Below are 127,728 nucleotides of genomic sequence, written 5' to 3' on the forward strand. Positions count from 1 at the left end.
AATGACTGTTGAAAGGAATCTATTCAAAGCTCTCTGCCCCACCAGCCACACTTAGTGGCAAGACTCACAGGGTCAAGTGTGCCCTTGACCCTGAACTCTTTGTTTTTCTAGGTCAGGGTACCCGCCAACCTCAGAAAGTAGGCACCATACTCTTCTCTAGCCTGACCACAACCCACATCCTGGACAGCGTTTCTTAAAAACCTACCACCTCTAGGTCTAACTACCCTGTCGAGAAATTGGCCCCTCTGAGGACAGAGCCTCAGCCCTCTCAAACCCTTAAAACTCCCTGGCGGGAACTCAGCTCATCTCTAGATGTCTGGCCCCTCTCCTCCCCAGAAGAGTGAGTAAACTCTGCCCTGCTGATTGGTCTCCTTTCTGCAATCCTTTGCCGCCAGTGTCCCTGGCCAACTGAACAACGGTGCTCTATATCCTACTCTATACTCTGGCTCGGTTGGTGGAGCGCGTGACTGTTTGTTTGTTTGTTTGTTTGTTTGTTTTAATATTTATTTCTGAGACAGAGACAGAGACAGAGCGCAAGCAGGGGAGGGGCGGAGAGGGAGAGAGATGTAGAATTTGAAGCAGTGTTTATGCTTAAGGCAGGTTCCAGGTTCTGAGCTGTCAGCACAGAGTCCAACGTGGGGCTTGAACTCACAGACTTCGAGATCATGACCTGGGCCGAAGTCTGACGCTCAAATGACTGAGCCACCCAGGGGAGCGCGTGGCTCTTGTTCTCAAGGTTGTGAGTTTGAGCCCCATGTTGGGCACAGAGATGACTTAAAATTAAAAAAAAAAAGTGAGCATTAGGACAATGACATCCAGATCCTGGCCAACATCCAAAGTTGGGTTGTTGCTTGGGGCTCCTGGGTGGCTCAGTCCGTTGGGCGTCCGACTTCAGCTCAGGTCATGATCTCACAGTTCCTAAGTTCCAGCCTCATGTCGGGCTCTGTGCTGACAGCTCAGAGCCTGGATCCCATTCGGATTCTGTGTGTCCCTCCCCTGCTCGTGCTCTGTCTCTGCCTCTCAAAAATGAATAAGCTTTTAAAAAATTTTTTCTTAAATAAGAAAGTTGGGTTGCTTTTTCTTGCCATTATCTATTTATTTTATTTTATTTTAAAATTTATTTATTTATCTTGATAGAGACAGGGACAGTGTGAGTAGGCAGAGAGAGGGAGAGAGAGAGAATCCCAAGTAGGCTCTGCACAGTCAGTGCAGAGCCTGATTCAGGGCTTGAACCCAGGAACTGTGAGATCGTGACCTGAGCCAAAACCAAGAGTTGGATGCTTAGCTTACTGAGCCACCCAGGCTCCCCTTACTGCCTTTTTTTTTTTTTAATTAGTTTTCATGCCTAGCTCAGAGCCCAACGTGGGGCTCGAACTCACAAACTGTGAGATCATGACCGGAGCTGAAGTCGGACCCTTAACTGACTGAGCCACCCAGGCGCCCCAACAAAGCTACCTTCTAATAATTACAGTATTACATGCACAATTCAAAATTATTAATATCAACATTACTGTAAAAGTATTATTATAATTACATTTCAAATTGAGTATCAGTGGGACACCTGGCTGGCTCAGTGGGTAGAGCACCCAACTCTTGATCTCAGGGTTGTGAGTTTGAGCCCCATGTTGGGGGTAGAGATTACTTACAAGTAAAATCGTTAAAAAAAGTAAAATTGAGCATCAGTGATCACACATTCTTGGGAAAGTATTATGTCATAAATAACAAGAGGCCGGACTTCTTCTTTTAATAAGAGGAGGTCCCTAATTCTCCTCTGACTCAGCCTCAGCCTCTTCACTTTGGGGCAGTCTTTCCCCAGATGAACACAACCTGGGGCAGCCCGGGGGTGTCTGAGCCACCAGCTCTGCCTTCTCCTTTCTGTGCCCTGGGGAAACCGAGACTTAGGTAAGTACTGCAGGACAAGATCAAGTAGGGTGGCTTCAGGGGAGGGAGGGACAGATGGGAGGATGCCCTTGGCTGCAGGTTGCCTAGTTCCAAGCTCCTTTTGAAATCAGCAGGGGAAGTGGGCTTTCAGAACCCCCTGCAGCTGGTTGTGGGTAGATTTGAGCCAGACAGAGCCGGCATCTGACTCAGAAGAAAGCAAAATCAAAGTCATTTCTGTGCCTGGGTGGCTCAGTCAGTTGAGGACAGACTCTTGGTTGCAGCTCAGGTCATTATCTCACAGTTCTTGGGATTGATCCCTGTGTTGGGCTGTATGTTGGTGGTCGGGAGCCTGCTTGGGATTCTCTGTCTCCTCTCTCTGCCCCTCCTCCACTTGTTCTCTTTCTCTCTCAAAATAAATAAATTAACTTGGAAAAAACCTTCACTTCTGCAGAGTCTGTAATATCCTCCTACAAATCTTTCTTCGGTATCGGGCTGTAATGAATCTCTTTGAGTTTTAATCGGTACTATGGTTTTTGGTATTTGCCCGTGTTTACCATGTGGTTCTAATTTCTGGGTTTTTTTTTCTTTTTAAAGTTTATTTGTCCTGAGAGAGAGAGACAGAGAAGAGAAGGAGAGAGAGAGAGAGAGAGAGAGAGAGAGAGAGAGAGAGAGAGAGAGCCCTGCATTGGGCTCGTTGCTGTCATCAGGGAGCCCACTTCAGATCCTCGGTCCCCCCCCCCCCCTCTGCCCCTAGCCTGCTTGCACTCTCTCTCTCTCTCTCAGAAAGAAACAAACACTTAAAAAATTGAAAAATTAAAAAATAATTTTTAAACTTCACAGTCTTTTCTGGGTCTCTCTTCCAAGTGCCTAGCATTACTGGGAACAATTCACCTGATGTACCCCTTTTGAGCGGACAATAAGCAATGTTGGCGATTGTGTGGCGACATAAAAGCTAACATTTATCTGCAGGTTCTTCCAACTTATGTGAATACAATTTTCTTTTCTTTTCTCAGGGTTAATAGAGACGTAGCAGAGAGGTAAACACACCGGCTGATAAAATGGAAAAATATACATCTAAGAAAAGGATACGCATATTTAAGAGATGCCCTTTGACATGGTGAGAGTATATATACTGCCCTTCGAGGACTCTTGATGGCTTTGTATCCTCTGTACCTCATTATTTTCCTCTGCCTCCTCATTATTGATGCATGAAATACTGAGTACTACGGTCTTTTTGTTTTACTTATTTCATTTTATTAAAAAATTTTTAGGTGTATTTATCTATTTTGAGGGGGAGAGAGGGCAGAGAGAGAGGAAGAGAGAGAGAAGCCCAAGTAGTCTCTGTGCTGTCAGCCCAGAGCCCAACGCGGGGCTCAATCTCATGAACTGTGAGATCATGACCTGAGCCGAAACCAAGAGTCAGACGCTTAACCGACTGAGTCCCCCCAGGTGTCCTTGCTTTTTTTTTTTTCTTTTTCTTTTTTCTTTTTAAAGAAAAGGCTCTGCTTACATTTCTTATTCATTCACTCGTGTCAACATACCTGAGGGGGAACACCTTCCTGGATGGCCAGATGCACTACCTAGACTTTCTCTCTCCATCGTTGGGTAATATGACCTTGACTCTGACCACAACTTCATACCTGAGCACAAGTGAGTCTCCTCCAACTCTTTCCCTGATGCCATGGCTGTGCTTTTGACCATCCCAAGGCACAAGGCAAACTCACTAGGCTGTATCCATGAACGCTTCAGCTACTCCTCAACAGCACACCTTCCAGAGGTTCTTGTTTTCTTTGTGACCAATGAAAGCACATTTTTGCCTCATCTTGGAACTGGACAGAAATGAATTGGACCAAAGATGCAGCCAATATGGCAGGTGTACAAGCCCCCATGCTAGGGAGTATTGAGGGTGACTGACGTGAGTTATTTTCTTTGGGAATCTAACATTTTTTAGGTTGGGTACTGGGTAATATTACCCTGCTAGAATTAATCATCACAAGGATTTGCGAGGATGGTGTTATATCCTTGCTTTACAAGTCAGGAAACCGATACTTCCCTCAGAGAGTTAAGCAACAATGTTGATTTGGCTGTAAGTGCCAAGAACCAGCCTTTGGATTCTCTTCTCTTTGGTCTCCATAGTCACGACAAACTCACACTAAATAAACAGATGTTGCTTTGGGGGAAGTTTAATTCATCTAGTGTGGTGCAATTGTACAAAAGTTCCCCCTTTTTAGGACCGATGAAGGGCAGCAGAAGAGTAAGGAACTTCTCACACTCCCTACTTTACTACCATGCAATATTGTTGTACAAGTTATATTCGAGTCTGTATTAAGTCTTACCAAGTGTTACATATACATGTGATGAACCTGAAGCATTGAGAATCAAATGAGCCATGTCTCCTGAGATGAGCTCACTGTCTGCTGAGTGGTGATGGGGTAACAGTCAACACAGTGAAATAAGTGAATCCCAAGGTGGACATCAGAAAATGCATCACTCTGAGGATGAGGCATCTGGTTTGTGTTACTTCCACTGCATCACAGTGAGGAGACCATCCCCCCATCCAGTTCCTTGCACATACACACAAATCACAACACCCTTTGTGTTTTCTAGGTTGTGTGTGTGCAGCAGTGATGCAGACAAAGTGGAAAAGAACGCCTACCACTCAGAGAACTTCTACCTGTCACCGTGGAGGATGTCTGCCCGGTCAAAGCAAAAACAAAAACAGATCTCTACCCCTTCTCAGGACCAATGCAAAATTGACTTTCTCAAGTAAGAGATACTATATTCAGTGTGGATAAAATGGAAGATTCTGGATCTTGTCCCTCTGTCTCACAGAGATCAGTGAAAAGCAAAGACGTTGAGATTATTTGCATAAAAATCAGCGTATTTGTTCTTTCTTTTTCGTCGTTATGACTTTTTATTTTGAGATGGTTTAAGACCCACAGGAAGTAGCCAAAGTAGTACAGAATGAGCAAAAATGTTCACTCAACCCAGCTTCCCTTAATGATGATATCTTTTATAACCATAGCCATTGTCAGGGCGCCTGGGTGGCTCAGTCGGTTGAGTGCCAACTCTTGATTTCAGTTCAGGTCATGATCCCAGGGTCGTGGCATCCAGCCCTGAATTGGGCTCAGAGCTGAGCATGAAGCCTGCTTGAGATTCTCTGTCTCTCTCTCTCTCCCTCTGCCCCTCTGCCCCTCCCCCACTCTTCTCTCTCTAACTACATTAACAACAACAACAAAAATATCACTGCCACAATTTGGAAATTGACATTGACCCAGTACTCGTAACTCAGATATAGATTTTGTTTCAAGGTAATATTTGACAGGCTGGAATATATTGCCAATGAACACAAGAATTTCTCAGTGTTGCTTCGTCTATGCACCCTTTCTCAATAGGATATTTCTATACAGGGTACCGTGGCTTGTAGGACTCAATAAACCACTTTATTTGGTTGAACCAATGGCAGTTACTCCAATGCCAATCTCTAGTCAAGTGAACCATCGTAGATGATTAAGGTCAGGGCTATCAATAGAATTCTTGCCAGCATGGACATAGCTCATATCCGTGGTGTCTAATATGAAAACCATTGTCCACCTGTGGTGTTTGGCCACTTGAAATATGGCTAGTTCAAGTGAGAAACTGATTTTAAATTTTAATTAATTAAAATTTAAGTTTAAATAGGCACGTGTGTCTAGTGGCTATCATATTAGACAGTACAGGTCTTGGCCGAAAGGATGCTCCCTTGCTCTTAACCCCAATCTTGATATCAGCCAGCCAAGGGACCTTGGACCCCAGCTCTCAAGTGTGAAGAAGAAGAAAGGACCTAGCATAGGACTTTTCTGTTCCACATCTTGACGAGGATCCCCAGTGGAAGAAGGAAATAAGCCTGATATCCATCGTTTAGCATCTCAGGTGTATCTCATCATGTGGAGGCAGGAGGTAGAAAAGGAGCATTAGTACTGAATGGGTTCTATTCCTCTTACATTTTTATTTTATTTTATTAAAAAAAATTTTTTTTACATTTTATTTATTTTTGAGACAGAGAGAGACAGAGCATGAATGGGGGAGGGGCAGAGAGAGAGGGAGACACAGAATCGGAAACAGGCTCCAGGCTCCGAGCCATCAGCCCAGAGCCCGAGGCGGGGCTCGAACTCACGGACCGCGAGATCGTGACCTGAGCTGAAGTCGGCCGCTTAACCGACTGAGCCACCCAGGCGCCCCTCCTCTTACATTTTTAAATGTTTACTTATTTTGAGAGAAAACAAGAGAGCATGAACAAGGATGCAGCAGAGAGAGAGAATCCCAGGCTGGCTCTGCACTGCCAGTGCAGAGCCCAACTTGGGGCTTGAACCCAAAAACCATGAGATCATGACCTGAGCCAAAGTCAAGAGTCTGTTGTTAACCAACTCAGCCACCCAGGTGCCCCTGTTCTGGGTGGGTTCTTACAGAACATAATCTCACTGATATCCTGGAATTTCACACACTCACATTAGGGTCCCATTCTCTCGGGCACCAATGATGGGTGAAGGCAGAATATAAGCTAGGAATCTTCTCTTCTCCCTAAACTTCTCAACAAGGTCACTTAGGTCAACAATCTAGTATGAAACAAAATGTTACAGCAAGTACTTGGTGTTGAGAATCGACTGAGTTCTGCTTCCCGGGATGGAGAGAGCAATGTGGAATGGGAAATAGAGACACAGTGAAATCTGGTATGAAGCGGGTGAGATGGGCTCATGGGGGCTTGAGAGAAGACTTCTATAAAGACAAAGCATGGGGGCGCCTGGGTGGCTCAGTCGGTTAAGCGTCCGACTTCAGCTCAGGTCACGATCTCGCGGTCCGCGAGTTCGAGCCCCGCGTCGGGCTCTGGGCTGATGGCTCGGAGCCTGGAGCCTGTTTCCGATTCTGTGTCTCCCTCTCTCTCTGCCCCTCCCCCATCCATGCTGTGTCTCTCTCTGTCTCAAAAATAAATAAACATTAAAAAAAATTAAAAAAAAAAAAAGACAAAGCATGGGGTCCATGGCTTTTAACATAAAATCATGCTGCCAAGACTGTCCTTCCACCAGGCCTCCATGCTGTATTCATAACACAACTTCCGTTCTGTGTGCAGTGGATATGATGACGTATCTCACCCCTGCTCTTCGGCTGCGCAGATACAGGATGACCAGTTTTCTACGTTCTCAGAAAATGGAGGATATTGTGAAGTGTTGATATCAGAGCCACCACCGCACATCACTGCTCTTGGAACCGAGTCCTGTGAGGAAGAGATTTCTTGGTAAGGGGAATGATTATATGGAAAACGCTGTAACAGTACTGGCTTCTGTTCCTCGATACCAGAGGGGCGCACAGGAATCAGGGGAATTTGGTCATTTATATGGGAATCAGGGGGAGAATGAATATACAGTCTTACCAGCAAACCCACAAGTTTATGAATGAGATCAACCACCTCTTCTTCCAGGAAGGCAGGATGAGAAGCTATACACGAAAAGGCAGTCATGGATGCAAAGATCACTGTGTCATTGGTTAAGATGGGAACCAAAACAAATTACTAACTCAGTGCCTTGGGAATCTGGCTCATGACGAGGCTGAAGGACGGAGTGGGGGTCCCTGAAGGGGTGTGCTGGAAAATATTCAACACCAGCTTCCCCAGGGGAGGGAGAGAGCTTTTATTTGTAGTGCCGTCCAATTTCTGTGGGGTGATTACTTGTATCATGGTGGATCTCAAACTACTAACATAACCTCAAGAGTACAGAGTATAGAGGCCCCTGGGTGGCTCAGTAGAAAGAGCTTGCAACTCTTTGATCTCAGGACCCTGAGTCGGAGCCCCATGTTGAGTGTAGAGACGACAAAAGAATAAAAAACAAACTTAGAGAAAAGAGTGCAGAATAAGATGTAGTAAAAATGCGAGCATTTATTTATTTGTAATATGGTCTATTTAAATGAAAGTCTTAGGTAACTTAATTCTTTTTTTTTTTTAATGTTTATTTATTTTTGAGACAGAGACAGACAGAGCATGAACAGGGGAGGGTCAGAGAGAAGGAGGCACAGAATCTGAAACAGGCTCCAGGCTCCGAGCTGTCAGCACAGAGCCTGACACGGGGTTCGAACTCATGGACTGTGAGATGATGACCTGAGCCAAAGTCGGCCACTTAACCAACTGAGCCACCCAGGCGCCCCGGTAACTTAATTCTTAATAATAGCTGTGTTTAACAACCTGCCCACAAAATTCCTGAAAAATTTAACAGTCGGATCCCACATACTGGGATGAATTGGCTCCCGCTCACCAGGGGTTCCTCCCACCACCGAAATCCCAACCTCTGCCACCCATTGGAATCCAGCGTGCAGGAGCATCACACAGAAGGCAGTGTATGTAACCTCCATGCTTTGCATGGGGCCAACACAATCCATGACTGCTTCTGTAGCCTCAGACATAGCGCCAAGACTGAGCAGGGCAGGTCAAGTTTCTCGCACGTGGCTTGCCCAAGAATGCTTTTGAGAAAAGAGCCACAGATTCTTTCTTTTAAGTCCACTTCTGCAAATATGTGTTCTTTTTTATCCATAGCCTGTGTATCAATTTCTCTGTTAATCCCTTTCATGTTGAAGTGAATAGACATAGCAAGGAATACATAAGGAGTTTGGGGATCAAGGATTACATGTATAGATCAAGAAATGAAGGGAATCTAAGAACACATCAGTGAAACTAGACATTTCATGATACCATGGAAGCAATTATGCAATAACTACTTTACCCACAGAAAACAATGCTTTTGTTTCCTCTTTCATCACATCTCCCCCTCCCCCCCCCTTTTTTTTTTAACTTAAGCAGGCTTCATGACGAGCACAGAGCCCAACACAGAGCTCGAATTCACAGCCATGAGATCATGACCTGAGATCAAGAGTCAGACGCTCAACTGACTGAGCCACTCAGGCGTCCTCCATCATACCTCTTTTTAGGAACTAGGATTCTTGCCTTGTGATACCCCAGGTCTTGATTCATTCCAAATTTCCAACTCCCCAAGACAGAGGCTGGATTGTGTTGGTTGTCGTCATGTGTTAGGGACAGATTCTCACAACCAGGTGCCTCATGAACCACTAGCTCACCCCATAGATCATGACTTTCAGCTTTGTCTAAATAGTGGAATCATGGAAGCTTTAAAAGTAATGGTGCTTTGGTCTCACCACCAACCTCCTGACTTAATTGGTACAGGCTGTGACCTGTGTTTTGTGATAGGTATGTGTGTGAGTTGCAGGGGAGGGGGGGGGGGCGAGTGGTTTAGCTTCCCAGGTGCAGTCAAGTTTGGGCACCACTGCTATGGGGGCATGTGTTTCACCCATGAGTCAATTGCTAATTCAGTGTTTTTATTCCAAAAGTTATATGACACAAATGAGAGCCAATTAATTAATTAATTAATTAATGCTAAATGACCCAAAATGTTTATTTGACTAAATTCTATTTCATGTATAAGCATTACAGTCTCCCCTCTGTTTATCAGACTTTGGCAGTTAAAAAAACGAACCAACCTTATCCAGAACAGTGAAAATACCAAGTGTGCTGAAATCTACAGTTTTACTGTAGGACACACACACACACACACACACACACGTACACACACACACACACAAACATGTGTGTGTGTGTGTGTGTGTACGTGTGTGTGTGTATGTATTTAAGTCCTCTCTCCCTTTGGCCACATCAACTCAGTTATGATCATTATGATCATTAACTACAGACAAATTTTCAAAATCACTTCTTTGCTTTTCCAAGATCTTTGTAGCCATCATCATCCACCTCTGGCCATTTTTTCCTGAGTGACATCAATCATGTCATATATAAAGTCTCCCTGAATGATGATCTCATCCTCTCCTGTTACTGAGTCCCCACAGGAGAATTTTTGAGCATCAAGTCTCTGTGCTTCTTTAAGATCAATTTCGAAAGTTGCAAAGCCACGTAGTCCTGTCACATATTTCTTCTTCACTCTGGGAATTTTGGCGATCAGAATCTTTTGTGGTACAGTCTTCTTTTTTGCTTTATTGGACCTCTTCTACCTCTCTTCTGCTTTTCCTTCTCTTCCTCTTCCCCTGCTGTGTCTTTTGACCCTCACCGATGTCAGCTTCTTGTTTCTGTGAATTTTCTCCAGGAAGTTTTGCAGGCTCATTTCGAAAATTCTTCTCTAGTGTTCGCTTCAGCAGCACATATACTAAAATTGGAAAATCCTTCTCTAACCACTGTTGACATTTAGTGACACCAGGCACGTGTGTTCACAGTACTTTGTTGGTAGTAAAAAGACTCCACAGTAAAAGACTCAGAGTGGGTAGCGTGCATCTAACTTGCCCTGGAATATCGTCTCTCAGACCTCCTTTGCCATCATGCCCATTGGATTTGGAAATATAAGCAGTCGCATCTCACAAACCCATGTGGTCACAAAATTCTTGTCCCCCTCCAGTCCTGCCCCTACTGCCAGCTGAAGTGACACAGTCAGAGCAACTTAAATATTTTTTTAAGTTTATTTATTTTGAGAGAGAGAGAGAGAGAGAGAGAGAGAATCCCAAGCAGGCTCTGCACTGTCAGTGCAGAGACTGATGTGAGTCTCAAACCCACAAAACATGAGATCATGACCTGAGCCGAAATCAAGAGTTGGGACACTTAATTGACTGAGCCATCCAGGCGCCCCCCAGCCAGAGCAACTTAAACAATAGAAGTTAGGTATGGCCACTTTGGACACTGGTATAATAGGAGAAGAGGTAGAGTGGTCAAAACACATTTGGTTTGAGAGATCCTCTTAGTTCTACTATGCTTACATTTTGTTAACAAACCTCTCTTTGTCCAAGTTATCTCTTTTTTGAGAGTCTAATACAACTGTCCAGTAGAACTTTCCATGATGATGGAAATGTTCTATTCTGCAGTAGCTAATATGTTATCCATTTTCCACATGTAGGTATTAAGTATTTGAAATGTGGATAGTACAGCTGAGGAACTGAATTTAAATTGTTTTTATTTTTTTATTTTTATTTTTATTTTTTTTTAATTTTTTTTTTCAACATTTTTAATTTATTTTTGGGACAGAGAGAGACAGAGCATGAACGGGGGAGGGGCAGAGAGAGAGGGAGACACAGAATCGGAAACAGGCTCCAGGCTCCGAGCCATCAGCCCAGAGCCCGACGCGGGGCTCGAACTCACGGACCGCGAGATCGTGACCTGGCTGAAGTCGGACGCTTAACCGACTGCGCCACCCAGGCGCCCCTAATTTGTTTTTAAATTTTATTAATTTTCAAGAGATGGACAGAGACAGAACATGAGTGGGGGAGGGACAGAGAGAAAGGGAGATACAGAATCCTAAGCAGGCTCCAAGCTCTAGCTGTCAGCACAGAGCCCGACGAGGGGCTCAAACCAATGGACTGTGAGATCATGACCTGAATGAAGTTGGACTCTTAGCCAACTGAACCACCCAGGCACCCTTGAGGAGCTGAATTTTAAATTAAATTAAATTAAATTAAATTAAATTAAATTAAATTAAATTAAAAGTTTAAATGGCTTCTTTTGGCTAGTGGCCACTGTTTGGGCCAAACAGCTCTAGTTTTTAATCACATCCCTTTCATTACTATTACTATTATTATTATTTATTATTTATTATTTATTATTATTATTATTGCGTGTGTGTGAACTGATTTATTTCTTTTTTTTTAAGTTTTGGTTGTAAGTAATCTCTACACCCAACATGGGGCTCAAACTCATGACCCCAAGATCAAGAGCCTCATGCTCTACTGATAGCCAGGTGCCTGCTGTGAACTAATTTCTAATATTTTCCTCATTTTTGACACTCAAGTTCTCCATTCAGAAGCGAATCTGAAGACCAGGAATCTTCACAGAGTCAAGAATCAGGTAATTGGCTAACATAGAGATGAGGCCAGGGCTGTGTCAGTGGGTTGATGGAAATGTCCCGTGGCTTTACGTAGAGAAGACAGTGTTGAAGTCCTTTATGGCAGTGACGACCAAAAACAAATTTTCTTATCTCTAACACCATCCTCCATACAACTTAAATGGGGATATGAAGTACTCAAAATCTTGGACGTTATATCAGGAATGAATTCCATATTCCAAATACTCTATTAGGGTTATTACACATATTCTCTTTTTATTATCCATGGAAACTCTATGAGTGGATTATATAGATTCTACTTCAAAGACAAATAAAGCAAACTTAGAGGTGAGAAATCTTCCAGCTGGTAGGTGAGGTGTGGCAGCATTCGATTGTATTTGGGTATAATTAAAAGGGGCTTGTCTTCTTTCACCCTAATCCACACTAAGACTTCAAAAAGTAAGCAATGTGTGGTTAAAGGTCTTGATCTTTTTTGATATTTGTACACAATTGTCTGATTGGCTTTTGGTTAGGAGACATTTCCATTGTATTAGTCTACTAGGACTACCATAACAAAATACGGTAGACTAGGAGCCTTAAACAATAGAAGTTAATTTTCTCATGGTTCTGGAAGCTAGAAGTCTCAGATCAAAGGCTGGTAGATTTGGCCTTTCGTGAAGACTCTCTGCCTGGCTTGTAGATGGCCACCTTCTCCCTGGGTCTTCACATGGTCTTTTCTTTGTGCATCCAGAGAGAGAGAGAGAGAGAGAGAGAGAGAGAGAGAGAGAGATCTGGTCCCCCTTCCTTTTCTTGTAAGGACACCAGGACACCTTTCCTATTGGCTAAAGAGTTCTTTCTTATGACTCATTAAATTTTTTTTTAATGTTTATGTATTTTTAAGAGAGAGAGAGAGAGAGAGAGAGAGAGACACCATGAACAGGGGATGAGCACAGAGAGAGAGGGACACACAGAAGCTGGCTCCAGGCTCTGAGCTGTCAGCATAGATCCTGATGCGGGGCTCAAACTCATGGACTATGAGATCATGACCTGAGCTGAAGTTGGACACTTAACTGACTGAGCCACCCAGGCATCCCTCTTATGACTCATTTAACAAGTAATACCTTCTTATAGGTTCCATCTTCAAATTCAGCCCATATATCTATGCTCATTGTGTTGGGTTGGAAAAAATTACCCAACATGACTATTTTAGATTCTGTCATTACTTGCTCCACCTCTAAGTGCTGATGGTTGAAAACTGTCCTACATGGTGTGAAGTAGTTTGAAATCCATGCGAGATTCAAGGAGAGCAGGGCACTGGTGTTGGCTGTATCTTGATGCCCAGCCCAACTCCTGTCTTCCCAGTCATGTGGTCACTGGGTAAGCTAATCACATGAATAGCTAACATTGTGTGCTATTTTCGCTGGGTATCACACAGCCAGGTACCAAGATTCAGAGCAATTCTACATGAGGAAAAAAACTCAGAGAGGTTAAGTAACTGTTTAATTGAGACTTTTCATTTTTCCTATACAAGATCTCTACTCTCTGCAAAATGAGATTCCATCATATATAATTCCTCATAAACCAATTTTCGTCAGAGGACAGTGGCTAAAAGATTTCTATCGCCCAGGTTAGAGATATTTGTTCTATGCAAATCATCCTCGCCCAGAGCCTAAGCAGTGGGAAATGAATTCAGCAGTGCGTGCATGGAGGGTCTCCAAGCATTGTTGCGCAGCCGGATCCTGGAAGCGTTCAGGGAACGGGCGATGGTCTGGGGGTGCCACGAGATGGATGGTGGAGAGGACGAGAGTGAACAGATGTGTCTTTGCCTCTTCAGCTTTCATGCTTGTTCGCTTTATGGACTTGGCTTCCCTCACCAGCAACAAGCATTTTCTGCTCCTTGGGACCATGTAGAAATTTAGCTGCTGTGGTTCCTGACTTAGGCAAATACACCCCCTGCCCCTCATGCTGCCCAGCCTGACTTCCTTCTTAAATTTGGGGGTATAATTTCAGCAGTAACAAAGAACCTTCTTGTGGCTTTCTCTGTGTGGATTCAAAACAAAGCCGCTTGTGCTAGTCCCATACCCTTCTCTCTGATATCTGGATTCCCAACAGTACATGTGCAATTCAACATCCAGGACCCCTTCAGGCCATGCCTTTTTCAACAATCCACATATGACACATGCAATATATTTTTTTCAGAAGATACTTGCTGGGAGGAGAAGACAGTAGTGCCCCACTTGGTTGCTAAACTCTGTTCTGGGACTGAACCGGTTTGTAAAAGTAATCAGTTTCTGGGACCTGAAGGAAATGTGGATATTGAGTTAATTGATAAGAGTGCAAACAGATACAGGTAAGAATCGAAGATGCTGATTGTTTAAATACAATTCTGCTATAAAGAAAGTATATAATGTGTGATACTTAACATGTATACACGTACATGACATATCTCTTAAGACATCTGAAATTTTGTCAATATTCTCTGTATTCCATATTCCGAGTTGGTATTTTTAATTTTGACAGATGTAGAATACAGAGAAATCAGGGCCCAGAAAGCCTAATTAATTCCCCAGAATTTTCTTTAAAAAAATTTTTTTTTACATTTATTTATTTTTGAGAGACAGAGGGACAGAGCACAAGTGGGGGAGGGGCAGAGAGAGAAGGAGACAGAATCCAAGGCAAGCTCCAGGCTCTGAGCTGTCAGCACAGAGCCTGACACGGGGCTCGAACTCACAAACCGTGAGATCATGACCTGAGCCGAAGTTGGACGCTCAACCAACTGAGCCACCCAGGGGCCCCCTCCCCCCCACAGAATTTTCTAATGTGGTGAAAGTCACAGATGAATCTTGAACCTTGCTCCACCCCAAACATCACATCCCTCTGCACAATTGTTCTTTATTTTTTAAATGTTTATTTATTTCTGATAGTGGTGGGGAGGGCAGAAAGAGAGAGAGAGAGAGAGAGAGAGAGAGAGAGAGAGAGAGAATCCAGGCAGGCTCCATGCTGTCAGCACAGAGCCCAATGCAGGGCTCGAACTCACAAACTGTGAGATCATGACTGGAGCTGAAATTGAGTCAGACGCTCAACTGACTGAGTCACCTAGGTGCCTCTGCACATTTGTTCTTTAAATCAAAGTCCTGGTGTTGTCCCTGTATGACTATCATTCTGACTCTTTTCAGTGTCCACTTCCCCGTGGCCGGCTTCTATCTGTGGCCAGCAACAGGCCTTGGCTTCCTGGTAACAGCAGCAGTGACCGTGACGATTACGTTCGATTCTTGGGGTCGGCACCTGGACCTGAAGTTACAGCATCACGAGAAGTGGATGGTGGCCGGCCCTTTATTTGACATCTCTGTGGAGCCTGAGGGGGTCATCACTGAAATCCACCTCCCCCACGTCATCTCCCTCCCAGGTACAGAGGGGAGAGAGGAGGCTGTGGGGACGGTGGGGAACATTGTCTAATGGCCTTTCTGGTTGCCCTGCAGCAAATGAGGTCGATATCTCTTGGTTCCAAGTTGCTCATTTTAAGGATGAAGGGATGGTCCTGGAGCCACCAGCCCGAGTGGAGCCTTTCTATGCCATCCTGGAAAACCCTAGCTTCTCTCTGATGGGGATCCTGTTGAGACTTGCCAGAGAGACCTGTCTTTCGGTCCCCATCACATCCACGGCACTAATCTATTATCACTTCCACCCCGAAGATGTGAAATTTCACTTGTATCTTATCCCCAGCGACTCCTTGCTAACGAAGGTAAGGCCTGCAGATTTGGGAGAAGATGTGAGAATTACATTTTCAGCCTATCACCTTGGACCTTCTGTCTCCCTATTGAACGGAAAAGTCAAGGCACAGGGGCACCTGGGTGGCTCAGTAGGTTGAACGTGGGACTCTTGATTTTGGTTCAGGTCATGATCTCAGTTTTGTGAGTTCGAGCCCTGTGTTGGGCTCTGTGCTGACAGCTTGAAGCCTGCTAGGGATTCTCCCTCTCTCTCTGCCCCTCCTTGGCGCTCTCTCTCTCTCTCACACACACACAATAAACAAACAAACAAACAAACAAACAAACATAGAAAGGAAAAGTCAATGGGGCGCCTGGGTGGCGCAGTTGGTTAAGCGTCCGACTTCAGCCAGGTCACGATCTCGCGGTCTGTGAGTTCGAGCCCCGCGTCAGGCTCTGGGCTGATGGCTCGGAGCCTGGAGCCTGTTTCCAATTCTGTGTGTCTCCCTCTCTCTCTGCCCCTCCCCCGTTCATGCTCTGTCTCTCTCTGTCCCAAAAATAAATAAAAAACGTTGAAAAAAAAATTAAAAAAAAAAAAGAAAGGAAAAGTCAAGGCACGGCTTTCATTGATAGAAGCATGAATCACCCTTCACAAGGTCAATCTGTAGGTGCTGACTCTAGAACCATACGCAATGATCCCAATAGGAGTTTGGTTCTGCTAAAAATGGAGCTACCTTTTCCGGCTTTTAACGAGAAGCAAAAAAGGGAGAGGAGAGTTATGGGGACTGGCAGAAGAGGTGATGCAGAGATTTCATTGTAGAAATGGACATTAGTAACATCTAAATGAAACACGCACGCGCCCCTCTGCAGTCATCCTCCTCCTGTGCATTTGTGAAAGGCTCAGAGTCTCCCCCCCCCCCCCTTTCCAGGGTTAGTGCTGAAGCAGAAGTGTTGGTGGCCATTGTGGCCCCCTAGCTACTGCATCCCTGGATAGAGTATCACTTCTGTTCCTCCAACCTCGGTGGAGAGGGTAGTGGGGGAAGACTCATCTGATTTTCTGGCCAATTGGTTAATTTTCCTACAGCTCAGTAAGAGGCAAGTGTGGGCCTGGCGGTTGTTAGGTTGTGAGTAACCGTGGGTATTTAAAATACAAGAGAAAATATTTTAAAGTTTATTTGTTTATTTTGAGTGAGAGAGCAGGGAAGGGGCAGAGAGAGAGAGAGAGAGAGAGAGAGAGAGAGAATCCCAAGGAGGCTTTATGCTGTCAGCACAGAGCCTGATTCGGGGCTTGAATTCACGGCTGTGAGATGATGACCTGAGCCTTTTCAAAACGACATTCCTTCCTTATATACAGAGACATATTCATATATATACGAATATGCATATATATAGGTATATACATATATATTTGAATGTATCAGTCTGTACATGAACCTTTACGTCCATTGAATGATGTCATACGTGCTACTTGATACCGTATATGGAGAACTTTGTATGCGACTGCTTTTGCTTATTTCCTTTTAGCTTTGCCCTCTGATTTGCTTCTGCTGCTTCTTCCTTAGGCAATAGATGAGGAGGAAGCTAAATTTCAAGGTGTGCGTCTGCAGACCTCGCCCCCAGTGGACCCACTGAATTTTGGTTCCCGTTATATTGTGTCTTGTTTGCCTCCCCTGGAAATAATACCCAAGGTCAGTAGACTTGGATCTAACTCAAATTGAACACATGTTTCAAAAATATTTTGTACTTTTGAAGAAAAAAAAAAAGAGAGATTATTCTCTGAACCATGTCCTGATAAGAGCTGGTCTACTCTTCCTTCCATGGAACAATAATATTTCCTGAAACTGTAAACTTACCAAGAATGTTGACCTTTCTCCCTCTGTTTTCCTCTCAACCAGCCATGAGATTGTATGGGAAATGGATTATATTTCAGTGGCCAGTTTCCTGTAGGCAAACGGAACTTGCCACCCCCTCACCCCGCCACCGATGCTTTAAGTCATGTGTTTCCTCTAGGAGTTGAAATTATCCTACAGGAACCCTGGAGAAATCCAGGTCTTCTCTAAAGTCTATGCTGGGAGGATGAAGGAACCAATCATGCTTGAAATTACTGACAAAAGATACAAGACTTTGATCTGGTACACTTTGGTGAAGCCAGGTAGGTAAAAAAAAAAAAAAAAAAAAATATATATATATATATATATATATATATATATATATATATGGCTAAAATTGGGGGGGGGAGGAAAAAAATCACGCACCTGTCTCCTTGGTTGCAGTGAAGTCTATCACAGGAGAAGGTCTGTTTATGGTCTCATCCCAGAGAAGAAAATAAATCTACTGACAGTTTATAGTGTCCAAAGTTCTGCACTATCAACAACCCCAGTGTTAGAAGGTTTAAGGAATGTACTCGCTTATTGTTCACATTTAATCACTTCATGATGGTATTTCATGCCAAAACACGTTTGCCTAGAAGATAATTGTTTTCTTCCTAATTTTTCTTTAAATTCTGGTTAGTTAACATATAGTGCAATAGTGGTTTCGGGAGTAGAATTCAGCGATTCGTCATTTACATACAACACCCAGTGTTCATCATTACAAGTGCCCTCCTTAGTGCCCATCTTCCACCCGGCCCCTCCCCCACCCGCCTCCCTCCCATCAACCCTCAGTTTGTTCTCTATCATTAGGAATCGCTTATGGTTTGCTTTCCTCTTTCTTTCTTTTTTTTTTCTCCTTCCCATATGTCCATCTGTTTTGTTTCCTAAATTCCACATATGAGCGAAATTCTATGGTATTCATCTTTCTCTGACGGACTTATTTCACTTAGCATAGTATACCCTAGCTCCATCCACATAGCTACAAATGACAAGATTTCATTTTTTTTGTTTTTTGTTTTTTTTTTTAAATTTTTTTTTCAACGTTTTTTATTTATTTTTGGGACAGAGAGAGACAGAGCATGAACGGGGGAGGGGCAGAGAGAGAGGGAGACACAGAATCGGAAACAGGCTCCAGGCTCCGAGCCATCAGCCCAGAGCCTGACGCGGGGCTCGAACTCACGGACCGCGAGATCGTGACCTGGCTGAAGTCGGACGCTTAACCGACTGCGCCACCCAGGCGCCCCAAGATTTCATTTTTTTTGATGGCTGAGTAATACACACACACACACACACACACACACATATATATGCCACATCTTCTTTATCCATTCATCAGTTGATGAACACTTGGGCTCTTCCATAGTTTGGCTGTTGTAAATAATGCTGCTAGAAACATTGGGGCGCATGAACCCCTTCAAGTCTGGATCTTGTTGTATCCTCTGGCTAAATAATTTCTGGTGCAACTTCTGGGTCATAGGGTAGTTCTGTTTCCTAGAGGATAATTTATGTAGAACAGTATGATAACTTAAGGGTTGGCTTCACATCGTCTCACATACTGGCTTATAAATAGAAATAGAAGGAATGTTGGGAAAATATATTCCTTCCTCTGATGCATTTCCCTAATGGGTAGGGAGTGACCTTCTACCTCATGGGGTTCCATTTGTATATTAATGTTCGAATGGGATCCTTCACTTAGGAAATGGAATTAAATTACTTTAGTGTGTTACAGGGGCGCCTGGGTGGCTCAGTCGGTTGAGCGTCCAGCTTCGGCTCAGGTCATGACCTCATGGTTTGTGGGTTTGAGCCCTGCATCGGGCTCTGTGCTGACAGCTCGGAGCCTGGAGCCTGCTTCGAATTCTGTGTTTCCCTCTCTCTCTGCTCCTTCCCTGCTCATGCTCTGTCTCTTTCTCTCTCTCTCCTTCAAAAATAAATAAAAACATTTAAAAATTTAAAAAAATTATTTTAGTGTGTTACATCAAAGCCTAGAGAAACCAAGGGGCACCTGTCTGGCTCGATCAGTACAGCACGTGACTCTTGATCTTGGGGTCATGAGTTCCAGCCCCAAGATAGGCGTAGAGATTACTAAAACAATAAACTTAAAAAAGAAAAGAAAAACTAAATAAAGGTATACAGCTGATTTCATATCATTCTCCAACTTTTCCTTCCTTCCTAGAGGAGCTCCAGTTTGCTGCTACATCGGCCCCTCCTCCCCTCCCAGGTCAGTGCAGTGTTTCCACCACAAGTCTGATTTCAGGAGATCTTTGAGTGATGTCGCTCAATGTGGGTTCATACCTCCTCTTCATTTACAAAGACTAAGTGGTTCCAGAGACAAACACAGAGTCTGATGCACTTCAGCAAACACATGAGGCTGTAATACGCAGACTCTGAGCGTGCAACCACACTTTTTTGGGAAACCATTTTGCATCTGCTGAACTTTAAGTAAGAGTAGTTCGAGGCGGCTGGGGATCAAACTTTAGAGAGACGGAGACCACATGAGACCAGAGGGGCAGGCAAGAAACAGAACTTGTAAGCATAAGGATGATCATTGAACTCTTTTGGAGCCTAGTCCAAAGGCAAAGGGGGGCTTTTGAAGGGTGAGTAACAATGCACTCACTCTTCGGAACTGTGTGGATGACTGTGAGTGAGGAATGAACAGGAAGTGGGAATTGGCTTATGAGGCTGTTGTAAATGTCAAGATCAGGTGTTAGCTGGGAATTGGTTAAGGTTAATGGAAATGGTAGGTAGCGGGGAAAGAAATTATTTAAAATAAAATGCCAAAGGGCACCTGGCTGGCTCAGTCGGAGGAGCGTGGGACTCAATCGCACTAAACTTTTAAAAATAAAATAAAATAAAATAAAATAAAATAAAATAAAATAAAATAAAATAAAATAAATAAAATAAAATAAGGAGCCAAGATTCAGAGGACTCCATTCTGCCTTCCACGTTGTTGGCCATGATTGTCAGGCTCCACACAGTAGAAGTGATGGGCCCCCTTTGTCAAAACAGATCATCCAGGAGGAGAAGGAGAGCATTTTCTGGTGTCTCTCAGGGAGGAGAAGGCTCCTCGGGTATCGCATTGGCTTGAAATGGCAGCAGACCCATCCTGGCCAGCGGGTGCTGTCAGGAGGTCCAGAGAGGCAGACTAGCTGGAGAAAATCAGGCCCCACACCTGGAGTTGCAATTGGGTTCAAACTCAGCTACAGCTCTTGGTGAAGAATCAGTAAAGGTGATTTCATAAAGGAAATTGAAAGGACTTAATGTAGGTGGTGAGTGTGTAGTATTAATACAGGGTCTCTACCCTTCCTATCACACAAGCTCTTGAGCAAGAGATATCTGTCACCTGTCGTCTGAAGGATGAAACTGACACTCATTCACTCTGTCTAGAAGACCCTTCAGAAGCTTCTGCCGGCCCACATCTTGAGTCAAATCTTTATCTTGGCCACCATGTGCCATGAATCATGACACCTCTTTACCTCTCTTTCCCTTTTGGCATGGTGGCATCTTGCATTTAATACCAAAATTCTTTTCCTTCCGGGGCACCTGGGTGGCTCAGTTGGTTGAGCATCCGACTTCGGCTCGGGTCATGATCTCACGGTTCATGAGTTCCAGCCCCACATCGGGCTCACTGCTGTCAGCCCAGAGCCAGCTTCGTATCCTCTGGCCCTACCCTGCTTGTTCTCTCTCTCTTCCAAAAATAAGTAAACATTAAACAAGTCCTACAAATCCTTCAAATCCTCCTTTGATACTAATTCTTCCGTGAAGACTTTGCTTCACAGTCTAGTCATCCCCTCCTTTGTGACCTGAAGGCTGTGGTGACATTTGTCCCTCATGGGACTATGGTGATAAAAATGATCTTGATGACAAACGCAGCTTATCAAAGGCCTGTAGCATGCTAAGTAATCAGGGTACCTGTATTTGTGCTTTATATGGTCCACTTCTGTTTAGTCCTGTCAATAAACGGTGGCTGGCTTCCCCAGACAATCACAGAGGAGCGTCAGAGTGGGGACATGGTAGTGGCCGTGAAGTAACAATGTTGCATGCAGTGTAGCCTGAGACAGACACACTCTGCACGCATGGGGTTTCTATTCCAGCCGGTGAAAACAATGAAGCCTGTTCCACACTGCTTATCAAAATATACTTGTGGCGCGTGTTGCCAAGGAAAACTGGAGGGGTTTAGAAGAGGATAACATGAGGAGCTTGGATCTAGCATTGAGGGAGCTGAAAACGTCTCAGAGTGCATCCTGGAGAAAAGGAAAAAGTGAAGTTTATGTCCAGTTAAGAAGATCGAATAGCAAGGGCGCCTTGGTGGCTCATTCGGTTGAGCGTCCGACTCTTGATCCCGGCTCAGGTCATGATGTCCCAGTTCGAGTCCTGCATCGGGCTCTGCGCTGATGGCGTAGAGGCTGCTTGGGATTCTCTCTCTGCCCCTCTCCTGCTCGTGCGCGTGTGCTCTTTCTCTGATGGCGTGGAGGCTGCTTGGGATTCTCTCTCTGCCCCTCTCCTGCTCGTGCGCGTGTGCTCTTTCTCTCTCTCTCAAAAAGTAAATACACTTAAGAAAAAGAAGGTTGAATAGCACTTGCTAAACAAACGGGAAGGTTGAAACAATCGAGGCAGCAAGAATAGGTTAAGCTGAGAATCTTTCTGTGGCAGCAACATCATTCATTCAAACTGTGGAGTCACTGACCATACACTTGCAATGACTTTTCAGTACAAAGACCGAGACTTCACAGAAATCACATCATTAAATTAAGCTGTTTGGCTATAGCCGCAGATGACTGGGCATGAATTACCTGTGCCACCGTGTTAAGAGCAAAAGTTCTAGAGGCATGACTTGTACATAAAAAGCAATCACACTTTTTTAAAAATGCTGTTTTATTTTGAAAGAGAAAGAGAGAGGGAGAGAGTGCAAGCCGGGAGAGTGGCAGAGAGAGGGGGACAGAAGATCTGAAGCAGGCTCCAGGCTCTGTGTTGACAGCAGAGAGCCCAATGTGGGGCTTGAACTCACAAACCACGAGATCATGACCTGAGCCGAAGTTGGATGCTTAACCAACTGAGCCACTCAGGTGTCCCAGCACTCACACTCGTTTTTTAATATTTATTTATTTTTAAAGGAGAGAGAAAGAGAGAGAGAGAGAGAGAGCATTAGTAAAGGAGGGGCAGAGAGAGAGGGAGACACAGAATCCGAAGCAGGCTCCAGGCTCTGAACTTTCAGCACAGAGCCCGACACAGGGCTCAAACTCATGGACCAGGAGATCATGACCTGAGCCAAAGTTGAAACCTCAACTGACTGAGCCACCCAGGCGCCCCCCCCCACACTTTTAGTGAAGAAACTGAGGAACAAGAAAGCAATGTTATTTGGCCAAGGTCACAGAGGTACTATACATGGGCACCAACAGGAACCCTGAGTCAGCATGATGCAAAATACCTTCTTCCGTCCAGTGCCCCTGTCCCTCCTGTGTGGCCCTTAACCAGGTAAATCTCTTTCTACACAGTTCAGCAGCAGAAGACCCTTGAGGGTGGGGAGCCAGCCTTATCCATCTGCCTCTCTGGTGTCATGCACAGCTGCTGGCAATGTATGAACTCGGAGACTGTTAGAAGGATGAGTAGTTGGATGGATGGCAACGTAGAGCCCTCTCTCTAGGGTTCCGATGACAACCGGAAAGTAGCGAAGGCGAGGTGCTCAGAGCTTGGAGGGGAGGGTGCTGGGATTGAAGAAGAGGTCTCACTGAGTTCTCCCTAGGTTCACTGACCCCCGAGAACGGACTGCGCGTCCCGAGCGTGCGTCGGTGAGACCCGGGCCGCCCGCAAAAGAGAACGAGCAACGTCTCCATGCAGAATTATGTCTTGAAGCTGGGCATGGGTCCTGACCCCTATAAGCAAGCTTCCCCTTTCTCAGTCTGCAACTCTTCCTTCTGTCCAGCTGTGGCCTTTATGAAGGAGCACCATCGTCATCTTCAAGCCAGGCTGGGGAACCTGAATGGAGTCCTGGATGATCTTCAGGACCGTGGGGTCTTCACCGAGGAAGAGAAGGAGATGGTGCAGCAGATGCCAACACAGCAGAGAAGGAACGAGGCCCTGCTGAGGATGGTGCAGAATAAAGGGCACCAGGCCCAGAAGGTGCTCTTCAAAAGCATTAGTAGAAGAGACCCTTATCTGATGTCCTACCTCAACCAGCAGAGCTTACAACAGTGATTCAGACCGATACTCAGGAAGAGAGAATCCAGTGTTCTCCGCTGCAAATGGATAAACGGACGGGTGATCATTGAGTTCAGGGTCCAAGGCACGAGGTCCAGGTGACACCAACACGTCACACAGGCTTTCCTGAGGACTGATGTGTAATTTCGCGGAGACCTATTAGTGTATCCTAATATCTTAATGTCAAGAATATCTGAAGAGAGGACTACTGCCTCGAAGTGCTTTTTAAAAACAAATCCTGGGGCGCCTGGGTGGCTCAGTCGGTTGAGCATCCGACTTTGGCTCTGGTCATGATCTCACGGTTCGTGAGTTCGAGCCCCGCGTCGGGCTCTGTGCTGACAGCGCGGAGCCTGGAGCCTGCTTCCGATTCTGTGCCTCCCTCTCTCTACCCCTTCCCTGCTCATGCTCTGTCTCTGTCTCTCAAAAAGGTGAATAAACATTGAAAAAATTAAAAAAAAATCCTGTTTCATCCATTGGCACATTTCTTGGACATCTGGGCAGAGGCAGATAAACGCAAGTGTGTTCGTGATTGACAAGGCCCAGGGAGACCAGTTCTCCTGAGCAATGCGAGAAGCAATTCCGGTGAACATTACCTCTGGGATGTTACCGTCTCACAACAAAAGGCAGGAAGGCTTACAAAAACTCTCTGTTGGCGGTGGGTGGGGGGGGCTGGGTGGCTCAGTCAGGTGAGCGCCCGACTCTTGACTTTGGCTCAAGTCATGATCTCACGGTTGGTGGGTTCGAGCCCTACTTCAGTCTCTGCGCTGACAGTGTGGGGCCTCCTTGGGATTCTCTCTCTCCCTCTCTGCCCCTCCCCTTCTCTCTCACTCTCTCAAAATAAATAAATAAACATTTTTTTAAAAACCTCTCTGTTGAGGACATTCATGGCATTCTTAAGTCTTAATGTTGTCGTTATTAAATACATGCTGTGTCTTTGGGGCGCCTGGGTGGCGCAGTCGGTTAAGCGTCCGACTTCAGCCAGGTCACGATCTCGCGGTCCGTGAGTTCGAGCCCCGCGTCAGGCTCTGGGCTGATGGCTCGGAGCCTGGAGCCTGTTTCCGATTCTGTGTCTCCCTCTCTCTCTGCCCCTCCCCCGTTCATGCTCTGTCTCTCTCTGTCCCAAAAATAAATTAAAAACGTTGAAAAAAAATTAAAAAAATAAAAAATAAAAAAATAAAAACATGCTGTGTCTTTAACATTTTATCCACTGGTATTTATCCCAGAATGATCTGAGTCCCTTTCGTGGAACAGAGCACAGGAATGGAAGCCCATGCGAACGTTGGCAGAAAACGTTTTGCTGCTGGAACATAGGCTGGTACTGGGAGTGGGCAGGTCCACCCAGTGGTGAAGTATGGATAAATGGCCTGCATAGAACCAGCGAGAGGAAAGATGAAGAGCATCCAGCTGATTCTGAGAGAGGCCCTCCTGGCTAAGGATGTCACAAAAATAAGCCTGACATGTGGAGTCTCCATTGGGCCCTGCCATTTTCTATCCTTCCCAGCCGTCTTTGAACTAGTGTTTGCATGGCACAACTATTGCTACCCTTTGACTTTGAACTCAACTTATTTCATTATATTTGAAGTGAGTTTTTGCGGAAGACGGCATAGAGTTGAGTCAGTTTGTTTTCGTTTTGTTAACCCACGTTGACAATCTCTGCTTTAATTGGCACGTTGAGCCGTTTACATTGAACATAATCATTGACATGTTAGGATCTAGCCTGGGTCAGCCATTTTTGGATTTGTTTTCTGTTTATGCCCTTTGTGTTGCATGGCTATCTTTCCTTTCTTGGCTTTTCAGGGGTTACGTGAAGAGTTTTTTCAGATTCCACCTTAATTTATCTGTTGTGTTTTTGACAAGATGTGGTCGTGTATTTTTTGGTGATTGCACTAGAGATGAAAAGATACACACTGAATGCCTCAGTGGTAGTATCAATATTGTGTTAGAGTAGAATCTAGAGGGGCGCCTGGGTGGCTCAGTCAGTTCAGTGTCTGACTTTTGATCTCAACTCAGGTCTTGATCTTGATCTCAGGGTCATGAGTTCAAGGCCTGCATTGATCTCTGCACTGGGTGGGGTGTCTACTTAAGGAAAAATAAAGATAAAGTGGAATCTAAAAGCCTTACCACCATTTTGGCCATGTTACCTTTTATGACCGGGTTGTCTTCAATATCACCTCTCTCTATATATAATAAAGTCCCCAAAAGAAAAATGTTATATATGTTTTCTACTTGCAATTGCTGAGTATGCTTTAAGAACCCATGAGGAGGGGCGCCTGGGTGGCTCAGTTGGTTAAGTGTTTGACTTCGGCTCAGGTCATGATCTCTCAGTTTGTGAGTTCGAGCCCCGCGTCAGGCTCTGAGCTGACAGCTTAGAGCCTGGAGCCTGCTTTGGATTCTGTGTCTCCCCCTCTCTCTGCCCCTCCCCTGCTCATGCTCTGTCTCTCTCTGTCTCTCAATAATAAATCAACGTTAAAAAAATTTTTTTTTAAGTCTTTGTCAGGTGCTGGAAGCCGAGCTATCCCAGCCTGATTGGCAAGGCCCAGGCTGTGGACGGATTGGCGACTGCAAGGCGGCCCAACGACAGTGAAGCTTCTTGTACTCCCGCTCTTAGGTAATTCGGCCTTAAAACTACCTGGGGTATTGTCTGTTGGGGAATTGCCCTCGACAGGCCCACTGGGAAAAGAGCCATTAGGAAAGAAAAGAAGGTTCCGCAAGAAATTGTGCGGCCTTACGTTTAGCCCTTGCCACCCCCTATGGAGACGTCTCTACTTACAGGAAGGATAGCCTCGTGCATTTGCCAGCAAAGGAGGCCAATAAAGGAGAGACATATGGATTTGAAAGCCCCACTCCAGTAACTAAGGAGTGTATCTATGGACTCAGGTCACTCTAGCCCCTGGGCCCACCTGGCCCCCAGGAGGCATTCCAGATGATGATTGAACCTAGTCAGTTAAGGGACAGAATGGTTCATTGGTTCCTAGGTGCATTGTCTCTCTGAGAATGTATAAGGCGTGGGTTTCTAAGGCCCTCTTGGCCCCTTCCTGGCACCTCAGACCCAGGCGAACACTTTTGTTCTTCAAAACCACAAATGGTTCAGGGAAACAACCAAGAGGTCATGTCCCTGTAACTGTTCCACTTGAGGTGTTGAGAGATAAATGACCTTTCATGAGAACAGCAAAGCAAATACTTTATAGATTATAGATAAGCATAGACACATAATAAAAACAATGAAAGAAATTAATCAATAAGCAAAGGGCAGGACGGGACGTTATGAGAAAAGAATCATGGTATTCCTTATTGGGTGATGACACAAACGAACAATTTGAGAATTGGGTAATGCCAGAAAATGTAGATGGCGTATGCTACAAGGAGATCACTAGCAAATATAATGCCAAGTTTGCTACAATAAACCGGCCAGTTCAACACACTGCGGTTGTCCGTGTCCATTTCATTTTTGTTTTGTTTTATTTTCACTTTTTCTCCGATGCCGTTCATCCTTTGGGAACCCTTGGACCTGCTGGAGCTGGACTCCGGCAGTCAGGTAATCCCATCATTGGTGTCACCTCATTCTTTGATGATTATTGTTACTTTTTTGGTGTTTATTGTTATTTTCCACGTAAGTGGAGATTTTTGTGGCTTTTCCTTACATTTTGAGTAAATTTGGTTGGTATTCTGGACATTTGAATGTTATGTTATGAGACGCTGGGTCTTATTTATGTGCAAGGAAGATTGTGGATTTTTCAAAAAGATTTTATTAAAAAATTTTAAAATATTTATTTATTTATGTTGAGATCATGAGAGGCACAGAGGGAGAGAGAAATCTCAAGTAGACTCCATGCTGTTAGCCCAGAGGCTAAAGTGGGTCTCCATTCTCAGGAAGCATGAGATCATGACTTGAGCCAAAATCGAGAGTCCAAAGCCTAAACAACTGAGCTACCCAGGCACCCCAAGATTTTATTTTTAAGTAACCTCCACACCCAACATGGGGTTCAGACTCACAGCCCCGAGATCAACAATCGCACACTTCATTGACTGAGCCAGATGTGCATCCCTGGATTTTTTTTTTTTTCTTCAACGTTTTTTTTTTTTTTTTTTTTTTAATTTTTGGGACAGAGAGAGACAGAGCATGAACGGGGGAGGGGCAGAGAGAGAGAGGGAGACACAGAATCGGAAACAGGCTCCAGGCTCCGAGCCATCAGCCCAGAGCCTGACGCGGGGCTCGAACTCACGGACTGCGAGATCGTGACCTGGCCGAAGTTGGGATGCTTAACCGACTGCGCCACCCAGGCGCCCCATGGATTTTTTTTTTAACCTTACAGTTTTCTTTTCTTTTAAAAAAAATTTTTTTTTTTACATTTTATTTATTTTTGAGAGAGGGAGAGAGCACAAGTGGGGGAAGGGCAGAGAGAGGGAGACAGAATCCGAAGCAGGTGCCAGGCTCTGAGCTGTCAGCACAGAGCCCGACTTGGGGATCAAACCCACGAACCGTGAAATCAAGAGCTGAGCCGAAGTCAGTTGCTTAACCGACTGAGCCACCCAGGCACCCCTAACCTTCCAGTTTTCAAAGTCTTTACCTGGCTATTCAGGCCTATCTTATGTATGTATCTATGGGACTGGGCATGGGTCTCCCCATTACCTCAGTTCTCAAAGTTCTCAGAATCCTAAATAAGGCCAGATCTATGTATACACAGGTTAAGCTTGAGCATAGGAATTCATATGACTATGAGTCCTCATTCCAGAGCCCGTCTCTCTTCATTATTGTGCTAGTGGGAACAATGGTAATTTGTGATTTTTGGTATCTTTAACTTGAAGTTGAAGCAAACTTGAATTTGAATTTTAACTTTAAAAATTTCCCAACAAAACCGGAAACATCTTAATTAGAAAAAATTCAAAAGCGCAAAATGATGAGTCAGATAGATACATCTGAGTGTGTTAAGGTTCAGAATCAGAGTCAGATAAATAATCCACAAACTAATAGATGTGAACAGCAGATTATTGTTATAATATACAAAAAAAGCATTGGGGGGGCGCCTGGGTGGCGCAGTCGGTTAAGCGTCCGACTTCAGCCAGGTCACGATCTCGCGGTCCGTGAGTTCGAGCCCCGCGTCGGGCTCTGGGCTGATGGCTCGGAGCCTGGAGCCTGTTTCCGATTCTGTGTCTCTCTCTCTCTCTGCCCCTCCCCCGTTCATGCTCTGTCTCTCTGTCCCAAAAATAGTAAATAAAAAATGTTATAAAAAAAAAAAAAAAAAGCATTGGGCATCAATATCGAAAAATAAAACCCCTGGTTCAAAACAGGCTAAAGTTATGAAGTAACATTTTGCAGAACATGAACCACAAGGGGCCACGAATCAATGAAAACCATTTCAACTTCTAGTTAGCAGGGATCTTATATAAAAACTATAAGGAGATACCATTTTGCATCGTTAAATTGCCAAATTTTAGTTTCTTGTATCTAGTATGGGAGAATATATAAAGCACAAAATATATTTGAGTACTGTTATTTGTTGTGTAGAATGATTTTTTAAATTTTTACTTATTTTTGAGAGGGAGAGAGACACAGAGCGCGAGCGGGGAAGGGGCAGAGAGTCTGCCCCTCACCTGTGCATGCTTTCTCTCTCTCAAAAATAAACTTAAAAAATACAATAAAATGAGAGCTAGTCCTTAGCAAACCACCGATGTCACGATCCTAAGAGATTCTCCGTGATGGCTGTACCACCATGAAACTCATGGAACTGCCGTCTGCTCACATTTACGGAATTGAAGGGAGGGAGACAGGCTGTGAAAGCCGGGGGCACAACAGGCCCAGCGGGAAGAGGGGACGTGTCCTCTGCAGGGCTCCCGCGAGCTCCTCGTCTAGCCAGACCTGTGAGAGTTTCCCTCAGCCCCGTGAAAACGGCGCTGATCCCATTTTGTGAGCCTGAAGTTTACGCTGTGATGTAGCTCACTGGGGAAAATGTTCACCCTCCAACAGGGACTTGAACTCCTCATCTATAAACCTGATACATTTAGCAGGAGAATCATTCTGTACCAGGAGGTGATGAGCTGCTCCCGTGGGCTCCTCACAAAGATCCCCGATAAACAAGTTGATGGAGACAGCGAGTGACATCAGTGTCCGCGGGGAGGAGCAGTCCTGCCGTCCCATCCCTGATATGCAGTCTGTGCCCATCAGACCCAGCCTTTCTTCCCAGCAGGTGTCCCTTTGCTGGGGAAGCTGGCAGCCTTAAGTAAGGAGTTGGTGACACTTGCTGGGAGAATGACAGGGACCCGTGAAGCCCCTCAATGCTCCTGTGCTTGCCCCACACTTCCTTACAGAGGCTTCAGGGTTTTTTTCATGTATATTTTTCTCATATTCCATCTGTTATGACATATGTATGTTTCCTTCTTTTAAATTTTTTTGCCATCTTTTTTGTCTTCCTCCTTTTCGAAAAAATTTAAAAGTCTAAAAAAAATTTAAAGTTTATTATTTTTTAAGCATTTTTAAATGTTTGTTTATTTTTGAGAGAGAGAGAGAGAGAGACACTGTGCGAGCAGGGGAGGGGACAGAGAAAGGGAGACACAGAATCCGAAGCAGGCTCCAGGCTCTGAGCTGTCAGCACAGAGCCCGACATGGGGCTGGAACTCACGAGCTGTGAGATCATGACCTGAGCTGATGTTGATGCTTAACCGACTGAGCCACCCAGGTGCCCCTCCAGTGACGCATTCTTGGGATTGTGCGGGGAATGACTTTCTATTATTGTACTATATGCTTAGACAAGTCATGTCTTCGTATTTCCTGAAGTCTCAAATTTATTGGCATAGTTAATTTTAATTGATCTCAGCATCTCACTAAAGTATATGCAGCTTCTCTATTGCTGTTTCTTTTAAAAAAAAGATTTTTTTTTTTTTAGTTTATTATTTCTAAGTAATCTCTACACCCAATGTGGGGCTCGAACTCACGACCCCGAGATCAAGAGTCACGTGCTCCACTGTCTGAGCCAGCCAGGTGCTCCCGCCCTGTAAAAAAAATGTTCAATTCTGATTTTATTTGTTCCTTCCTTTTAGGGAAAGACACAGAGTCTTACAGGCGTGTTGTTAATTTTCTTATTCTCTTTATTTGATTTTAACCTTTTTAAAAGTTTATTTACTTATTTTAAGAGCGACAGAGAGACAGAGAGCGTGTGCAAGCAGGCGAGGGACAGAGAGAGAGAGAGAGAGAGAGAGAGAGAGAGAACCCCAAGCAGGCTCTGCACTGTCAGCGCAGAGCCTGATGTGGGGCTGGAACTCACTAGCTGTGAGATCATGACCCGAGCTGAAACCAAGAGCCGGACGCTTAACCGACTGAGCCACCCAGGTGCCCCGATATATTGTCTATTATAGAAGATGTGGCTGCTTGTGGTTAATTAGATTTTTACATAGCTTGTCACCTTCTGTGCTTTTTTTTTTTTTTTTTTGACGTTTATGTATTTATTTTGAGAGAGACAGGGAGAGAATCGGCAGGGGAGGGGCAGAGAGAGAAAGAGAGAGAGAGAGAGAGGATCCAAAGCAGGCTTTGTGCTGAAAGCAGTGAGCCCCGAGGGGCTCGAACTCATGAACTGTGAGATCATGACCTGAGCCGGAACTGGACGCTAAACCGACTGACCCCCTCCCCCCCCCCCCCGCCCCGCCCCAGGTGCCTCTCTGCACTTTTATTTTGAAAACTTGTGTAATTTCTTCTTTGGTGTTTCTTATAAAACACATATAAATGGTCTTGGAGTGTGGTTTTTCCACTATTCAGATAGTGATGCTTGCTTCCTTTTGGTTAGCTTTTGCATGGTGTATGTTTTTTCATTCTATTGCTTTTGGCCTATTTGCGTATTTGTACTTATTGATTTATTTTTAAAGCTTATTTATTTAAGTAATCTCTGCACCCAACGTTGGGCCTGAACTCATGACCCGGAGATCAAGAGTCGCATACTGAGCCAGCCAGGCGCCCCTGTGTCTTTGTATTTAAATTGTAGTCATGGGGGTGCCCGCTGGCTCAGTCGGTTAAGCATCCGACTTCAGTTCAGGTCATGATTTCACCCTTTGTGAGCTCAAGCCCTGCTTCAGGCTCTGCACTGAACTCTGCTCTGAACCTCATGGGATTCTCACTCTCTCCCTCTCTCTCTGCCCCTTACTCACTCACTTGTGTTGTCTCTCTCTCTCTCTCTCTCTGTCTCTCAAAAATAAATAAAATAAATAAATAAAAGGTAGTTACAGAGCGCCTGGCTGGCTCAGTCGGTAGAGCATGTGACTCTTGATCTTGGGGCTGTGGGTTCGAGCCCCACGTTGGCTGTAGAGATTACTTAAGAATAAAACCTTTTAAAAATAGATAAAATAAAATGTAACTAGATTAGCACATCGTCGGGACATGGTAGGCTGGTGTTCTCTGCCTTTTGATTAGTGTGTCCCGTCATGTCCTGTAATTATTGGTATGGTTGAGTCAGGTTTGTGCTGTTTTTTGCTTTATCGTCTATTTTTGATGTCCTGTGTTGTTCGGTATGTTGTTGAGGGAGGCTAAGGGAGACAGCAATAATGAAATGGGTTTTCATAATAATTCGACAAACCCCTCTCTATATCCCTCCCCCCAGGATGGTCAGAACACCACCTCCTTCACCAAGGATTGAGGAAATACACAGATAAAGTGGTGACCAAATCAAATCGAGTCAAATTGCCAAAGGCAAGAGGACGTAGATTACTATACGAGTTATCAGCAGTCAGGGGGCGCCTGGGTGGCTCAGTTGGTTAAGCGTCTGACTTCAGTTCAGGTCATGATCTAATAATGGTTTGTGGGTTTGAGCCCCACCTCAGGCTCTCTGCTGTCAGCACAGAGCCCACTTCTGGTCCTCTCTCTCTCTCTCTCTGTCTCTCTCTCTCTTTCTGCCCCCCCCCCCACTCACGCTCTCTCTCCCTCTCTCAAATACATAAACATTAAAAAAATAAGAGTAGTCAGAATGTCTGATCTGCAGAGATCTGTGGTGGTTTGTCATAGTCACAGGTCCACTGAACTAAGAGAGATAGAAAGAACTAGAACTAAATCGAAATCGAAATCGAAATCGAAATATGACTTCAAGTCATATTTGGTTTCTAGCAGTGATAGTCTGGTGAACAGTGTTGATATGACCTGAGCCACCACAATAAAGGGTCATGGTTCCTCAGGCATGCAAGTCAATTTTTAGATTCTGAGACCCCTGAAGTAATGAAAGCCCAATCATTCTGAGGAGGAAATCAGAAACTCTCACAAAAGTTTATGTATGTAAGTTTTTCTTCTATCCTTCTCCAAAGGGAACTATTTGACCTTTTATCAGAGCTATTTTTTAAAATTTTTAATAATTTTTAAACTTTGTTTACTTAGGGAGAGAGAGAGAGAGCACGCATACGTGCTGGGGAGAGAGAGGGAGAGAGAGAGAATCCCAAGCAGGCTCTACACTGCCAGCGGGAGCCTGATGTGGGGCTCGAATCCAAGGACTGTGAGAACATGACCCAAGCCCAAATCTAGAGTCAGACGCTCAGCCGAGTTACTCAGGCACCCCTAAAGCTATTTATTTTATTTTATTTATTTTGAGAGAGAGGGAGAGAGAGAGAGAGAGAGAGAGAGAAGGTTCCTAACTGCCAGCACAGAGCCCTACGTGGAGCTTGAACTCACAAACCATGAGATCATGACCTGAGCAGAAGTCAGAGGCTCAGCTGACTGAGCCACTCAGGTGCCCCAATTGAAGCTATTCTGCATTGGGTAAAGAGAGATATCCATATATTTGGGGAGTTGATTGACACTGGTTCTGATCCTGGGGATCCAAGATGCCACCATAGTCCCCCAGGGCAGAGTAGGGCTTATATCAGTCATATAATAATGCAGGTTGTTTGAGGAGCTCATTGGGTCCATGAACCCACCCCATGGTTATTTACCCACTTCCATAGTTTATGGTTGTAATCAACATGGACATGATTAGCAGAATCCTCATACTGGTTGCTGATTGAACAAGCCTGTTTTGTTTGGAACGATCCAGTGGGTTTCTCTAGAGCCTAATCAAATAGGCTCATCAACCTAATGAAATAGTAAACCAAAGCAAGACTCCATTTTGGAGAGGTTCTACACAGTAGAGTTTAATGTCACTATCAAGAATTTGAAAGATGGAGGGGTAGTGATTCCTGCCACATCCTCCATCAACTCAGGTATTTGGTGTGTGCAGAAGACAAATGTATTTTGCGGAAGACAAGAGATTGTCTTGAATTTCCTGAGAAGTGATTCTAAATGTACCTTTGCTCCAGTCATGATTTCTTTGCTGGGGCAAAGCAAGAGTTTTTGGTACCTGTTTTGCTGGTACTTGATCTGGTGAATTCATTTATTTTGTCTATACTTGATTAATAAAGACCGCCAGAAGCGATTTTCTTTCACCTGAGAAGAATAATAATCTAACTGGCGTGTCCGACCTCGCGGCAATATCAACCTTCCTTCCATTTGCACATATATATTTTATATATAAATTATATAATGAATTGCACATATTGTACATTACAAATATAATCTTGATGATGTTTCTTGTTGTCTTTCTCCCAATTTCTAACCTAAGCCCTGTTAATAGTTTTGAGCCTTGTGCACAGAATTTAACTTACAGGCTGTCAAAGGTTATAGGAGTGACAAACTTTGTTACGAGTACAAACCTATGGGGCTTCTTTGGGGAAAGGGTTTTGTGTGATTTCGGTTCTTTGACAGATAATTGCATCATGTTATAAGAAAGTATACTTTGTCTGTTATCCCTACCTAGAAGAAACAGGGGGTAGATAAGGTTGGGCAAGTGACATGGGATGAGCCATGCTTGATTTCAATTGTCAGCCTGACACTTTCTTTTTTTTTTCAACGTTTTTTTTTTTTATTTTTTTTATTTTTTTTTATTTTTGGGACAGAGAGAGACAGAGCATGAACGGGGGAGGGGCAGAGAGAGAGGGAGACACAGAATCCGAAACAGGCTCCAGGCTCTGAGCCATCAGCCCAGAGCCTGACGCGGGGCTCGAACTCACGGACCGTGAGATCGTGACCTGGCTGAAGTCGGACGCTTAACCGACTGCGCCACCCAGGCGCCCCAGCCTGACACTTTCTTGACTCAGAGCCACACTTCCTACAGTACCTTCCCGGTAAGGTTCTGGATTAGAATGGATCGGTAGTGGACCCCCTGGTGTTTGTGAAGGTGGGAATGAGGCGGAGGCCTTTGATTCTTGTAACATGGTATGATTCAGCCTCAACAATAGACAGAAGCTCCTGGCAGGGTCTAGCTTCCAGCTTGTTGAGGTAACAACCTTTGGAATTTGAATGTCAGCCTTAAGGAATGCCATAGTATCCTGACTATATGTGTGAACCTATCAATTCTGTTGCCAATAACAAGCACATAAACAGAATGTTCGGGGGGGCGGGGAGGGAGGTGGATTTCAAATATGTGGAAGTCAGGAAGATACATGGTAGATGTTTCAGACTAGGATTTATCACCTTCAGCATGATGGCCATTTAGACCAGAAAATTCCTTGCTGTGGGGACAATTCCGTACATTGTAGGGTGTTTGGCAGAATCCTTTGGCTCTGCCCACGAGATGCCAGCAGCACCCTGCCAGTTGTGACAAAAATGTCTCAGGACACTGTCAACTGTCCCATGAGTGGTGAAGAAATGGCCCCACTTGGGCAAGTCTATATTAGGTGAATGTTTAATACGATAATTTTCTTGGAAGAATTGCATAGTGCAGCAAAACTCTGCAAAAGAGGTTCAAATATACACCCTACACTTCACATGTTTAAAGTGACATTTTCTGTAAAAAAACAAAAAAAAAAAAGCCATAGTTTGGATCATGTAGGTTTAGAGGTAAAATGTCATCCAATACTCTACAGGAAAAAAAATTTCACATCACGTACAGATTTGTCTTTTCAGAGGTCAAACAAGTGGCCACTCTACTTTCTCCAGGCCTCCGCTCACATCCTTCCTGGGCCACTTCCACCTTCTAGCCCACCTCTACATCCGTGTGACCCCTCTTCCCTCTCCAGGTCACTCCCGCATTCCTTTCGGGTCCAGCCAGGCTCTCGCCCTACCGGGCAGGCTCGCCTCTCCCTGCGGGCCCGTTCACAGCGGGCCCGGCTCTTTCCCGAAGGCCCCGCCCACCCCAGATCCACCGCCCGCCCCTTTCCCCTAGGCCCCGCCCACCTCCAGCCCACCGCCCGGCCTCTTTCCCGCAGGCCCCGCCCACCTCAGATCCACCGCCCGCCCCTTTCCCCTAGGCCCCGCCCACCTCCGGCCCACCGCCCGGCCTCTTTCCCGCAGGCCCCGCCCACCTCAGATTCACCGTCCGCCCCTTTCCCCCAGGCCCCGCCCACCTCCAGCCCACCGCCCGGCCTCTTTCCCGCAGGCCCCACCCACCTCAGATCCACCGCCCGCCCCTTTCCCCCAGGCTCCGCCCACCGCCCGGCCTCTTTCCCGCAGGCCCCACCCACCTCAGATTCACCGTCCGCCCCTGTCCCCCAGGCCCCGCCTACCTCCGATCCACCGCCCGGCCCCTTTCTACCAGGCTCCGCCCGCCCCGCATCCACTGTGCGGCCCCTTTCTCTCAGGCCCCTCCCACCTTCGCTTCCCGCCCGGCCCCTTTCCTTCAGGCCCCGCCTCTCCCCGGCCACCCACTCCTGTCTCCGCCCCTAGCCCCGCCCATCGCTCCCGCCTACACGTTGCGGGCCCCGCGTAAAGCGCTTGCAGCCGGCAGCACAGCGCTAGCCGCTCGTCCCCGTGCACCTTGCAGTCGAGTGGCGCTTGAAGGCGCGGCCGTGTGCGCCACCTCGTGGCTCAGCAGCTTCCACGCGCGCTTGAAGGCTTTCCCGCAGGCCTCGCGGCCAAACCATCCGGCCCGGACCTCAGAGCCGGGGACGAGAGAGCCGGGCGCCGCCACTTTGGCGGAGGCGCGCCTCGGCCGCGGCATCGGGGACCCGGCGAGGGATCGAGTACGCCCGGTGTTCGTGGACGAGCTGCACCAGGGCCGGAGCCTCCGCCTCGCCTCCTCCGGGCGCCTGGGAGAGGAGAGAGGGCTCAGTCCCTGGTCATCTCCATCCCACACCTGCAGGGCAGAAACCTGCTCCTCCCGCTCATACCCCTTCATCGAATCCCTCCGATGTTGGCTCTATCCGGAAAGTACGCCCAGAATCCGGCTACTTCTCACTCTCTCCCCGGCCGCCTCCCCTAAGCTCATATCCTCTCTGACCCCAAGCGAGGACGCCCGTTGCCTGTCTGGACCTCCCGCCTCAGTCCTCGACCCCCAGGTAGGTTCCCCAGAGTGTGCCTGTTAACACCTAGATCAGTTCACGTCCCTCTTCAGCCCAGAGCCCTCCCGCATTGTCCCCTCTAACTCAAAGAAATGCCCAGGTCCTCAGCAGGACTCAGGAGGCCCTGCGTGACCCCCCTGCGTTCCCTCTGGGATCTGTCCTCTCTCCCCCTCTCCCGCTGTCTCACTAGGCTCTGGCCACATTGGCTTCAAGGCTCTTCAACGGACTCATTGTCTGGAACCCTCTTCCCCAAGACAGCGGCCTGGCTTCCCCCTCATCTGGGTCAGGTCCTTGTTCAAATGTCATTTCTCACTAGAGGCCTTTCCTCGCCACCTATTTAAAATGGAAACTCACGCTACCCTTCTGTCTTGCCCTACCTGCTTCCTGGCTTTACTTTTCTCCACGGGCACTTATCTTTGGATGTGAACCTGGGGCTGCCCACCTCCACCTTTCGCATCCACGGGGAGTAGAGTCAGCCTGGCAATGAAATTGTCATAGACACAAACAGCTCCCAGAGAAGGCAGGGACAGCTTCTGGATGAGCACCTAGATCTAGCTGTGCCTGAAGCATCCCCTCCTTAACTTTTTGGTTGCGTGAGGCAATGAATTACCTTTTGTTGCTTCAGCAAGCTTGGCTTGGGTTTTCTGCCATGTGGTAGGCTGAATGATGGCCTCCAACTATATTCAGGTGCTTGTGACTTTGGACACAAGGACTATGCAGGTAGGATGAAATTAAGCGTCTTGACATGGGGAGATTATCCTGGATCATCTCGGTGGCTCTAAATGTCTCCAAGTGTTCTTACAAGAGGGAGATTCGATGCAGTGAAGGCGACGGGATCAAGGAACCGAGATGCTCCGCTGTTGACTCTGAAGGTGGAAGAAGGGGCCGGAGCCAAGGGTTGTGAGGGATGAAGTTCCAGAAGCTGAAAAGGGAAGCAGACGGCCTCTCCCCTAGAGATTCAAAGGGCGCACAGCCCTGCGAACATCTTGATTTCGGCCCTAGGGAAACGGACTTCAAACTTCTGATCTCCAGACTGTGAGAGAATGAGTGTGGGTGGCTTTAAGCCGTCAAGTTTGTCATCATTTATTACAGCAGCCATAAAGGACTAATACATGCCCTTTGCAGCGAGACTCTGAACACAGAGGGAAACAACGGGGTTGGTCTGGATCAAAATGTGATGCTCAGAGCGCCCCCATCGGCATCGTGGGGAAAGGCGGGCGAAGCAGGCTCAAATTTGCGCGTCACCCACAATTCCCGAGTCAGGAGCTCTGGGGGAGGGGACACTCCTCACCATTCAACAGCCTGACTGCCGGCCATGTGCCCTGCACTGCCCTAGATTCTGGTAATAGAGCAGTGACCTCCCTCCCCTCTACTGTGGCCCAGCAGAAAATAAGCAAGTAAAATACTAAGCATGTCGGGTGAGGGTTCATCAAAACCAGGTGAAATGCACCCGTGTTCATGAACACACCTCGCGCACAAGAATTTAAAATGCGCTATATCCAACAGTTTTCTTTTTCTTTTGGAGAGGGAGAGGGAGCGCGAGCGGGCGAGGGGGCCAGAATCTTATTTTTTTAAAATTTATTTTTTAAATGTTTTATTGATTTTTGAGACAGAGAGACAGAGCATGAGCGGGGGAGGGGCAGAGAGACAGAGAGGGAGACACACCATCCGAAGCAGGTTCCAGGCTCCGAGCTGTCAGCACACAGCCCGATGCGGGGCTCGAACTCACGAACCGTGAGATCATGACCTGAGCTCAAGCCGGACTCTTAACCCACTGAGCCACCCGGGTGCCCCAAGGAGGGAGGGAGAAGCTTAAGAGCGCCTGTCCAGTGTCCCCACTCCAGTCCACCCCCCACACGGCCCCAGAAGGCTGTCTTCACCCAAGGCTGATCTTGCCCCTCTCCTGCTCGTGGCTCCCCAGCAGCCGACGCCAGCGACAGCCCCCTTGATAGGCTCCCCGCACCCGCTCCAGCATAACTCTCGAGATATTTGCCGGTGGTCCTTACATTCCAAGGGCAGCCTCTCCTTTCTGCAAGTAGGTACTTAACTCTTCCACCAAGGGGCGCTAGCACCTGTTGTTATGCCCTCTCAGAGCCTCGGTCAGAATCCAACTCCTGCTACAAGGCACAGTTCAAACCTGCTCCGGAGGCACACACTCAACCTGGACCCTCCCCCCTCTTACACACGCAGAGGTCACCCCCAAGCACGGCCCGGATCCCCCCCGTACAAACGATGGTCTCTCCCAACCAACTTCACCCCCCTCACCCGGACTCACAATGAACTCGCCCACTCCAACCTCGCGCCTCGCCACACGGTGAACTCGCCCAGCCAGGGGCCCCGCCTTCTTTCCTTGGCAAAGGTCTTCTAAGCCCCGCCCCGCCCTTCGAACCTGGATCCCCCGAAGGCCTCCCCTCTTCCAATTGTTTCGACCCGTTTGTCTCCTCCCCCTTTTCCCCCCAGCATTTACCCCCGGCCTCCGCGACAAAGGTCCCGCCCGCCCAAACGTCCCTTCAGTACCCAGGCCCACTTCTCCCACCCCTCTGCTGGAAACTTGGTGTGTCCCGGAGTGGCAGAAGGGAACGGGAATCGGGCGAGACCATTACCCGAAGAGGGGGTGACACAGGAAGGGCGTCCCTGTTTAGGGACCGACCGCGCCGCTGGCTCCCCTGGTGCCTTTCAGATTCGAGCGGTGTCTCCCCAGACTTCGCCACCTCCCTATCGCTGTCCCCTCCCCACTTAGTGCTGCGATCCTCATCCTTCGGGCCAGACACCCAGCCGTCCGCGGGTCCATTCACGCGCTTCCGACCGCCTCAAGCGCATGCGTGGTGCATTTTCGGAAGCATTCGCTGGCATTTGTCGTGATGTTGATCTGGTCTAACAGATAATGGGAGACCCTCCCCATGCAGCGTCACCAAATGCCAACCCATATCTTCAGTCTCTCAAAAAGAGAACGGGAGAGTCGGTATATAACGACAACCAATCACCGGCACTAGAGAGAATAAGGGCATTATTTTCAATTCTCCAACCAGCTTTGGCAGCAGAGTTAGTATTTAGCCCCATTTTCCACATCAAGAAACTGAGGGCTTGGGGTTCCTGGGTGGCTCCGTTGGTTAAGCATCGGACCCTTGATTTCGGCTCAGGTCACGATCTCATGGTTTGTGGGCTTGGGCCCCGTGTCCAGCTCTGCACTGAAATGGGGGAGCCTGCTTAGGGTTCTCTCTCCCTCCCTCCCTCCCTCCCTCCCTCTCTCTGCCGCTCCCCTGCTCTCTGTCTTTTTCTCTCTCAATAAATAAACATTTTCAAAAAAAACAAATGGGAGCCATTGTAAGTGCAGAGGTGGAGGTTTGGCTCGGGGGACGGGGGACTCTCCGCTGTGTGTCCATTGGCAAGTCACTGCAATTCTGTGACTTAATTTCCACAGCTGGAAAATGGGCACAATGTCCACCTCCCAGGGTGTTGGGAGGGGGGCGGATCATAGAGGGCATCTCTTAGCTGTCACCCTCAGCGCGGGCTTCATTCCCAGGCTCTATCAAGATGCTGGCAAGCAGGTCTAGGCCTGACCCCCTCATCCTGGGGCCTCTTCCTAGGACTGAGAGAACCTTCAGTAGCCTCCCACCCTGAGCAGACCCATTGGCCAGGATTCAGTCACGTGCCCCTTCTTAAACCAATCGCTGGCACCGTGGCTGAGATTGGCCTGGGCTAGTCATTTGAGGGTAGACTCCACCGATGTCAGCCAAGTTGTCACCTTGGCATACCGGTCCAGATGAAGGAGGAAGAGGCCCGAGCTGCCAGGGGGAATCTACTCATTTCCAGCCCCTCCATGCCATCTGGCCCCAGGAGGTCTTGTCGATAGAATGGACCGCTGGACCACCTGACTTTCTCTCCAGGTCTGGGCCTCCCCGCCTTCCCCTAGAAGCCAGGAACTCGGTACAGAAAACAAAATAATACTGTTTTATTCCGATCTTGAAGCACAATAGTCCAGACTGTTCCCTTCTCCCACTGGAGAGCCTCCGCCCCTCCCCCCATACCCCTTCCCCCATTCAGTCTCTTCTGGAAATGACCAACCAGAAGGCCAAGGGGATCCAAGCGTCCAGGCTTTGGGGACTCTCAAATCACTCCCCTCTTGCTCCTTCTCTCCCTACCTCCTATACCTTTCCTTTCCATGCGTCTTTTTTTTTTTTTTCCCCCTCTGTCCTCCACCCTGGCCTCCTTCTCTCCTGCCTCCCTCTGCTTTCCCCCATTTCTGCCTCTGTTGTCCTCTCTCCGCGGGTCTCCCTGCTAGCTTCTCTCCTCTTTCCTCCCCCCTTCCGTTTGTCTGACACTCCCCTTTGCTTTCTCCTTCACCCCTGCACTCACTGGACGGACCATCTGCTCCTGCCTGGGCTCTCCCCGTATCCTGGTGTCCTCCCCTCCCCCAGCTTTGTCCCCTCCTTCCTTCTGCCCCCCGTCTGACCCCCCCCCCCCTTCTATCCCCTGTCTCATCACACATCTCCTCTCCTGAGGGAGGCCCTCAGGAGCCGTCCTAGCCGCCACCCTCTTCCACACTGTGCCTCCAGGACCTCAGAGACCACTGTCAGCTTCCCCTAGGGCCCAGAGAGGCAAACGGCCAAGGTGAGGTCCCTGGATGACACAGGAAGTGGCCAGAGGGACTGAGGTGGCCTCCTTGGCCTCAGCCCTGTTATCTTTGGGAATCGAAGAGCGCCCTCCTGCCCTCACAGCGGAGGGTGGCAGGCAGGGGCCCGATGGGTCAGGGCTCTGGGGCTCTCCCCCAGCAGTCCCTGAGCAGGTCCATGTGGAATAAGGCTGCCCCCGTGAGGAGGCGCGCCGCAAAGAGGTGGCGGCAGGGCAGACGACGGGCGGCGTGGATAGAGCAGCTGCAGCGGGTCAGGGCCCTGTCCAGGAAGAAGTCCGAGGTTCCGTCCTTAAGGGCAAACCCAGCTCCAGTCCAGTGGAAACCCCGGGTCCCGTGCTGCCTGGCGAAGGCCAGCTCTTCGGCCACCAGTTCCGCCAGCTCCGGCCCGCAGGCCGCTCGGAACCTGGCCAGGGGCTCCCAGTCCACCTCCTCCTCTGCGGAGGGGCAGCAAGGCCTCTTTGGTTCCCGTGGACCTTCTTCTTGACCCCCTTCCTGCGGGCTCTCCCCAGCGGCCAGGCACACTCTCCGCGTCCCTGCCCATTCTGGATCGCCTTCACACACAGTTCCCATGGCGGGCCCACACGGGACTCCGTTCCCCAGCCCTAGACACCTCCCTCCTGCACCCCCACACCCCATCCCTTGTTCTCCTCGGCCCTTGGGGCCAACAGACCGGGCTCCCTCTCCGTTCTCCAGGCCTGTCACCCTCGTGTCCCCCAGATGGACCAGAACTACGTCTTCCAGATCCCTTCTTCTTTTGACCCCCAACCTCACTTCCCTCTCTTCTCCAACCTCTGGCCCTCTCTGCCTCTCATCTCCCCACTGGGGCCCCCTTTGGTCTCCATTCTCAGGGACCAACTCCCTGGGCTTCTCCACATGGTGCCCCCTCCAGGTCCTGACCTCCAGCCCTCTTCCCTTCTCAGCTTCCAGCTGAGGCCCCTTCCAGTCTCTGGTTTTCAGTCCATGTGCCCTCTCATCGTGCAGCTGGGCCCCCCGCCAGGTGCTCCCTTCAAGACTCTTGGCCCTCTCAGGATCAAACGGGGCCCCCCTCCGCTCTGTGGTCTCCAGCACCCTAATGCTGTCACCCTCCAGCTGGGCCATCCTCCAGGTATACCCTTCCAATGCTCTCGGCCCACCGTCCTCCAACCAGGCCCCTCTCCCTGCGTAACCTTCTGGTCCCCAATCTTTCTCGGCCTCCAACGGGGCCCCCCTCCAGTCTCTGATCTCTGGCCCTCTCCAGTGCTCGTTCTCCGACTGGGACCCTCTCCAGTCTTGGACCTGCAACCCTCTCCCCGAGTCACTTTCTAACTGAGCCCCTCCCCGGTCTCTGGCCTCCACTCCTCGGGCCCACTCCTTCTCCAACTGGGCGCCTCGCCAAATACTTCCTTCTCTCGGGGCCCCTGCCCAATCCCCGCTCTCCAGGCCCTTCATCCTTTCCTTCTCCAAGTGGGCTCCCCTCCCCGGCTCGCCCTCTGGCCAAGGCCCCCCGCCGTCGGGGCCCTCGGGCGCCGCCTCCCCGGCCGCATCGGCCCACTGCATGGCCACCAGGTCGCGGAGGCACTGCGCCACGCTGCGCGAGGGGCTCAGGCGGCGGAGCAGGCGCCGGCGGTGGCCGCGCACCAGGGCGCACGCGTCCAGGTCCCGGGCCGCCTCGAAGGCTCGGAAGCGCACCCACATGTCGCGGCGCGGGGCCCAGTTGCGCTCGAAGTAGTCGACGAAGGCGGCCGGGCCGTGGGCGCGCAGCTCGGCCAGCGCCTCGGCGTAGGCGGCGGGCGACGAGGCGCCGGCCAGGCGGCACAGGCGCGGCCACAGGCCCGGGTCCTCGCGGCCGGCGCCGCCCAGCTCCTGGGCCTTGCTGAAGAGCGTCTCCAGGCCCTGCGCGCGGCAGATCTGCACGCGCGCGCCCGGCAGCAGCTGGCGCACGGCCGGCAGCTGCGCCGCCACCTCGGGCCCGGCCGTCAGGCAGCGCACGCGGCCCTTGACGTCGGGCGCGCTCTGCAGCAGCGAGGCCAGCGCGAAGCGCAGCAGGCTCGGCGTGCCCGGGCGCGCCACGCAGCAGGCGGCCTGGCGCGCGCGCCCCGCGCCGTCCACGCACAGCACCGCCAGCAGGTCCAGCGCGCCCTGCAGCCCGGGCAGCCGGTCCACCAGGAGGATGCGCGGGAAGCGCCGCAGCAGCGCCCGGGTGCGCGACGTCAGGAAGAACACGGTCTCCACCACCGCCTGGTCCTCCACGAACACCAGCTTCACCTGCGGGCGGGGCGGGGAGGCAGGGAAAGCGGTCAGGGATCGCCCGGGGGGGGGGCGCGGGGGGCAGGGAGCCCGGCGGTCCCCGGAGCTCGGTGTCCCCGACGGGGAAATGGGAATTCATTCATTCCCGCGTGCAGGCATTTCTTCCTCCGACCGGCAGGCGGCGGTGCGGGGAGGGGGGGGGGCGGGGATGGTGTAAAAACGCGACCTCTGGAGGCGGACTGCCCGGGCTTGAGGTCCGGCACCGCCATCTAATAGTTGTGGGGTTTCTGCCCACCGGCCAGCCTCTCTGAGCCTCAGTGTACCTACTGGGGGCTGGGTATTCATTCCTTCCTGCGCTGAGAGGCAGGCTGGGGCAAAGGTTCTCAAAGTGTAGGGCTGGGAACAGCGGCGCCCGCTGGGACCTTGACCGAAATGCATATTCTTAGGCGCACCCCAGACCTGCTGAGTCAGAAACTCTGAGGGCCCCACCATCCGTGTTTGACAAGCCCTCCAGGGGATCCCCACGCGCGCTCCAGGTTGAGAGCCACCGGTCTATCTAGCAATAAAGCCGTAGGCTGCGCAGAAAGATCGCCTGATTTTGAGTCCCGGCCCCATCACTTTCTAACCTTGTGACGTCACCTCTCCGAGCCTCAGTTTCCTCCTTAACCTCGTCGTTCCCCCCATTTCCGCGTCTGGGAGCTGCAGACGCGTTCCTTCGTGCTCAGGGGGGCAGGTCCAGCGTGGGGTCTAGAGCCAGCGCAAGGCCGAGACCCTGGGGCCCCCACTTCCTGGCTGTGTGTGGCTCCCGGCCACTTCCCTGACCAACACCCCCTTGGAAGAATGTTACGAGATACTCCCCGCGACGGGAAGGATGAAACGAACGGAAGCATTTCGAACGCTGGCTGGCACAAATGATACATTCGGCAATAGGCGCTCAAGAAATAGGAAGGGCTCTCCAAGTGTTCGCAGTCGCTGCGATTATCGCCCCTGCCCCCAAAACCGTGTCCTCCTAAAGGCCCGCTCCGGCCCTCCCTTCCTAGCAAGTACCCCGGCTCTCTCTAGCCACCGTTGGCCGTGGCACTTAATCACCCCGAAGGACGTCACATCTCGACTTGCTTGTTGCCCGTTCACCCTTCCGGAGATGGGAGCCCCACGAGGTGAGGGATGCTGTGTTTTGCATTCCTGATACGTTGAATGGCGCCCGTGGCATCAGCTTGCTACCTCCCCCGGTGGACGAAGGCACAAAGCGTGCAGCGATATCCACCGGCCACGTCTCTGGAGTTCAGGGAAGAGTCTTATCTTGCAACCTGGCTTCGGCTCTTACCGGTGTGGGACCCTGGGCTGAGTTGCCAAACTGAGGCGATGTCTATAGAATAGGGTCGTGGAGAGGCCAAAATGAGATCATTTGTGTCCCAGGCTTGATGCGAATCTAATCCCGCTATTGTTTCTGTGTCACTTGATTCACCGCAGCACTCAGAGGACAGGGACGACGCTGCCCCCCTTTCTGGAACACGAATCTCTCTTGGCTTCTGTCACCCTGAAAACTCCTGGCTGTCCTCCTTCTTCCCAGGCGTCTCCTGCTCTGTCTCCTTCGCTTGCCTCGCCCCTCTTCCGCTCCCCACTTCTAAATGTTGCTGAGCTGCGGTCCTGTCCTCTCCTCTGCTCTTTCCAGTCTCTAGGCTCTGCCCAGGCAATCGCCTCTGGTCACCCGGCCTTTTATCATCTGTCAGCTGGTAACTCTCAGTTCTGTATCTCCAGGCTCCAGATCCATCCACTGGATTGCCTCTGCAGGAACATGGCCCCTTGGATGTCTCCAGCGCCCTCCAGAGGTGGGCAGCCCCAAGCCATACTCGATGCTCATTGACCACCCCCACCCCCCCCACCCCCGCCCCAACCTGCCCCATCTCTGTTTCATTTTCAAAACTTCAGATCAGATCACCCCCTCCCCTGCTTGAAAGCTTTTCCTTTCCCAGGACTCCCCAATCCCACTACAGGTACCCCCCCACCCCCCACCCCCAGAGTTCACGCCACACTGTGGGCTGGGCGATCAGACCCTTGGACCTCATCTTCTGGTCCCTCTTGTCCTCCTCGGCCTTAGTCACTCTGGGCATCGTCATCGCACAAAAGCCACTGAATGGGGCAGAGGGTTGATGGTCAGCCTCGTCCTGCAGGTCCCTGTCGGTGCCAACCCCCAGCCGCAGGGCCAGGAACTGAATAACTTAAGCACAGATCTCTCCACAAACCGTTCTGCCATCATCCAACCTCTTCCTACAGGGTGGTTAAAAAGCACTGCATTGTTCTTAGCTTTCAAGGGGAAAGAAAAAATATCCTCTAATTGAAAAAAAAAAAAAAAAGGGTCTGGTAGAGTCCCAAGGGAAAAAAAAATTTTGTCTTCCTGACCCAGAAGCCTTATAGTCAGCATCTTAACCAGTGTTCGAATTCAATAAATGTTATGAAAAAGCCTCGTAATCTTACAGCTGATTACTTACTATCCCCCTACGATTTTTTTCAACCTATCCTGAGTTTTGACATCATTGCTTGACGATTTATCTCAGCAAATGTTTCAATCTAGAACTGCGCTCTGTCCAACCTGTATAGCCACCTGTAACTATTTAAATTTAAGTGAATTAATATGTGACAACCTATAAAAACTCAGTTCATCAGTCACATTAGACATATTTCACCCTAGCCACACCGAGGCTAGTGACTGCTCTCCTGAATGCCGCAGGACATTTGCACCATCATAGAAAGTTGTGTCAGGGGCGCCCGGGGGGCTCAGTCAGTTAAGCGTCCGACTCTTGATTTCGGCTCATGTCATGATCTCACAGGTTCGTGAGTTGGAGCCCCGCGTCGGGCTCTGCGTTGACAGCTCAGAGACTGCTTGGGATTCTCTCTCTCCCTCTCTTTCTCTGCCCCTCCCCTGCACTCACTCACTCTCTCTCTCTCAAACTAAATAAAATAAACTTAAAAAAAAAAAGAAAGAAATTCCTGTCAGACAGCGCTGGTGTAGAAATTAATGCAAAGACAAAATTGTCCTAAGTGGAACGGGTTTAAAAGAGTGACCTGTTTCTATAGTCTTGAGTTCTTGTCCGTCTCTCCTCCGGAGTCAGGAGTAACAGAAAAGTAAATAAAGCGAAATGTATTTGCCAAGAGGCTTTCCCAGAGCAGGCAGGCACTTGGCGAGTTTGAACCTGATCTCCATTCTTCAAGGGATAACTCAGATTTCTGATCTTGGGTTTTCTTTCTAAAGGGCGCACGGAGGCTTTCCTTCCACCCCTGTTTGTTCATCAAGTGGCATTGATGGAGAGTCTACTGTGGGCCCGGCACACGGGCATAAATGAACCCAGGGCGGCTAAGCGTTCCAGACCCTGGAGCCAGGCTGTGGTGCTTCCTCTTACCAGCTGTGCGAGCTTCCGCACCGGCTGTGTGGCTCAGGGCAAGTGTCTGAACTTCTCTGGGCCTCCGCTGCTCGCGCCTGCAAAGGTGGGGCGCACCATCACGTGGGCTCATTTGCACGAAGCATGAAGAGCAGTGCCTGGTCCCAGATCAGTATGTGCTGAGTGTCGGCTGTTTTTATGGGTCCCCGCGCACGGACAGCGTGCTCAAGAGAAAGGCTGATGGGACTGAGGTTGGTGTGGGGACCTCCGAGTGAGCGAGGGCCATTGCTGAGAGGGGACGATCATTTTCCTTCTATTGAAGATAGGGCAACCGAGGCAGTGAAGGATTACCTCAACCCGTCTGGGCTGTCTGAGCTCAGCATATTCCAAAGAAAGGTCTGGCTCTTGCCCAGCTGCTGGGAGATAAGAACGTCCTGCCGGATAAGAGCGTCTGGGCGCCTTGGACCACTTCTAGATAGTCTATGAGAAGACGGGAATGATTTATGATTGGGGGGGGCTTGAGCCACACAGTGTCATCCTGACCTCCAGAGGGGCTGGAGACCCAGGGCGGCCACTCAGGCAGTCAGGCGCGTCTATGTGGCCGAACCCCAGCAAAATCTCTGGACACCGGGGCTCGGGGGGGGGGGGGGCCTCCTCGGTTGGCAATACTCCAAGCCTGTAACACAATGTTGCTGGCAGAGCTGAACGCCAGAACAAATGGAAACTCACGCCTGGTGTCCTCCCGCCTCCACCCCACGCGCCTTTTTCCCTTTGCTGATTCTTAATCTGTGTCCTTTTCGCTGTAATAAGCTGTAGCTGGGAGTGTAACAGTGTTGCTGAGCTCTGTGAGTCCTCCTGTCAACTGAGGGCGGCCTTAGGGTCCCCAACTACACCGGGAGAGGGGGGTGACTTGCCCAGGGCCATGGAGCTAACAGGTAACGGGGCTGGGGATCCAAGTCCAGATCCCTGAAATTGTTGGGGGGGAAAAAAAGCAAGGAGCCGAGGGAGACGTGTGGGGGACGCTGCGGAGGGGGGGGTGTGTGTGGCGGCCTTTGCCAAAGGTGGGGGATACCTCAGTTTCCCCCAAATATGAGTTTCGCTACCAAATATTTACGGAACAAATCTGATGTGCCAAGTACCCGTTCGGGCACTGAGGGGGGGGGCCATCAGGACATCTTAAGAGTAGGAGGAGGTGAGGGGCACCTGGGTGGTTCAGTCGGTTGGGCGTCTGACTTCAGCTCAGGTCATGATCTCGTGGTCCGTGGGTTCGAGCCCCCGCGTCGGCACCACACAGGACGGGGGTTTTTCTGTGCCGAGGCATCGCTTCCTCCAATGCTCACACCAGTCCTGTGAAACAGCTACCATTATTACCGCCCCCATTTTCCAGATGGCAAAACTGAGGCACAGAGAGCTTCCGCTGCTTGCCCGGGGTCCCGCAGGCAGTGAGCGGCACAGCAGGAATTCGCACCCAAGGCGGCTGGGGCCTCGAGTCCCTGTTCCTGCCCATGCTACCCCCTCGGCCTTCACGAAAGCGATCCCACGGGCCTGGTTCAAGGGCGCGCGGCCGACAGGTGTGAGGACTCAGGTGCGGCCAGGGCGTCATCTCAGACACACAAACAGATGCGGCCGCCGTAGACGGTGGGTTCCACAGACGTGAACCCCAGAAACCACGGCTCGCGACACCTGCCACCCACACCCCTTCCTCCGTGTGAGCACGCGCCCCCTTTTCACACGATCGGAACGGCCCTGGTCTCTAGACTATTCCCGACCTGAGGGAATAAAGATAATAGCTCAATAGCCGAACGTACAGGGCCTCCTGGCTTTCGGGCAGTGCTGTCGCAGGGACGCACACATCCACACGTCCTACGAAGGGGTGTGTGCACTGTTACCCCCGTTCTACGGATGAACACGCGGAGGCCCCGGGGAGCAAGCCGTTTGCACCACAGGGGATGTCCCACAGCTGGCAAGGGGCCCGGCTGGAAGGTGCCTACAGCTCTTGGCACCTAACGGCATCGAAAAAGTCAGCGTCTAGCTCTTCGCAGAGCACCCAGAAAGCGGCTGGTCTGGTGTGCCAAGGCTGTGGGGCTCAGGGGACAGGCCCTGGGGGAGCGCTGACCAGAGGCTAAGACGAGCCGGGAGCGGCTCGGTCCGGGAAACACGAGCCTGGGTCCGGGCAGGGCTCTGGAGGACCCCGGGCGCGACGGCCCTCTCTCCGCCCGCGGTCGCCCTTCGCCACGTGCCAAGTCACGGTGTCCCGGGCACGGGGCAGCAATGCACCTCCCTGCCACCTTGCAGTCGGGCAGGGTCATGTGACTGGCTTTGGCCAAGGAAGCGGGAGTGGAAGCGACCTGACCTGGCGTGTCCCTTCCTGATACATACGCGGACCGTGTTAGGATGACTCAGGTGGGCAGAACTATTACCAAAAACCCATAGCGGGCGCACGGCGTGAGCAGGGAATAAACGTCGGGGCTGCTGCTGCTCGAGGTCCGGTCATCGCCACCGCGAACTCCGGGCCGTCCCGACTGACCCAGTTTTAAGATACTCTATCGCTCACCCCCTGATTTTTCTTTTCTACGTAGAAACAGATCGGTATGGTACATTGGGACCCTGGCCTATTTTCACTTCTCTCTTGCTCTCTCTTTTAATGTTTATTTATTTTTGAGAGAGAGAGAGAGCAGGGGAGGGGCAGAGAGAGAGAGAGAGAGGGAGAGGGAGAGGGAGAGGGAGACAGAGGATCTGAAGCGGGCTCTGGGCTGACAGCAGAGAGCCCGACGTGGGGCTCGAAGTCACGAACCATGAGCTCATGACCTGAGCCAAAGTCACTTAACTGAGCCGCCCGGGCGCCCCTCACCTTCTCTTCTAAAATGAACCATTTGAACGTGCAAAAATCCCACAGCGTCCAGGGGTGTCTGGGTGGCTCAGTCAGTTGAGCGACCGACTCTTGGTTTGGGCTCAGGTCATGATCCCAGGGTCATAAGATCGAGCCCCGTGTCGGGCTCAGCATGGAGCATGGAGCCTGCTTGGGATTCTCTCTTGCGCGCGCTCTCTCTCTCTCTGTCTCTCGCTGTCTGCCTCTCTCAAACGTGCACTCTCTCTAAAAATAAAATTAAATTAAGAAGCTTAAAAAGAAAAAAGTCCACAGGGTCCAGAAATCTAATCATATGAAGCTACACAGCCACAGCCTTCTCCCTCTGCTTTTCCACCCACGCCAACCCACTCGCTGCTCCTGCGCCTGTTCCACCTCCTGGGTGTCTTCTGGAGCTTCTTTCTGTGAATACGAGCCAGCATAGCCACATATTCTCATTCTCTGCCTCCCGCGCACAAAACAGCACGTTACGCACAGTTTTGCACCTTGCTTCGCGGTGTCGTTAACCTCAAAACCGTATCTGAGCGATCTGTTCGGATCGGCTGCCAGAGTCGTTTGCAGCATCGATTCCCGCCCGCGGGAGAGGGGCCAAAGCGGTCGTGTGGACGGACATCGTCCAGTTGTCCTCCACTGTGCCCGTACCGGTTGACCTTTTAGCGTACGTACAGGTAGCACACTCAGGTCAACAGTCACCTTTCTCAGAAGGCAGGGCATACCTGTGAGAGAAGGTACCACGTTTCTGTTCCAGCTCCCTCTCTGCCCAGAAAGCCAGTTGGCCTGCTGGCTACCCTAGAGCCTGCCAGAAATGAGGTAATGGAGATGTGACGGAACACCTCAGCCCATCATCGCTGCCTTGGGGCAGATCATAAAAGGTCTTAACACCTCCCCGGATGAAGCGGCTACGGAAGTCTTGCCCACGAACCGTGGCAGTGGCTTTGGGGCACACTACTCTTGTCCGGTCCGCTCCCCAGACCGAGCGGGGCCACGGCCACTCAGGGGGTCCCAGGCATCTGGCTTTGCAAAGTAACCCCTCCAACAGACAAACAAAACAAAAGCAAACCACAAAAAAGGAATCCCTCCCACAGGAGCTGGCTGGGAGGAGCTACAGAAAAGGAAACAGCAGGAACCAAACTCAGGAAGCTGGAAAACAGATGGACAAGCCGATCGCTCCCCACTCCCCGCAAAATAAAGCCCAAACCCCAAACCTCATGATTCCTGAACCCGCAACTGGAAAATGCTGAGGACCGACAGCAGCATCTTCAAAAGGAATTGGCAGCACGAGGCGGGGGGGGGGGGGGGGGGGGTCAAAAAAGGCAAATTGGTGGCCGTTTAAGAAGCAGTTAGACCTCTCAAGGTCAAGTTGTCTCTCATCCCCAGGTGGCTGGAGGTTTCTTTTGCGAAGAGCGTAGAACAGAAAGGGTCCCTGGCCTTGCGGACCACAGGGCCATCTGATGAGGCACAGGGCATCCCAAAGCCCTCTTCCCCCGTTTGGTTCCTGGAAGCTGGCAGCCTGACTTTTACCCATCCTCCTCCCTTCTTCACTTTCAAAAAAGAAAGACTTAAAAAAAAAAAAAAAAAAGAATAACCCATTCACTAGTCTGTCTCTTGGTGTTCCAGAACATCTTCCTCATTTCTTTTACAAGTATTAAGGTGGGGGTGCCTGGGTGGCTCAGTGGGTTAGCATCAGACCCCTGGTGTTGGCTCAGGTCACGATCTCGTGGTTCGTGGGTTTCAGCCCTGCATCGGACTCTCTGCTGTCTGCATGGAGCCCGCTTCACATCCTCTGTCCCCCACTCTCTCTGCCCTTCCCCTGCTCGTTCTCTCCCTCTCTCTCTCTCTCTCTCTCAATAAATTTTTAAAAAATAATAAAAAATAACTGTCAAGGCCAAACCACAGACTCGGGAACCGACCCTGGTTTAGCCGGGGTCTATGGCAGCTTCCAAACTGGAAGTTAAAAGGACAATCCCTTGACCTTGAAGCCTTTCATCTGTCAGTAAGCTGCTTCTCATGGAGGCAGCCCTACACAGCACAGGTGTTTCCAGAAAAGACAGCCGAGGCTGATTTATTTGATGGTGGACAGTGGAGGATGGAATAGCTCGGCAAAGACCAGTGGGGTGGGGAGCGCATGTGTGCGAAGCCCCATTTGACAGAGCAGCAAACTGACTTGGGTGCGACCCTCAACTCTCCGGAGGCTAGAACTGATGGGAGGGGGCCCGAGCCTCATTTCCAAACTGGGGAGTAGCCGAGCAGTGAAGAGAACATCCCCGCATCTCAGACGGTGTAGGGCTGAAGTCCAGCTCCATCATTAGGTAGCGGTGTGGCCTCGGGCCACTCGCTTGCCCTCTCGGTGCTTCAGTTTCCTCGTCTGTGAAACGGAGGTAAGAATGGTGACGTCCTTCCTCCACACGCTCTGGTGAGCTTTCAATGTACAGCCGCTTAGGGTCGTGCTTAGCCCCCGGTTAAGTGCCTGACAAATGTTAACTAACGTTAGCACCAGTATTAGGTGTGGGTAGAGCGAGACCGTGTGCCCTCCAGTGCAAGCAGGGGAGGGGAAGAGGGAGGGAGGGAGGGAGGGAGAATCCCTAGCAGGCTCCGCACGGTCGGCGTAGACCCCGTCGTGGGGCTCGATCATCACAGCTTGGCTCGTGAGCTTAGGATCAAAGCTGAGATCAAGAGCCAGATGCTTAACTGACTGAGCCGCCCAGGTGCCCTGACTTGGGACCTCTTCCCTGCACAAGAGAAAAGAACAGTCGGAGGCAGTAGGTAGTCCCCCCCCGCCCACCCCCTTCCTTCACCTCCACCCCAGCTCTGAAAGCAGCAGAAAGATTTCTCTTGGACAAACAGCTCGCATGCTCCAGCCTCTGAACCTTTACATGGGCTATTCCTTCTGCCTGGAACCCCCCTGCCTCTGCAGATCGAGTGGGGCGGGGGGGGGGGGGGGGGTCCCCTGCCTCCGTTGTCTGCCCTGTTTCGCCAGCATTTCCTTAGAGAGACCTTCGGTGACCACTCAAACTAAAACCGCGCCCTTCCAACTAACCGTCCCTCTCCATGTCCTCACCTGATGCTCCCCGACCCTACTCCTCACTCTGCCACCTCCTTCTGTCACCTTCGGTGAGGAAGCCCCCTCCCTTCTGAGCCTTGATCTGGGTGTTTCCACTCTGCGGGCATTTGTCAGACTACATGCTTCGCATCTGTGCGTTTTCTACGCGTGTCGTCCAGGTTTGCAAAATGTCTTTTAAAGGGCACTTCCCGCCCTTCTGACTCGTCTTCTTCCTAGCCCCAACCCTACTGACATCTGATCACCTTGGGGTGTGACTCAGGACACGAGGGCGAGGGAATTCAAGACCGTTCCTCTGCAAGGCAGCCCCAGGGCCAGGCGCGGCTATTTCAATCGCAATTAGTTAAAAAGAAACGAAACTTAAAGCTCGGTTCCTCGGTCCTACTGGCCACCTTTCAAGTGCCCAATAGCCGCGCGTGGCCAGGGGCTACCGTTCCGGGCAGCGGAGAATCCCGCTCCCCCGCATTTCCGTGGGGGCAGGGAGCTCTTCCCGCCCAGCGCTGCGCTGCCGGGCCAGGTGCCCGCGGCCGGGGACCACGCGTCTTGCAGGCTGCGGCCTCCCCAGCACCTAGCAATAAGCACCTGGCGAATGACCGGCGCGGAGGAATGGATGAAAGGAGCGAATGGAGGAGTGGGCGGATGGGTGAATGAATGACCCGCGAGGCTCCGGGCGTGGCCGTCCCCCGCCCCCGGCTGCCTCTCCCGAGACCCCACCTTGGCCTCGGGGTCGGTGCGGAAGAGCCCTTCGAGCACGTGCAGGGCGTCCAGGACGCCGTGGTCGCGGCCCTTGCAGTAGGAGAGCAGGCGGTGCACGTCGGCGGGGGCCACGAACTGCTTGGAGATCTTGTTGGTGGTGCGCACAGGCAGGCAGGCGTTGGCCAGCAGGTGGCCCGGGCGGAAGTAGTAGGCGAACTCGAGCGGGCAGGCCGGGTGCGAGTGGGTCAGCTGGCACTCTGTCACCACGAGGCGGTCCCGCAGCGGGCTCAGCTTGACGATGATGAAGGCCGGGCAGCCGGGCTGGGGGGGCCTGCGGGAGGAACGACCACGGCCGCCGTCACATCACCCTCTGCCCTTGTCCTCCTTCTCTGTCTCTCTCTGTCTCCTTTAAATTTTCATTTTATATACTTTTTCTAATTTATTTTTTGAGAGAGAGAGAGAGAGAGAGCGAGCGCGTGCGCGCGCAAATGGGGGAGGGGCAGAGGGCGAGGGAGGGAGAGAATCTTAAGCAGGTTCCACACTCAGCCCAGAGCCCCATGCTGGGCTCCGGCTGGATCTCACAGCCCTGAGATCATGACCTGAGCCGAAATCAAGAGTCGGACACTTCACCCGCCCCGCCCCCTGGAGCCGCCCAGGCGCCCCTGATTGTTTTCTAAAATTAAGAATTGTTTCCTGCACAGAGAAGAGAGAGGGCCTCACGATTCCGCCGGTCGTGTGACCTGGGGCCAGTGGCTTCCAGCCTCTGTGCCTCAGTTTCCTCCCGAGTTGAAAGGGAGATAATGTGCATGGTGCCTTTCTCCTAGGCTTGTTGTCAGGGTTGAAAGAGTTGACGTATGGAAAGCACTTGTCTTCCCGTGCGCTCAGGGTTTGCCGCGGCTCTTTACCTACCACGGCCTCGAGAACGATTTAGCTTATCATCTTTATCTCAATGTTAAGAAAGAAAACACTGCCATTTCCCATTTAGCAGTAACAACATCGCGAGTGCAGGGCCCCTGTGCACCTGCCCTCCCCCAAAAAGGACCCCTCCCTCCTCTGCCCCCCAAAGTGGCCACCTCCTAAAGTGGGTATTTTGCCTTCCTGCGTATGTTTTTAGGTACCCGTAAGCAGCAGGAGGTAGGTTCTTAGGTTCGGAAACTTTGTCTACGTGACGAGGCGCTCCAGCTCACCAGGCATCGAGGGAATGCAAACAGCAACCCCCAAGGACATGCCACTACATGCTGCCAGGACGAAATAAACGAAATAAACGTTTAGCAGGCCCGATTCGTACTTCTAGACCACGGGCGTGTAAAACCTAAGTCACTTGTGGAACACTGCGTGACACGATCTGCTAACGCTGATCACGGATGTGCCCCTCCGGGACCCAGGATTTCCACTCAAGCGTGGGGAAGTAAGCAGGGATATATTCCTCAAACGCAGCACTAACCAACAGGAAGAGGGACCAAATCGTTACCGTCCCCGGCAACGTGGATCATCTCCCGAACCTGCCGTACGAAGGCAGCCCGACGTGAAGGATGATAAACCACCACGCGTCCCGTTTATCGCGAGTTCAGGGGCGCCCGGGTGGCTCAGGTGGGTAGGCGTGCGACTCTTGATTTCGGCTCAGGTCGTGATCTCTTAGGTTCGTGAGTTCGAGCCCCACCTCAGGCTTTCTGCTATTAGAGGGGAGCCTGCTTCAGATCCTCGGTCTCCCTCTCTCCCTGCCCCTTCCCCGCTCCTTGTCTCTCTTTCTCTCAGTCTCTCTCTCTCTCTCTCTCAATAAGTAAACATTAAAAAAAAAAAAAAAAGAGGGGCGCCTGGGTGGCTCAGTCAGTTAGGCGGCTGACTTCGGCTCAGGTCACGATCTCGCGGTCCGTGAGTTCGAGCCCCACGTCGGGCTCTGTGCTGACGGCTCAGAGCCTGGAGCCTGTTTCAGATTCTGTGTCTCCCTCTCTCTGACCCTCCCCCGTTCATGCTTTGTCTCTCTCTGTCTCAAAAATAAACGTTAAAAAAAAAATTAAAAAAAAAAAAGAAATTTCAAGAGGAAAGCTAGACTCTGCTGTGGAGAGATCAAAGAGAGGTCACGACCTCGAGTGGTTAACCCTAAGAGGGGGGAATGTGAGGGGGTTCTTGGCACTGGACACGTGTATCCCTTGTTCTGGGTACTGGTTACATATGCATATTATTTCCGGGAAATTCACTGAGTTGCATACATACGCTGCATGTGCTTTTTTAAACATGTGATGAAATTAAGGGTCTTGAGATGGGGACGTCATCCTAGCTTATCCAGGTGGGTCCTGTGTACTGACAAGGGTCTTTGTAAGGGGAAGAGAGAATCAAGAGAGGCAAATCAGAGAGAGAGAGAGAGAGAGAGAGAGAGAGAGAGAGAGAGAAATGCTTCTCTGCTGGAGGAGTGGCAAACCCAGAAGAGGCTGCAAGCCCAGGATCACAGGTGCTTCTAGAAGCTGGAAAAAGGAAGGCAGCAGATTCTCCCCTGGAACATCCAGCTCTGTGGACACCTTGATTTTTTAGCCCCGGGAGTCCCGTGCTGGACTTGCGCCCCCCTCAGAGCTGTAAAATCATAGATTTGCATTGTTTTAAGACCCTCCGGTTTGTGATCATTTGTCACGGCGGCAACAGGAAACTTAGCCTGAGCATCACATTCTATATATACTTTTGCAACTTGCTTTCTCAGTGCTTTTCCACCCATCAGTTTTTCAACGCTGTTTCCTTCCTTTGGCTGCCCCACATTCCACTCACAATTCTTCCAGTCTACGTTGGGGTGCTTTGTTTGTTTGTTCGATTTTTATTTTCGTATAATCTCTACACCCAACATGGGGCTCGAACTCACAACCCCGAGATCGAGAGTCGCACGCTCCAACTGACCGGCCAGGCGCCCCTCTAGTTCTCTCTTCTTACAAACAACGCTTTGATGACACCCAACTCTCTCACCCGTCTGTGTGTGAAAAGAGCCTGTCTGTCTAGGACAGTGGTCCTCAGACTGCAGGGCCTGGCCCCGTAGCTGAAATTGATCGAGGGGGTACAACCAGCGTTGTGAAAAACGAAAGAGAAATGGCGGGGCTGGGGGACAATCAGGGTGTATTTCCCTGATAATAATACTTAAAACTGACATCTGCTTTTGGAAAGGAGGCTCCGTGTTTCTCCACGAGGGATGCTAGCAGCATTTTTGGCAGGGGGTTTTTATGTTTGCAGACCAGGGACTGGCCGCGCTTTTTCTGCAAAAGGCCAGACAGTAAATATACTCTATTTGGTGAACACGGCCATAGAGCCATGTAAATGCATGGGCCCGGCTGTGTTCCAATAAAACTTTATTTACGAAAAAGAGCTGCAGGGTGCACCTGGCCAAGGGCCTTGTAGTCTGTCGACCCCAGTGACACAGGCTGTCCAGGGCTTGGCGAGTCATTACGAAGCCTGACTCCCAAGCAGTAAATGCCAGGCGCACTCCCTAAAACGCTCCCAGATTGTTTCCAAATGGCCCCTGAGAAGGGTGAGGCTCCTCAGAAGCCAGGATAAATATTTCAGAACTGTCTCCATTAAACCAGAAGGGGACCCTCGACACGTTCCTTTCCTTCTCTGTGCAGGAGGTCAGATAAAATCCAGGGAGCCTGCTAGATTGTAAAAGTCTGCCAAAAACGCGTGAGACGCTTTGCCTTATTTAAAGTAACAAAAATAACACAAGTTTGGAAAAACCGTAAGCACACAAGTCGTTATACACAAGACACAAAAATGTCCAGCCACCACAGTGGTGTCGGGAGGGACTGAAGGAAGTTTCCGACGTGCGGTCATCTTTGATTGACCAAAACGGCCGGTTCGTGGGGCTCTTAACCCGACACGTTTCCCCCTGGATAACTCACGGGCTTTTTGTGAAACTCTCTGGTCTGGCGTCTTGTGGCCTGAGTGTTTCAGCCCCGAGAACAAGCCCCCCCCCCGCTCAAGAGAGGTCACACTTCCGTGAAGCTGTGCATCTCGCCCGAGAACGGCACGTCCCCTCTGGGGTTCCGGGACCTCCCAGGACTGGCTACTGAAGCCTCCAGAAGCTAGTTTTGCTAGCTTCTTTACCTCACACCTGGTGTGTGTGGGGGAATAATGCCCCCCACCTCTGAATGTGAACTCCAAGGGGGCAGGAATCTTTGTTTTGCAAACCGCTATCTTCCCAGCGCCGAGAATGCCAGAATGCCGGGAGGCGCTCCGTAAATAAATGATGTGGAATGATGGAATCCTGCTGTACGAACCCCCCAGTACCCAGGCAGCCCGCTCGTTACATCAAGCCACCCAGCACCAAGTCCTGCCTATGGTGCCTTCTAACCTCCTCCAACCATCCACGTTCCCCCACCCCCACTGCCACCGGTCTACTCGGTTCTTTCCTTCTTCGTCCTCCTTTGCACCTAGTTACCTCCTACGCATCCTTCACGGCTCAGGCTCAGTGTCCCCTCCTCCAGGAAGACTTCTCTGACCATCCTCTGGGAAAGGGGGACAGAGTGACCAAGGAGACAAAGTCCTGATGTGTGTTCTTGGGACCCTCGGTCCCAGCCTCCTCCCTGGCCTCCCGTCTCTCTCCTCCGGTCCGTCCCCCTCTCCCCCGTGGCCCCCGGAGGGATCATCCTAAACCCAGAGCTGCCCCTGCTCACAGCCCTCCCAGGGCTCCCCCAAGATGAGTCCTGGCCCCTGGACTCAGCCCCGCCGGGCAAGACCCTGACACCATTCCCCCCACATCTGCTGCCCTTTCACACCCTGATGCCCCCTATAGCACCCTGGCCTATGGGCTGCTCCTGGGTTGTGACACCGGACAGGTGCTGCCTGAGCAGTTGGGGGAAGAGAGGGTCTCAGAAACGGTGGGCCCCCAGTCATCATCCCTGAACTGGCTTGCTAATCCCCCCTTCCTCCTGGGCTCCCCATCCCGGGACCATCCTGCTGTCTCCCCAAAGCCACCACCAGCCTGTCAATCCCCAGCCCTGCCCCTCCTGTCCCCTGGCTCCCTGTGATATTTGCAGAGCACTGGGGACAGTGCCTGTGCACAGCAAGTGGTGCGTGTTGAAGTCAGATACATACATCCGTAAGTGTATAAACAGAGAGAGCCCTTCGAGTTTTCATTGACTGGTCACCTCTTCCAGGAAGGCTTCCAGGAGCACCCCGTAAGCTCTCGGATGGAGCTGCCCACTCCTCTTTTATCCCCCTCCCTCCCCCCTTCAACTTCTTCTCTCTCACAACTGCCCTCATTTCCCTTAAAAATAACATTTTGGGGGGGCGGGGGGGTCTTTGTCTCCTCCATTAGGTACTCAGCTGCTCAAGCGCTGAGCAAAGTGCCCAGCAAAGAGCGTGCACACAGTTGGTGCTCAATAAGTGTTTGTTACTTGGAATTGGGTTCTGTTAACGAAGAGAGATTCCAGGATTGGGCCCAAGCCGCTCGCAACCTCTGGCGTTCTAGAGTTCTCTGTTTCTACATAGGCAGTGAGTAAACTACCGAGAACAGTAAACTCCCAATAAATGTTTAAATAACTACGGTCAGAACCGCTGTCAGAAGGTGCTCACGTCGTCTTTTGAGCGACGTGCCTGTATTAGCTCATTTAATCCTCACAAAACCTAGGAGATCGATGCCACGACTTCCTCCACTTTCCAAGGCAGGAGACTGAGACCCAGAAGGGTGACGTCACTTGCTCGGTGTCGCTGGCTAACTGCAGCAGGCCTGGGGGGTCGGAGGCTAGGCTGCTGGCTTGAAGCTGTGCTCTCTGACTTCTAGAATAGCTGTCGTTTACCGGGCCGCCCATGTTCCGGGTACCAGGTAAGTGCCTTCCCCCATCTTGGTCTCACGGTAACCTCACAACAGCCCTGTAATACGGAGCCTGTCTTTAAGTGCCCTGTCCTTGCCCATGGCTCTCCAGCCAAGGGTCTCAAACTTATGCACCCACAGGGACCAGGCGGGTGAAACACACAAGCGGCGGGGGCCACGTATGAGGCAATGGAGAGCGGTGGGGCTTGGGGCAAACCTGAACGCCATTACCCAGTCTAACTGGAGTGGCCATCTGCCTCGCAGGAAGGTGGGCTCAGCCTCTTCCCGTGTTTCCAGAAAAGCCGGAAACCAAACATTTTATGGGGAATGCTCTGATTTAGAAGTGGGGTCGACTGAAACACCCTTGGCCACCCGGGTGAGTCTCCTGGCTCTCTTTCGGGTGTTTCGCTTGCCCCTTGTGACATTATGTTTATAGGAAACTGTGAGCTTGTTCATATAATGTGTCAGTCTCCCTGTCTTGCCTGAAAGTTCCACGAGGGGAGGGGATGTGTCTGTCCCGCTCAACCCCTGCTCTCCCCAGTGAGGTATCTCTAGCCCCTGTGTGGGACCTGGCCCCGTATTTACGGAAAGCATGGATGAATCTTTTTCTCTTTGTCCTGTGGCTTTCTCTGCAGCTCAGTCTGGCTCTGGTCTCTTTCTATGTGTCCCAAACGTGGCTCTCACCCAGTTTTCTGACTTTGGCTTGGGTCATGATCTCATGGTTTGTGAGTTTGAGCCCCGCGTGGGGCTCTGCACTGACAGCTCGGAACCTGGGGCCTGCTTTGGATTCTGTGTCTCCCTCTCTCTCTGCCCCTCCCCTGCTTGCACACACACACTCTCTCTACCTCTCAAAAATAAATACGTTAAAAAAAATTTAAGTCTGTAACTTGGGGCGCCTGGGTGGTTCAGTCAGTTAAATGGCCAACTTCGGCTCAGGTCTCGGTCTGGCAGTCAGTGAGTTCAAGCCCTGCATGGGGCTCTGTGCTGATGGCTCAGTCCCTGGAGCCTGCTTTGTATTCCGTGTCTCCCTCTCTCCGCCCCACCCCTGCTGTGCTCTGTCTCTCAAAAATAAATACAGGTTAAAAAAAAAAAAAGTCTGTAATTGGAGCCCACTCTGTCACTCACTGTGTGTGCGCCTTTGTCCTGCCAGCAGACTGGCTGTCTCCCTTTCTCCCTTACTCTCGGCCTCTCTGCAAGGTGTATGCATTTAGCAGTTTTAGTGGGCATGCTTCCCTCCGGGTCTCTCTCCGCGGGGGCTCACTGCCTACTCCTCCCCGTTGCTTCCCCTCCGCCCTTCCCCCCCCCCTCGCCCCCCGCCACCCAGCACCCAGCAAGGGGCAGCTCAGCTCACGCACCCCACAGTGGGCCGGCTAGGCGCGCGCACGTCCTTGCACACGAGCCGCACGTAGCTGTACTTGAGCACGTCGATGAGCGTGTAGAGCGGGGGCGCGCTGGCCCAGCGGCAGCGCGCCAGGTGCATGGAGCTCTTGACGAAGAAGAGTGCCAGCCGCTGCTGGCACCACGCGTCGAAGAAGCGGCTGAACTCGGCCCACGAGAAGAAGGCCCGCTCCCGCAGCTCCTGCTCCTCCTGGCCTGCCGTGCTGGGTGGGGACTCCATCCTGGGGCGCCTGAGGGGAAGAGGGGACACGTGGATATCAGAGTCGTCCCCATCAGGGTACCCCACCTCCTCCATTTTCCGCCCGCCTCTTTGGTGCTGGTGCCTCTTTCCAGGTGGGGCCCACGGCGGGATGCACCCCCATTAATATTTATATATGAATCTACGCTCCATCTTTGGCTTTCTCCCATCCCTGCATTATTCCTTGGGACAACTGGAGCCGGTCATCCTGGTCCCTAATTTCAGCTCTGGCCCCTTCCTCTGTAGATGTGCCCCTAGGTACAGCTGGGGTCCCTCTCCCAAAATGGGACTCTTAAGTTCCGTGGTGGACACCTCCTCAAATGTGTTCCCTCCTTCCAGTTAAGACCTCCTCCCCCTCCTGATGTCTCTCTTCCACTTGGCCGCCACCTCTAGCGCCCCCGTTCTTATGAAACGCCCCCTTCTGTCTCCTCTTGGCCCTAACCCACATCCATCTGTGCCCTCTTCTAAAGATGTTCCATCTCCAGATGTGCTCCGACGTCCAGTCACGGACCCTGCAACCCCGGTCATTATCTTCACGCACCTGTGGCTCCCTCCTCCCGGGATGTATCTCCGATATGCAGCTGCTGCCCCTCTCCCAGAGGTGACCCCATGGGTCGCCACATCCAGCTGTAGCCCCTGCCTCCGAGATGCTCCCATATCCAGATGTCCTCTCCACATCCAGTATGTACTTTTCGCCCACAGGTGTGTGCCCCATCCACTTGTGGCCAATTCTCACAAGTGTCACCGATATTTGTCTGTGGTCCCTCCTGCCCAGACGCTCCCCCAAGTCCAGCTGTGGTTCCCTCCTCCCATTCGCAGCTATCCTACTCCCCAGATGTGCATCCTGGTCCTAGACATGGCCCCTGGTCTTCAGATGGGCTTCATCACCCCAGATGCTCCCCCCACGTCCAGCTGCGCCTCCCCACCGGGTGCAGCCCCTCCCAGCCCGCCTCGGTCTCCCCAAGCCCTCCCAGCCCCTCCTGCCGCGGGCCCTCCCATCTCCGCTGTCCCACCCAGCTGTGCCTCTCCCCTCCCCCAGATGTGCACCCTTCCAGCCCCTCCCCACTCACCTACCCGCCCCGGAGCGGCGTCCACCTCCCACAATGCTCCGCGCCGGGGCCAGGCCCGGCCCTTGCTCCCGGGATGCCCCGCGCGGTCTCCCGCCTCTCTTCCCGCCGTGCCACGCGCAGCGGCTTGCCCTGAATCTCCTTTCCCCGTCAGTCACTTCTCGGACCCACAGCTACACCCGCCCACCCCGAGCGAGGGAAAGCGCGGGCCGTTTCCCGTCGTGCTCTGCGGGAGGGCTCACCCCACTTCACCCCTTTGCCTAGTAGCCTCCGGTCGGGGAGACTACAACTCCCAGCGTCCCCCGGGCGGCAGCGGCGGAGGGGACGACGCCCGGGCCCCGCCCCCCCCCGGCGCGGCCCCGCCCCCGCCCGCCCCAGTCTGCGCGCGAATTCCGTGGCGCCAATTGAGGACCGCAGTCGAGCGCCGAGCGGTTCCGGGTGTGACGCGCGAGACAGCGGCGCGCGGGGCCGGCGCGAGGCAAGTGGGGCTGCCGACGCGGGGCTGGGAGACTGGGGGGCGTAGCGCGTGCCGTACGCTCGGGGCCCACGGCTCCGCGGGGTCGGTCGGCTGCAGAGGAGCCGGCGTGGGAGATGCTCAGGGGGCCCAGAGCGTGGCAGGGAAGGGAGAGCGCCCGCAGCGGGTTGCTTGAGGGGGCGGGGGGCGTCCGCGGGGGAGAGAGGGCCAGGCGGAGGGTAGGCGAGGGCCGGAGTCCGCAGGACCGGACGGGGTTTGAGGAGAGGCCTGGAGGGGCGGTGCCTCCGCGGGGGGGCGTGGTCGTAGACGCTCGAGGGGAGGGGCGAGGGGGGCGGAAATGCTTGGTGGGCGGGGCCATGGAGATTGAATGGCCGGGGAGGCGGGCCCACCTGGAAGGGGGTGGGGACGGGGGGGAGGGGAAAAGTTTGTTACTGGGCGGGGCCAGATGCTAGCAGGCGGGGCCAGGGAAAAGGTTCCAGGAGAGGTGGGGTGGGCTTTAAGTGGGGAGGGAATCCCGCTGGACGGAGGTGGGGCAGAGAGAGAGATCAGTGGAAGGGTCCAGGTCTAGGCAAAGGGCAAACGAAGGGTCGGGAACCTTCTGTGTAAGGAGAGGTCTGGCTTTGTGGATGCCTGATGAGGGAGCGGAGCTGAGGTGGGGTTGGCCGAGGCCTGGGAAGGGAGGGGACCCTGGAGAGAGTAAATCAAATGTCTCGGTGTATTGGGTTTATTGTTGCCCGAAGGGGTGGAGGGAGGGTCAGAGGAGCCTGGGGAGCCGAGAGAGAAGGATGTTGATGACCTTAGGTGAGGGGGCGGCTTGAAGGATAAGGCGAGGCAGGGGCAAACGTGGCTGGTAGAGATGAGCCTTTGGAAAGGGGAGCTGGCATCTGAAAGCTGCGGGGAACCATTGAGGAGAGACGGTAGGGAATGGGATCAAGGACATCACTTCTTGGCCCCCCGTCCCCATTTCAGCCCATTTGAATTTCTCACCTGTTAGTTAGCCTGAGGGAAGCATGAAGGAAAGGCCAGTGGAGTCTAAGTGAGACCTCCTTAATATCCTTTTGTGTTAGGATTCTCTGGGAGTTTGCTAGGCTTGCAGATCCTCCCCCCCCCCCCCCCCCCCATTCCCAGAATTTCTGATTCAGTGGGCTGGGGTATTGTAAACATAATCCCAGGCTTTCGTGGAGCTGGCACTCTCCATTCCTGGTACCCATCATTGGCTGGCTATGTGGCCCTGAGCAAAAAGTCACTTTCCTTCTCCTGTCTCAGCTTCCCCAGTCGTCTTTGGGGGACGCTGAGCTGTTCTAAGCCTCAGAGGATGAGAGAGAGTAGCGGATTTAGGGGAACGGTGTAAAATATTTTCCGTGGGTGGAAGCGGGGGTGGTCAGGGGAGCAGACAGGTCAGGAGATGTGAGCTTTCATTAACGAGAAGAGAAAGACTAAACTGTTTAAAGACCCTTTTATATTTCACTCCTTGCCCTGTGGCTTCCAGGTTTTTGAAAGATCGAAAGATCCTGCTTAGTAATTCTTCAGTAATGATGTTTTTTGTTACCCTGATTTTTTAAAATAAAGGCATATGTGTGGGCCAATGCATTCAGGACCAGGCACTGGTTTAGGTCCTGTGGCCATAATCTAAACAAAGTAGACAAAATCCTTACCTTTATGGAACTCAGCATTTTAGCTCTGCACTGCTGAATAGAGTAGCAACTAGCCACATATAAATATTCTATCTATCTATTTATTTGTTTTGCGAGAGAGTGTGCAAGAAAGTGATCGGGGGAGGGGCTGCGAGAAAGGGAGAGAGAGAATCCCAAGCAGATTCTGCAGTGTCAGCACAGAGTCCTACACGGGGTCTCGAACCCACTACCTGAGCCGAAACCAGGGGTCTCATGCTTAACCGACTGAGCCCCCACCCCCCAGGCACCCGCCACATGTACATTTTTAAATTTAAATTAGAAACAAATGAGAAACTCCTCAGCCCCACTAGCTGCGTTTCAAATGCTTGAAGCCCCATGTGGATAGAGTGAGCTTTCTGGACTACGTGGGTACAGAACGTTTCTATCGTGCAGAAAATTGTGTTAGAGGCACTGCTCTAGAGAGTGGGGCAAATTCTAATCTATAAGGTCCGGTTGTGCTAAATACTGGGAAGGATAAGAGGGAGGGGTTAGGACAGCATTCGTGGCAGCGGGGTTGACTGTGGGGGATCTTTTGGAGACGGCGCCAGTGGGATTTACGGGTTGATGAGTTTTGGGCGTGAGAGAAAGAGGCTGAGTCGTTGGTAACTCCAAGAGGTGGTGGTGGTTGTTTTGTTTTCCTTAATATTAAAAAAATTGCGTAGAGTCAACTTCCTCTTTTTGGCGTATGGTTCTGCCGGTTTTGAAACGCGTCGAATTACGTGACGATCACTGCGCTCAAGACACTGCACGGTGGTTTCGGGGGGCCTGGGTGGCTCCGTCGGTTAAGCTTCCGACTTCGGCTCAGGTCATGATTTCACGGTTCATAGTTTCGAGCCCCGCGTCGGGCTCTGTGCTGACAGCTCGGAGCCCGGAGCCTGCTTCGGATTCTGTGTCTCCCTCTCTCTCTGCCCCTCCCCTGCTTGCGCGCTCTCTCTCTCAAAAATAAATAAACGTTCAAAAAATTAAGAAAAAAAAAAAAAAAGAATAGGTAGCAGTTAAGGACATGGACTTTGGAGCCAGACACTTGTCTTCGGGTCCTGGCTTTGCAACCCCTCAGGCTGTGTGACTTTGGGCAAATTACTCGACCTCTCTGCTTCTCTCGCCTCATTTGTAAAATCACTTTCATCCAGTGCTCAGAGCCAGGCAGGGCGCCTGGCTGCTGGGGGGGGGGGGGGGGCAGGGAGGGCATTTCCCAGAGGGAGTGGGAGGCTGGGTAAGTACAATTTTTTCTTTTTCTTTTTTTTTTAAATATGTCTTAATGTTTATTTAATTTTAAGAGTGTGAGCAGGGGAGGGGCAGAGAGAGAGACGGGGAGACACAGAATCCGAAGCAGGCTCCAGGCTCTGAGCTGTCAGCACAGAGCCCGACGCGGGGCTCGAACTGACGAACCGTGAGATCGTGACCTGGGTCAAAGTTGGACACGGAACCGACTGAGCCGCCCAGGCGCCCCTGGATAATGACATTTGAATAATTACATGGGGCCTAGAAATTGAACAGGTAATAGATACGCAGGGTTTCACATGAAACCCGGACAGAGGTATGACAGGTCTGGTTCCCACCCTTCTTCCCAGCCGCCTTGGGTGCCCCCAGCCACACCTGTTGGCTTCTTGATTATCCTTCCGTAGTTTCTATCTGGCAAATAAAAGCAATACGAAAGAATAAACAGGATCGTATTTTTTCCTGTTTTACAAAATTAGGAGCATATTATGTATACCGTTCTGCCTCTTTCTTATTTATTATTATTGTTTCAAATGTGACTTAAGTATTCCTAGGGACTCGATCACGTGACTCAGGTCACGATCTCACAGCTTGTGGGGTTGAGTCCCGCGTCAGGCCGTGTGGAGCCTGCTGGAAATTCTCTCCTTCTCTCTCTGCCCCTCCCCCACCTCAAAACAAACAAACAAACAAACAAACAAACATTTAAAAATATGTATACGTGTACTGGGGCGTCTGGGTGGCTCAGTCGGTGGAGTGACCAACTTCTTGGTCTTGGCTCAGGTCATGATCTCAAAATTCACGAGTTCGAGCCCCACATCCGGCTCCACGCTGACAGCACAGAGCCTGCTTGGGATTCTCTCTGTCCCTTTCTCTGCCCCTCCCTTGTTCATGCTCTCTCTCTTAAATAAATAAAACAAAAAAAATTAAAAGTATGTATATACCTCGAACTTCTTTTTACATCGGCAGGTAGAGAGTATCTTCATTCTGCCTTTTTTTTTTTTTTTTTAACTGAAAGAATTCTATAGACTTACAGGAAGTTGTAAAACCAGTACCCCTGTCTTCCCCCAGGGGTGACATATACCCAGAGTCCAATATCAAAACCAGGAAGTTGGCATGGGACGGTACCCGGAACTAGACCACAGAGTTTGTCCAGGGGGGGTGTGTGTTCGCGCGCGCGTGCATTTTGAACCCATGTGTAAATCTGTGTAACCACAACCACAGTCTGGGTGTGGAAAAGCTCCACAAAGGCACTCACTGTGCTGCCCGTTATGGCCGCTCCCCACCTTTTGTCCCTAAGCTCCGACAAACCCCTGATCTCTTCTCCATCCTGAGTTTTGTCATTTGGAGAATGTTGTGTAAATGGAATAGTAGAGTACACAACTTCCTTTCTTTTCTTCTCTGTTTTGTTTTTGTTTTTGTTTTTGTTTTTTTGTTGGGAGGCTCCACGCCCAGCATGGGGCTTGAGCTCAGGACCCCGAGATCAAGACCCGAGCTGAGATCAGGAGTCAGACGCTCAAACGACTGAGCCCCCCAGGCGCCCCAGTACAGAACTTTCTGAGATCGGTATTCTCTGCCTGATATTTTGCCCCTGGTTTCTGTTAGCAGCACACCTTAGAAACTGCTCAGCGGCTGGTTTATATACGCCAGTGGATATAATTTAACGGACTTCCACCTTTCAGGGCCGTTTTGGATATTAATCACCTCAAAACAGTTTTTTTCCCCCTGATTTGAAAACATAACTCCCCCGCAAAAAAAAGAAAAAAAAAAACAAGCCCAAATGAAACTGAAAAAAAAAAACAACAACAAACTGTAGGTCTTAAGTATGTGTTCATATTAGATAAGAAGAAAGCTCTGTTCCGTCGAGGAGCCTTCTTATCTTGTTCTGACTTGGAGCTTTTTCTTTTTTGTTTTGAGAGAGAAAGAGAGTGCGAGCAGGGGAGGGGCAGAGGGAGAAGGAGACAGAGAATCTTAAGCAGGCTCGATCCCACGACCGACCGGGAGACCATGACCTGAGCCCAAATCAAGAGCCAGATGCGTAACCGACTGAGCCACCCAAGGTGCCTCCCGAACTTCATCTTCACTAATAAATCCCACCAGCCAGTCATTTTGGTCCATAAAAACGGGAGTTTCATCTCGGTGGAGGAACTCATGTTTCTGACTTTGTGGGGCTTTTTTCTCTCTGAAAGAAGGAGGGCCGTGTATTTCGGTCTCTGCACGACCCGTATTCTCACCAACTATTGGGATTTCTGTTTCAGGAACATCTGGCTGGAGAAGAGGAGGAGGAGAGGGGGGGAGAGAGAATTCGGACGTCACCATGCAGCGGAGTATCATGTAAGGAAACAACTCCCCCACCCCGCCCTGTCTGTCCTGCACTCTCTAAAGGTCTCTGCTCTTCTCTCTCTCTTTCTGTGCCTTTTCCTGGAAGAACACAAGTCACTCTTCAAATTGGAATTTCCAAGAGTCAGAAGGTAACATAGGGAGCGCGATGCGTAGGACAGGGAGTGTGTCGACCGAGAGTTTTGAGCCACGGGGTTCAGAAGTGCTGACCCAGTGCTTTGCAGTCGGTGGTTCGGCCCCCCAGGGAACAGCCGGCAGCGTCATAACTAGGGGGAAGAGAGGGGGCGCTTCTCATCAGCATCTACTGGAGAAGGGCCAGGCACGCTGCTGGACGACAGTGCACAGGGCAGCCCCCGCCACCAAGAACGGGCGGCCTGAAACATCAGTAGGGCCCAGGTTGGGAGACCCTGTCCTGATGCAGGCCGGCCTCGGGGAAACGAGAAGGGGAAGACCTCGACTTGTGGAGTTGAAACCGCTCGGTTGGACCTAGCAGCCCCAACTCTCTCACTGGGACTCTGAGGGGGGTGTCCCAGTCGGAGAGTGTGGAGGGGCCCCTCCCAAAAGAAGTGGATGGATTCTAGGCTGACCCAGTCCTGGACCCCCAGCCTGAAGACCTGGGAGATCACAGATCACAGGCTCAGTTCTTCTCACATGACGACAAATCTGGGCGTAGCCTGTCCTGGGCGGACAGCGTGTCTGATGGCTTTCTTGGCTGGATCGGCTGACTGACTGGCTGCTTTAAAGTCAGCCATTCTGGAAAACGGGTTTTATTTTTATTTATTTATTTTTTTAAGTGTTTCTTTGTTTTACTTTGCGAGAGAGAGAGAGAGAGAGAGAGAGAGAACGAGAACAAGAACACAAGCTGGGGTGGGGCAGAGAGGGAGGGAGACACAGCACCCGAAGCAGGCTCCAGGCTCCGCGCTGTCAGCAGAGGGCCGGGTGCGGGCCTCGAACTCACGAGCCGCGAGATCATGACCTGAGCCCAAGTCCGACGCTTAACCGACGGAGCCACCCAGGCGCTTCTAGAATGGTTTCAGAGGTACAGAACAGCTGTGCAGACTGTAGAGACCGTTCCTGCACACGGCGCCCCGGGTTTCCACGGTTGACGCCTCGTGTGCCTGGTCCGTCGGCCACAGGAAGGAGCCGGCTCTGGGACATTACTGTTGACTACACTCCACGCCGTGTTCGGATTTCAGAGGTTTATCCCTTAACGCTTTTTTCTGTTCCAGGCTGCGTTTCGGAGTCCCATATTCCCTTTCGTTGCCATGCCTCCTCCGTTCCCTTTGGTGTCACTCTGGGGGACGGTTTCTCCAACTTTGTCAGGATGCCTGCAGACGGTCCCCAAATTTGTCCGATGTTGTTGTTGCTGGGGTCACAGGAAGTGAAGTGCAGCAGCCTGGCATCACCCTGTAGTAGGGGGCACGGGACATCCCCAGTGACACTGGCCTCCCTCACCCGGTCGGCAGAGCGTGGGCGAGGTGCCTGCACCAATGGGTTCCCACCATCCCTGCTCGGGACTCCGGTCTCCGGAAGCCAGCCACTCGGGCGAGCCAGTCTCAAGTGGAGAGGGGACGCCTTGCCTTATTTGTCTTCATAAGAGCACTTCACGCTTCCTGACATTTTATATTTAGCGACTCAATATCGCCTCTTTTACTGGGTGTCGACCCCTCGGGGGTGGGGGCTTTGTGTCTGGGTCTCCGCCAAATCCCCAGGGCCCGGCCAGGTCCCCGGCGCCTAGGAGGTGCTTAGCTGGTACTTGTTGAAGAAAAATTGGGATGCGTCATGGCTGTCGGGTGTCAGGATGGGAAATATAAGCAGAGCGTCGCCCTGCCCCCACCCCGGCTAACAGTCACTTTCCTTATCGAAGGGAGTTGTCGCGCGCTGGGATGGCAGTCCACGTCGGAAGCGATAGAACGGGGCACCGATCCGAGGACCCATTTGTGCTGTATTCATTCCCGTTTTCCCCTCCTCCTGTGTTCCTCTAGGTCATTTTTCCACCCCAAGAAGGAGGGCAAAGCGAAAAAGCCGGAGAAAGAGACCTCCAGCAGAGAGATAGAGCCACCTCCAAAGTAGGTAACGGGGCTAGGACGTGGTGAATTTGTTCCTCTCAATCAGGACCCTCCTGGCTCTAGGTGTTTCGAGCCCTGCTCAGAATGTCTTGGAGCCCTAAAGGGAATTTTTTTTTTTTGGCTCCGGTAACTGGGAAGTCCAAAGGTAGGTCCGGCTTCAGGCATGGCTGGATCCAGGACCTCGCGGTTGTTAAGGCGGTTGGCAGGTCCGAGAGTCCCAGCAGTAAGACAACGTGGGGACGAGCAGTCGGGAGCGGGTTGCGTGCATCAGTCCTACCCCTTACATCCTGTTGGTCAGAACCCGTCACAGGGCCGCGCCTAGCTGCAGGGGAGGCTGGGAAGTATAGTCTCTAGCCAAGAGGCCATGGCCTTCGCCACATCCCAGGGGCTTGTGTGACTGAAGAAGGGAGGCCTTCTCTGCTCTCAGCAGGTACTCCCGTCTGCTCCCCAGCATCGCTCATCACAGGAGGTGGGCACGTAGGATGTGGTAGATGGATGGATGATGAAGAGTGTAGGGAAGGAGGCCTCCAGAAGAAGCCCGTTAAATGCTTGAAAGGAAAGGGAGGGAATGAAACTTAGGGAAGGCGCTGGAACGTTCAGGGCAATATACCCCCTCTCTGCCTGCTGGAACGCCTCCATTTTCCCACCCTCCAGGGTAGCGCTGAAGGAACGGAACGGAGAAGTGCCCGAGAACGATTCTCCAGTGAAGAGGCCAGGGCGGAAGGCAGCCCGGGTCCTGGGCAGTGAAGGGGAGGAGGAGGATGAAGCCCTCACGCCCTCCAAAGGCCAGGTAGGTTCCCCCCCACCCCCCCAGCCTCCCTGCTGTTTCTGGGAGGAGCCATAATTCCCATCAGCTCCCGGTGGCGCCTGCCCCCCAGGGCTTGTGCGTAAAGAGGGGTCTGTTCACATACGGATCTGAGAGTAACGCATGATACAGACTAAGGGCTCAAAAATAGATGTCCGGTCTCTCCGGAGGTCAGAGGGCTTTTCATCTTTTCCAAACACATTTGCTTCCGTCTCTCCCTTGCTTAAAAGTCACTTAAGGGGGGGCGCCTGGGTGGCTCAGTCGGTTGAGCAACTGACTTTGGCTCAGGTCGCGATCTCGCGGTTCGTGAATTCTAGCCCGGCGCGGAGCTCTGTGCTGTCAGCGTGGAGCCTGCTTCGGATCCTCCGTCTCTCTCTCTCTCTCTCTGCCTCTCCCCGACTCAGGCTCACTCTCTCTCTCTCAAAAATAAAACGTTAAAAAAAAAAAAGTCACTTAACGGGCAGCTGATTAGTAACCTTAATTCCCTCTGCGGCCTGAATGGCCCTTTGCCACATCCCTGAGTATATTCACGGGGTCCAGGGAGTAGCGGGGGCGCCTTCAGGAGCTTGGACTTTGTCCTGGGGCTGCTGGGGATCCTTGGACCAGTTCTGAGCAGGAGAGAGACGGAAGAGGTGTTGGGTCACTGGCAGCCTTCACGACACTCCTTTGGGGCCCGTATCCATGAGGGTCCAAAGAGGAGCGGGAGACCACGCGAGTGATCTGAACGGAGAGTTTAATACAGAGAATGGTCAACCGGGAATGCGGTTTGCGAGTGGGTGACTGCAGGGGTGAAGGGAGAACTCGTTCAGGCAGCGTGGGGGTAGTCACCGCAGGAGGCAGCCACCACGCCTGGAAGCGGAGAGCTGAAGTTCAGACCTTCAGACGCTGGCTGGCGGGTGCCGGGGTCTCTGAGCTCGCAGGTGGTGCCCCGAAGGCCTGGTCAGATCTTTGAGGAAGGGGCACCGGGCGGAGGGGGCTGGTGTCTGTGGGGCATCGCGTCGCAGGCCCCGCGAGTGTCGGGAACACCGTAAATTGGACCCAGCTGGCGCGGGCCCCGTTCCGGCACCGCGTGATGCGCGGTGTCGCAGCAGAGTGGGAAGGGGGTTCTCAGAGTCCCCGCGTCGTGAGGGCGAGGGGACGGGGTAGGCTGAGAGCTGAGGGGCGATCACTTAATAACTGGCAGGGGGCCCTGTAAGAGGAGTAGGGTAGCACTTGAAACCAAGATACGAGGTAGGAATTTCTTTCTAACGAGCACAGAAAGGCCAGGATTTCTAACGAGCACAGAAAGTCTCCGTGTCGAAGACCCGGGCTCTTGTCCAAGTCAATGTCGATATTCAGCCGGTGAGAAGGGCAAGACATTCCTTGGGGAGTGTGCGTCATTTTCCCTTATGTCGCCTTGTGTAGAAGTGAGGCTCCTGGCCACACCTAGCTGCAAGGGAGGCTGGGAAGTGTAGTTCTCAGACTCCTGACCAGACCTAGCCGCCAGGGAGGCTGGGAAGTGAGGTTCTCAGACTCCTGACCAGACCTAGCCGCAAGGGAGGCTGGGAAGTGAGGTTCTCACACTCCTGACCAGACCTAGCCGCAAGGGAGGCTGGGAAGTGAGGTTCTCACACTCCTGACCATACCTAGCTGCCAGGGAGTCTGGGAAGTGAGGTTCTCACACTCCTGACCATACCTGGCTGCAAAGGAGGCTGGGAAGTGTAGTTCTCAGACTCCTGACCAGACCTAGCCGCCAGGGAGGCTGGGAAGTGAGGTTCTCACACTCCTGGCCACACCTAGCCGCAAGGGAGGCTGGGAAGTGAGGTTCTCACACTCCTGACCAGACCTAGCCGCCAGGGAGGCTGGGAAGTGAGGTTCGCACACTCCTGACCAGACCTAGCCGCAAGGGAGGCTGGGAAGTGAGGTTCTCACACTCCTGGCCACACCTAGCCGCAAGGGAGGCTGGGAAGTGAGGTTCTCACACTCCTGACCAGACCTAGCCGCCAGGGAGGCTGGGAAGTGAGGTTCGCACACTCCTGACCAGACCTAGCTGCCAGGGAGTCTGGGAAGTGAGGTTCTCACACTCCTGACCATACCTGGCCGCAAGGGAGGCTGGGAAGTCAGGTTCTCACACTCCTGACCAGACCTAGCCGCAAGGGAGGCTGGGAAGTGAGGTTCTCACACTCCTGACCAGACCTAGCCGCAAGGGAGGCTGGGAAGTGAGGTTCTCACACTCCTGGCCACACCTAGCCGCAAGGGAGGCTGGGAAGTGAGGTTCTCACACTCCTGACCAGACCTAGCCGCCAGGGAGGCTGGGAAGTGAGGTTCGCACACTCCTGACCAGACCTAGCTGCCAGGGAGTCTGGGAAGTGAGGTTCTCACACTCCTGACCATACCTGGCCGCAAGGGAGGCTGGGAAGTCAGGTTCTCACACTCCTGACCAGACCTAGCCGCAAGGGAGGCTGGGAAGTGAGGTTCTCACACTCCTGACCATACCTGGCCGCAAGGGAGGCTGGGAAGTCAGGTTCTCAGACTCCTGACCAGACCTAGCCGCAAGGGAGGCTGGGAAGTGAGGTTCTCACACTCCTGGCCAGACCTAGCCGCAAGGGAGGCTGGGAAGTGAGGTTCTCACACTCCTGACCAGACCTAGCCGCCAGGGAGGCTGGGAAGTGAGGTTCGCACACTCCTGACCAGACCTAGCTGCCAGGGAGTCTGGGAAGTGAGGTTCTCACACTCCTGACCAGACCTAGCCGCAAGGGAGGCTGGGAAGTGAGGTTCTCACACTCCTGGCCACACCTAGCCGCAAGGGAGGCTGGGAAGTGAGGTTCTCACACTCCTGACCAGACCTAGCTGCAAGGGAGGCTGGGAAGTGAGGTTCTCACACTCCTGACCAGACCTAGCTGCAAGGGAGGCTGGGAAGTGAGGTTCTCACACTCCTGACCATACCTGGCTGCAAAGGAGGCTGGGAAGTGTAGTTCTCAGACTCCTGACCAGACCTAGCCGCCAGGGAGGCTGGGAAGTGAGGTTCTCACACTCCTGACCAGACCTAGCCGCAAGGGAGGCTGGGAAGTGAGGTTCTCACACTCCTGACCAGACCTAGCCGCCAGGGAGGCTGGGAAGTGAGGTTCGCACACTCCTGACCAGACCTAGCTGCCAGGGAGTCTGGGAAGTGAGGTTCTCACACTCCTGACCAGACCTAGCCGCAAGGGAGGCTGGGAAGTGAGGTTCTCACACTCCTGGCCACACCTAGCCGCAAGGGAGGCTGGGAAGTGAGGTTCTCACACTCCTGACCAGACCTAGCCGCCAGGGAGGCTGGGAAGTGAGGTTCGCACACTCCTGACCAGACCTAGCTGCCAGGGAGTCTGGGAAGTGAGGTTCTCACACTCCTGACCATACCTGGCCGCAAGGGAGGCTGGGAAGTCAGGTTCTCACACTCCTGACCAGACCTAGCCGCAAGGGAGGCTGGGAAGTGAGGTTCTCACACTCCTGACCAGACCTAGCTGCCAGGGAGTCTGGGAAGTGAGGTTCTCACACTCCTGACCATACCTGGCCGCAAGGGAGGCTGGGAAGTGAGGTTCTCACACTCCTGACCAGACCTAGCCGCAAGGGAGGCTGGGAAGTGAGGTTCTCAGACTCCTGACCAGACCTAGCCGCAAGGGAGGCTGGGAAGTGAGATTCTCACACTCCTGACCAGACCTAGCCGCAAGGGAGGCTGGGAAGTGAGGTTCTCACACTCCTGACCAGACCTAGCTGCAAGGGAGGCTGGGAAGTGAGGTTCTCACACTCCTGACCAGACCTAGCTGCAAGGGAGGCTGGGAAGTGAGGTTCTCACACTCCTGACCAGACCTAGCTGCAAGGGAGGCTGGGAAGTGAGGTTCTCACACTCCTGACCATACCTAGCTGCCAGGGAGTCTGGGAAGTGAGGTTCTCACACTCCTGACCATACCTGGCTGCAAAGGAGGCTGGGAAGTGTAGTTCTCAGACTCCTGACCAGACCTAGCCGCCAGGGAGGCTGGGAAGTGAGGTTCTCACACTCCTGGCCACACCTAGCCGCAAGGGAGGCTGGGAAGTGAGGTTCTCACACTCCTGACCAGACCTAGCCGCCAGGGAGGCTGGGAAGTGAGGTTCGCACACTCCTGACCAGACCTAGCTGCCAGGGAGTCTGGGAAGTGAGGTTCTCACACTCCTGACCAGACCTAGCCGCAAGGGAGGCTGGGAAGTGAGGTTCTCACACTCCTGGCCACACCTAGCCGCAAGGGAGGCTGGGAAGTGAGGTTCTCACACTCCTGACCAGACCTAGCCGCCAGGGAGGCTGGGAAGTGAGGTTCGCACACTCCTGACCAGACCTAGCTGCCAGGGAGTCTGGGAAGTGAGGTTCTCACACTCCTGACCATACCTGGCCGCAAGGGAGGCTGGGAAGTCAGGTTCTCACACTCCTGACCAGACCTAGCCGCAAGGGAGGCTGGGAAGTGAGGTTCTCACACTCCTGACCAGACCTAGCTGCCAGGGAGTCTGGGAAGTGAGGTTCTCACACTCCTGACCATACCTGGCCGCAAGGGAGGCTGGGAAGTGAGGTTCTCACACTCCTGACCAGACCTAGCCGCAAGGGAGGCTGGGAAGTGAGATTCTCACACTCCTGACCAGACCTAGCCGCAAGGGAGGCTGGGAAGTGAGGTTCTCACACTCCTGACCAGACCTAGCTGCAAGGGAGGCTGGGAAGTGAGGTTCTCACACTCCTGACCAGACCTAGCTGCAAGGGAGGCTGGGAAGTGAGGTTCTCACACTCCTGACCAGACCTAGCTGCAAGGGAGGCTGGGAAGTGAGGTTCTCACACACCTGACCACACTAGCTGCAAGGAAGGCTGGGAAATGGGGTTTTTAGTTGGGACATCATATGCCTAGCTAAAAGTCAAAAGTTCTGCTACTTGAGAAAGAAAGAGTCCATTTAGAAAAATTAGTGTCCGTGATGGGGAGAGTCTGGTACCATGAAATTTCACAGGAGGGTGGAGTGAGGCCCAGGTAAGAGAGGAGGAGGCCTGAACTGGGACTGAACCCTCGACGAGGAGGTGGCCCCTATTCCTCCCCTCACTGTAGAATTGCTCTTTCTTTTGCCTTCCAGAAGCCGGCCCCAGGCTCTCCACAGGTCTCCCCTCCCAGCCCTGTCACATTTCCCGAGGGCAGCCCTCCCCTCTCCAACACCTCTCCTGCGGGCCTCTCCCCAACGGGGATCCCGAAGCGGCGCACAGGTAAGGACACACAGGAAGGATGCCCCTTCCGTGGCTCCTCTTTGTGCACGCGAGGGTTTCTGCACCAGGCGGCCACCCTCATCCCAGCTCTGATCTTAATGTTGTGGTTGAGAGCATGGCTTCACCATCCGCTGGCTGTGTGACCTCGGGTAAATGACTTACCTTCCCTGAGCGTCAATTGCTTTATCTGTAGGACAGAGATGACCAGAGATTAAGAGGAAATAGGCGTAAAGTGCTTGGAATTGGACCTGGCCCGTAGTGAGGGCTCAGGAAGTGTTGGTTATTCTAACCGTGGTTACGTGCCATCGTGGAGGCAGCGCAGCTCATGGCGGGAGCACGGGGCCGGGGCCACGACGCAAGGGAGGCTTGTGGAGGAGAGATTCCCCAAGCCAAGCCATGAAGGACAAGGAAAAACAAGCAGGGAACGGGGAGGGAAGAGACTTAACGGAAGGAGGCAGCGGGAAGGCCCTTCAGGGCACCGATGCCCTGGCGTGCTGGAGCTCAGCGCACAGGGTTGGGGACGCCGAGCAGGGACACTGGAGAAGGTCCATGGGAAGCCGGCCTGTGGAGGGGCAGCTGTGTCCCCTGAGGGATCAGGAAGGTCTCGTACAGGGGGAGCACAGGTGAGAGACCCTCGTGTGATGGCAGGCGACGGGTGTCGCAGGTGTGACACATGAAACTAACAGACCGTATGTTAATTACACTCGCGTACAAAAGCTTTAAACAGTTTTATGTTTGTTTTTATTTTTGAGAGAGAGAGAGAGTGAGCACGAGCGGGGGAGGGGCAGGTTGGGGGCAGGGGGACAGAGGATCTGAAGCAGGCTGTGTGCTGATAGCAGCGAGCCCGACGCGGGGCTCGAACTCATGAACCGCGAGATCGTGACCTGAGCCGAAGTCGGTTGCCCAACCGACTGAGCCACCCAGGCTCCCTCCCAATTTTTTTTTTTAACGGAAAAAAAAAAAAAAAAAGAAAAACAATAGCGGTGGGAATAGGGCACTGTACGTATGTGGGAGCTCAGAACTGAGCCAGCGCGGGGGTTGTGACACCTTGAGCTGAGCCTTGGAAAGGGATTGGTGCTGACTGTGCGATGCGGCCAAGAGCAGCCTGTACGGAGGCCTCGGGAGGGTGCTCGGGGAATCGCACACCCTGGAATGTTTCTGGAGAATGAAACGCACTTTGGGGAGCAGGGAGACCTTGAAGGCAGTGCGCGGGGAGACAGGAGAGCGGGGCTGGCTCGCAGAGGCTCGCACGTACTGGGCCAAGGGCCCAGGGCCCGTCCTGGGGGTGCTGGGGCGCCACGGGAGGGCTGCAGGGGGGGGGGGTCATGACGACACAGCTGAGTGGCTCAGGGCTGACGCTGAGATTGGCCCTGGGTTGGGGGGAGGGGGGTTGGAGAATTCTTTTTAGAGGTAATGACCTCTGAACTTTGCCCCAGAGGGCCACCGAGCAGCAGCACGTGCCAGGGCCCAGAGTTGTGACACAGCGTGGTGTGTCTGGGAACAGCAGCAGTTCGGGGGCGGGGGGGGGGGGGGGGGGGAAGAAAGGGTTATGTGGCATGGGAGGAGTTAGAAGGTCAGCTGAAGAGAGCTGAGGTAGGACAGGGGCCCACATCCAAAGACTCTATCAATGGCTGGTGGGGAGACACGGGCGGCTTTCTGAGCGAGGAGGAGGACCGTGCCGGCCGCAGCTGAGAGCAGGTCCCTCTGCGGCCATGCGCAGGAGCCACCGGGTCCAGGAGGCCGGGGAGAAGGTGACAGATGGCGATAAAAAAGACTGCAGTTGCCTTTTCGGTGAATTCCTCACCGTGCTTGAGCATCCGCTTGGGGTCTTCCAGAAGCGGCCTCAGAAGTTCCAGAACAAGAGTGCAAATGCGAGTCGTTTGTTTTGGGAAGCACAGAGAACGCAGACCGTGAGGGATTCAGGGAAGGCGGCCCAGCCGGGAGAAGATGGGCGTTCATGGTGGCTCCTTTGGTTTACGTGAGTCACTAGCGAGGGCCCGTCGCGGGACCCGTTGCTTCCTGGCCTCTCGCAGACGTCTGAGGCCCCAGAAGAGCCATCCAGGACGTGCCCTGATGGTCAGGTCTTAGGGGTGCAGGCAGGGCACTGAGGGGGTCTGCTAGAGTCCTCCCTGGGTCCTGAGCCGAGCGCATCACCGCGTCACTAACTTTTGGGGGTTGTTTTCACTCTGCACAGGCGGACGAGCGAGGCACAGAGAAATTAAGTAACTTGCTCCGGGTCACACAGCCAGGAGGCAGCACAGCTTGAAGGATGAGGCCTGCCTCGGGGCAGAAGGGGGGGTCCCAGAGACTTCTCCAGGGGCCCCCATCACTGATGGGCCTGAGCTCACTGGGGAGGGGGGCAGACAGGCCAGCGAGGTCAGCCCTACCGTGCCCTTTGCCTTCCCAGCTCGGAAGCAGCTTCCTAAACGGCCGATTCAGGATATCCTGGAAGAACAGAACGAGGATGAGGACAGAGAGGCAAAGAGGAAGAAGGAAGAAGGTGAGTCACCAGGAGGAGGGAGAGAGAGGGAGAGAGTGTGTATATGGCGGGAATCTGGAAGGGTGGGGGCCTCTCTGAAGAGACAGGGTGTTAGGATCCCCGATTTGATGCCTGTGTCCCTGGATCCAGATGTGGCCGTCAGAACCCGCCCCCCCCCCACTCCCCCCGCCCCCCAGCCTAAACGTCGCTGTTGTGAAAGCGTTTTGAAATCCATTCCTTGGGCCGCTGCAATTTAGTGTTAATTCGTACACAGTTTGGCCCATTTTTATCTTCTGTTTGTTTTGATGGAAAATCATTTCCTCTCTATCACGTCTTTTTCCTGAGAGATTTTATCAGGAAGCAGAGATCCCCAGCCTCTCACAGCGCCCTTAGTGTCTCAGTGATTTTTTTTTCTGGCCCCCCCCGCCCCCCCCCCACCCCCAACCAGGCCACGACCTCAGTGGGTCCGTCCGTTAAGTAGTTACGTCCAGACGACTGTTTACGTTCTAGAAACCTGGGCGTTGGAGAAAATGGTGCGCGCACATCGAAAGGGAAAGCAGTTATTTTTTTGGTCCGTCCTTAGTCACCATCGGTGACTAAATAGGATGTCTCCTGGCCTCTGCACAATTTCTCAAACTGTGGAATCCGATTGAAGACTGCCCCCCTGGTTTCCTGTTCCACATTGATTTTTGTGCAAAGTTTTTTTTTTGTTGTTGTTGTTGTTGTTGTTGTTTACCACGGCCACCAATGAAAGCCCAGCTTTGCAGAAAGGTAATGCAGGAACTCCAAGGATAGAGGTCAAAGGATACTGGAATCTGATACCTCGAGCTAGTAGTTCCTGAAGTGTCCACCAGATGTCGCCATTTCCCCTTGGAACCTTAAACCATCCTACCTTGTGGTGTTGGGGGGGGGGACTTGCAGCTCTGTGCATATGAAATGGGGGGGGGGGGGATGCCACTGTAAAGATCTGATCCATTGGTCATTTGGGGGCCCGTGTGAGATTCTACCAGTTATAGCCTTTGCCACTGCCAGTGTTTGTTAGGCTCAACTTCCCCGGGGCACACGTGACTTCCTGTTGGCCATTTTTAGTCGATATCCATTCGTACTGTGAATTGTGCGTTTTTAGCCAGCATTAGTGCGTGGGGTCACGGGAGGGCGGGTAGCTTCTTGATACTAAGGCACGTTTTTCTCAAGTTCACATGCTTTTTTTTTTTTTTTTAAATCATTTATTTCTGAGACAGACACAGAGCATGAGAGGGGGAGGGGCAGAGAGAGAGAGAGAGGGAGACCCAGAATCTGAAGCAGACTCCAGGCTCTGAGCTGTCCGCGCAGAGCCCGACACGGGGCTCAAACTTGCAAACCCTGAGATCGTGACCTGAGCCGAAGTCAGTTGCTCAACCGACTGAGCCACCCAGGCGCCCCATCGGTTTAAAAAATTTTTACTTTTTACCCATATCAGGTTATCACATGCGTTTGGGACTCTTTCTGGTTGTATTTTGCGGTGAATAATTCTAAAAGTTGCTAAGACAGCACCGACTGTTTGTGTCCAGGTCTGGTTGCCCAGGCAAAGGAACACAGGGTTTGGATTGTGTTGGGGGTCCCACCGTGCTTGGGGCTGACCAAGAACGGACTGTCACATCTCCTATCACTTTACAGATATACTTGACTGGCACACAGGAATAGCCGGGGGCTGACCGTCTCGGGACTTGAAATGTCCTTGGGGGAGTCAGAGTGATTTTTTTTTTGCCATCTGACTTTTCTGTCTGTTATCCAAAGCAGAGACCCCAACAGAAAGCCTCACAGAGCCTGAATTGGCCCAAAAGGAGGAAGGAGAAGGGGACCGGCCCACGACGCCCGCTGAGCACTTAGAGACCTCCCGTGAGTTTCCAGTCCTCTGCCTCCAGCCCGCCCCGGCTCTCTGGCTTTGGGTCGGATGTCTTCGGAGGCCAGTTAATTTTCAACACGACATAGCTCCTCAAATGTGTTGTTTAAATGCAAATTCTAGGAGGGGCGCCCGGGTGGCTCGGTCGGTTGAGCGTCTGACTTCGGCTCAGGTCACGATCTCGCGGTTCGTGAGTTCGAGCCCCGTGTTGGACTCTGTGTTGACGGCTCAGAGCCTGGAGCCTGCTTCGGATTCTGTGTCCCCCTCTCTCTCCGCCCCACCCCTGCTTGTGCTCTGTCTTTCAAATATGAATAAACATTAAAAAAGATGCAAATTCTAGGGGAGCCGTAGGTTTTATTTCCGTTCTTACAGTTATAATTTCCCCCCTGTGTGTGTGGGTAAAGAAAAAAGAGCTGGGCGTCCTCCAATAAGATATTTGTATCTCTGCGAAATCACAGGTACTAAGTGCTGCCAACTGAGCAGGAACTTATGAAGCTAGACAGTATAGTTACTCTCACAGGCCAGAGCACAAGCCCACAGCTGGGCGTCCGTGACACTCCTGTGTGAGAAAGGACACCATGGGCGCATTTTGAGGCTACAAATCGCATCCGATTTGCTGCAACGGCAGGAGAAGCGGGGGTGTTTTCTTCTAATCGTGCTGAGATTTCTTTTTACTGCCGTTCGTGTAACGTCTCCAGTTTCAGGCCAGATGCCGAGCAGAACCCCTAGTACTTGACGCAAAAGCTTCAGGCCCAAGAGGCTCAAAACTTACGCGCGGAGAGAAAAGGGGCAGAACGGGGGCCGTTTTCCACCTGGGGCGTCAGAATGACCTGGGGTTACAAATGAAGTTTCGGGTTGGATGTTGGCGTCTCCAGCTGACCCTGTGTCTCGCTTTAGCAGCCGAGCCCCCGACAGACAGCACCTCAGAGCCTGAGGTGGCCGGAAAGCAGGAAGCACGGGAGGGGGACCAGGCTAAGCAGCCTCCCCCCAGAGCTCCCAAGACGGTCAGCAGTTTCTTCGGTGAGTGTCTCCCGCCCATCAGCTCCCAGCCGCGCGGGGAGGAGGCCGGTGGGCCTTTCTCCGGAGCACGCCCTGCCCTACGGAAGGCCTGACCCCTCTCTCCTGGCCTGATGGGCCGAGAGGAGTTGGGCAGTGGGGGCTCTCAGGAGGAAGGGCCCACAGTTTCCTGACTTCATTCCTAGCCCCCCGGAAGCCGGCGACCAAGAAAGAAGGGAAAGAAGAGGGACCTGGCGCCCCTAGAAAGGAGGAGGCCAAAGGGTGAGTTGATATCGACTGTCAAGTAGCGAGGACAGGGCATTAAAGGGAGTAGCGCAGTGGGTCCGAATTCTCTTGATTTTATCCCTGTAAAGACGAGACCGATAATCACCAAAAATTCTTTTAGCTTTAAAAATCTGTGATTACGGTAGGGCCTGGAGGACTCCACCAGTTTGGGCGTCCGACTTTGGCTCCGGTCACAATCTCGCAGTGCGTGGGTTCAAGCCCCGCGTCGGGCTCTGCGCTGACAGCTCGGAGCCTGGAGCCCGCTTCGGATTCTGTGTCTCCCTCTCCCTCTCTGCCCCTCCCTGCTCGCACCCTGTCTCTCTCTCTCTCTCTCTCTCTCAAAAAAAAAAAAAAAAAAAAAAAAAAAGCACGCAAAGAATTTTTTGAAAAGCTGTGATTACAGTTAATTCTTTTTCTTTTTTTTTTTTTTAAAGTTTATTGGTCGATTTTGAGAGAGTGCACGCACAGGCGTGCACGACCAAGGGAGGGGCAGAGACAGAGGGAGAGAGAGAATCCCAGGCAGGCTCCGCGCTTGCCAACGCAGAGCCGGATGGGGGCTCGATCTCCCAAACTGCGAGATCCCGACCCGGGCGGAAGTCAGGAGTCGGGCGTTCAACCGACGGAGCCACGCAGGCTCCGTCCGGTGAACTATTCCGATAAAAATGTTTTGGGGAGTCTTACCGTCAGTTTTGTGCCCCAGTTGAGACGTTGTTGGCGGGAGTAAAGGGCACCGTTTCAGCACGCGACATCGCTATGGGAACCGCTGGCTCCTCTTGAACACCTGTGCGTCGGGTAGAGCGCTGAAGGTTTCTTTTACGCTGTTGCATTTCATCTTGCAGCACTCTTGTGGCAAAAAAGGGCATTTTAGCCATTTTACAGGCATTGGAACCATTAGCCCAGAGAGGCTGCGTTAGCTTCCCTGGGTCACACAGGAAGACGGGGGTAGGGCCGGGCCTAGGACTTGGGTCCCCCTGAATCCTGGGCGTGCTCCTCCTCAGTTCTGGCCCGTCTGGCCTTCTGGGTACGTGCGCGTGCTTATGCGTCCAGAAAAAAGTTTCTCTGACGAAATCGGTGGCCCACTGCCTACAAGGCTTTGTATCCTGGTTGGTTTTGTCTTTCCTAAAGTTTATTTTGAACGAGAGAAAGCATGTGTGTGGGGGCGGGGGGGAGGGGCATCGAGAGAGGGAAAGAGAGAATCCCAAGCAGGCTCTGCGTGGTGCCAGATGCAGGGGCTCGAGCTCACGAACCGTGAGCTCCTGACCTGAGCCGAAACCAAGAGTCGGACTCTTTTTTTATTTTTTTATTTTTTTTATTTTTGGGACAGAGAGAGACAGAGCATGAACGGGGGAGGGGCAGAGAGAGAGGGAGACACAGAATCGGAAACAGGCTCCAGGCTCCGAGCCATCAGCCCAGAGCCTGACGCGGGGCTCGAACTCACGGACCGCGAGATCGTGACCTGGCTGAAGTCGGACGCTCAACCGACTGCGCCACCCAGGCGCCCCAATGTCTATTTTTTTTTTTTTTTTTTTTTTTTTTTTTCAACGTTTTTTATTTATTTTTGGGACAGAGAGAGACAGAGCATGAACGGGGAGGGGCAGAGAGAGAGGGAGACACAGAATCGGAAACAGGCTCCAGGCTCCGAGCCATCAGCCCAGAGCCTGACGCGGGGCTCGAACTCACGGACCGCGAGATCGTGACCTGGCTGAAGTCGGACGCTTAACCGACTGCGCCACCCAGGCGCCCCTAAGAGTCGGACTCTTAACCGACTGAGCCACCCTGGCGCCCCCGTCCTGTTACCTATTTCACGTGATACCGAGATCATTCTTCCGACTCCATTCCAAGCCTGATTACTCGTCCGTCTCCGATGGCTGCCTCCAGGAGACAGACAAACGTTCGGGACGTCCAGTTTTTCTCACCTCGGAAATGGGGAGATACCGGTGACCGCACTCGCTTTCATCCAGCAGTCACTGTGCATAGGCTCTGTCGGTATCCCCATTTCACAGACGAGGAAGGTGAGGCCTGAAGGCAGGACGGTATCGTGGAGTGGTGAGAAGTCCCAGCTCCTCCTTGGCCAGCTGTGTGACCTTGGGGAAGTGCCTTAGCCTTTCTGTGCCAGTTTCCTCCCGAGGGCTGGAAACGTTTGGCTAGGGCCTGGCCACTGCCAAGCTCAGTAGGTTGTAGCTGCTACTATTTTTTTTTTTTTTTTAATTTTTTTTTTTTCCAACGTTTTTTATTTATTTTTGGGACAGAGAGAGACTGAGCATGAACGGGGGAGGGGCAGAGAGAGAGGGAGACACAGAATCGGAAACAGGCTCCAGGCTCCGAGCCATCAGCCCAGAGCCTGACGCGGGGCTCGAACTCACGGACCGCGAGATCGTGACCCGGCTGAAGTCGGACGCTTAACCGACTGCGCCACCCAGGCGCCCCAGTAGCTGCTACTATTGTTCCCGTTAGTATTAATTTATTGTCGGTGCCTCGCGTAGGTCACGGGTGGGGAGGGAGGCCCGCGTGCTGAGATTTGAACCAGGCGGCCTGGCTGTAGAATTTCTTAACTGCTGTGCTGTCTCTCATAAGAACCGTACGGTCGACCGGGACGACCACCACCTAGGAAATGCTTCCCCTGCGGAGCCCCACGCACGCCCCGTCCGGCTCAGCCGCACAGCCCCGTCTGTGCATCAGAGTCCGCGCAAGAGCTGGAAAAATTCCCGAGTCTTCTCTCCCACCCTCTTGTGCCTCCCCAGTTTTGAGGTAGATACAGGCCTGAGGCTGGGGAGTCCGGGTCATTTTAAAAACGCTCCCCACAGGGGCGCCTGGGTCGGTCCGTCAGTTAGGTATGTGACTCTTGATTTCGGCTCAGGTCGTGAGCTCGCGTTTCATGGGTTCGAGCCCCGCATCGGGCTCTGCGCTTTGGGTTCTCTCCCTCTCTCTGCCCCTTCCACACGCACACACACACACTCTCTCTCTCTCTCAAAATAATTAATTAACTAAAACTTTTTTAAAAAGCTCCCCATAGAGTGCACCAAGGAGGGGGCGCCCCTCACCATAATTCCTTTTTTTTTTTTTTTAATTTTTTATTTTTACATTTATTTATTTACTTTTGAGAGACAGAGAGCGACAGGGCATGAGCGGGGGAGGGGCAGAGAGCGAGGGAGACACAGAATCCGAAGCAGGCTCCGGGTTCCGAGCGGTCAGCACAGACGGACGGGGCTCGAACTCACAAACCGTGAGATCATGACCTGAGCCGAAGTCGGACGCTCAGCCCCCCTTCACCGTAATTTCTTAACCCTCACGACAACGTGTGATGGGGGGGACTCTTGGGAGCTCCGTGGTACAGACGAGGGCACCATGGTTCAGAGAGAGGAAACTGCGCTCTCAGGGTGACGCGGCTGCTCGGGGAGGGAACGGGGATGGGAACCCAGATGGGTCTGACTGCACAGTCTGGCCGCGAGCGGCTCCGGCAGAGTCAGTGTGAGGCATTTCCGGAGGCATTTAGAACGGGGAGGTTTGGAACACCATCTCTGGGACTGCGCCGCTTGTCATATGACCCTGTGTCGGCTGCAGCTACTCCCACCTACAAGTATCTGGGAAACAGGGTTACAAGAGTCCCCGGTGGGGCTCATTGCGAACAGAGGCAGTGCTCTGAGCACAGTGCCTGGCCCTTTGCGGCACCCAGAGACGGCACCCTTTCCCTGCTGTTCCATCCAGAGAAAGTAAGGGAGACGTTGGTTGGGAAACCCGAGGGGTCCCTAGCCTCTTAGAATGGACTGTAAAAAGCAGCCAGATCATGCTGGCCACCCCCCCCCCCCCCAACAGCCACGCTGACCCCTTTTCCATTCCTTAAACGTGTCACGTGCGTGTCTACCTCAGGGCCTTTGCACTGGCTGTTGCCCCTGCCTGGAGTGCTCTTCTCCCCGATACCCAGTTTGCTCACGCCTCAGGTTATTCTGCCCAAACATCTCCTTCCCCACCTCTTCCTCAGCTCTAGCACCTTCTATCCCACTGTGCCCCCCCCACCACTTCGTTTTAAATGTTTCTTAATATCGAAATTGTTTGTTTCTGTGTTTTGTTTTGTCTCGTTGCCCCTGACTCTCCCACTAGAGTGGAAGCTCCAGGTTCATCAACTTCGTTTTCGTTCCTTTGTGTGCCCTCGTGCCTAGGACGGTGTCGGGTGCACAGCAGGTGCTCCAGAAAGTGTTAGTTGAAGGGGCGGCTCTGCTTTGCCCCAGGTGTCTGATCTCCCCTTTGCCTCCACAGACCCCTGGACCCCCCCAGCTACAATCCGGCCAAGAACAACTACCATCCCGTTGACGACGCCTGCTGGAAGCCGGGCCAGAAGTGAGGCTTCTCCCGCCCCCGACTGCCTTCCTCGCGCCCCTGTCGCCGGGTGCCTCTCCCTGGAGGCCTCCGTTGGAGGGAACTGCCACGTCCCTCGTGTCCACGTTCAGGGGACACAGGCAGCAGCGTGGAAAGCGTGGGGAGGCAGGTGGACAGACGATGGACGGCGTGGGTTGTATGCACTGCCCCGTGTCTCTTCCTCCCCCAGGGTCCCTTACCTGGCTGTGGCCCGGACATTTGAGAAGATTGAGGAGGTTTCTGCTCGGTAATCTGTCGGACCCCGCTTTGGGGGGCGGGGGGGAGGGACGCCTCCTGCTGCCTGGTCCCTTCACCCTCCCTCCCTCTCGTGGCCATGGCCCTGGGAGCAGCTGCGAGGCCTCTTGGGCCCCAGGCTCGGAAGGCCCCTGCCCTGTGCTTCTGTCTGTTTCTGTTGATCAGAACGAGACGTGCTAGGGGAGAGAACCCAGATCCCTGGGGTGGGGACACCGCCTCCACCCTATGACGTGAGCTCCGTCTACCCGCATTTGGTGAGGAGTCGCCATAGCCCGGCTGATTTCCTCGCCCTTACCGTGAGGAGGTCCGGGTGTTGGGTACAGCGAGAACCCCACTCCCAGTGAGCGTTGCAAGGGCCCCTGGGGCCCTGGGCTGCCTGGACCTGGTCCCCGTTCCACCCTGTCCTGCGCCCCACCCCCCCATCCCTGTGTATTCAATTGGTGTTGTCAGGGGGCCCACCTCATTCTGGTCCCTGATGCTCCATCAGCATTGTTTCCAGATCTTTCCATGTTGCTTTAAGTAGGTCTCACCCCTTTTAACCGCGCTGTGGGATTCTTTCATTTTCGTACATCGCGGAGTGTTTAGGCTGTTCCCAGTGCTTCAGCGTGTGTCTTTGTGAACACGGGAGGCGCCTCCTCTGGGCCCAGAGGGTGCGGGAAGGGCCGGGAAGGCCAGACCTGTGGGCAGCGGAGCCAGTGCCCAGCCCCGGGCGCAGACAGGTCTGGGAGTGGGCCCCGTCCCAGCTGCTTCCTGGCTGTGTGACCGTGGGCGGGTGGCCTGACCTCTCTGAGCTTCGGCCTCCGCATAAGGAAAGTGAAGATCATCCGTCTCGGGTTTGCTCGGAGGGGGTGCCAGGGTGGCACAGCGAGGTGCCTAGTAAGTACTTTTAGGAGGTGCTGTTGGCAGTCACTGAGTTCAGGAGGACTGTGGGTGACTGTCCAGTCCCCGTGATCCCCATTTGGAGGGTTTTACAACTTTTTTTTTAGGCTCTTTAGAAATAACTGTAAACTTCGAGAAAAATCGCAGAAATGGCACAGCGAGCCCCCACGTACCCATGATCAGCTTTCTCTAACGTTGACGTGTTTACGCCGGCAGGGGGATGGTTACCGAGACCGCGATGCCAGCGTTAGCGTGGGCTGTTATGTGACGCGCAGACGTCATTTGTGTCTGGCTGGTTTCCCCCTTTGCATTGGCTTTGCTAGGCCGGGACCCACCCTGGACCCTCGCCCTGACCCTGACCCCTGCCTGTGGTGCGTGGTCACCCTGTCTCCTTGTCTCCATCTTCGACGGCTCCTCCTCGGTCTTTCTTGGTCCAGCCTGCCCGCTGTGGCGCTTTCGACGAGTCCGGGGACTTTGCAGAAGTCTCACTTTGGGTCTGTGTGACGTTTCCTCGAGAGCTGATTCAGGCGGGGCGCCTGGGGGGCTCAGTCAACTGAACGTGCGACTCTCGCTTCTGGCTCAGGTCGTGATCTCACGGTTTGTTGGCTTTGAGCCCCGTGTTGGGCTCCTTGCTGACAGTGTGGCGCCTGCTTACGACTCTCTCTCCCTCCCTCTCTCCGTCCCCCACTCTCACTCTCTCTCTCAAGATAAATCAACTTTAAAAAAAAAAAAAAAAAAAGGAAGTTGAGGTTTCTACTCCTGAAATCGTTACTGCACTATTTTCTAACTGGCAAGTAAAGTCCCATCGTGAGGCTCCGGGTAGACCTCAGTTTGGTGGGCAAGCCGTTCCGCCAGCTTCGGAGCCAGTGGTGGGTCCGCCCGTGACGGTCATGTCTGGGGGGTCTGCTCGGCGGGCTTCGTGGTCCTCCAGTGTCTCCTTGTGACACGGACAGAGGCGTTGTACGTTTACTTGTGTTTTTTTTTTTTTAAAGCTTATTTTGAGAGGCGGAGAGAGAGAGAGAGAGAGAGCACAAGCAGGGGAGGTGCAGAGAGAGAGAGAGAGGGAGAATCCCAAGCAGGCTCCACGCTGTCCGCACAGAGCCTGATGCCAGGACCAAACTCGCGAACCCGGGAGATCATGGCCTGAGCCCAAGTGAGGAATGGGACGCTGAACCCACTGAGCCGCCCGGGCGTCCCTAACGTGGTCGTGCTTCTAGAGCCAGTGCAGCTCAGTGGCTGGGAGCGCGGGTCCTGGAGCAGACGGCCTCGGGTCACCTCTCAGCTTGAGTCGCACGGGCTCTGTGACCTCGGGCGAGTTCCATGATGGCTGTACGCCTCAGTTTCCTCATCTGTGCAGTGGGGGTGATAGGAGCGTCTGTGTGATGGGGGAGCCGTGAGATTTCAGTGAGCGGAAACACACAGATGCTTGGAAGAGGCCCCCGGCACCTAGACGGCACTCCGTGCTCCCATCATCCTCTGTGGATGGTCCTCCCCGTCTCTGTCGTAAGCAGGGACCGGGCTCACCCTCCTACCAGCAGCCTGTGGCTGTGCCGGGGCCTTGGCTCAAGCCTTTTGTCTTCTCCTCTCCCGGGTCGCTTCCCCTCCCACCCCCAGCTTTGACCCTAACCTGCCAGCGGCTCACACCCCGTCCCCCCCCCCACCTTGCCCCCAGGCTCCGGATGGTGGAGACACTGAGCAACTTGCTGCGCTCCGTGGTGGCCCTGTCCCCCCCAGACCTGCTCCCCATCCTCTACCTCAGCCTCAACCGCCTCGGGCCACCCCAGCAGGGCCTGGAGCTTGGCGTCGGGGACGGTGTCCTCCTCAAGGCAGTGGCCCAGGCCACGGGTAAGCAGGGCGTGTGGTGGCCGTTGGAGCGTAGGGGGCTCAGGGGGAGAAGGGGGAGAGGTGGGGAGCGCGTGAGGGATGAGAGAGGGGACTGGAGGCGGGGAAGAGAGCCGGATGGATGGGACAGACTGGTGGGGCGCTGGTTCCGGTGAGGGAGGCCCCCGCAGCTGGAGGCGGGGCTGGAGGCGGGGCCGCGGGGTTGGGAGGGAGGAGGGGCTGGGAAGACGGTGTGGAGGGAGCAGGTGCCCAGGGAAGCGGCAGATGTGGGGAGAACAACGTGGGCGGGGCCCCTGGGGCTCCGCGTGCACGCGTGGGAGCCGGCGAGGGGCAGGGTGGGTCCTGTGGGGACCCGCGGCCCGGTGCGGCCCCCTCAAACCCGGCTCCCTGCACCCCAAGGGCGGCAGCTGGAGTCCGTCAAGGCCGAGGCGGCCGAGAAGGGCGACGTGGGGCTGGTGGCCGAGAACAGCCGCAGCACCCAGAGACTCATGCTGCCCCCACCCGCTCTCACGGCCGCCGGCGTCTTCGCCAAGTTCCGAGACATCGCCGGGCTCGCCGGCAGCGCTGTGAGTGGGCAAGGCGGCCACCCCGGGCCCCAGACCCTGGGCCCTTCCCCTGGGGACCCGGAGACATGGCGGGCGCGTGGCGACAGGGGGGCTTCTGGCGGCCGGGTCGCTTCAGTCCTGCTTGTGGGGACTCTCCGGACGGGCAGGGGGGTCTCCCCCTGCCCTTCACACCTGCTCTGTTCCTACCATGTGACGGGACAGTAGACACTGGCCGAATCAAGGTGGGGACGGAGGGGAGCCGGACGCGGCCTTCCTCGCTGTGTCAGAGCGCGACCGGGCGCTGGGAGTGGGGAGAGGTGGGGGCGGCTCGCTGGCCAGGAGGAGGCCGGGTCCTCACCCCGCGCCCCAGACACCCACTGGCCTGCCCGGCCTCAGTCCACAGCCAAGAAGATCGACGTCATCAAAGGCCTTTTTGTCGCCTGCCGACACTCAGAAGCCCGATTCATCGCCAGGTGGGCATGGGCCCGGGAGGCTGGGGGAGGTGGCAGGAGGGGGGGACTGGCCACGGGCGTCCCCACTAGGCTCTTCTCCTCGTGTGGTCCCGGGGCTCGTGGGTAAAAGGTGCGGTGATTGATTAGCCGTGTCTGCCGGGGCCTCGGCGGGTGCAGGACGGGCCGGGAGCCAAGCGGTCGCCACGATGGTGAAAACAAAATCTCAGTCGGCCCCCATCGTGCGGTGTTTCTCGGGTCCCCGGTGTGGCATGTGTCAGTGCATCACTTCCTCCCCGCGGCCCTGCCGGGCAGGCCTTGTTACCCTCAGCCTGGTCTGCGGGAGGGGAGGCCCAAGGAGAATAAGCCTCATGCCCGAGACCCCCGGCTCAGAGAGAGGCCTGTGTGGGGGACACCTTGCCCATCACAGTCTGTGTCCCGCTCTGCCCCGGCTCGCCCTCCCCGAGCTTCACTGCTTCCCCAGAGGGCATCTGAGGTGAGCCGCAAAGGCCCCCGGGAGGCACTTTGTTCTGCCCCAGAGAACACCAGCGGCCATGGCTGCTACGGGCTGGCCTCAGTTTCCTTGTCTGTTCACTGGGGCTGTGTGACCTCTCAGGTCCCTTCCAGCCCTGAAGATTGTTCTGGCTTTGAGGAGAGGGTTCCAGAGGGTCCCAAGAGGGTTCCAGAGGGTTCCAGGGGGTTCTGGGAGACCAGAGGAGGCAGGCCCAAGGAGTAGAGGGCAAGGCGGTGCTGACCAGCCCGCTCGCCCTCGCCTGCTCTCTCCCCAGAGCCCTGAGCGGACGGCTACGCCTCGGGCTGGCAGAGCAGTCGGTGCTGGCCGCCCTCGCCCAGGCCGTGAGCCTCACGCCCCCCTGCCAAGGTGAGGCCCCGCGGCTGTCTCCGCCTGGTGCTCGGGTTGCCCGGGCTGCCCTCCCTTCCCGAAGTCCACGCCCCAGCTCCTTTCCAGGCCCCTTCCTTCCCTAGTAGGCTTGTCTCCAGCACAGCCCGCCCTGGGGGAGCCGAGGGGTCGGGCCCATCCCAAAGCCTCCACTGGTGGCTCTGGTCTTAGATTTCCCCCCGGCTGTTGTGGACGCTGGGAAGGGCCGGACAGTGGAGGCCCGGAAGACGTGGCTGGAGGAACAGGGCATGATCCTGAAGCAGACGTTCTGGTGAGATCTGGGGCCAAGGGCCGAGGGGGGGTGGGGGGGAAGCTGGAGGGGCGGGAGGCTCGGCACCGAGGGCTGCTGGCGACGTGGGAGGGGCCGGTGGCTAGTGAGCGCTAGTGACCGTCGCGGGGTGGGTGGTCCGGACGGGACTGGGGCCGGACACAAGGCTGGGGACAGAGATTAGGAAGGTGGCAAACGGTGAGGGATCCTGTGACTGACGCGCAGCGGGGCGTTAGCACGTGCATGGAGTGACAGCAAGGGCTCCGGGGAGGGCCGCCTGGCCACAGCAGGACTGTGACTGCCCGGTGACAGTGGCAGGAGGGCCCGCGAGCGTCTGCACGGAAACCCTGGGGGCACCTGCTCGGGCACACGGCCATGAACCCTGCAGAACCACGGGCCAGGACAGCCGTCTCTACCCTGCCCCCCACTCCCACATCAGAATCTCCGGAGGCGGTGCCTGGCCTTGAACTTTTTACTCCATCCCCGAGTGCCTTTTATGTGTGGCTCAGGTGGAGAGCCGCTGGTCTCACGACGACAGGGCTGACGGCAGGCCCAAGCCGAGGGGAACAGAGGGATGTGTAGTGACACTGAGGGAGGATCGTGGGAGTTGGGACCAGGGGAGTCGGGGATGGGAGGGAACAAACAGGGTGACAGACTCACAGAGGCGCATCTCAGAGCCAGAGAACAGGGTTTCCAGGCTGCGGGAGTTCTGGAAGGACACCTGCTCATTCTTGCCCCCACCCCAGCGAGGTGCCCGACCTGGACCGGATCATCCCTGTGCTGCTGGAGCACGGCCTGGAGCACCTCCCGGAGCACTGCAGGCTGAGCCCAGGTACAGGGCCCTCAGGAGAGACCACAGCCCCTCCCTGGGCAGAGCCGGCCGTGGGGCCACAGAGCTCGGGGCCGGCCCTCCTGCGGGCCCCACTCCCTCCTCCCAGCCTTAGCTTTCTTCGTCCCCCTGAGAACCTATAGGTTCCTCTCACCACCAAAATCGAATCCCATTCCCCATGCTGAAGCCCATCTGTTTGGAGGCCCCGTCTGTATCAGGAGGAGCGTGGGGGAATCTGCCGTAACAAGAGATCCCCCAGAAGTCGGTGGGTCTGGCCACACAGCCTCTTCTTCCCACCCCGTCAGAGTCCAGAGGAAGGCAGGGATCGGGGAGGGTGCGTGGCTGGGCTCCACGAGCCCCCAGGGGCCCCCGGGGACCTAGGTTTCCGTCTTGTCACTTCGTTTCCCAGAGGTCTTCACCCTAGTGTGCGTGACCAGGGATGGCTCGGATTTCTAGATAGCGAGAAGAGGGAGGGAGAGAGAGAAGAGGGGTGAGGATGTGACCCAGACAGCGGCCTTACCTAGCTGCAAGGGAGTCTGGGAATGTCCCAAAGCTGGGAGGCCACCCCCCACTCCTGCCCCGTGAGGGCGTGTTCTCTTCGCGGTGGGAAAGGAGAATGGGCCCTGGGGCACAACAGGCTGTCTCTGCCACACACCCCTCCCTGACCCGGGGTTGGCCCTCCCCCAGGGCACCCTAACTGTCACTCCTCCCCTCCCAGGGGTCCCCCTGAAACCGATGCTGGCACACCCCACCCGCGGTGTCAGCGAGATCCTGAAACGCTTTGAGGAGGCGGCTTTCACCTGCGAGTACAAATACGACGGGCAGAGGGCACAGGTAGGGGGGTGGACGCGTTCCCTCGGCAGAAGGGAAAGTGCCAGAGAGCCGGGGCCTGGGGTGGGGGGTGGGGGGTCAGACCCGAGCTCGTAGCGGCTCGTGCCGCAGACTTCCACCTTCACGTAGAGGGTGTGTTAACACCCACCTCCCCCGATTATCTGAAAGCCGATTTTATTTGATTAAGCCATCAAAATTCCCGACCCCCCTGCAGTGGGCGTTCGAGAAATGCCAGCTTTAGACACACCCGGCTGGCAGGGGGTTCAGTGTAACAGCCATTACGGGAGGCGTCTATACAGCCTTCGGTGCGGTGATGTAAGCACGTGTCGTGCGACCCAGCGCCAGGCACGCCCGTGGGCCCTCGGTTGGGTCTGTAAGGTCGCTTCTTGGGTCTCTTCTGTCCTGGCGGGGCCAGCTGGGGCCAGCCAGCGTTTGTCGCCTGGATGGATGAGCAGGTGTCGGGCTGACACCGTGTGGTGCTTAACAAGCAGTGAACTTGGAGAGTCAGCATCGTCGATCTTCAAAATACAGTAAAACCTCGGTTTTCGAGCATAATTCGTTCCGGAAACTTGCTTGTAAGCTTAGTCGCTTGTATATCAAAGCAAGTTTCCCCATAAGAAATAATGGAAACTCAGGTGATTTGTTCCGTGACCCAAAAACATTCATATAAAAATGATTACGGGGGCGCCTGGGTGGCTCCGTCGGTTGAGCGTCCGACTTCGGCTCAGGTCATGATCTCATAGTTTGTGGGTTCGAGCCCCGCGTCGGGCTCTGGGCTGATGGCTCGGAGCCTGGAGCCTGCTTCCGATTCTGTGTCTCCCTCTCTCTCTGCCTCTCCCCTGCTCATGCTCTGTCTCTCTCTCCTTCAAAAATAAATAAAAAAATGATTACGATACTGCAACGTAACGCAAAATAACAAGGAAGATACAGAATATAAAGAAAAACAAATTAACCTGCACTTACCTTTGAAAACCTCTGTGGCTGGTGTGAGGGAGACGAGAGAGGAGAGGGTTATTGTGTAGGACGCCTTTCACTGTCACTGTCACTTTCACTGTCACTAATCACTGCTGTCTGTGGGCTCCATGGATCTCATCTGAAGTGAAGGATTCCTCCACCCTTTTCTCCTCCTCCTCTGGAGGTGAGATGCCGACGTAGACTTCTTATGAAATCTTGCAATTTCAGTCACTCGCCTGCCTCGTTCATACTTCGCCATGATTTCCTTGTTAACTTCCAGCGTAATCACGTCCTTCTTCTTCCTGCCTTTCTTTTCAGCCTTTTTCTGTGTGGCGACCGTCGTATACGCCCGCACGGAGGTTCTTCACTACGGTACAGTAGTGATAAACTCTGGTCATATATTGTATTTCACGTAACTGGCAATATCCGCAGGCAGCCCAACCTAGAATGAAGCAAAGCATTCCTAAGCTTATTCTTTTGTTTTGTTTTGTTTTAATGTTTATTTTTGAAGGAGAGAGAGAGCATGAGTGGGGAAGGGAGCAGAGAGAGAGAGAGAGAGAGAGAGAGAGAGAGAGAGGGAGACACAGCATCAGAAGCAAGCTCCAGGCTCTGAGCCGTCAGCACAGAACCCGACTCGGGGCTTAAACTCACGATCTGTGAGATCCTGACCTGAGCCAAAGTCAGATGCTTCACGGACTGAGCCACCGAGGCGCCCCTCTAAGCTTACCCTCGTACGGAAAAGCAAAGGACTGTCCATAGGTGCTTCGAAATGACAAAAAATACACCAATGCCAGCTGTGGGCACCTTCCAGTATTCTGAAAAACCACTGATTTCTGCCGAACACCGTGGCTTGAGACCAAGCACCCGAGCATGGGAGACGATCACAATCCCACAGAGAAAGGGAGAGAGAGAGACAAAGAAGAACCATTGGCTCAATTGTGCTCATGGGACGTTTGGCGTCACGGAGTGTTCGTGCTGCAAGACATCGCTCGTTTACCAAGTTAAAACTGACGAGAAGTGTTTGCTCGTCTTGCAGAACATTGGCAGAACAAGTTACTCGCAATCCAAGGTTTTACTGTAGGCTGCTGAGAAAAGATAAGAGACCAAAGGATTTTACGGTAGTGACCGTGATTTTTAAGATACGTGCGTATTTTTAAGTCCTGTACGTTACAGCCCACGCCCACACGGCTGTCGAGATCACGTACGTTTAAGGCGGCACATATGGACCGTGACCAGGCTGTTTTAAAATGAATTAACCATAAAATCAGAATGATATTTACGGCTTGAGACCAGGCAAATCCTCTTAGACATAGCAAGACACTTTGGCATCTGGGTGGGGGCAGGGCGTGGGGGTTGGATAGGGTGGATGAGGAAGGTGATGGCGGGGTCCAGGGGGCACGGGGCGGGGGGGCTTCCACAAACGGGTGGGAGTCGCTGTTTGGATGGAGGAGGTGATTTACTCCGGTCTCCGTACCAGTTCCTCCTCCAGAGCTTCTGGAACCTTCTGCCGGTGAAGGTGGGGTCAGAAGAGAAAAGAGGGGCCGCGGGGAGGGGCCGGGCTCTGATTCCCTCTCCCGTCCCCTACTGCCACAGATCCATGTCCTGGAAGGTGGGGAGGTAAAGATCTTCAGCAGGAATCAGGAAGACAATACCGGAAAGTACCCGGACATCATCAGCCGCATCCCCAAGGTGGGCGTCTGCCACCCGCTTCCCCTCTGGCAGGGGCTGCAGTTACGGGGGCAGGGGAGCAGCGGGGAGCGGTAGGGGTTTATTACAAGGAGATGGGGGTGTGTTTGGCTGCAAATAACGGAATGCCTGACTCCCAGAGGCTTAAGCAGGTGTGATTTTTTTTCTTTTCTCGGGGAGATCAGGGTGGGCGGCCCTACCCAGGCTCAGCTGTGCACCAAAGCCCTCCAGAATCCGGCTCATTTCTGTCTCTGTCCTCTGCTGTCCTTCGCTGGTTGGCTCTTCACTCCAACACTCGTGCCCTGACCGCCCCTAGATACCTGCCATGCTTCCGGACAGAAAGACGGGCAGGGGGTTCTGGCTTCCCACTGTTCCCCTCTCCAGAGGAAAGTTCACGCTTTCAGGATACCTCCCACCACCCCCGGCCGACTCTGGCTTGGGGTTGCTGTCCCGCACTGGGCCCCGTGGCGCAACAGAGGCCGGGAAAACTGGAATCTCACTCAGACAGGGAGAGGCGGCCGGGACGAGGGCAGAGGGAGCCGGCCCGCACATCAGCCCCGCCGTCAGAATATGGCTGGGCCTTGAGGGCCCCGGAGCAAGGGCTTCTCTGCTTCCGGGGTTTCTTGGGCCTGTTTTGGGAGCCCTTGGTCAAACAGCCCTTCCTGCCTGCCCCTAGTTAATCAGGACATTGGCACTTTTCCTGAGCAGCGAGGACTGACCTAACAGATTCACAGGCATGGGTGGAGCCCTTGTTAGCTGCCAATCCCTGGATTTTCTAACCCGTTTTACTAGATGTAGTTTCGTTTCTTTTCTTTTCTTTTCTTTTCTTTTTTTTTTTTCTTTTAACATTTATTTATTTTTGAGAGACAGACAGAGTATGAGCAGGGGAGGGGCAGAGAGAGAGGGAGACACAGAATCAGAAGCAGGCTCCAGGCTCTGAGCGGTCAGCCCAGAGCCCGATGCGGGGCTTGAACTCACAGACCGCGAGATCGTGACCTGAGCCGAAGTCGGACGCTCAACCGACTGAGCCACCCAGGCACCCCAACTAGACGTAGTTCCTACGAAACATTCCGATCTTAGCGTATATGGCTTGGTGAGTTCGGATAAGGTTATACACACCCACGTAAACATAAAAAAAACCTTTCCATGTAAGCATCGCTCCGTGTCGCTTTCCTGTGTCCCGTGCCAAGCTGCGCCCCCATCCGTCTCCCAGAAGCAACAGCCACAGATGCGCCTTTTTGTCGGCACAGGTGGTGTTGTCTATATCAGAGCTTCCTGGGAGTGTTTGGATGGAACCCCTACAGTTCGAGGCTCCTTTCCCTGTTCCCTCAGCCAGGGTTTACCAGGCGTCTGCTCTGTCCTGAGCCCTGTGCTGGCAGCTGGGGGCCTAGTAGCGTGGACGGGCCCATTAAGTCTCTTCTTCCACCGAGCTTAGGCCTCACGGGGCAGGCAGATCTTATCAGAGCGTCCTGCTCTTGGCCCCGTAGTTCTGTGTGGAGACCTGGGCTCTGAAGGAAAGGACCGCCATTGTGGGAGCCTCTTTAAGAGTCAGACTTGACCTAGGCCCGGTGTCAGTGAGGCAGGCCACCACCGCACACGCGGCCCCAGGCTGCAGGATGAATGGGGCCACCTGGAGTGGTACGGGAGCGTTCCTCTGAGAGAAAAGAAGCCCTCCCAGTGGAGGTGAAGGACAGGGACAAGCATGCTATGGTGATCGGCATGTGCAAAGGCCTGGTGGTTAAAGGAACATAGCCCATCCACAAAACAGAGAAGCTAGTGTGCTGGGGTACGGGGCCTGAGGGGGGCCGGGTGAGGTGAGGGGGGGGCCGGGGACTGACGGGGACAGCTGTGGTTTTTAGCAGGGATACACTGCGATCTGTTTTGGCATCTGCTAAGAGTCCGCTGAGCGCCATGAGGACGGTGGGTTAGGCGCGGGGTCCGTGCGGGAGCAAGGAGACCGGTAGGATGACGTGGCCTAGGCCGGACTGGGCTCAGTGAGGGGGTGGCCCATGGGCGGCTTAGAGATTTCGGAAGGGAAATGGATAGGTTCATAGGGACCTGACAAGGGCCGCTGGGTTTCCAGCTTATGGCACCAAGTAGGAAGTCTTAGAAAAGTTCGCTTTTTCCTTCTTCAAGAAGAGAGGGTCTGTGCTCGTATGCGTGTCTGTGAGTTGGCATCAGTATGTCGGCGCATCTTGGGAGCTAAAACAGGGAAAGGCCATCTGTGTCCCTGCGTCTGCCTTTTGGCCTCGCCCCCTACCTCTCAGCAGCCCGGGGTCTCCCCTTCCACCTTTCAGATTAAGCTGCCGTCAGTCACATCCTTCATCCTGGACACGGAAGCCGTGGCTTGGGACCGGGAAAAGAAGCAGATCCAGCCGTTCCAAGTGCTCACCACCCGCAAACGCAAGGTAGCCCCGGTCGCCCTGAGCTGCCTGCCGTGGTCCCCCGCTTTCTCTTCCTCCCAGCCCTGCCCCGTCCCCAGGAGGACGGAGTGTCAGTCGTGATGCGGTTCTTGCGGCCTTTGGCAGGGTGGCTGCCGCAGCTCCAGCCATTGCGTTCTCATCCCAGCATGCTAAAGTACAAAGGGGGAAGAGCCCCTTTCCTATGTCTCTGTCTCATTCTGGAAGATCTGTTCCAGGAGCCCGCCCACCACCTGTACCCCAGCAAACTTCTTTCCTCTCATTGGCCAGAATTGTGTCCTGTCACCACCGTCAGCTGCAGGGGAGGCTGGGAGGGCAGATACCTGGCAGAGGGGAATGAGGCTGTTGGGATGAGCTGAGAGCCATCACGCTGCAGAGCCTGGGGCCAGCAGCATGGTCACCCTCTGGGGGGGGGGGGGGGGGGGCGGGGGTGTGGCCCATTGGCTGGAGAGAAGGGGAGAGAGTGACAGGTGTCGGCCTCAGGCATGACGGGAGGCAAACCAACCGGGCCCCATCTCACCGGCCCCCCTCCACCCTTGCTCTCCATCCCGCCCCAACCCAGGAGGTGGACGCAGCAGACATCCAGGTCCAGGTTTGTCTGTATGCCTTCGACCTCATCTACCTCAATGGAGAGGTGAGTTCCGGCTGCATGCCTGGGGGGTGACGGGCAGCGGCGTGGGAGCTCGGGAGCCGGCGGTCTGAATTTCCCTCCCGACCTCCACGTCACCGAGCTGGGAGGCCACGCGCAGGTCACGGCTCTCAGGGTGTGGTCCGAGCACCCCTGAGGGTCTCCGAGGTCCTCTCTGGGGAAGTGTGAGACCCTGCCTGCCTTTCCGGCTCCACAGCTAGGGGAGGCAGATCCTCTTCCTGCCCTGCGGCCAGAGCGACACGTCACAGCCGTCTCTGGCCGCGTGCCCTCCTTGTACACAGCAGGTGAACACACGTGAGTCCGGCTCCGTCAAAGGCCCGACTTTAATGATCTCACGGTCCGTGAGTTCGAGCCCCGCGTTGGGCTCTGTGCTGACCGCTCGGGGCCTGGGGCCTGCTTCGGATTCTGTGCCTCCCTCTCTCTCTCTGACCCTCCCCCCGTTCATGGTCTGTTTCTCTCTGTCTCAAAAATAAGTAAACACTAAAAAAAAAAAGCCTGACTTTAAAGAATTTGCAAACATGTAAAGTTAAGGCCCCTCTTCTCGTTCATTTTTTTCTAATACAGGCATGTTTCATAAAAGCATGTTGGGTTAACATATTGGAGTTACTATTTTTTTTTTTTTACTTTTTTACTTTTTTTTTTTACTTTTTTTTGAGAGAGACAGAGACAGAGTGGGAGCGGGGGGAGGGGGAGAGAGAGAGGGAGACACAGAATCCGAACCAGACTCCAGGCTCTGAGCTGTCGGCACAGAGCCCGACGCGGGGGCTTGAACTCACAAACAGGTCGTGACCTGAACTGAAATCAAGAGTCGGACACTTAACTGACTAAACCACACAGTCGCCCTGCAGTTATATTTTTTTGAGAGAGACAGAGCGAGAGCGGGAGGGAGACACAGAATCTGAAACAGGCCGCAGGCTCTGAGCGCAGAGCCCGACGCAGGGCTTGAACTCCAGAACGGCGAGATCGCGATCTGAGCTGAAGTCGGACGCTTAACCGACTGAGCCACCCAGGTGCCCCGGAAGTGAATTAATAAATGTTAAGGTTTCCCACTTTTAATACGGCAACTGCGTGAACATGGGCCATAGTAGCTGATACTGTATCACTTCTATGGTAAATATCAGGGAGAATAACCTTTTTTTTTTGGTACACGAAAGCTCTCAGGAGTGAGTCCTCAGTAAACTCCAAGGGTGTGAGGTCGGTGGGTCGCCCGGCTGGGCCAGTCAGGAGAGCTGGCGACTCTTGATCCTGGGGTTGTAGGTTCAAGCCCCACACCCAGCGTAGAGAGTGCTTAAAAGTAAGATATTAAAAAAAAAGCATGAGGGGATCCTGAGACCAGAACGTGTGAGCACCGCTGCTCCAGGGCACGGGTTAAGAATCTGGAGCCGGGCCACCTGCTGTCACCCGCAGCCCAGCTCTCCCTCCCTGGCTGTGGGGCTGCAGACAAGTGATTCAACCTCTCTGAGTCTCAGCTTCCTCATCCATGATAAAGAGCTCACAGTAGCTCCTTGCCCCGCCTGCTTCGGGACAGAGGGAGCCGTGGGACACAGGCGTGCTGGCTGACGCTTACCGCTTACCAGTGTTTATTCTATGAAATGCGTCGCCATCACCACCATTATCCTATGGGCAATTAGCCTTTGGCGATCTGGCAGCCGAAAGGCGACCGCTTGCACTCGACTCACGAACCAGAGCATCTTTTCAGCCTTTCTGTGACTTACCGGTCTGGCGGCTTCTTGTTAGCGTCTTGTTGGTCTGCAGAGTTCCTTCCCCAGGAGGCCGGTTCGCCCTTTGCCTCGACGGAGGAAGCCAGGCGAGGTCCTGATGCTGAACGCCGGCCGGTGCCTGAACCACCCACTTTTACGATGCATGTGAAAGATAGCATTTGGGGGCGCCCGGGTGGCTCAGTGGGTTAAGCGTCTGACTCTTGGTTTCGGTTCAGGTCGTGATCTCACGGTTCACGAGATCGAGCCCTGCATCAGGCTCTGTGCTGACTGTGCAGAGCCTGCTTGGGATGGTCTCTCTCAGTCCTTCCCCCTGCTCTCTCTCTCTCTCTCTCTCTCAAGTAAATAAACATTAAAACAACAACAACAACAACAAACTGTAGTCACAATGACAAGAGTCCGTTCTGGCTCCAGCAGGGCCAGGGCCCTGTCTTATGCACCTGAGGGCACAGGACTAACGGCCTCCAGCCCCCTTGGTGTTCTTGACCTCTACTTGAAATTGGTTCGCGTCCTTGGGCCGGTGTGGCTCCTCCCTCTCAGGGCGATCGTCGTACCCTGCGTGGTGGCTTGTGTGACACAGCCTTCCCGTCTCCCCCCAGTCGGGTTTATCCTCTCTCTACTCCCACGGTGACGCCCCTTCCTCTCCCTTCCTGCCCCCTCAGTCCCTGGTACGCGAGCCCCTTTCCCGGCGCCGACAGCTGCTCCGGGAGAACTTCGTGCAGACGGAGGGCGAGTTCGTCTTCGCCACCTCTCTGGACACCAAGGACACAGACCAGATCGCCGAGTTCTTGGAGCAGTCTGTGAAAGGTGAGGGGGCCTGGGGCCGGCCGCCGTGTGTCCGCCCCGTCCCGGACGATTGCCCTGGTGGAAGCCGGCTGGCCGTCCTGAGCCCGGGGCTTCACGAAGGCCACGCTTCCCTGTCTCCTTCAGACTCCTGCGAGGGGCTGATGGTAAAGACTCTGGACGTCGATGCCACCTACGAGATCGCCAAGAGATCACACAACTGGCTCAAGGTGAGCCGCCCCAGCTGCCCTTCCCAAGTCTGGAAATCTTGCCTTCCAGGTTTCCGATCCACACCGCACCCTGTTAGGCACCAAGGCGCCTTTCCTCGGTCCCCGCTGCCTCCCAGCGCCGCGAGCCTGAGCGCCGTGGAAGCTGGATGGAGTTTCTGGGCTCAGAGCTTGGCCCCTGGGTCGAGTGGGGCCAGCGGGAAGGGAGTCAGCCAGGACATAAATGAGCCGACGTTGGGGGCAGTGAGCACTGTGAAGAGAGCAAGTTCAGTTGGGGCCAGCGAGGATCTCGCCGTGCTCTGGGTGGTTGGGAAAGGCCTCTCCCGAGGTGACTCTTGTGTGGAGACGTGGACGACAGGAAAGGGTCAGCCACATGGAGATCTGGGAACAGAGAAGGGTGGGCGGGGCAGAAGGGCGGGGGCAGCCAGTGCAAAGGCCCTGAGGTAGGAACAAGCTCGGCGCGTGCAGGGAGCACGGCGATCGAGGTGTGAGGTGAGGTCGAGGTGGAGAGCGGGCCCCCGATCACACGGCATGTTGGGGGTCGCTGTAAAATACGCTGGATTTTCCGCTAAGGGTTTTGAGAAGCCGGTGGTGGTTTTAGGCAGGAAGCCCCGTGATCTGGTTGTCATTTTGCACAGGACATCTGGCTGGCCGTGAATGGCGGATGGCACGGTGGGTGGGGGGTGCTGGGCAGAACGGGAGCCGGCGGGCAGGAGGCTTGCCTGGAGAGGGCCGGGAGGACTGCAGCAGGAGGCCAGCTGGAGGGCAGCCGGCTGGATCGCCCCGTGGGTTTGTTAGCGGCCCGTGGTCCCTCTGCCCCGCCCCCCCACCCCTCACTCCAGACTGGGAGGGGAGGAACGTTTACTGTCGCTGCCCCATGCCCAAGGCTGAGCCCCTGCCTGGCACTGAGTTAATGTTTCTGGAACAAATGGCAAATGTTCTCCGTGTGAAAGAGCGGAATGCGCCTCCGTCCCAATGGAAAGGGGGGACCCACGGGGACCCCTGAGGTCTCTGTCTGACCTGTCCTCTGTTCTGATAGCCCTTCCTAGTTTGGTCACCTCTTTCCCATTCACTCGGGAAGTCTAGAAGCTCGGCCTGTGTCCGGCCCCGGCCTGGTGGCCATTCTTGGTCTTCTCCCGGGAGCTCTCCTGAGACTCCCCCCTCCCACCCACCCATGAGCCTCTGGCAGCGAGGTCTGTGCCTCGCGCCCCCTCACCTCCTGCCTTCCCTCCCCAGCTGAAGAAGGACTACCTCGATGGCGTGGGTGACACCCTGGACCTGGTGGTGATCGGCGCCTACCTGGGCCGTGGGAAGCGGGCCGGCCGCTACGGGGGTTTCCTGCTGGCGGCCTACGACGAGGAGAGTGAGGAGCTCCAGGCCATATGCAAGGTGCCGGGAGGCTGGAGGGAAGTCGATTCGACTCAACGTGGTGGGGGCCTGAACCAAGAGGCTCTCGTGGCCTCTCTGTGAAGCGTTATTTTTTTTCCTAGTTTTTATTTGCTGTTTCTGATCCCACAAGGAACTCTTGCTTTGCGTAGAAAAATACACTAGCGTAGAAAGATGTAAGGAAGCTACATCAGGTTAGGAATGAGCTATATCTGAGCTCAGCTACAGATAGTGATGGCTTCAGAGAGATTTGTTTTTCTCCAACAGAATGAGAAGTTTGGAGGGGGGCAGGCAGCTCTCTGAAGTCATTGGGGGACCCAGCTTCTCTCGCCCCGCACAGTGGCTTTGTCGTGTGCTTCCAATCTCACCTTCCTAATGTGGCTGCAGTAGCTCCAGCCATCACGGCCACGCTCCAAGCATCAGGAAGGGGAAAGGCCCCTGAGCAAAGGGATGTTCCACCTGTGTCAGCCTCAGCCAGCAAGCAACTTCTGTTTAAGTGGCATTGGTCAGAATTTTGCTCCCAACGCCATCCACAAGGGAGCTTAGAAAATGCAGTGGCTTCTGTTTTTGTTTAAAGCCACACACGTCGTTGACCCAACAAATGTGAGGCTTTTGCCACAGAAACAGAATAGACTTACCCATAATTCCAGTGCCTCGAGGTAACAATTACTAATATTTGAGGGAACGTCTCATTTCCACTTTTTCAAAGTTGTAATCTCTGTATATGAGGGTTTGTTTTTTTTTTTTTTTTTGCACTTTTTACTCACTAAGGACCTTTTTTTTTTTTTTTTTTTTTTATTATTTCTTTAACATTTATTTCTGAGCGACTGAGACAGAGGATGAGTGGGGGAGGGGCAGAGGGAGAGGGAGACACAGAATCCAAAGCAGGCTCCAGGCCCTGAGCTGTCAGCACAGAGCCCGGACGCGGGGCTCGAACTCGTGAGGTGAGATCATGACCGGAGCCGAAGTCAGATACTTAACGGACTGAGCCACCCAGGCGCCCCTCTAAGTACCATTTTATTTTATTTTATTTTATTTTTAAAAAAAATTTTTTTTTTTTCAACGTTTTTTATTTATTTTTGGGACAGAGAGAGACAGAGCATGAACAGGGGAGGGGCAGAGAGAGAGGGAGACACAGAATCGGAAACAGGCTCCAGGCTCCGAGCCATCAGCCCAGAGCCTGACGCGGGGCTCGAACTCACGGACCGCGAGATCGTGACCTGGCTGAAGTCGGACGCTTAACCGACTGCGCCACCCAGGCGCCCCCTAAGTACCATTTTAAATACCGTCAGATACGCTTAAGTATCATAGGGATAAAAAAATATTAGGGTGTTTGCACTTGTCCCCAGGACTTTTATAAACACGACTTGAATGGGCTAATATAACCCTAAAAATAAAAACAAAACGGTTATTTGAAAACGGGTTTATTCAGAAGCAGCAGAGCGTTGCAGCTTGGGACATGCAGACAATGAAGAAGGGGTTGTTCTGAATGAAAACCCATTGGGGAAAAAAGCATCCGTTTGGGGGGGATGACAGTTTCTCACTGGCTGAGCTGCTGGGGGCGGTCGGTCACGTCTTCTAGGATGCAGACTCCCTCTTTCCCTCTGGGGGCCTGTAATTGATGGCTCTTCCCTGTGGGGGATTCTGTTGGGGCCTGTAACTGACACCCGGGGGTCTGTCACTGACTGGGGGGGGGGGGGGATCCTCCCTCGACTAGCCGCTGACTCTGCTTCAGCGACATGGCCCGTGACTGTTGACAAACGCTTGCGGCTGAGTGTTCAACACGCGCCCCCGTTTCCGGAACGAACTCCCTGTAGTCAGCCGGCTACCGAGGGGCCGGCTTTGTTCTGTCCGCTAAACCGATGCTCAGCCCGGGTGACCCGTGGCCGAAGCGGCTTTACGGTTGGCCGATTATCTCAGGGCCCCAACCCGCCACCACCCTGCGTGAACGCACCTAGCACACAGTTTTCCGAAACAGCTATTGTCGGACAACAGGTAGGAAGCTGTTTCAGGCCCTCGACCCCAAAACGGGCCTCCCGGCGGGGAGGTTTTCTACGTGCGGTTTGAAGCCGGCTGTCTGGCTACATTCGCGGGCAGCGAGTTCTGCTTTGGCTGTGCTGAGATTGGAGAGGACATCCGGTTGTGGGGCCGGTGGGCGGGGAGGGGAGCCCCGGGGGAGCGGCCCCAGGGCCCGGGAGGCGGGGTGGAGGGAGCAAGGGTTTCTCCACAAGGCGAAGGGCAGCAGGTGGGCAGAAGGAACAGAGCAGGGAGAGGGCGTCCCCGCTCCGGGGTCTGCACCCGGCTCCCCCCCTGCAGCTTCCTCTGCCGTTTCGTGGGTGCCGGGGGAGGGCGGGGCCTCCGCTAGGCGCAGGTCGCCGGGTCTCAGGGGCAGGAGCAGCGGGGAGTGCCTGGCCGCCTGCCCTGCGTGCTCGCCTCTCACCTCCGGCCTCTCACCTCCGCCGTCCCCCCCTCCTCCCCCCCCGCAGCTTGGAACTGGCTTCAGTGACGAGGAGCTAGAGGACCATTTCCACAGCCTCCAGGTGGGCAGCGCGGCCTCGTCTCCTCTCCCTGCACCCTCTGGGTGGGGGCGGGGCGCTGGGAGGGGGGCAGCGGGCGGTGGAGCTGGCTTGGGAGCCCCTCGTGTCCAGGTTCGAGTCCCAGCTCGGCCGGCCGACGGGATGGGTCATGGGGCCTCCACCACCTTCCCCGCTCCTGCCCCCGCTGATGGGGGATGAGCCGCGGGGCGGGCGCTACCGCAGGGGTGCCCGAGTTGGCCCTGAGCGGATCCCTGCGGGGCTGGGTAAGCCCCTGGTAATGTAATTGGGACTGTTGTCGTGGTCACAGGCATCTTGGGGTAGACTCCCTTTCCGGCGTGCTGGTGTCTCGGCCTCTGTGACATTCTCGCTTCTCTCTCTCTCTGGGTCTCTGTCCCTGTCTTTGCGCCTTTTATCTTTAATGTCTTTAACAAAAAAAAATTCTTTTAATGTTTATTTATTTTTGAGAGAGACAGAGACAGAGCGTGAGCAGGGGAGGGGCAGAGAGAGAGGGAGACACAGAATCAGAAGCAGGCTCCAGGCTCTGAGCTGTCAGCACAGAGCCTGATATGGGGCTTGAACTCATGAGCCGTGAGATCATGACCTGAGCTGAAGTCGGACGCTTAACCGACTGAGCCACCCGGGCACCCCTGTCTTTAATGTCTTAACTCAGGTCCCAGGGCCTCTGTCCTTTATTTCTTCCCTTCACCTTTTCCCCCCTGTCCCCACCCAGGCTTTTACGTTAAGGCTTGTCTGTGTCTCCGTCTATCCCTTTTGCCCATTTCCTCGCCTTGACTTTGAGATCCAAGACCCTCTCTTCCTCCCACCCGCTGCTGTTCCCCACAGGCCCTGGTGCTGCCCACCCCACGCTCCTACGTCCGGGCCGACGGCGCCGTGGCCCCCGATCACTGGCTGGACCCCAGCGCTGTGTGGGAGGTGAAATGCGCCGATCTGTCCCTGTCCCCCATCTACCCCGCTGCCCGGGGCCTGGTGAGTCGCCGGGGTACAGCAGGAGGGACCTGGGGTCAGCCTTCCAGATGGGGGATGGGCACCTGTGCTTCCAGGCTGATAATAGCCAGGAAAGCTTGAGCTTAGGTTTTATTTGGGTGTCAGAAACAGGGTCAAAGTCTCTCTTCTTCTTTCTTTCTTTTTTTTTTTTTTTTTTAAGCAATTCCCCAGGTTTAGAAAGTAAACAGTGAAATTGTTTCCTTTAATATAATCATTTCACCTTTGGCTCTTCGGTGAGTTTTAAAAACACGGTTCTTTTGGGTAAAAGCTTATGGCACTTTTTCACTTACTTCAATCCATTTTCTCGCTACCAAGGTTTAAAATTCCCCGGGCTGATTTCTGTCACCCGTGGCTCAGTCCTCAACACCAGCTGTCAAGGGTCAGTGTACGGGGGACACACTACCCTGTGGCTGGCGCTGGGGTCGCTCTTTGCTTTCCCCTCCAGAAATCTTGAATTAAAAATGGATTTCTTTTGTGATTTCTTCTGGTCCTTCAAAAATGTAGCCAGCGTATGCTTTTACGATTGGGCATGGACTTCCACTTAAAGGCGAACTCCTATTTTTATTTTTATTTTTTTAAGTTTGAGAGAGAGCAAGAGCAGGGGAGGGGCAGAGAGAGAGGGAGAGAGAGAGTCCCAGGCAGGTTCCACACTGTCAAGAGTAGAGCCCGATGTTAGCCATTCTGACAGGTGTGAGGTGGTATCTCATTGTGGTTTGGATTTGTCTTTCCCTGTTGATGATGATGTTGAGCATTTTTTCATGTGTCGGTTGGCCATCTGGATGTCTTCTTTGGAGAAGTGTCTGTTCATGTCTTTTGCCCATTTCTTCACTGGATTCTTTGTTTTTTTGGGTGTGGCGTTTGAGAAGTTCTTTATAGATTTTGGATACTAATCCTTATCTGATGTGTCATTTGCAAATATCTTCTCCCATTCCGTCAGTTGCCTTTTAGTTTTGCTGATTGTTTCCTTCGCTTTTAATTTTGATGAGGTCCCAGTAGTTCATTTTTGCTTTTGTCTCCCTTGCCTCCGGAGACGCGTTGAGTAAGAAGTTGCTGGGCCGAGGTCAAAGAGGTTTTTGCCTGCTTTCTCCTCGAGGATTTCGATGGCGTCCTGTCTTATGTTTAGGTCTTTTATCCATTTTGAGTTTATTTTTGTGTCTGGTGTAAGAAAGTGGTCCAGGTTCATTCTTCTGCACGTCGCTGTCCAGTTTTTCCAGCATCACTTGCCGAAGAGACTGTCTTTATTCCATTGGATATTCTTTCCTGCTTTGTCAAAGATGACTTGGCCATACATTTGTGGGTCCATTTCTGGGTTCTCTGTTCTGTTCTATTGATCTGAGTGTTTGTTTTTGTGCCAGTACCATACTGTCTTGATGATTACAGCTTTGTAGTACAGCTTGAAGTCTGGGATTGTGATGCCTCCTGCTTTGGTTTTCTTTTTCAAGATCGCTTTGGCTATTCGGGGTCTTTTCTGGTTCCATACAAATTTTAGGATTATTTGTTCTAGCTCTGTGAAGAATGCTGGTGTTACTTTGATAGGGATTGCATTGAATATGTAGATTGCTTTGGGTAGTATCGACATTTTTTTTAATTTGTTTTTTTAATGTTTATTTTTGACAGAGACAGAATGCGAGGGGGTTGGGGCAGAGAGAGAGGGAGACACGGAAGCAGAAGCAGGCTCCAGGCTCTGAGCTGTCAGCACAGAGCCCGACGCGGGGCTCGAACTCACGAGTTGTGAGATCATGACCTGAGCCGAAATCGGACACTCAACCGACTGAGCCGCCCAGGCGCCCCAGTATCGACATTTCAACAATATTTGTTCTTCCTCTCCAGGAGCATGGAATCTTTTTCCATGTTTTTGTGTCTTCTTCAATTTCTTTCATAAGCTTTCTATAGTTTTCAGTATATAGATTTTTCATCTCCTTGGTTAGATTATTCTAGGTATTTTATGGTTTTTGGTACAACTGTAAGTGGGATCGATTCCTTGATTTCTCTTTCTGTTGCTTCATTGTTGGTGTAGAGGAATGCAACCGATTTCTGTGCATTGATTTTATATCCTGCCACTTTGCTGAATTCATGACTCAGTTCTAGCAGGTTTTTTGATGGAATCTTTAGGGTTTTCCATATACAGTATCATGTCATCTGCGAAGAGTGAAAGTTTGACCTCCTCCTGGCCGATTTGGATGCCTTGTATTTCTTTGTGTTGTCTGATTGCAGAGGCTGAGACTTCCAATACTATGTTGAATAACAGTGGCGAGAGTGGGCATCCCTGTCTTGTTCCTGATCTTAGGGGGAAAGCTCTCGGTTTTTCCCCATTGATATTAGCGTTGGGTCGTTCATATATGGCTTTTATGATCTCGAGGTATGCTCCTTCTATCCCTGCTTTCTTGAGGGTTTTTATCAAGAAAGGATGCTGTATTTTGTCAAGTGCTTTCTCTGCATCTATTGAGAGGATCATATGGTTCTTGTCCTTTCTTTTATTGATGTGATGAATCACGTCAATGGTTTTGTGGATATTGAACCAGCCCTGCATCCCAGGTATAAATCCCACTTGGTTGTGGTGAATAATTTTTTTAATCTATTGTTGGAGCTGGTTGGCTCCTCTTGTTGAGGATTCATTGGGGAAATTGGTCGGTCATCCATGTTCATTGGGGAAATTGGTCGGTCGTTCTCCTTTTTAGGGGGGTCTCTGTCTGGTTTTGGAATCAAGGTAATGCTGGCTTCATAGAAAGAGTTTGGAAGTTTTCCTTCCACTTCTATTTTTTTTGGAACAGCTTCAAGAGAATGGGTGTTAACTCTTCCTTAAATGTTCGGTAGAATTCTCCTGGAAAGCCATCTGGCCCTGGACTCTTGTTTTTTGGCAGATTTTTGATGACTAATTCGATTTGCTTACTGATTATGGGTCTGTTCAAATTTTCTACTTCTTCCTGTTTCAGTTTTGGTAGTGGGACTCCCTATTTTTATTATTATTTATTTATTCATTTTAAATGTTTGTTTATTTTTGAGAAAGAGAGCAAGCGAGTGAGCGTGAGCGGGGAGGGGCAGAGAGAGGGGGGACCCACAGAATCCCAAACAGGCTCCGGGCTCTGAGCCGTCATCACAGAGCCTGATGCAGGGCTCGAACTCATGAACCACGGGATCATGACCTAGGCCGAAGTCAGACGCTCAACCAGCTGAGCCGCCCGGGCGCCCTGGGACTCCTATTTTTAAATCGACTTTCTTTTTCGAAAATTCTCACTCAGACTCCACCCTAGACAGTCAGGGTGCCCCGGTGACAAGTGACAGGAGCGGCGTTTATGGAACGTCTGGGCGAAGCGGGCACTGTGCTCACAGGCTGGGCACTCACACGCACGCGTCCTGTCCTCACGACACTGAACATCCCCAGTGTGCAGCTGGGGAAATAGAGCCCCGGGAGTGGAGGTCACTGGCCCGGGGTCACGCAGCTCCTGAGTTGGGAGCTGGGATTCGCACCCTGCCTCTGGTTCTAGAACCTGCACCCCATCTCTGCTATCCTGCCTCTCGGCCCTAAGAATAATAATATAATAACAGCTGTGGTAGCTGGTGTTTCTTAAGCACCTATTACACTCCAGGTATGGTCCTAACTAAGCACTTTGTTGCCTTATTTAATTTTTATAACCTGTTGCTTGGCCCCATTGTGTGGACGAGGAAGCTGAGGCCGGAGGGGAGGGAGCGGAGAGGAGGCTGGATAGGAAACTGCTGGCGTAGGTGGCCTGTGGGCTAGACCCCGGGAGCATCTCCATCATCGCCCCCTCCCCCAGGTGGATAGCGAGAAGGGGATCTCCCTCCGTTTCCCCCGGTTTATTCGCGTCCGCGAAGACAAGAAGCCGGAGGAGGCTACCACCAGTGCCCAGGTGAGGCCTCGACCCGGGTGGGCTTGCCCGGCCAGGCCGGCTTCTCGGCGGTGGGTTCTGGAATGGGGGGGGAGGGGTACCCCCAGGGCTTCTGATCGCCCGCTCCCACCCGCTGTCCTCAGGTGGCCTCTCTGTTTAAGAAGCAGAGTCAGATTCAGAACCAGCAGGGCGCAGACTTAGACTCCGACCCGGAAGATTTCTACTAGGCTCCCACCCTCCCCGGGGCAGCGGGGGCATCACCTCTGTTGTTCAGCAAATCCGGTGTCACGGTCGAGTGGGTTTTGAGTGTCAGAGGTGTGTGTGCACGCGCGGGGACAGTTTAAGTTGGGATCCGGGATTTCACCAGTCATTTGTGTTTTCAATAAATAATTCTTGAACCCCCACCATGGTGTCAGAGTCTGTGTTGGGTGCTGGGGGCGCGGCTCCTGGAGCTCCCACGTGGACGGCGGGGGACAGATGGGAACCGTCTGAACCAGCACCTTCCGGTGGGATTATCTGCAGGGCTGGAAATGCCCTTTAACCGTATGCAGCCGCCGAGCCCTTGAAATGTAGCCAGTGTAACTGAAGGATTTATTTATTTATTTATTCATTCATTCATTCATTCATTCATTCATTTATTTATTTTGAGAGAGATAGAAACAGTGCAAGCAGGGGAGGGTCAGAGAGAGAGGGAGAGAATCCCAAGCAGACTCCTCGCTTGTCCATGCAGAGCCGGAGGTGGGGCTCAAACCCACGAAACTGTGAGATCACGACCTGGGCCAAAAACAGCAGTCGGATGCTTAACCGACTGAGCCACCCACGTGCCCCGCTGGTGATGTTCATTTTATTTATTTATTTTTAATTTAAAACAAAATTAAAAAAAAAAATTTTTTTAACATTTTTATTTATTTTTGAGACAGAGAGAGATGGAGCATGAGCAGGGGAGGGGCAGAGAGAGGGGGAGACACAGAATCCGAAGCAGGCTCCTGGCTCTGAGCTGTCGGCACAGAGCCCGATGCGGGGCTCAAACTCACGGACTGTGAGATCATGACTTGAGCTGAAGTCAGACGTTTAACCGACTGAGCCACCCAGGTGCCCCTAATTAAAAAAAAATTTAACATTTATTTTTGAGAGAGAGAGAGTGAGAGGGGGAGGGGCAGAGAGAGGGGGAGACACAGAATCCGAAGCAGGCTCCAGGCTCCGAGCTGTCAGCACAGAGCCCGATGCGGGGCTCAGACTCATGAACCACAAGATCATGACCTGAGCTGAAGTCGGACGCTTAACCGACTGAGCCCCCCGGGCGCCCCCGGTGATGTTCGTCTTAATCATTTGATCGAGATGGTGTCGGCTGGGTGTCCCCCTTACAGAGCGACTCTCCTGTGCCATGAGTACGTTGTAAGGGGATACTTTGTGCCGTGTAAATAAATGTGGTCAAGCTTGGCCCTTTTTGTTCCTGTCTGTGGGGACTCCTGGTGTCCTGTGTTATGCTATGTAATCTGTTGTTCTTTCTTTGGATTTCCAAATGGCCCCCGACCTGGCCAGTGGAGCTTGTTCAGGCTGGCGTCCGTGTTCCTTTGCTGTGACCCCACGACGCTGTGCTGGCCTCACGGCACAAGATTTGTTTCTAGGCGCATCTGCCTGCTGGTCCTGTTCCAGTCATGGGAGCGGCTGTGTCTCCCAGTCTCGGTTCCTTTGAGTGCAGAATGCTATTTAGAAGTCAAGCCCCAGACGCTAGACGTATCCTGTAGACGCTGCCTCACTCCGCTCACGTTCCTACCCGGCACTCTGGGCCATGCCGCCTCTCTGCGGGCACCTCCCCCTATTTGGATCCCCTCCCGACCCCCGGGGTAGAGACCCTCGTTGCCTCTTTGGGCGGTGACACATGGCTATGACTTCTCCCCCTCGCCAGTATGGATGCCCACCTCGTTCCTCCCCTCCCCTCCCCTCCCCCAAATCATTTAGGGAGACAGAAGAGAGAGACGAGCAGAAGCAGCCCAGACAGCACCCTGTTGGTCGCGATGCGTGCCCGCTTCCTGAAGCCAGGGTTCTGACCCAGTCCCTGGGTTCCTGCATCTGCCAGCTGGCCCTCGCGGGTGGCACACAGCTCCCGGCGGCCAGGGCCGTGCCCTCTACGTCTTTACCCGCCCAGAGGCCAGCAGAGGCCTGGCCTGCGGTGAGCGCCGGAACGTGAATGAAGGGCTGCCCCGGGCTCTAATCCCCGTTTTTTGCAATGATCTTCCCAGTCCTATTCTGGGGATAAAAGGTCAGAGCCTGAGACTGGCCTCCCCCCCTCCGCCCGCCCCATCCCCGCCCATCTCACTCGAGCCAGATGGGGAGGCAGACACAGCTCTGATCCCCTCCCCAACCCGAGTAGAGATTTCTGATCCAGCTGTCACAGCTCTCGGACACCAGGGGCGGAGGGAGAGGCAGGAAGAGTTGGCGGAGGAGTGACCGAGAAGATAAGGAGGCCGAGCCACCGAGGGGGACGGGAAGGAGGGGGAGCCGACTTGAGCCTGGTGCCTGCCGAGCCGTCCCCGTCCCTCCATGCAGGTCCCCGTGGGCCCCGCCTGCATCTTCCTGAGAAAAGGCATCGCCGAGAAACAGCGGGTGAGGTGGCAGCACGCTTTTAACTGTCAGGCTTTCAGAGATGAGCAGCCACTCGGTGGGATTTCCCAGGTCGGGTGCGACGGCCCCAAGCCTGACCCTCGCGGTGTCCCAGATACGGGGGCGGCAACGGTGATTGGAAATTCTTAGCCGGTGATTGGAAATTCTTAGCCGGTTTAGGAACCGGTCGCGGGGGGGGGGGGGGCACGGATCCTCCGGCCCCGCCGTCGCTGAACGCTGGTCCCCACAAAAGGGATTCTGAGCCTTGGGAGAAAGAGTGGGGTGGGTGGGGTAAGAATCCAGGGGGTGTAGCGGGAAGAATTCGGACTCAGAACTCAGATCTCAGGCGCCCGCTGCATCTGACCTGCTGCACAGCCTGGAGGGAGTGATTTAAAGTCTCCCCGCCTTGGGAGGGGCTCTGCCCGTAGGAGCTGTGTGACCTCAGGCAGTTTCCTTAACCTCTCTGTTCCTCCGCTTCCTCTTTTATAAAGATGGGAATGCTATTTATTTGGTCCTACCCTGCACCGGGTGGTTCTGAGGTTTAAATGAAGGGACTGTGGACGTCTGGCCCAGAGCTGGCACTCTGAGCACGTTTGCTCTGATTCTAAGCCGCACTGTCTTCTTCTGGAAAAGGAGGGGACTGGATTCCATGGCATCCAAGGCCCCCTTTCAGCACAGTGGGATGGATGTCCGTTCAGGAAGGGCAGAGGGAGAGAGATCAAGATTCCAGGACAGGAGAGAGGAAATGCGAAGCGATGAGCAAGAGAGCGAGAGGCAAAGAGCCGTGGGTGGGAGGCAGGAGGTGAGCGAAGGAAGGGAAGGAAGGGGTGGGTGGAACGAGCAAGAACGGAGGAGAAACGGGAAAGGAGAGGGATCGCTCAGAGGAGGGAGGGGACATGGTTGGAGAAGTGGATATGCTGGATCCCTGACCCTCTCCAAATTCCCTCTCCCTGCATTCCTTTCCAGGAAAGACCGCTGGGACAGGATGAGATCGAAGGTAACCTCTGTCCCCAGAAGACCCCCCATGGTCGTCTGCCACTAAGCTGCTCTCTGTGCATCTCCGTGCAGACCCTTTCGTCCCACCTCCCTCTCCTCCCACTTAGCCATGATTTGTGGAACTCATGGTACTTTAGGCACCTCCCAAAGTGTTTAGAAGGCAAACCCATCCCCGAGTGTCTCGGAGATCCAGGAGTGACACATGCATGAGTTTATTTTGAGAGAGAGAGAGAGAGAGAGAGAGAGAGAGAGAGAGAATCCCAAGCGGGCTCCATGCTGTCAGCACAGAGCCCGGCATGGGTCTCGATCTCATGACCCGTGAGATCATGACCTGAGTAAGCCAAAATCAGGAGTCGGACGCTCCACCGACTGAGCCACTCAGGTGCCCCATATGCCTGACTTTTTTTTTTTTTAACATTTATTTATTTTTGAGAGACAGAGGCAGAGCATGAGCAGGGGAGGGGGAGAGAGAGAGAGAGATACAGAATCCAAAGCGAGCTCCAGGCTCTGAGCTGTTTGTTAGCACAGAGCTCGACGCGGGGCTCGAACCCACGAACGGCGAGACCGTGACCTGAGCCGAAGTCGGAAACTCAATCGACAGCCACCCAGGCGCCCCTCCATATGCATTGACGTTTAAGGTGAATCAAAACCTATTGGTTTTTCTTCTGGTGGTTTTGAAGTTTCCCATAACTTCACCCCCAGAAGCTGAGACTCCGGGGCCATCCCTTTGCGGTCTCACGAACCGATTCCACATTTTGTACGTCACCCCATTTCGAAATTTTGGTTTTCAAAGACGTGTTCCTCGAGAAGTCTCTAGTGGGCACCTCTCTGATGGTTTCAAGGGATGCCAGTCTGCCCCATTGACCGTTTCAAGTCTCCCCAGCCAGTCTGCCCCATTCACCGTTTCAAGTCCCCCCTCCCCCCCCCCAGAGTTCTCCTCTCTTCGCTTTCAGAGCTTCGGGAAGCGTTTCTTGAGTTCGACAAGGACAGAGATGGGTTCATCTCTTGTAAGGATTTGGGGAATCTCATGAGGACGATGGGCTACATGCCCACAGAGATGGAGCTGACTGAACTGGGCCAGCAAATCCGCATGAACCGTGAGGCCGGGGGGCGGGAAGAAGGACTGGGGCTGGGGGCGGGCTGGTGGGGGGAATCGGGAGGGATGTGGAGGCTGAGCGGCAGGGAAGGAAGAGGGTAGGCGGCCCTGGGAGTCCGGAAGCCACTGGGAGTCCGAGCAGCTCAGGCTGTACTCGGGGAGGCAGCGTTTGAAGTGAATAAAAACGGTGACCTTAGAGGCAGGATCTGGACTCAAGGCCCATTTCTATCATTTACTGATTGTGGGTTTTTTTTTTTTTTAATTTATTTATTTTGGGGGAGAGAGAGCGACGTGGGGCTCGAACCCACGAACCGTGAGATCGTGACCTGAGCCAAAGTCGGACGCTCAACCGACTGAGCCCCCCCAGGCGCCCCGACTGTGGCCCCTTTTGAAAAGTGGAGTCAACCCCCACTCTTGAGTCTCAGTTTCCCCACCTGTCAGGCAGAAATGATGTCACTCCTTGTGCGATTGCGACAAAGGAGGTGACGCAGGTCAGGCTCTTGGTTAGGGATGTAGGTTTACTGCCATCACCACCGGCTTTTCGAGAAGGAAGCCGGGCCAGAATCACTCTGAGGTTTGCTTCTGGGCACGTCACGGAGGAAAGGAGGCCGAACGCCAGGACAGGATCGTGTTCCTATCTGGAAGGGACGTGCCTCCCGTTTAATTCGCACTCCCCCGCGCACAGACCAACAGAGGAGCGAATGTAGATCTGAATCAATTAAGAGATTTGCTCGAGGTCACACGGACAGCTGCTTACTGCCACCCTGTGCACCCCATCCACCCCGGTTTGGATTAGAGGGACCCTGGGGCCCGGGTTGGCCGAGAGGGAAGGTTCTCAGAAGGCAGAGAGATCAGAACAGGTCTACCTCGAACAGACCTTGAAGGTAATGGTGGCTTAGGCACACGGAATCTCACTTAGACCTGCCTCTTCTGTCCCCAGTGGGTGGCCGTGTAGACTTTGACGACTTCGTGGAGCTGATGACCCCCAAATTGCTCGCGGAAACGGCGGGGATGATCGGCGTCCAGGAGATGCGCGATGCCTTCAAGGAAGTGAGTTGAGAGTTTCGCGATGCTAGAGGTAGTTGAAGAAAGCCCAGGGGTCTACGATTGGGCTTTAAGCGGGGACAGAACCCACCCACACCCATTTCTTTTTTTTTTAATCATCGCAAATAACGGTGGGAGTAAGCAGCCCCTTATCTCAGTCATGCATATGGGGAAACTGAGGCTCGTGGAATTTACTAAATCTTACCCAAGGTCCTGCAGTCCCCTAGCCCATGTTAGGACCTCTCATCTCGCTGTCTGTAACGGGAAGAAGGAATCCAATAACTTGAGATCCCAGAGGGGAACGCAAAGAGATAATCTGGTTTAACCCAGATGCTTAACACACATGAGACCCAGGGAGGGTGAGGCGTTTGCTGAAATGCGCTCATCCCCCGATAAAATGCTTTTCTCAGAGCTTTCAATACAGGCGGCAAAAGTAAAGAACAGCATAGCGTTTGGAAGGAAAGACTTTGGAGCTGGGCAAACGTGGGTTCCCAATCCCAGGAAGATCTCCCCCTTTCAGCTGTGTGATTTTTCTGCCCCAGCTTCACATAAAGATCTAGAATTGCATCGTCCGACAGAACTGCCTGTGATCTCAGAAACGCTCTGTCCAGGGCCCCTGGGTGGCTCAGTCGGTTGAGCGTCCGACTTCAGCTCAGGTCATGATCTCGCGGTTCGTGAGTTCGAGCCCCGTGTCAGGCTCTGTGCTGATGGCTCAGGGCCTGGAGCCTGTTTCGGATTCTGTGACTCCCTCTCTCTCTGCCCCTCCCGTGCTCATGCTCTGTCTCTCTCTGTCTCAATAATAAATAAACATTAAAAAATTTTTTTAAAAAGAAAGAAAGGAACGCTCTGTCCAAAATGGTAGCCACTGGCCACCTGTGGCTGCCAAGCCCTTGACACGTGACCAGTATGACTTGAGGAACTGATTTGTTCATTTTCTCTAATTCTGGTTAGTTTCAGTTCGATTATTTACTTAATTTCCTTTGACATTCAACAGAATATAAATTCAATTTGTTTGAATTTAAAAAAGGAATACACAGGGCGCCTGGGCGGCTCAGTCAGCTAAGGGTCTGACTCTTGATCTCAGCTCAGGTCTTGATCTCAGGGTCGTGAGTTCAAGCCTGCATTGGGCTCTGCGCTGGGCGTGAAGCCTACATAAAAATAAAATAAAATAAAATAAAATAAAATAAAATAAAATAAAATAAAAAATAAAATAGGGGGCGCCTGGGTGGCGCAGTTGGTTGAGCGTCCGACTTCAGCCAGGTCACGATCTTGCGGTCTGTGAGTTTGAGCCCCGCGTCAGGCTCTGGGCTGTTGGCTCGGAGCCTGGAGCCTGTTTCCGATTCTGTGTCTCCCTCTCTCTCTGCCCCTCCCCCGTTCATGCTCTGTCTCTCTCTGTCACAAAAATAAATAAAAAACGTTGAAAAAAAAAATTTTTTTTTAAAATAAAATAAATATTAAAAAATAAAATAAAATAAATAAAATAAAATATAATATAATATAAAATAAAATATAAAAAAAATAATAATATATAAAATAAATAAATAAAATAAAATAAAATATAAAAAATAAAATAAAATAAAATAAATAAAATAAAATATTATAAAATAAAATATAAAATAAAATAAAGTAAAATATAAAAAAATAAAATAAAATAAAATAAATAAAATAAAATATAAAAAATAAAATAAATATAAAAAAATAAATAAAATAAATAAAATAAAATATAAAAAATAAAATAAAATAAAATAGTAATATATAAAATAAATAAATAAAATAAAATAAAATAAAATAGAAAATAAAATATTAAAAAATAAAATAAAATAAATAAAATATAATAAAATATAATATAAAATAAAATATAAATATAATATAATATAATATAATATATAAAAAAATAAAATAAAATAAAATAATAATATATAAAATAAATAAATAAAATAAAATATAAAAAAATAAAATAAAATAAAATAAATAAAATAAAATAAAATATTAAAAAATAAAATAAAATATAAAATAAAATAAAATAAATTAATTAAAATATAAAAAAATAAAATAAAATAAAATAAATAAAATAAAATATAATATAAAAAAATAAAATAAAATATAAAATAAAATAAAATAAATAAAATAAAATATTATAAAATAAAATATAAAATAAAATAAATAAAATAAAGTAAAATATAAAAAAATAAAATAAAATAAAATAAATAAAATAAAATATAAAAAATAAAATAAAATATAAAAAAATAAATAAAATAAATAAAATAAAATATAAAAAATAAAATAAAATAAAATAGTAATATATAAAATAAATAAATAAAATAAAATAAAATAAAATAGAAAATAAAATAAAATATTAAAAAATAAAATAAAATAAATAAAATATAATAAAATATAATATAAAATAAAATATAAATATAATATAATATAATATAATATAATATATAAAAAAATAAAATAAAATAAAATAATAATATATAAAATAAATAAATAAAATAAAATATAAAAAAATAAAATAAAATAAAATAAATAAAATAAAATAAAATATTAAAAAATAAAATAAAATATAAAATAAAATAAAATAAATTAATTAAAATATAAAAAAATAAAATAAAATAAAATAAATAAAATAAAATATAATATAAAAAAATAAAATAAAATATAAAATAAAATAAAATAAATAAAATAAAATATTATAAAATAAAATATAAAATAAAATAAATAAAATAAAGTAAAATATAAAAAAATAAAATAAAATAAAATAAATAAAATAAAATATAAAAAATAAAATAAAATATAAAAAAATAAATAAAATAAATAAAATAAAATATAAAAAATAAAATAAAATAAAATAGTAATATATAAAATAAATAAATAAAATAAAATAAAATAAAATAGAAAATAAAATAAAATATTAAAAAATAAAATAAAATAAATAAAATATAATAAAATATAATATAAAATAAAATATAAATATAATATAATATAATATAATATATAAAAAAATAAAATAAAATAAAATAATAATATATAAAATAAATAAATAAAATAAAATATAAAAAAATAAAATAAAATAAAATAAATAAAATAAAATAAAATATTAAAAAATAAAATAAAATATAAAATAAAATAAAATAAATTAATTAAAATATAAAAAAATAAAATAAAATAAAATAAATAAAATAAAATATAATATAAAAAAATAAAATAAAATATAAAATAAAATAAAATAAATAAAATAAAATATTATAAAATAAAATATAAAATAAAATAAATAAAATAAAGTAAAATATAAAAAAATAAAATAAAATAAAATAAATAAAATAAAATATAAAAAATAAAATAAAATATAAAAAAATAAATAAAATAAATAAAATAAAATATAAAAAATAAAATAAAATAAAATAGTAATATATAAAATAAATAAATAAAATAAAATAAAATAAAATAGAAAATAAAATAAAATATTAAAAAATAAAATAAAATAAATAAAATATAATAAAATATAATATAAAATAAAATATAAATATAATATAATATAATATAATATATAAAAAAATAAAATAAAATAAAATAATAATATATAAAATAAATAAATAAAATAAAATATAAAAAAATGAAATAAAATAAAATAAATAAAATAAAATAAAATATTAAAAAATAAAATAAAATAAATTAATTAAAATATAAAAAAATAAAATAAAATAAAATAAATAAAATATAATATAATATAAAAAAATAAAATAAAATATAAAATAAAATAAAATAAATAAAATAGTAAAGTAAAATAAAACAAAAACAAATATTCAATTCAGTTATTGGGAAGCATTTTGTTTGGGAAAACTTGGGCATGTAGATCTACCCTTTCAACTCTAAATTGTATAAAAGGTGCATACAGGTCAAGTATTTCCTATACTATTTGGTGTTTGAATTGAGAGGCACTATCGGTGGTAAAATACACCTGAATTAAGACTTAGTATCCTTGGCTTAAGCATATGTGTGCACTGAGCACATTAACTAATCACGCTAAGTATAAGTACTTACTATGGTAGTATGCTAAGTCTTACGAAATCCAGTGCGAATTAAAAAATGTAATATAGCTCAATAATTTTTAAAGATTTTACTAAAAAAATTTTTTTAATGTTTATTTATTTTTGAGAGAGAGAGACAGAGAGAGACAGAGCACGAACAGGGAAGGAACAGAGAGAGAGAGAGACACAGAATCCGAAGCAGGCTCCAGGCTCCGGGCTGTCAGCACAGAACCTGATGCGGGGCTCAAACTCACGAACTGCTAGATCGTGACCCAAGCCGAAGGCGGACACTTGCTTAACTGACTGAGCCACCCAGGCGCCCCTCAAGATTTTATTTTTATTTTTATTTTTTTTTAATTTTTTTTTTTTTCAACGTTTATTTATTTTTGGGACAGAGAGAGACAGAGCATGAACGGGGGAGGGACAGAGAGAGAGGGAGACACAGAATCGGAAACAGGCTCCAGGCTCCGAGCCATCAGCCCAGAGCCCGACGCGGGGCTCGAACTCACGGACCGCGAGATCGGGACCTGGCTGAAGTCGGACGCTTAACCGACTGCGCCACCCAGGCGCCCCAAGATTTTATTTTTAAGTAATCTCTACACCCAATACGGGGCTTGACCTCACGACCCCGAGATCAAGCCCTACCACACATCTACGTGTGGGACGCCTGGGTGGCCCAGTTGGTTACGCTCCTGACTCTTGATCTCCTCGCGGGTCATGATCTCAGGGTCATGAGTTCAAGCCCTGCGTTGGGCTCCACACGGGGTGTGAGGTCTACTTAAAAAAATTCGCTGTTCTCTTTCACCGTTTTTTTTGTTTTTTTTTTTTAAACGTGGCTACTAGCAAATTTTAAATCAGTCATGCAGTTCGCACTGTATTTCTCCTGGACGGCACTGCTCTGGGGTGGGGGGGATCATGTTCCAGGCTGAGGAAGCAGCAGGTGTGGACGGACGCTGGAAGGCAGGAAGGCAGATGTGGGCAAGAGCAAGGTCTTGGAGCTTGGAGTCCCGAGCTGGAGAGAAAGTAGCAGGCGATCAACAAGGGTCAGAGTTGGCGGAAGCAGGGCCAGCCTCTTAGGAGTCTGTGCGTCTCCGAACGAGCCAGGATATCATGGGGGGGGATGAGGAAGCCACTGGACGATTTTCAGCAGGGGATGTGACAAGATCTGATTTCTGTTTTATGTTGTGATTTCTTTTTGTTATTTTTTTAAAGTTTATTTATTTTTGAGAGAGAGAGAGAGAGAGAGAGACAGAGAGAGAGAGAACCCAAAGCAGGCTCTGTGCTGTGAGCACAGAGCCCAATGCGGGGCTCAAACTCATGAACCTTGAGATCGGGAGTGGGATGCTTAACCGACTGAGCCACCCAGGTGCCCAAGTTCTGTTTAATTTTTTTTTTTTTTATGTTTTTTATTCTTGAGACAGAGGAAGAGAGAGAGAGACAGAGCATGAGTGGGGTAGGGACAGAGAGAGGGAGACACAGAATCCGAAACAGGCTCCAGGCTCTGAGCTGTCAGCACAGAGCCGGATGCCGGGCTCGACCTCACGAACGTGGAGATCACGGCCTGAGCCAAAGTCAGATGCTTAACCGACTGAGCCACCCAGGGGCCCCTGATTTCTGTCTTAAGTGAACAGGAACAGGAGGTCCTGAGATGTGGACCACCATGGGATCCAGAGGACCAATCAGGGGACCGTCATGACGGTCCAGGCAAGAGACGATTGTGGCTTCAGCCGGGTTAGCATCAGCGCGGCTAGACGAGGATGGTTAGCTGCCCCCACCCCCCACCCCACCCCCACGCCCCCCACACTGGGGAGATAGCCCGGAAGAGACTTTCTGTGCGGGTTGGTTAAGGGTGTGCAGCATGGAGGTTTGAAAATAGTTCGTTAGTTTAACTAATATTGCACCGTGGGGAAGGCACCGTTTGGGGGACCTGCCACGGGGCGGTGAACACGACCGTGAAAATGACCCGCCCTCCGGGAGCTGAGGACATTTTCGAGTGCACGACGGGCGCTTAGCTTAGCTCCCGACCGCTGTGGTTGTGGTCACGGTCCTTGCCAACACCGCGCCTCTGCCCCGAGCAGTTTGACACCAACGGGGACGGGGAGATCACCCTCGGGGAGCTGCAGCAGGCCATGCAGAGGCTTCTGGGAGAGAAGCTCACCCCTCGCGAGATCTCGGAGGTCGTGCAGGAGGCGGACGTGAACGGAGACGGCACGGTCGACTTTGAAGGTGACGCCGCGCGGGTGGCTTTCTGAGCCAGGGCTCACTCCTACCTCCCCCGTGCCTGTCCCTCCCCGGCTCACGGGGCGCCTTTGTCGAGAACGAAATGTCCCGTCGGGAGAGTGGACCGGTCACCAGCTGGGGCTCTGGGGTCAGATGCACGGGGTTCAAATTCAAGGTCGTCTCTTACCTGTCCTAGCCACCCAGAGAAGTCACGTGTGACGCTGCTGCTCGTTCCGGGCGGGAACGCCCTTGCCCCTTCCCGCTGGCCCAGTTTCAGTTATGCCACCGGAAGGTGCTCCCACCCCTCCTCTCGGCGCCCCCTTGTGCCTCCGCCGCAGCGCTGAGGGTGACATCACCCGAGCTCGTAATAGCGCCTCGCCTGTTTCCTTCCGAGGAGGCCCCGGACTGAACCCTTCTTCCCTACGCGCCCCGGTCCTGGCACAGAGCTCGTCCCACGTGTACTGAGGGATGGGCGGAAGGGAACCCGTGGGAATCCTGGGCAGGTGGGAGTGGAGACCATTTTCGTGGGAGACCTAACAGGGAGGGTCAGAGTCTCATCATGGTGACTCTAGTTCAGGCACCCCAGCATCTAACTGCCGCCGGGGGACAAAAGCTGAGTTCTCGGTCTGATACTCAGGTGCATCCCTGGTGTGACCCCCACCCCCGGCCGCACTTCTGTCCACACTGGGTGCCCCCTCTGTGTTCTCTGAATCCTGTTTCTCCCTCTCTGACGTCCTTTCCGCTTCCGGTACCTTCCCCGGTGTTCTCCATCCCTCAGGAATCGGCGCAGCTCGTTCTCTGCCATGAAGCGTCCCTTCGTCCTCAGCTGGCTGTATCCCCCATATCTGTTGCCCTACAAAGGCTTCCCTGTCCCCCTCCCTTCAAAGGACGTAATCGCCACAGACCTCGCTGCCTTGAGTTGTGTTGGCCTTCTGGGATGTCAAATCCTGGAGGCCGGTCAGGGATGTTCTCTGACCCATGAGCTTGTAATTCCCAGTAGGGAAACTCAGGAGGCTTTTATGGCCTGGCTGTAACTGAGGAAATATTGCCGGGATGCCCGCTGGGTCTCGCCAGGCTCAGGTGTACGAGGGGCATCACTGAGAGTCTGGACGAGCTACGAGACAGATCCTCGGGCCAGCCCCGCGCAGGGGAAGGACAGATGGACCTCAAGACCTGGGTGGGGCCCAGAAGTTCATGGGGCATGGAGTCACTGCAGAGTCAGTGCGTTCCTTCCGAGGTTTTCCATTCACCGTCCACGTGGCCTCAGGCGCACTGGTCAACCTCACTGGCCTCCGTTTGCTTATCTGGGAGATGGTAGTTAACGCCTCCAGGATCGGTTGGAAAGATGAAATAAGATAGTCGTAACGATTGTGTAACGCTTCATGGGTCTTGTAAGCATTCTGTCGTTCAACCGTCTGGAAGACTTGTGTAAGGTATATGGCGATCCTGTGATTCCCATTTTGGAGACGAAGAAACTGAGGAGCAGAGGGTTTCCCAAAGATCACCCTTGGTTCCTGACACATAGTAAAGGGCTCAAAAAGTGCTCTTACAAATCGGCGCCTTACCCAGGGGCTTTTCTTTGCAGAGTTTGTGAAGATGATGTCTCGCTGAGGAGGTTCTGGAAGCCCCCGGTCTCTCCCCACCAGGCCGGCATGAACCCCGCACTTGTGGAAGACCAGATCCCCTCGGGCCCGTCCAGGAGAGAGGGTGGGAGGGTGCGTGGTGACTGGCCTTGCATTGTGTGAGTCGAGGCTGGACCAAAAGTGATGGCTTTGCCCGGATGGCGGGCAGGGTGAGGGGAAACCTCTCTAGGACGAAGTAAGAAGCTAGAAATGAGATCAGGACCAAGGTCAGCGTCACCCCACCAATTCCAGAGGTTAATGACATCTCGACTTCATGTAACCCCCAATGCCTACACCCCAGCAGAGTCTCTTCCCTGGTGTCCTCTTGGGTCAGACTCTCAAAAAGCTCAGCCCATGGTCCACCCTTCCCCCTTCTTGCTTCAGCTGCTTCAGATTTCCTCTGTTTCTTTCTGTCGGTAAGAGGGAGGCATGACAATCTTGGGGCTACAAACAGGATTCCTGGGAAGACCGGGCTTGGAAATGGTTCCATTAAAGAGGCTTCCAAAGTGAGCTTAGTCCGTTTTCTTGATTTCCTGGAAGCACAGTCTGGTTGTTGTTGGTTTTTTTCCCCCTCCCGCCTCCTACTTCGTGGTGTAAGATAACTTGGGTAAGATACTCAGGCCACTGAATTAAACCATAAATCTGGATTACGGAGGTTTAGGGCAAGCTGATCCCTGGGGAATTAATCCCCTGCAAAATGTCATCGTGCAAACGAGAAAGAGGATGGGGGAATTCTCAAATCCTCAGCTCGGCCAGGTGGTGTGGAAACTGTTCCTAGAAGCTCCCTGCCCTGCCCTCCCCGTGTCTGTCTGCCCTGGGTGCTCAGGGCGATTGCCTCTGGTAGGTGGGGAGTCAGGCCAGCCCTCACACCCTGATGCTATCCTGCACCCTGAAACCAGAGGGTCTTTTCCTCCTCACCTCTGCCCATGGGCAGGACGCCCCAGTAACGCAAGGTCCCCAAAGTACAGGATTCGTGTCACGCCCTTCCACCGAGTTTATTTCACTTTCGAAACCCACTAAGTAGCTGTATGCAATGGGTCATCGGTTTACAGAATAGCCTCGCTTTATAGAATTTAAATTTAATAGAGTGGAACCAGAATAATGTATTTCCTAACTTCTTGCTGTGGCCACTTCCCTTTTGCCCTTCCTTCCTTCCTTCCTTCCTTCCTTCCTTCCTTCCTTCCTCCCTCCCTCCCTCCCTCCCTCTCCCTGCCTCCCTCTCCCTCCCTTTCTCCCTCCATTCCTTTCTGGCACTTTATTTATTCAGTAGTGATGTATGAAGTGCTTGCTGCATACAAGGCCCTCTTCCAAGAATAGCTCTATCTCAGTGAATGAAATACACAGATCCCCGCCGCCACCCGCCCCCCCCCCACCAGGAGCTTACATTATGAAGGGAAGAGACAGACACAGAACAAAATACATGAGTAAATATAATCCTAGTTAGTATGGCAGAAGATGGAAAGAGATATGGAGAAAAATGGAGCAGGAAAGTGGTTAAGGGATTTGGGAATGAGGAGGAGTCCCCAGTCCCGGTAGGGGCAAGGAGTCTACTGAGCACCAGGGGCATATGGAGGGGAAGAGCACTTCAAACGCAGTGTTGGGTGAATGCAAAGGCCCTGAGGCGGGAATGTAGCTGGCCTGTTGGAGGGATAGCAAGAGGTCGTGGTGGCTGGAGGGGGGTAGGTGGTAAGGAGTCAGAACCGTCAGAGGTTAAACCGTGTGTGTTCTTAGAGGCGTTTGAGGCCCTTGGAGGGCTTTAAACAGAGGAGTGACATAATCCAGATCACCCTTTAAAATGCGGTTTCTGCCTCCTGTCTCAGCTCTATCCCCTTCCATCCATACACCTGTCCATCCCACTCACCTATTCAATGTGATATTTGCTGAGTCTCTGCTATATGCCTGGCATTGAAATGCCAGCATGGAGATACAGCAATGAAAAGGTACCTGACCTCAAGGAGCTTGCATTCTAGAGGCACACAATCCCCTGGGATCTTCCATGATGATGGAATGTTCTAGATCTGCACTGTCCATTCGGGAGCCCCTCACCACCTGTGGCTATTAAGTTTTTTTTGTTTGTTTGTTTTAATATTTTTATGTTTTTTATTTTATGTTTGAGAGAGAGAGAGAGAGAGAGCACGAGCAGGGGAGGAGCAGAGAGAGAGACAGAGACAGAATCGGAAGCAGGCTCCAGGCTCCGAGCTGTCAGCACAGAGCCCGACGTGGGGCTTGAACTCATGAGCAGTGAGATCATGACTTGAGCCAGAGCCAGATGCTTAACTGACTGAGCCACCCAGGGTCCCCATGACTATTAAATTCTTGTTTTTTTCTAAGTAATCTCTACTCCCAACATGGGGCTTGAACTCATGACCCCAAGATCAAGCATCACACGCTCTACCAACCAAGCCAGCCAGACACCCCCAGAAATGACATTTCTTAATGATGGGCTATCTCAGGTTGGGTTCCCAGCGTCCCTCCTCTGAGTATGCAGGAGGTTTATCAAGGAGTGTCCTTAGGCTCGATACCTGGGGAAGGAACCGGAATGCAAACTCACACATTGCAGCTGAGCCCACGGGAACTCCTGACCTAGCTCTTCTGATTTGTCTCCCTGGGGTTGAACTGGCTGAACTTTTAACCTGCCCTCAGTCAGCACTTGCACACAGGCTGCCCTGGGAAGAACATGACCTTGCACAAGGGAGGTTACTCCATAGCTGAGGACATCCCTGATTTGGGACTGATGGCTGATGGCTGCCTGCAGACAGCATTGGCCAGAGCTGGGCAGGTCCTCTGCAGAAGGGGGATCCGGGGACACATCTCCATCTCCAACACTGAGTGGCTCAGCAGAGACCAGGGAAGGGGGATTCCACACAAGCAAGGCACCGAGGCTGGAGTCAGAGTGGTAGCTTCAAGAACAGGGCTGTGCCTGGGTTGAGGGGGCAGAGGTGGAAAGTTTGTGAGGGAAGGGAAGTATGTCTGTCTGTCTCTGAAGTCTTGTGTGGCAGCTGGGGGCAGGAGAACCAGGTTTCCTGTGGCCTGTTTGTATGTGATTAAGGAAGGATCGGTGATCTGGTTGGTCTTGATCTACAGTGGAAAAGATCTGCCATGGGATCTTCAGGCTTCTCGAATGTCTCTGCAACCTCGTTTCAGACAATCAGATTGGTACCCAATGAGGCTGAATGGTGAAAATCTATTCCTGATGTCTGCATGCAGTGTGGGATAGGGGCAGCAGTTGCTCAGAGGGTTTCATGAAAGAGGAGGAGGGGGGAAGGGGAGGGGAAATGAACAATAATAACACAAGGATGCATCTGGGCTCACAGGGAAGCAGACTCTGTAATCAATTACTCATGTCTGCCATGGGCATGGGGAAGGAATAGTTGAGGTAGTCTTGCAATGAATTTTCTTTTCCTTTTTTTTTACTTTTTTAATGTTTATTTATTTTTTTTAGAGAGAAAGACAGAGTGTGAGTGGGGAGGGGCAGAGAGGGAGGGAAACACAATCCAAATCTGAGCTGTCTGCACAGAGCCCGATGCAGGGCTCGAACTCACGGACCACAAGATCATGACTGGAGCCGAAGCCGGACCCCTAACCGACTGAGCCACCCAGGGGCCCCCTTGCAATGAAATTTCTACCCTATGTTTACCTACTAATTTATTTATTGATTTCATAAGTACCTAAAAATGCTCCACCCAAATCTATGGTTTCCAGGAAAGAGATAGCAGGATGCAGTTCCTTCCAAGGGGCTCCTGGGCCGAGAATCTGACCTCCTACCAGGAGATTCACCATGCATTCCAGGTCCCTCACCGAATCCCATTCCAGGAAGCACAAAGGCAGCCCCCTGGGGGAGTAACTGTGGGCTCCTTTACTGGTGTTTAGGCCACATTTCCCCCCTCTGTTCTTCACAAAGGACCAAGTGATTAAGCAAAATGGCGGACAAGGTATTTCTGAAGGTGATTAAGCTCGAAAGGAAAAGACGAAGCAGGTTCCACGCTTGGTATGTCCGTCTTCCTCTGAAGATGTTTCTCCTCCCCTTGAAAATAGAATCAAAAGCCAGCATTCAGGTGACGAGTGTGCACTGACTCAAAGTGTGATGTGAATAAAAAAAGTATTGCATTGGCTTCCAAGACTGAGTCAGAAGAGGAGGTGGCCGAGCCAAGAGTGGTTAGACCTACCCCTGCCCCTCACCTGG

General features: G+C 52.0%; 4 protein-coding genes and 1 pseudogene across 22 annotated transcripts; 3 read left to right on the forward strand and 2 right to left on the reverse strand.

The window, feature by feature from the left end:
- The first annotated feature begins 230 nt into the window (after positions 1-230).
- Positions 231-27,279, forward strand: CARD8 (caspase recruitment domain family member 8). 12 transcript variants are annotated; one of them, XM_058707924.1, is made up of 12 exons: positions 231-340; positions 2,895-2,998; positions 4,489-4,647; positions 6,989-7,153; positions 11,703-11,758; positions 13,935-14,085; positions 14,912-15,141; positions 15,215-15,477; positions 17,002-17,127; positions 17,450-17,591; positions 19,484-19,528; positions 23,231-24,403. In XM_058707924.1, the coding sequence occupies exons 2-12, from the start codon at positions 2,940-2,942 to the stop codon at positions 23,500-23,502; spliced, it is 1,668 nt and encodes a 555-aa protein (XP_058563907.1). In that variant the 5' UTR covers positions 231-340; positions 2,895-2,939; the 3' UTR covers positions 23,503-24,403. The 12 variants fall into 12 exon arrangements, with proteins under 12 accessions (XP_058563907.1, XP_058563915.1, XP_058563909.1 ...); XM_058707932.1 differs by lacking the exons at positions 231-340; positions 23,231-24,403 and adding exons at positions 1,766-1,902; positions 26,003-27,279; XM_058707926.1 differs by lacking the exon at positions 231-340 and adding an exon at positions 1,766-1,902 and having other exon boundaries at positions 15,245-15,477; positions 23,231-24,404.
- Positions 9,623-10,756, reverse strand: LOC131500066 (density-regulated protein-like; annotated as a pseudogene).
- A 13,971-nt stretch (positions 27,280-41,250) lies between the features above and the next one.
- Positions 41,251-62,437, reverse strand: ZSWIM9 (zinc finger SWIM-type containing 9). Of its 4 annotated transcripts, none has more exons than XM_058707907.1 (4): positions 62,135-62,437; positions 60,780-61,052; positions 53,526-53,970; positions 41,251-43,660 (listed from the first exon to the last, which is right to left on the reverse strand). In XM_058707907.1, exons 2-4 carry the CDS (start codon positions 61,040-61,042, stop codon positions 41,531-41,533), a joined length of 2,838 nt encoding a protein of 945 aa, XP_058563890.1. In that variant the 5' UTR covers positions 61,043-61,052; positions 62,135-62,437; the 3' UTR covers positions 41,251-41,530. The 4 variants fall into 4 exon arrangements, with proteins under 4 accessions (XP_058563890.1, XP_058563891.1, XP_058563888.1 ...); XM_058707908.1 differs by having other exon boundaries at positions 62,131-62,437; XM_058707905.1 differs by lacking the exon at positions 62,135-62,437 and adding an exon at positions 61,602-62,092.
- Positions 62,438-62,471: 34 nt separating this feature from the next.
- LIG1 (DNA ligase 1) lies at positions 62,472-110,336 on the forward strand. Of its 4 annotated transcripts, none has more exons than XM_058707909.1 (28): positions 62,472-62,605; positions 67,749-67,824; positions 69,816-69,899; positions 70,554-70,689; positions 75,802-75,928; positions 78,336-78,428; positions 80,184-80,285; positions 81,187-81,309; positions 81,492-81,567; positions 85,825-85,905; positions 86,114-86,170; positions 88,730-88,902; positions 89,299-89,465; positions 89,841-89,917; positions 90,682-90,773; positions 90,963-91,062; positions 91,806-91,891; positions 92,607-92,722; positions 95,267-95,362; positions 97,657-97,767; positions 98,342-98,413; positions 100,809-100,953; positions 101,077-101,159; positions 102,393-102,545; positions 105,029-105,082; positions 105,923-106,066; positions 109,861-109,953; positions 110,076-110,336. In XM_058707909.1, the coding sequence occupies exons 2-28, from the start codon at positions 67,808-67,810 to the stop codon at positions 110,157-110,159; spliced, it is 2,742 nt and encodes a 913-aa protein (XP_058563892.1). In that variant the 5' UTR covers positions 62,472-62,605; positions 67,749-67,807; the 3' UTR covers positions 110,160-110,336. The 4 variants fall into 4 exon arrangements, with proteins under 4 accessions (XP_058563892.1, XP_058563894.1, XP_058563893.1 ...); XM_058707911.1 differs by having other exon boundaries at positions 81,190-81,309; XM_058707910.1 differs by having other exon boundaries at positions 80,187-80,285.
- A 1,931-nt stretch (positions 110,337-112,267) lies between these two features.
- CABP5 (calcium binding protein 5) lies at positions 112,268-124,055 on the forward strand. 2 transcript variants are annotated; one of them, XM_058706748.1, is made up of 7 exons: positions 112,268-112,539; positions 113,170-113,338; positions 113,503-113,533; positions 114,486-114,629; positions 115,569-115,678; positions 121,782-121,929; positions 123,509-124,055. In XM_058706748.1, exons 2-7 carry the CDS (start codon positions 113,186-113,188, stop codon positions 123,532-123,534), a joined length of 612 nt encoding a protein of 203 aa, XP_058562731.1. In that variant the 5' UTR covers positions 112,268-112,539; positions 113,170-113,185; the 3' UTR covers positions 123,535-124,055. The 2 variants fall into 2 exon arrangements, with proteins under 2 accessions (XP_058562731.1, XP_058562732.1); XM_058706749.1 differs by lacking the exon at positions 113,170-113,338 and having other exon boundaries at positions 112,270-112,539.
- Positions 124,056-127,728: the final 3,673 nt, after the last annotated feature.

The sequence above is a fragment of the Neofelis nebulosa genome, chromosome 17 (assembly GCF_028018385.1).
Source record: "Neofelis nebulosa isolate mNeoNeb1 chromosome 17, mNeoNeb1.pri, whole genome shotgun sequence".
Classification (NCBI taxonomy): domain Eukaryota; kingdom Metazoa; phylum Chordata; class Mammalia; order Carnivora; family Felidae; genus Neofelis; species Neofelis nebulosa.

Coding starts and splice junctions, on each gene's coding strand:
- CARD8 (XM_058707924.1), top strand. CDS start 2,940: ATGGAAAAATATACATCTAAGAAAAGGATACGCATATTTAAGAGATGC. Junction 15,142..15,214: donor CCACGTCATCTCCCTCCCAG/GTACAGAGGGGA, acceptor GTTGCCCTGCAG/CAAATGAGGTCGATATCTCT. Junction 19,529..23,230: donor GGCCCCTCCTCCCCTCCCAG/GTCAGTGCAGTG, acceptor CCTTCTGTCCAG/CTGTGGCCTTTATGAAGGAG.
- ZSWIM9 (XM_058707905.1), bottom strand. CDS start 61,738: ATGTGGAGAGGACATCTGGATATGGGAGCATCTCGGAGGCAGGGGCTA. Junction 61,053..61,601: donor CCGGGAGGAGGGAGCCACAG/GTGCGTGAAGAT, acceptor TCTTCCCCTCAG/GCGCCCCAGGATGGAGTCCC. Junction 43,661..53,525: donor CCGCGCCGGTCATTCGCCAG/GTGCTTATTGCT, acceptor CCCCGCCCGCAG/GTGAAGCTGGTGTTCGTGGA.
- LIG1 (XM_058707909.1), top strand. Junction 88,903..89,298: donor GGCAGTGGCCCAGGCCACGG/GTAAGCAGGGCG, acceptor CTGCACCCCAAG/GGCGGCAGCTGGAGTCCGTC. Junction 89,466..89,840: donor CCGGGCTCGCCGGCAGCGCT/GTGAGTGGGCAA, acceptor GCCCGGCCTCAG/TCCACAGCCAAGAAGATCGA.
- CABP5 (XM_058706748.1), top strand. CDS start 113,186: ATGGCATCCAAGGCCCCCTTTCAGCACAGTGGGATGGATGTCCGTTCA. Junction 113,339..113,502: donor CCGTGGGTGGGAGGCAGGAG/GTGAGCGAAGGA, acceptor ATTCCTTTCCAG/GAAAGACCGCTGGGACAGGA. Junction 114,630..115,568: donor CCAGCAAATCCGCATGAACC/GTGAGGCCGGGG, acceptor TTCTGTCCCCAG/TGGGTGGCCGTGTAGACTTT.